At 41.1% G+C, this 119,662-nt stretch overlaps 8 protein-coding genes, 1 long non-coding RNA gene and 1 pseudogene across 12 annotated transcripts; 5 read left to right on the top strand and 5 right to left on the bottom strand.

Moving 5' to 3' along the window:
* Positions 1-1,811: 1,811 nt before the first annotated feature.
* LOC116614213 (uncharacterized protein K02A2.6-like) lies at positions 1,812-2,813 on the bottom strand. Its single transcript, XM_032374968.2, has one exon. The coding sequence runs from the start codon at positions 2,811-2,813 to the stop codon at positions 1,812-1,814; it is 1,002 nt and encodes a 333-aa protein (XP_032230859.1).
* Positions 2,814-16,542: 13,729 nt separating this feature from the next.
* On the bottom strand, positions 16,543-22,242 carry LOC116614190. Of its 2 annotated transcripts, XM_048725690.1 has the most exons (7): positions 21,816-22,242; positions 20,927-21,039; positions 19,620-19,691; positions 19,458-19,541; positions 19,192-19,292; positions 18,655-18,770; positions 16,543-18,067 (listed from the first exon to the last, which is right to left on the bottom strand). In XM_048725690.1, the coding sequence occupies exons 2-7, from the start codon at positions 21,030-21,032 to the stop codon at positions 17,950-17,952; spliced, it is 597 nt and encodes a 198-aa protein (XP_048581647.1). In that variant the 5' UTR covers positions 21,033-21,039; positions 21,816-22,242; the 3' UTR covers positions 16,543-17,949. The 2 variants fall into 2 exon arrangements, with proteins under 2 accessions (XP_048581647.1, XP_048581648.1); XM_048725691.1 differs by lacking the exons at positions 19,458-19,541; positions 21,816-22,242 and having other exon boundaries at positions 20,927-21,356.
* Positions 22,243-22,361: 119 nt separating this feature from the next.
* LOC5506549 lies at positions 22,362-28,763 on the top strand. The gene is made up of 8 exons (XM_048725689.1): positions 22,362-22,505; positions 23,161-23,453; positions 23,767-24,018; positions 24,158-24,289; positions 24,914-25,042; positions 25,517-25,668; positions 26,864-27,187; positions 27,590-28,763. Exons 1-8 carry the CDS (start codon positions 22,483-22,485, stop codon positions 27,770-27,772), a joined length of 1,488 nt encoding a protein of 495 aa, XP_048581646.1. The 5' UTR covers positions 22,362-22,482; the 3' UTR covers positions 27,773-28,763.
* Positions 28,256-44,993, bottom strand: LOC5506556. The gene is made up of 12 exons (XM_032374928.2): positions 44,799-44,993; positions 44,126-44,520; positions 42,178-42,380; positions 40,733-41,228; positions 40,180-40,656; positions 39,879-40,072; positions 37,692-37,989; positions 37,127-37,278; positions 36,743-36,879; positions 36,040-36,143; positions 31,545-33,816; positions 28,256-31,033 (listed from the first exon to the last, which is right to left on the bottom strand). Exons 1-12 carry the CDS (start codon positions 44,821-44,823, stop codon positions 29,391-29,393), a joined length of 6,396 nt encoding a protein of 2,131 aa, XP_032230819.2. The 5' UTR covers positions 44,824-44,993; the 3' UTR covers positions 28,256-29,390.
* Positions 44,994-56,213: 11,220 nt separating this feature from the next.
* LOC5506548 lies at positions 56,214-77,063 on the top strand. 3 transcript variants are annotated; one of them, XM_032374964.2, is made up of 12 exons: positions 56,214-56,345; positions 64,206-64,534; positions 65,336-66,001; positions 66,369-67,512; positions 68,077-68,250; positions 70,949-71,094; positions 71,446-71,587; positions 73,248-73,579; positions 74,347-74,469; positions 74,839-75,010; positions 75,209-75,780; positions 76,592-77,063. In XM_032374964.2, the coding sequence occupies exons 2-12, from the start codon at positions 64,322-64,324 to the stop codon at positions 76,619-76,621; spliced, it is 3,714 nt and encodes a 1,237-aa protein (XP_032230855.2). In that variant the 5' UTR covers positions 56,214-56,345; positions 64,206-64,321; the 3' UTR covers positions 76,622-77,063. The 3 variants fall into 3 exon arrangements, with proteins under 3 accessions (XP_032230855.2, XP_032230854.2, XP_001627260.3); XM_032374963.2 differs by lacking the exon at positions 56,214-56,345 and adding an exon at positions 61,740-62,100; XM_001627210.3 differs by lacking the exons at positions 56,214-56,345; positions 65,336-66,001 and adding an exon at positions 61,743-62,100.
* LOC116614207 (DNA-directed RNA polymerase subunit beta'') lies at positions 75,803-79,816 on the bottom strand. Its single transcript, XM_032374965.2, has 2 exons — positions 79,612-79,816; positions 75,803-76,540 (listed from the first exon to the last, which is right to left on the bottom strand). The coding sequence occupies exon 2, from the start codon at positions 76,251-76,253 to the stop codon at positions 75,819-75,821; it is 435 nt and encodes a 144-aa protein (XP_032230856.1). The 5' UTR covers positions 76,254-76,540; positions 79,612-79,816; the 3' UTR covers positions 75,803-75,818.
* Positions 79,817-83,687: 3,871 nt separating this feature from the next.
* LOC116606191 lies at positions 83,688-87,535 on the bottom strand (annotated as a pseudogene).
* Positions 87,536-89,781: 2,246 nt separating this feature from the next.
* On the top strand, positions 89,782-91,993 carry LOC125561383. Its single transcript, XM_048725688.1, has 2 exons — positions 89,782-90,319; positions 90,945-91,993. The coding sequence occupies exons 1-2, from the start codon at positions 90,032-90,034 to the stop codon at positions 91,194-91,196; spliced, it is 540 nt and encodes a 179-aa protein (XP_048581645.1). The 5' UTR covers positions 89,782-90,031; the 3' UTR covers positions 91,197-91,993.
* A 773-nt stretch (positions 91,994-92,766) lies between these two features.
* On the top strand, positions 92,767-94,680 carry LOC116614210. Its single transcript, XR_004294419.2, has 5 exons — positions 92,767-93,292; positions 93,380-93,500; positions 94,073-94,186; positions 94,254-94,314; positions 94,432-94,680. It is a non-coding gene; the product is annotated as an uncharacterized LOC116614210 (long non-coding RNA).
* Positions 94,681-115,516: 20,836 nt separating this feature from the next.
* Positions 115,517-117,121, top strand: LOC125561131. Its single transcript, XM_048724477.1, has 3 exons — positions 115,517-115,850; positions 116,162-116,295; positions 116,879-117,121. Exons 1-3 carry the CDS (start codon positions 115,569-115,571, stop codon positions 117,000-117,002), a joined length of 540 nt encoding a protein of 179 aa, XP_048580434.1. The 5' UTR covers positions 115,517-115,568; the 3' UTR covers positions 117,003-117,121.
* The last annotated feature ends 2,541 nt before the right edge of the window (positions 117,122-119,662 follow it).

Genomic DNA, 119,662 nt, shown 5'->3' with positions numbered 1-119,662 from the left:
AAAACATTTATAATCTGACTAATTTCCACAACTATTGAAAAAAAATAAACACATGAGATGAAAGATGCAGACAATAACAACAATACATATTAGCAATAGGGGTTGAATTTTGTTTTGTTTTTATCCTCGGTAAGGAAAATTTCTGTTGTATGTTGAAAAAGTTGGTGTATCTTCTAAGGATATGTATCTTCTTAGTACTAAAAGCACATGATATAAGTCAAGAACGGTCTTCTTACCAGTATATGACAAATGCAACACGATATTGGTTAGCCTTTATGAAATATTTCAACAGAATCAAAAATAAAGAATGTCAAAACAAAAGGTGTTATGCTCAAATAATCTAATAACAAAGTTAAGTACTGGCATTCTCAAAGCAAACAAAAAAAAAAAACAAAAAAAAGCCCAATAACTGTCATATCCTCAATAGACAATACAAATCGTCGTCTGAAACTCACCTTGCATAGTTTTTGTCGCTTTCTTGTGGTTGTGTTCGCATTTTAATGTGAACTGTTACTTACTTAAATTTACTAGCTAAAACCAGACATATCCTTTCATAAATCTTGGCGTGAATGAATGTTAGTAGATCTCCTCTAGTTGACTTTATCCTTAAGTCACAAAATTTGAGGCAAAAAGAAATAATCAACACATAACAAGAACTTTTCCCTTGCTCCGTGCTTGTATTTAGCCGCCATTACGGGGCCGAGTGAGGCCTGGGAGTTGCGCGGCTGACTGACTGGCTGGCTGGCGAGTGACACCACAGGGTACCCGCGCAATGACCACAAAACCAAGTCGCATAGTTATACCACATTTCTATACCTATGGAGCTCCGCGCGCGGCCTACGGCCACGCTGGCTCCGCTAAAAAGGGAAGTAGCAAGCTGGATTTCAAGGTGCTACCACAGGTAGCCCAGGGAATGGTTTTGAAGCTTGTTCGTAGCTTGAAATCGGCTGTTCTTAAAGGTAAAACGAGTGGATTGAAGTAGCGTTTTTTTTGTGAAATATTGCCAAGCACTCAAATCCAGGGGCGTACGCTGCCTATAGGCCTGCAGTCACTGGACTGCAAAAAAATTTGGCGATCTTATTTACATAACAAGGGGAAAAATCAAATGTTTACTCATTCATTTTTATGTACGTAGTTTGTATATATGATGAGGATAAAAACTATAATTTTTTTAATCATGATAGTCTACAGATGATTTCCAAACATTGTTATGTCGTTCAGTGCCACTGTTATGGTATGCACCGTGCACGATGGAGGCCATCTTTATTACGCATAAATTATCATAACGCGGGAAACTATAACATACATTATGTGACATCCCCCTTTTGTATAGGGAAAGCATCGCAGACTATCTTAAGGATAGTGGAAAGGGTCGTCGACCGGCTCTCGTAGAATGCGTCTTGACGGGCGAATATTTAACGAAATATTGCGAATTAATACATCGTTTTAAAGCTGAATAAATGTAGAATACTACCATATATCTACATTTAGTGATTTGTTTATACGGTATGAAGCGCGCCCCGAAAACTGACAAAACAAGTGTGTTATGGTTCTGGTAACTCAACCTTTTAATAGAGCTTCTAGCTTTGTGTGTACCATTCAAGATGGCGGGTTCTAGCACATGTGTTTATACCACAGGGATACCATGACATCCCCCTTTTTCCTAAGTAAACTATTACAATCAATGTTCAGTGTCTCTAAACTGATAATGCTAATCAGGTATAGCAATGTCCAAAGTTAACAGTGTATCAAACAGTAGCAAGACAAAATAAGTGTTGTGAAATCATGCTTGCTTAAACATATCAAGTGTTCTACAAGCTCAGTCTGTCAGGCGGCTTGATGTTTCGAGCTGAGCGACGCAAAGGCTGGGGGCTTGCGATGATGGGAGGTTCTACTGTAGCCTTTCCTGCTGCGAGGCTCGGACCATCACTGGATGTTGACTGTGCTGTATCACCATCAACAGGAATATCTGGATGATCGGTAGGCTTCTCAGCAGGTACCGCTGATGGCCGTAGGTGTTTCCGATTCCGTGTGAACCTACTACCTGTTGACAACTCAACATTATAAGACTTGGGAGCTGACCTCTGACTGCGTACCGTGCCGGGTTCCCACTTCTTGTTGTGTGGGTTGAATACTGACACATTACTACCGGGTGGAAGTGGTGGAAGTTCCTTCGATGATCTGTCATAGTAGAGTTTCTGTAAGTCCTGTCTGGCTTGTAGCTTGGAGTTGGCATCATGGTCTACCTTTGAGTCCAGCCTAGCTGTTCTGGAAACTCCAGGTAGGTTAGACTGATAGACTCGGCCATTCAGGAGTTCTGCAGGTGAGGGCAGATTATGGTCGATCGGTGTGGTGCGGAGGCACAGCATGGCTAGGTGTGGATCAGAATTTGACTCCTTGCATTTCTGAAGCACATTCTTGACGGTTTGCACGTTCCTTTCGATGAAACCATTAGCGTGGGAGTGGTATGGACTTGTGGACGTGTGTTCAAATCCATATGTTTTGCTAAAGTCGCCAAATATTGATGAAGTGTACTGCGTGTCGTGTCCGGTGATCAGCTTCTCGGGGATTCCGTTCTCTTCAAAGATAGACTTCATGTGCTTGATGACGGTCTCAGACCTAACATCGTTTAGTTTGCGGACCAATGGGAACTTGCTGTAGTAATCTGCGACGAGCAAGTACCATGCGTTGTTCCAGAAGAACAAATCCGAGCCAAGGGTGTGCCACGGCTTGGACGGCACGTCGTGCGGTGTCAATGGCTCTTTGGTGTTCATCCTTGCATTTCTCTGACAAGGGGCGCAACTCTTCACCATGTCTTCGATGTCCGTGTTGATGTTTGTCCAGAAGACGGAGCCCTTTGCGCGTAGCTTGCATTTTTCAGAACCTTGGTGGGCGTAGTGGAGTTGCTTGAGGACGTCAGCCTGTAGGGTCTTTGGAATAATGATGCGGGTGCCCTTGAGGATCAGACCATCGGAGACTGTGATCTCTCGAGGCCATGCACAACGGCTAGCATTTCTCTCTCGATGTTTGAGTAGCGCTGTTCAGTCTCAGTCAAGAGCTTGCTCCGGTACTCCACTGGGCCTTTTTCCTGGAGAAGAGTAGCACCTAGGCCTCGAGAGGACGCGTCTACCTGTATGGTCACAGGCTTACGACCGTTGAGGGAGCCTGGGGAGGTGATGAGCTGCTTGATCTGTACAACTGCTGCCTGGTGCTCTGTGTGCCACTGGAAATCACTGCTGCTCTTGGTTAGATCCCAGAGCACTGCTGAAACACAGTAAAGGTTAGGAATGAAGCGACTGAGGAATTGCACCATTCCTAGGAAGGTCTGCAGATCTGTCAGGCTCGTAGAGGGGTCCATGTTGATGATGGCTTCAATCTTCTTTGGGTCGACTTTGAGGCCAGAGGAGCTGATGGCATGTCCGAAGAATGACAGCTCAGTGCAAGCGATTTTGCACTTGTCAGGGTTAAACCGTATACCACTTTCATGAGCACGCTGCATGACAGCCTTCAGATTACTGTCGTGCTCGGCACGAGTTTTGCCATAGATGATGATGTCGTCTGCGATTCCAGTCACGCCAGGGAGGTCGCCGAAGGTCTCGTCAACCTTGCGCTAAAAGACATCCTGAGCACAAATGAAACCAAATTGGAGTCGACAGAAACGGTATCTGCCATGTGGTGAGTTGAATGTGGTACACAGGGAGCTCTCAAGGTCAAGCTTAATGTTCCAATAACCACTACGAGCATCCACAATAGAGAAGTATTGCGCTCCATTAAGCTTAGACAGGACCTCGTCAATGGTAGGGGTGTGATGGTGGGGGCGCTTAATGGCCTTGTTTAAGTCCTTAGGATCTAAGCAGAGCCTAAGAGTTCCATTTGGTTTTGTGACGCAAACAAGAGAGTTCACCCATTCTGTTGGTTCAGTGACCTTGGCAATGATACCTTGTGCTTCAAGACTGTCGAGCTCTTTTTTCAGGGGTTGTTAAAGAGCTTCAGGGACCCTCCTCGGGGGGTGGACTACAGGTGGTACAGCAGGGTCTAGGGTAATGTGAAATTCCCCCTAAAAACATCCTATGCCCTTAAAACATTTGGCGTGCTCACTGAGAAGTGAAGACTTATCTGTTGAGTAATCCATAGATGCTGGAGCTGTTGCCGCTGAGGCTGGTTTAGCTGTAATGACATGGTTTAGAGTAACTAGCTTCATGTCACTGCATGTCGGTAGACCTAGTATGATAGGACCTTCTGTGTCAACGACATGAAAAGCACACTTGTTAGTAATGTCACCATGTGATAATGATAACAAACATGTTCCATACTGTTCTATTATGTGTCCACCAAAAGCTGTTATTTTGGTGTTTGATGGTTTCAAACCTTGGGGTCGACCGTCCTGGTCTCGGGGTGTGTGTGGGTGTAGCTGTGTGTATGAACCAATGGGGGGGATGTTTCCCTCAGCACCCGTGTTTATCTTGCATGGCAGTTGTTGCGTGACTTGACCAGAGTCAATTTGCAGATTCACTATGGCTTGGGTTTCGCCCTTAACAATACTATCAATTGCAATCGAGTTGTAATACAATTGGGATGCAGGGGGCTCTTGAGAACCACATTCATCAATGGTGTGAATTTTCTTGCTAAATTTCCCCTTGTTGGGTTTCCCCTTGTGTTGGACTTAAGATGGTTGGGGCTTGCTTTTAGATTTACATACTCTTTCCCAGTGGTGGAGCTTGTGACATGAATTACATTAACAATTGTAAGCTGGGCAAAGAGACTTTGCTGACATATCATGCTTAGTACCACAATTCAATTGATTGTACTTTTGGATATGCTGATCCAAAGATCAAAGCATCAATGATTTGTTCATCAGTGTTTGTGTATTTGCATTCTTTGACTAAAATTCTAACCTTTCTTAGGAATGAATCCACTGATTCCTCTTTTTGTTGCTTGAGTGCTCGTAGTTTGTATCTGGCTAAGCGAAAGTTGCTTTTCGGCGAGACGTACTCCTCGAATTTTCTCCAGTATGTGTCGAGCTTCTTGCTGTCGTCGGCAGAGGGAGCTCAAGTAGAGGATAACTCGATTCCTTCGTCTCCCGTCCAGATGAGAAGATAGCTAACGTTCTCCGGCTCTGATTTTTCCTTCAGTGGCCCGGAAAGGACAGCTCGCAAGTAGCTCTGAATTTCTTGAAGGTGTGGGAGGTCTGTGGAACTCCAATCCATGCGAGGACTCGGAAGACCAGCGAGTTCGGAGTTTAAAATACCGACCAGGTATTCCGGTGTGTTTCCGCTTGCTCTGCCTTAAATCCTGGCTTCTGACACCATGTTATGGTTCTGGTAACTCAACCTTTTAATAGAGCTTCTAGCTTTGTGTGTACCATTCAAGATGGCGGGTTCTAGCACATGTGTTTATGCTAATTAATGGGTACCACAGGGATACCATGACATACCCTAACCCCAATACTTAAGCTAATGCTAGCCCCAATAACATTACCCTAACCCCAATACTTAAGCTAATGCTATCCCCAATACTCCAGGGGGTTCTTCCCACGTCAAACTAATAGGGATACTCGCTACTGTCATATAATGTGTGTTATTCATGTTAACAATCCTAAACAAAAGGCACAAAATCATAATTCAATAAATAGGCCGTGTTAAAAGTGTTAGTATAAATTTTGTTTCCAGTAATTGGGAAAACTGTGGATAACAAAATTGGCGAATTCCATTCTTTTCTTTTTACCCTGCTGACAGATGCTTTCTCGTTTTACCATGCAAATAGAAACATAAAAATACAGTTTTGGTTACTTGCGTTTGTGCCTAGGAAAATCTCAAATACAGTATGAACAGTACAATTACAAACAAACAAGTGGGAAACCCAGTGATGCGATTCGTCAAGTGCTTGAACAAAGAGAAAGAAAAGCTCTACTAGCAGTTTACTTGTTTTGTATGCAAACTAACAACTTGAATTGAATTGAACTATAGAAGTGGATTGACGTCTCTGACAAATGTAATGCATTCTAACATGCGCATGCTCAACCCACAAGACTTTACTGACAAATCAACCTATATAACCTGTAGATTTATTACACGGCAATGCTAGGAAATGGCTGTAGTGGTCACAGGTCAATAACACATCATTTTTAAGACTGGAAGTTTACAGATGATCCAAAGTTTGCACTTTTGCGAAAGTGCAGGAAGACCACAACAGTTTAGAGATAACCGATCCAACCCATGGAATTATCCAGTAACACAGAATGACCTCCAATATTCGTAAATGCTGTGCAAGCATAATATACATAAATATGATTGATATGGCAATGTTTTTAAAAAAAATATAAAAGCTGCCGGGTAACTATTATTCGTTTACTCTGAACATACTTATTGTACGATAAATTTAACACATTGACCCCTCAACCGGCCTGTACCGGCTTTGGGAAGTACCCACAACCCAAAAAAAATCATAAATGCAAAATAAACACAACAAATTGAAGATACTCAGGCATCAGTCTAAGAAGATATGCATACAACCAGGGTGAAAGCAACTACTCTTTAGCCAAATAAAAGCTCAGGTTCTTTGACAAATTTCAAATCGAAGTCTTTTTCACCCCGAAGCCAAACAAACCAATTCCAGGTCATACAGGCCCAGAATAGCAGTGTAAAAAATTTTGGAATCAATTTGGTTTCAGAAGAGACAGCATTTAGGAGAGCTGTGGTGATTCATTGGAAAATTATTTTCTTATCCAGGCTAAGCCAAACAAGAAAAAAATCACCATGAATCCACTTTGCAAATATCCATAAGCACAGCACTCAATTATGGCCCAATAGGATGGGGCTAGGAATAGGACTTAAGGATGTCCTAGGACACTCTCCCGAAATGCTCATAGCTGTATTTTTGATGAAAAATACAAGCAACCATCAACTTGTGCTTGCATCAGCACAGCGACGAGGGATTAAAAGTGGGGACCGCAAAGCACTGTTGCAAAGCTAGAATACCGCTGACTAGGTGCAGCGGTGTCTGTCTTTGACGGGCTGTATGAAACTCAGAATAGGGGGGGAGGTTTCTGTTTTCAGTCTGTCTTTTGCTCAAAAATAGCCAGGAGTCGATGAGTTAAGTTACTTACTTATTGCTTTTTTACAGGGTAAATTAATAGTTGTCCAAAATTACATTACTAACGAAGTGTAGACTACATCAATTGATATTATCAATAGGCAGTATAACAGAAAGACAGTAATTTTTGTAAGAACTCTCCTCACTAGGAAATGTTGTCAAGCTCATTAATAGCAACATAGTCAAAGATGGACGACAAAAGAAAACTTCTGTCTTTCGATTTGGCTGTTTCCGCGCTAAGATTTCGATAATTGTTTTTTAACCACTTAACATCTAAGCGATTTTTAAAAAGAAAGGTTTTATGCCAATTCCTCCCAGGTCAAACTGTGTGTAAATAATTATATACTAGAAGTTCTCTTCTGCATTTCTTTCTCGACTTGGGTGCTCACAACCCTATATGCGTGTGGTTTGTTTTGCACTTCCGCAGCGTGAACCCCCTACTTGCATTCTTACCTTCGCCTCTCATACAGCTGGAATGCCCGGTCCGCGTCATCCTCCCCGGTAACCAGATCATTTACATAGAACCCCTTTATCATCTTATACACAAACCCCGGGTCCTCTTTTACATACCTCGAAATGTGGTGCCTCAATATTGCGTTCAACAGAAAAGGAAGACGCGTTGAGAACGAAGACGACTGCACAAAACCGATACACAACAACAATTGGATCTTCCTGGCCAAAATTCTCCACCCACAAAATTCTAAGGCAGTCCCTATCTTCCTTATCGACCTCAATGTTAAGAAATGCCTTTGCTATGTCTCCAACAAACGCTAGTCATTAAGTGCGATACCCTTCTTACTCTCTCTTGCCGACGCGTCGTACACGATACGGACCTTTGTCGTCTCACTTTGTTTCGTTACCACCTCCCTGTGTGAAAAGAAATGATTGACCCCTTCTAGCTCTAGATTCGCCACCTCTATAATACCTTTCTGTAGCTGTTCTTTAATAATCCGATCATACTCTGCTAACACCTCTGGCTGCCGGTTGAGCCTCCTTAACAGACCTCTCAAGCGTGCTACGCTATTAGCATGGTTGCTAGGCAACGGTTCATGGCCCTGTTTCCATGGTTGCCGTACTGAATACTTCTAACCATTGAAACTAAGGCTATCTGTGAATGCCTCATGCACCTCGTCTTTATCTGCAATGACTAACGCATCTAACTCCCACAGCTTACGCACATTTTCCTCCAAACTGTCACATTTCGCATTCTAAGAGATGAAATTAACTTGTGCTGACTAACACCCAACCACCCCCTCGCTTTTCAGGGGCCCGGATAAAACCCATCCCAGGGAGGGCTCTACCGCTACTGGCTCATTTGCCTCACCCCTTATGGTACCCCCCGCTTGGAAACGCCACAGGAAATCTGACCCGACAAGAACCTCTACATGTAACTGTTGCGCTCCCCTTTCTACATCCGAAAACCAAAGACCCTTTAGATGATTGTAGCTACGCTTGACTACCTCGATATGCACGTTGGGTATGGATGATATCTCCGGAACCACAAAGGCTTCTACACGCTTGCCCTCACCTCCCCCCAGGGGCATTATCTCTATAGTTACTACATCCCTCAGCCCACTCTGTGGTGGGCCTTCCCCAAAAATGTTAATGGTTATCCATTCCTTGCGCGCCACCGGAAGCCTTAGTGCCTCCACTACAGATTTCTTGACAAAAGACCTGTGGCTCCCAGAGTCGAAAAGAACCCTTACTTAAGGGTCGATCCCTTGGCACAATAAAAAATAGGGTATCGGTTCTTCACATTTGGCTCTAGGCTATCAGCGTACTTTCGGCGGCCATGTTAACGCACAAAAGAAAGTCACGTGACTGAATACAAGCAATTACATTCGAAAGACTTGTGCCCCTTAGACAAACAAACATAGCCACTGACCACTGTTCCTGTGAGTTGCACCCTGGCCTCTCTTGTGCGCTCGCCGCCAGCATTTCTCCAAGATTCCAGTCCATATACTGCTCATCTCTCTTGTCATCGTCAGCTAAACCGGAGTTGGAAGTTTATCCAGTACGGCCGGCACAATAATGCTAGCGTAGCTCTCCTCGCTCCCTCCCAGCGCTTCGAGACTCCGATAATGAGACTCTGCGGCGTCGTAAAGCTCTCTTAGCCCGGACGTGTTCTTCCGATAGTACACTGGTCTCAAGCTCAATAAATCTTGAACGTGTGCTCTCTGTATCACGCTTTTCTTTACAAATTACCTCCTCAGGAGATCGACGAAGACCTCGTAAATCGCCGAGGTTAGCGAGAACCCCGCAATAGAAGCGCTAGCCTGTCCCTCCAGTAGACCCTTCAGATATGCAAATTTATCAACACTCGCAATTCCTTTATTCTCGTGAATAGCGCTCTCGAAACTATCCCAGAAACTCGGCACTCTTGAACATTCCCGCTAAACCTTTTCACTTCCAGTCGCGGGAGTGTTGGTTTAATCGTAGTGGTCGCATGCTGGCCCTGAGACACACTTTCATGCGGCGACGGGACGGCATTAGCGACTAGGTTGTGTTTGTCGACCCGCTCGTCGATCGATTCCAGGGTGATATTTATCTCTTCTTGAATCCCTCCAGATTCTGTTATCTCTTCCTCCAGGGCTTCTTGTGGAGTGTTCTAGTCCTCACACAAGAGGCTGAATATCTTGCTGTCCAATTCCTTGAGAACTTGTGTCTTGTCTACTGGTGTTCTCTTGCTAGCCTTTATCTGCCTCAAAAGTGCCACATCTTCCTCAGGGGAACGCCCCCATCTCTCCTCGTCCTCGAGTGTCGCTTTTACGGCTCCCAGTACTGTCCTAACGTAGCCCCGATGCCCTCCTCGAATCTTACTCTGCTTTGGAAGATCTTCCATCGCTGTTTACTATTTTACTATGGCCTTAGCCCCAATGATTCCGGCCCAAGCATTTTTTCACACAACACAATCCAACGCTACCTAACACTCTAAACTCGAATGCTTCTTTCTTCACCAGTCACAATCTTCGTTTCAACATTCCAGATTTCTCTCGATTCCTCGCTACTCAGATCCGGCTCGAATTGACCACTATATATGCTAATCTCATCAAATAACACAGGGATCTACTGAATGCTTATTATCTACCCATCATTTTAGGAATTTGGTTGGTTGTCTTCCCTTAATAAAGTTATTTCGCTGAGTTTCATTTATAAACAAAGCCTTACAGTACAACCGTCAGGCAATGGGATTTGAGCTGTTTGAATACCTTTCGCTTTGCGAGGGGCTAGTTTGATTATCCGCTTCTTTTTCATCAAATGACAAACTTCGGAAGCCATGATAAGCAAACCCTGTAAAACATCGGATCATTAGTCGTCATACTTACCAAATAATTATTTGATTTCAACTTTATCGTAAAGACAGACGTGTACAGACAGACAACGTCCAAATCGAAGCTGGAAAGGCAACGCATGTAGACTACTAATTGCGCATCGGGGGAGGTGAAAGGAGATTTCGTTTCCAAGATGGCGGCGGCTTGTTCCACAGGAAACCCAAATCGACACGATGACCGAAATTAGTATCGCTGCGCTCGCTCGAGAAATAACAAATATTTTAAGAAAGAAGAGCGTCTCCTTATTTCCACCCTCTGCCTAATTACGCAACTCATTTCACCAGTGTCTACGAAATTGTGTATTTGGTGCTTAAAAAACAAATACCACTCAATACTTTAGCTCCAACCAGACAACAAGTAGTTGATACCGACTTTGACTTTAAGAAGTCGACGTTTTCTCTCTTTCTCTATATTTATCCGCCATCTTGATCTTGAAATTGGCACCACAGGGAACCCATGTAGGCAAGTGAGGGGTTTTTAGCCTTGATAACCAACCACTAAACAAATTGGTACGCATTTCTAGGCCTGCACTTACCCCATGGACCCGTAAGGAGGTTAACCGTGGTTATTCGAGTTTTCGAGTTCACCAACAAAACTAAGCCTACGCCTAGAAAAGCAAGACTTCTATCAGCAAAAATCGGAACACAGGCGGACCATGATTAGAATCAGTTCCACGTGATTCTTCAGGAAAATAAAATATAATTTGAAGTTGTGTCTTGACTTGTTCTTAATAAAGCTAGTTACATTACTATACAACACACGAGGCTAATATTATAGTAAGCAACTAGCTTTATTGAGAAAACAGTCAAGACACAACTTCAAATTATATTTTATTTTCCTGAAGGATCACGAGGGACTGATTCTAATCCTGGTCCGCCTGTGATCGGAATACAAAAAAGGAAACAACAACATCAGTAGGGCTTTGCATGAAAAGATTGGTTTGGGGAGTTTATCCCCAAAGCTACTGCCTAGCCCAAGGGATGAGGGACTTGATGTTAGATTCCGATTGGCTTATTATTTGCTTTCAAAGTACTTCGATAACTTGGATGTGGATGACATAATGTGGATGACATTAATCAACAAACGGGGAAGAGTAGAATTACGCTAACCTCTTAGTAAATTGAATTAGCGTACCCACCAGCAACCTATAAAAATATTTCTTCTCTTCCGCTGCCCATATATGGGCAGTAGGAATCCTACCAATTCTTACCGCAGCGACGTCATATTCCTACCAAATTACAAGGCTCGGTCACATATTATAACGTGACCGCTTAGCAAGGATCACTTGGATTCTGTAACTCGTTGAGAACAGAAGTTCTCTATACTATCTAGCCTCTTTCAAAGCTTACCCCTCTGGTGTATGAAACTCCAGTTTGGTTACACTGTGTGCTAAGTTCAACCCCCTGTGCGCACGTACTCCACAAGCTAAATGGCTACACAACGAATCTGCCCCGAGTTAAGGGGACTTGGGATTTCAGCGCAAAACCATTAATTTTTATCCAAATTGACTTATCGTTCAGAAGCATAAAATACTGGACACGTTTATTGCCAAAGGATGACCAGGCTCTTTTGAAAACAGTAATTTATATGGAATGTGTGAAGTATAACAAACATTTAAAAATTAGCTCAGCTTACTCGGCTCTTATGACAACAGGAAATATACTAACGAACGCAATAAACTGAAAATTGTTTAAGAATAATAAGCAGAAGCCTATTAGTTAGCCTACCTGTTAGCTAACCCTGCTATAAAGCAAAGAATTGCTCTAACTCTACTAACAATAAGTAACCACATAATTATACAAAGGCTGAAGAAAGAATTAAATTAATTAAATTTCGTAGTCAAATGCAAAGGATTTAACAGGGTAAAACTGTGATCATAAATCCTACAGCTAATATAGAGGGGATAAATGCAAAACTGACATACGACTGTTTCCTATTAATGGCAAATATTAAAAAAATAGGCTGTTTCTATAACAAAACTAGTCTGCGTCTGTCTGTCTGTCTGTCTGTCTAAAGTGATCGCCTTATCAGGCTGGTGGATCATTATATCCTAATAACAACTCTAACTTAATTTTATTGTTGACTATTTTGTTGCTTTTTCAAAATGTGAGCTCGATGTTTAGACATGTACAATGAAGTCTAAAATGAACATAGCCATTGAAGATGATACGCGGAAGATGTTTTTTTTATTACTTTTGTGTCTTCCCTCGTCTAATCTATAACAATATATTACCTTTTAATGATTTCCAAGTCTTGTGCTCCGCTTGAACAGGTACTTTTCTGAGAAAGATCGCACTAGGTAGACCTCAAAACTTGCTGACATTTGTTACATTTGCTGACATTTGCTACGTACGCTGACATTTGTTACATATGCTGACATTCGCTACCTGATCATAACCTCGGCAAAGAGAATGAAACTCTACCTAATTACTTCTTCTTAGTGTCTACTTCTTTGTCATTTTGGAACTCTGTACCTAATTACTTATTCTTAATGCCTACTTCTTTGTCATTTTGGAACGAGTTCATCTTTCCTGGCAACTTATCATGTTGCGCTGCCAAAAGCCTTTACGCGCTTATAGTGGATGATGCTATTCTTTGGGGAAAAGGATCTAGAGACTACGCACTTTTTCTATAACTTAGGGGTCAAAACTTATGTTGGTCTCACCTATTTTTCTTTTCTCTGAACGAGCACAGCGGCTTATTTAGGTCCCCCAACGGCCTTAGTAAACTACGAGAACAGAGTTGTTCCAAAACTAAGGGGCGGGTTGTTGGTTTCAGGGGGTAGTGAAGGGGTGGGGTTGGGGTGAGATGAGTTTGAATTAGAGTAAATCCTAAAGATAAAACAAACATTGAAAATAAATGATATAGTGTCGTCTTTTATGAAGTATTTGACTTATCATTAAGTGAAACCACTTTAACACGGGTATCCCTATATTGACTATACGGGGACGTGGATAAAGTAGGGTAAAGTTTTTCCTTTTCTCTTCCTACATTTGTGTATACAGTTCCCACCGCTTTTCTGTCATGGACAGGGCTCCGATTATATCAGTTTGCTTTCACATTAATCTCAAAGAATTACAGACCTTTAGCGGCACCTCTTTTGGGCCAAATACCCACCTCACCTGGCAAAATGTATAATATTTTTAAATTTTGTTTTAAATTTTTATATAAGAGGGGTCTTTTACTTTTTAATTTCCGCTTAATATAGTAAAACTGTGATCATAAATCCTACAGCTAATATAGAGGGGACAAATGCAAAACTGACATACGACTGTTTCAAATGTCGCAAATATGACAAAAATAGGCTGTATCTATAACAAAACTAGTCTGTGTCTGTCTGTCTGTCTAAAGTGATCGCCTTATCATTTATGTATGAAATTATGCTAACTGCTATCCATTAGGAAGTCTCACGCTGGTGGGTCATTATATCCTAATAACAACTCTAACTTAATTTTATTGTTGACTATTTTGTTGCTTTTCCAAAATGTGAGCTCGATGTTTAGGCATGTACAATGAAGCCGAAAATGAACATGGCCATTAAAGATGATACGCGGAAGATGTTTTTTTTATTACTTTTGTGTCTTCCCTCGTCTAATCTATAACAATATATTACCTTTTAATGATTTCCAAGTCTTGTGCTCCGCTTGAACAGGTATTTTTCTGAGAAAGATCGCACTAAGTAGACCTCAAAACTTGCTGACATTTGTTACATTTGCTGACATTTGCTACGTACGCTGACATTTGTTACATATGCTGACATTCCCTACCTGATCATAACCTCGGCAAAGAGGATGAAACTCTACCTAATTACTTCTTCTTAGCGTCTACTTCTTAGTCATTTTGGAACTCTGTACCTAATTACTTATTCTTAATGCCTACTTCTTTGTCATTTTGGAACGAGTTCATCTTTCCTGGCAACTTATCATGTTGCGCTGCCAAAAGCCTTTACGCGCTTATAGTGGATGATGCTATTCTTTGAGGAAAAGGATCTAGAGACTACGCACTTTTTCTATAACTTAGGGGTCAAAACTTATGTTTGTCTCACCTATTTTTCTTCTCTCTGAACGAGCACACCGGCTTATTTAGTTCCCCCAACGGCCTTAGTAAACTACGAGAACAGAGTTGTTCCAAAACTAAGGGGCGGGTTGTTGGTTTCAGGGGGTAGTGAAGGGGTGGGGTGGGGGTGAGATGAGTTTGAATTAGAGTAAATCCTAAAGATAAAACAAACATTGAAAATAAATGATATAGTGTCGTCTTTTATGAAGTATTCGACTTATCATTAAGTGAAACCACTTTAACACGGGTATCCCTATATTGACTATACGGGGACGTGGATAAAGTAGGGTACAGTTTTTCCTTTTCTCTTTCCTACACTTCTGTATAAAGTTCCCACCGCTTCTCTTTCCTGGACAGGGCTCCACAAATTCAGCTAATGAAAAATGTCAGATCTAGATTGTTATGAGGGTTGTGATTGCAGAAATAGCAACAAGCAACAAGTAGGAGGACTTCTTTTTGACCATTGTACCTTTTGTTTTAACAACAAGTAGTCTAGGATTGATGAAGTGCGAGAGTAAATCGAAAGATTTACAGCGTAGTTGCATATCCGCCCACTGCTGAGAACTGGATTCCTTGGAGGGTTACAATAACAAGAAGAAGTCGAGAAGGAATGAACAGCTTCCCTGTTTCCCCACACGACAGAGGCGATAATTTTAACTGCTATCCCTTAAGGATAAATCATCTAAAACGGAGACCTTTTCCTGTCCCCTAAGGTCAAAACTCATTTTATTTTGCTATCCCTTAGAATTTGAAACTCATTTTCTCGAGGAGCATATGTTTTTTTTAGAGGTGTCCCACCCCTACCACCCTAACCCCTGTCGCTGCCCTGTTCACCCACCGTTAACCAGAATATCAAAGAACAATTTCATTCGTTAAATAAACATTGTTGTTTATCATGATTCTGGTCAATGGTGAGAAAGTAAGTCCGCTTCAAAACCCAACTATGCATCTGATGTTTGCAGAGTTTCTGTAAAGGTATACAAAACAAAAACCCAGTAACGGTACGAACAGTGCGAGCTCGATGCAAAAAAAAATCCTTTACATTTGTCATTCAACATGGAACATTTCCAGCCTCGAGTTAAACTCGGGATGAATTTGAGAAAGCGAGCATTTACTGTCATAGATCTGACGACAGCAAAATGACGCTTGGCTACTTTGCCATCGCCTGCACATCGCGTTACACTGAGAATCGCTGTTAGTAGAACTGAGACATTCTACTACAGTTGCAATATAGTCTGGATACACTGTCTGAAAACGAGCCAATAACAAACCGTCACCCGTCACCGTCATTGGTCACATCATGTCAAATCCCAAAGAAACCAATCAAAACCGCGGGTTTGATGTTGCTCTCCTGTCACATTTTCGAGTTTTGAGTTGCAGTGTCGCGTGGTGAACGACAGTAAAATTGGCGGGGAAAACATGACAAGTATTCAGACCTTGATGACCGTGAAAACAACTAGTGAAAACTACTAAACAGCTAAGGAACACAAGGAAATCTTGTTAAGAGGTTTAATACTTGGAAACAATGTTAATGGTGACTACAGACTAGAAAGAGAAAACGGAGTAAGCTTACACTTACGGCAGCTGTTCAAAAGGGATGAGGTTCAGAAGAAGGAGTTTGTCAAAATTGCAGGTATGTGTATTGTTATAATGCATGTCCAAATCTTACTTTAAAGGTTTCCTTGGAGAGTGAGAAGTTATGTACCTATTTCAGCCTATAGAAAAAACATAAAATGTTCTTTGCGCGCCTTATTAGCTTTAGGAAAACTGGGTAAATTTGGTTTGGAAGAGTTCAGGAGCCGATATCTCTTAGGGTATAAAATTCGACTGCTAACTGCTATTCCTAAGGGAGTAATTAACCTTTTTTTTAAAAAATTCTGTTATCTCTTAGGGAATAAAATTCGACCAATTGCTATTCGAAGGGGGTGTTTTGGCCTTTAAAATTTCCTTGAACCACACCCAATTTGTTATCGGAGTCCCCCTCGCACATCTTCACGACTCCTCCCTGATGCCGGAGGAGTGGTGGAGATATGCTAAAAATAACTCAATTCTCAGACACAAATTAAAAAGATCCTGGATCAAATTTATTTCAACAAGACAGCACAGCAGAATAAGAAAATATATCTGTAAAGGGATGTCCAATATTCTACTCCATATTTGACAACCAACTGCCACAAGCATAAAGCATTGGAAAAGGATGTGCTGAGTACAAGCACCTGCATAAAATGCAGTGAAAATTTAAACAATCTCCAGGTGCATTTTCCCATCAGTATTGTTCACCTTTACTTTGGATTCACTGAAAAGAATGAAAAGAATTAATTGGATTCAATGAAAAGAATAATCATGGGGTTTTTGGTAATGGTGCAAATAGAACGAGTTGTGTGAAATTGGTAAGAAACCTAGAAAAGCTAACCAAACAAGGGATATTCAAAATGCAAAATACATATCAATTTCAGTTCTTAGGCTATAGGCATGAGAAATGGCCGACTTTGGAGTCAGATAAGAACGAGGCAACAACATTAAAGTACCTCTATTTACCTGTGGGGCAACCCAGAAATGCCAAGGGTGGTATTGGCAGTAAGGGTTTTTGTTCTTAGAAAAGAGAAAAGGGAGGCTAGTGGTGTCTTATCACTTGCCCAAGGCAAACACTGCAATGGTTTTCCTTTGATGGTTTGAATGACTGTCTTTTTGTTTGAATGGTTTCAATTCCATGGTTTTACTTCCATGCATGGTTTTGTTGTCCATTTTTTTGATTAAGGATGGTTTGTAAGGTTTTCCTTCCATTCTTGAAGGTAGCCAGTTAGGGAAGTTAAGACTGTTACAGAATGGAAGCTGATGAGTGTAAATTAACGAGGAATGGGTAAGTCACTGAAGTACAGGCTAGCCAGTTGGAGGCAGGTAAAGTGGTGAAAGGCAGGTTAAGTCGATAAGGGTATGTGAGATGATGGAGGTTGGAATACCTAATCAATATAGATATGTTCAAATGAAAGTATTGTTCTTTTATTTTTTACTTGCTCTTGTATAGATAAGGGCTTCTTGGTCCCCCGCATAATTCAATGCGGTATTAACGATCAATAGATCGGGGTATCACCCTTGCCAAGGGCTCATTGTCGCCAAGTTTTTATCTGACGCTATCTTGTAACCTAGGGCAATGGGAGGCTAGAGGTGGGATATCACTTGCCCAAGGTGAACACCTAGGGTAGTGGAGGGAGGAAATGCCTGACATCTCCATTCTACACCCCATGGATGTGTAGCCACTGCCCCTCAGGGGTTTACATGGTTTTCCTTCCATGCATGGTCCCATCGATCATGACTTTGATGGAGGGTGGTTTGTATGGTTTTCCTTCCATGGTTTGAATGGTTGTCCTTCCATGTAGGATAGCATTTGATGATGGCTATGATTTGACAGTAGGCTGCCAAGGCGCAAGGGCAGAAATAATTGTCTGGATGGCATGTAGCGGGAGGTGCTTCATCTGAGGGGCTTGAACATCCACAGCAGATGGTCCTGGCTTGGATTGTCGTCATGAAGTTCAGTAATCATTTCTGCTCTTGCGTCTTGGGTGTAAAGTTCAAAGCTGCTCGACTTCCTAAAAGAAAAGATGAAAATTTACATGTTATGTATGACGACTTAGAATTCGTCAGGAAATCATGATAAGCAAAACATTCTGGGGTGTGCAAAAGTCCTGAGACTAGCAATTAAGAACACATCACTCACTAACTAATAATATGATAATATGGCAATGACAGCTTGCATGCTTGCATTTTTTTACCAGGGCAAGCATAACCCAAAAAAACTGAAGACAAAAGCTTTTCGACTTTTGGTAAAGAAGCGATGAATACCAACAAAGAAAGCGAAAGTGAATTCTACTACCCCCGAGGCAAAATTTGCAAGCAAAAGTCAAAACAACAAGAACAACAACAAAAGTGACCTTTCAAGACTATAAAGAGAAGATGCCTAACAACCAGTAGGAACTGAAAATATCAATACAAGGGCAGAAGAGCAGGAAGGACAATTGGAAAGACATCAAGTGATTTTAATGTTTTTTGTTACTGCTGTAAGGTATATTTCAATGAACCAACACCAATAAAAACATTATTTGATTATTATATTCATACAAAAGTTCATATCACATCACAAAATTAATGTCATTCTGCTTTTGGCAAGTGTTCTTACCAGCGACCAGTCCTTTTGATTGTGCTATCATCAGCACCACATCTGGCTGCCCAGCGTGCTGCTGACCTTCTAATGCTATGTGTGGTGTATGGCTTCTCAAATAGGGCCTTGGTCATCTACAAGCAAGAGGGAAATAATTAATAAATGCTTGTATAAAATATTAGAGGGAGCACAATTTTGTCTGCATATATACCTGTAACAAGCATGCAGTGCCACATGCTTGAGAATCCAGCATACTTTGCAGGCACTGACAAAGGCCACTACGGGCAGTGCGAGTGTGATACAAAATTAAGAAAAGTGCATGGCATGGTCATATTATTACACCATTTGTAAGAATCTCTAAATTAGTTTTAAAATTCCTGCGACTTTTCTCCTCATTTTGTATTTGTTTTTGAAAGGAAACCACAAGAATGAGAGAAAAACAGTATTTTATGATTGTAAGCCAGCCGGAAAAACAAGTGATGTTATATAATTTACTGTTCCTTATGACAAGAAATTAGAGATTTGATTAAGATATTGGTGTACTGATGTATTTACCTTGGAAAAAATAGTACGATATGAGGCCACACTTCGCTTTGATGGAAGGGCACGTCGGTTGTCCTTGGAAATGCGAGGGAAGATGTAACCCTTCGTGATTCCTAATAATATATCACTAGATTAAATTGCTAGGTTTCTATTGTGAGTAATGGTGGAGGTAAATTAAAGGTAAGGTTTTCCTAAAAATGAAAAAAAGTAAAAGAAATAAAGAAATAGGATGTGTAGGGGCAACCCAGAAATGTGACATTGTGCCTCCAATAACTTACCAGAAAACAGCAGCCACGAAATGAGTGCCATAACAGGGCACAACTTAGGGTTTAGGGGATTGGCCCATAGCGACAGATTAACTCTTGCAATATGTAAATTATAACAATATTATATACCTCAAAAGAAAAATAACTATTCACAAGAAAAGGTTAAGTACGCACCTTTGGCATGCTTGTCAGCCTTTGACCATGGCAGCTTTATCTGAATGCGGGAGGGAATTTGGCCAGAGTTGACTAAAACAAAAAGAGGAAGCTGATTAAAAAAATTATAGATGGAATGAGCTAAATCTAAGGATTGAAAATAATGTGACATTTGATAATTTACCATGACTTTAGATTTTATTGCTGATTTACAGTGATAGTAATAGTAGTATTACATGTGTTCAGTCAACTCTACACCTCACTCAATTTTCAAAAGGATGTAGGGATCCTTTTGAATGAACAGACATATAGGTAGTGCCACGCTATGAATAGGAGCTTTCAAATTCTAATGAAGTTGTTCCACGTAGGCAGTGTAATTTTTGACTACTTTTAGATGAAATTTGCAATGAATTGCCATAATGCCATTACAATGGCATTATTATGATATAATGAATAAGTTTCAAATCTCAGATTCTGCATTTATTTGATTGAATAACAGTGCCAGACAGAAGTATAACTGCTGAAATACCACTAAGCCAAAAAATTAGGCAGAATAATTATAGGAAAGCAATTGAATAAAATGAACCAAAGTAGTCCAAGGCAAAAGAGTATAATAAAAAGAGCAAAATATTTTCCAAATTTGTAATGTTGTAATGTTTCATAAAAGCTGCCTTTCCAGTAGGCAACTATTAAAGAATTTTATAATTACAATATTCTAACTTCAATTTCAACCATGGGATTGACGTTTCTTTGTCTCCAGAAAATGTATAAATACAAGGAATCTCTAGTCCATTTCCAGCTCCACGATTTATCCTTCATCCAGTTACAATAGCCATCCACTTGTTTGTTGCATGCTTTAGAAATCGGTTAACAAAAGGCCCATGCGATATTCTCATGACGAAAAGCTTAAGTCGTTGATATAAACGAGCATAATGAGCAACTTTGTGTAGAATTAATTGCTATTAAGTAAAACAACTCACTCTCATGATAAGTAAAATACCTAGTTTGAAAATCAAGCAATAAACCAAAATATTACAGCGTTGTTGTTATCACGATAACTTTTAGATTCCACTACGTGAGCCGTAGTTTGTATGAAATAGTTAAAGCAAAAAAAAAAAAACTGTAATCACCCGACCTGCATTTTGTACCCAACCTGCAGCCGACCTGCAACCTGCATCTTGTACCCTCCGTGATAGAAATAAATCTTGAGACTCCCACCTAATGCGGGAGAGTTGACAGCTATGCTACAAGTACAAGCCAGTTTCTTGTACTGGTATAATGATAAGGCTGACAGGAATACTGACATAATCATCATAACAGACACTTACCAGCATCCTCCATAGGGTTCCCTTTTGGGATGATGTCTACAATTTTCCCATCATGATCCCTTTTTACTTGCTCACTGTATGGGCCAACATGCCCAAACTTCGGCATCCAGAATCTGTATGACAGAGTCATTAACCAATTATATTATTGCAAAGTGTCTTAATCAAAATACCAAATCAAGTGTAGTTAATCAATATGGATGTCACTAAACCATCAAACTAGACTTAAATATCTCACATTAAAAATCACTGTACCATCAAACTAGACTAAAATATGTCATTAAAATATATCATCATTAATCTCAAAATTATTAGCTACTAGATATGATACTATATGCAATATTATGTTTAGAGAAAAAGTGAAGACATCTATAATTTATCTAATATGTGATAATTCAATTAAGCAAGTAAATAGGAAAAATATAGTCTATTTTGTTTTCGAATAAGCATTGGATATAAACGAGAATCACAGTATCAGAAAATATCACAAAACAGTATCAGAAAATATCACAATATCAAGAGGTACAGCAAGGGAGAGTTAGATATCTACTTTATGCACACAAAATAGAAAAGAGTAGTGAGTGTTTTGCAATCTTTGAATTGTGTAAAGCATTATAAACATGTTGTACGAGTTTATATAAAATATAATCAGGGCTTAAAATTTAAAAAAACAACTGAGACAAAATCATCTCCTGCTTGAAGCAACTGTGACATAATTATCTCCTGCTTAAAATGTGCGTTTTTGGCCTTGCGAGGCAGTAAGCAGAGTGAATGCGTGAAATTTTCCTCAACATGTGCGCCGGTCTTGAGGCTTTACGTACGTAAGTTATTAGATCGTCCTTTTTTAGTCTCATTTACAGTATTTAGATAGAGCATCATACTTTACACTTACCGAGAAAGGTCTTGATAGTAGCCGCCCTAAATGGACGGCTATTTTCACCAAAAAGAATAGCCGTGTCCTTCTCTCGTATGGCGAATTTCTCCATCTGAATAAGACGGAGTTCATATAGACGAGCTGTGCTCTCTACATGAACTGCCGTCTCATTCTTGGTGGCCAAGCGAGACCCTGCCGATACGTTCTCACTCTCAAACTCGCTGAGATCCTCAGAGAGTCCCGCACTCTCAATATAACGCAGAACATTACTGCTTCTCATTTTGGGAGCCATGTTAAAGCTTAGATAAGAGCAGGGAAGTGGTGTTAGAGAATGAATGAGGAATTTTCAACGGCGTGATGTAATGACGTAATGCGAGCTGGCTCTCCTATTGGCTGAAAATGGTATGAATTCCGTATGAATCGTACGAACCAGAAACCTTCAAATAATCGTTCATTACTTCTACGAAGACAGATCGTTTTTCAGTGGCGTTGCTAAGGTTACGGTAGCTTTATATTATTTAGTAGGTAAAGTCTTACCCTTGGGTTGCGGTATCTAAGCGACCAGGGTTTTTTTTTTAATTAAAACACCACAAGCGCAAGGTAAGACAGCTTCCCCTGTCTTACTAAACCAACCTATTATTCCTCCGACAAGTGAACATTGGTAGTTTTAAAACAAACAGCCTCAATGCTGGTTGAATCCAAAAGAAGGTGGGTTATACTCTTGGCTATTCGTAATATAAGTCTTCGTGAAGATCGTCAACACGCGGAATCTTTGTAATGCGTGAAATCAACTTAAGCCATTAACTCGGTGATATCCCACTGGCCTGTCTAAACCAACGCGATTTTTGCAGAGATTTTGTTGCAGCCTAAAACGTGCTCCTAAATAAACCGCGAAGTCTCCGCAACGGGACGCTTGTCTTATAGAATGAGGTCAGAGCAGTGGCAAAATGCTTCAATATCAAAACTAGAAATTACCACAAAGAAAAGTCGAGAATTAAATGCACGTTCTTAACCTGCTCGCAAGGCACTTGAACGATATTTTTTTTATCTCTGGATAGAGGTTAGAGAGGTAATAGTGACATCGAAAAATACACTTGGGAGGTATGAAATACAGTTATGTGACAGGCCGTTCGATAGAGGTACACATTAAGTGAATGATACATTTGGGACGAGAAAATGGTGGTCGCGGAAGGTGATATAAGGTACATGAGTGACAAATAAATCGAGACATTGTTTATTAGTGGCCGCTGTTTGTTTTCGATGCTGGCTGGTGCATACAGCTAACATTTTGTATCACTAAGACCTTACAAGTTTCAGCTCGGATATCAGCTTAGCTCTTATCTGTTTTATCTGTCATTTGCAGGTGTCCAGGTCATCTCGGTAGAGTTAGCGCGGTACTGGTACTTATCGTGATACTTCACGTCTTCGCTTCTTACTGGGTATGTCCATCTGCACTCAGGCCCAGGCCCAGCCGAGATAACATCCGGGACTTCAGAATGCAATGGTGCCGCTTGCAGCGATGGCGAGTGGACTGGGAAGCAATTCTAAGTCCTTGTGCAGGGAGCATGCGCTGGGACATGCGAGCCGCGGTGCGATCGCAGGCACGGACTAACGCTCATAAAAGCTTTGTCAGCAAATGGGAACTTCAGCCGGCAGGTCAGCAGGTCGTGCGTTCTGTTAAGGTCAATTTACCTAGGTCTTGTGTTCTGTTTAGGTCGCTTTAGCCAGTTACTGCGTTCTGTTTAGGTCGCTTTAGCCAGGTCTTGTGTTCTGTTTAGACCGTTTAGCCAGTTCTCTTATTCTGTTCAGGTCTCTTGAGCCAGGCCTTGTGTTCTGTTTAGGTCGTTTTAGACAGGTCTCGTGTTCTGCTTAGTTCACTTAGGCCAGGTCTAGTGTTTTGTTTACTTGACTTTAACCAGGTCTTGTGTTCTGTTTAGTTCACTTTAACCAGGTCTCATGCTCTGTTCAGGTCACTTTAGTCGGTTCTGGATCCAGTCAGTAGACATGAACGGGCGGCGAAAATCATCCGGGGGAGACACGTGGCGAGTATACATCAGACAAGGACCGGCATCCCTTGCGCCCGTGGTATTCGACCATGACAATGGACTGTACGAGGTACTTGTACTCGTCCTGGAGCCTGGAACCTACACCACCGGGATCACGCTTGATTACACGTTATGCAACGGGCTGCGTGACCCGCCTGATAAGTTCTTCATCAACGGTAAGTCCCATATATTTTTAGGGCAAGACCCCCATGCGAATGAGTTATGGAGCCAATTCGTAACACATCGATGCGTTTATTTGAAGGCGAATTTTATTCCATTTTCCTAGACTGAGAAATTTTCCTATTCCTATCACAGGAACCAACCAAGGGCTGTATGTGGATTACGATAACCATATTTTGGGAGATAATTTCGACGATTTTATCAATGAGCCGCTTGGGCGCAAAACCGCCTATAAGTTTACCATCCCACCACAATCAGGCCAAGGAGGTAAGGCCGATTCATAAGTCGCACTTCTGCCGTGCCGAATCTAATTGTCTATCGAAACAAATACATTGTGTTCAACGTTGATTCAGGCGTCGCACTAAAGGTCGTGCTTAATGGGTTGCGATCAATCTACTTACAGGTTATCAATCTACCTACAGGCCATTTATCTACTTACAGGCCATGAATCTACTTACATGTTATTAATCTACTAACAGGTTACTAATCTACTAACAGGTTATTAATCTACTTACTGGTTATTAATCTACTAACAGGTTATCAATCTACTTACTGGTTATTAATCTACTTACAGGTTATTAATCTAACAATTAATTAATCTACTTACAGGTTATTGATCTACTTAAAAACTATTAATCTACTTACAGGCCATTAATCTAACAATTAATTAATCTACTTACAGGTTATTGATCTACTTAAAAACTATTAATCTAATTACAGGCCATTAATCTACTAACAATTAATTAATCTACTTACAGGTTAGTAATCTACTTACAGGTTATTAGACTACTTACAGGTTATTAATCTACTTACAGGTTATTAATCTACTTACAAACTATTAATGTACTTACAGGTTATAAATGTACTTACATGTTATAAATCTACTTGCAGGTTATTCTGCGCATTGTCAAGATAAGGAATCCTGCCGTCGTTTAACGGATACGTGTGGGCTGTCATGCCGACTACTGTGGGACGGGCACGGTCGGTGGGTTAATAATACGTGGAGGCCGTACTCAACAGGTAAGGACCGTATTAAGTAGACTACCCATAATACCTTACTCTGGTGGGTTAATGATACGTGGATGCCGTATTTGACAGGTAGGGACCGTATTAGGTAGACTATACATAATAGCTTACTCTGGTGGGTTAATGATACGTAGAGGCCGTATTTGACAGGTAGGGACCGTATTAGGTATACTATACATAATACCTTACTCTTTGTGTTTGTATGTTCCTAACGTGTAATGAAAGATATCCCTCCTTTGAAGGGTGTTTCGTTTCCGAATATAATATATATTATATAAATGTAAAGAATGAATTGCGAAATAAATCTGTGTTGTATTGGATAATAGGTAGGGAAATAAACATCTAATCAGAGAAACAAACAAGTCCAGTGTCAAAGTTTCGAATTATATTAACGTAAACAAATTCACACATATTAAAATGTCCTCTTCTCGGGTATAAATGTGAACATTCTGATTTCCGTAATGACAGCAATGCTACCAAAGCCAAGTTCACGACACAACGGGTATCTGCTGAACATCGGAGATTCAAACGGCAGAAGATTCTCGAAATTGGCCTCTACAAGCAAGTTGTGCACGGAAGTATTCCGCCGCTGTGATCGGGTCGTTAACTGGGTATACGAGGTCAGTGACGGAAGCGGGCATTCTCATTTTAAGACCATGAGATTGGCCACTTGAAAAGATATCAAAGCTATCCTCCTCCTCCTCCTCCTCCTCCTCCTCCTCCTCCTCCTCCTTCTCCTCTTCCTCTTCCTCCTCCTCCTCCTTCTCCTCTTCCTCCTCCTCCTCCTCCTCCTCTTCCTCCTCCTCCTCCTCCTCTCCTCCTCCTCCTCCTCCTCTCCTCTCTCCTCCTCCTCCTCCTCCTCTCCTCCTCCTCCTCTCTCTTCTCCTCCTCCTCCTCTTCCTCCTCCTCCTCTCTCCTCTTCCTCCTCCTCCTCCTCCTCTCCTCCTCCTCCTCTTCTCCTCCTCTCCTCCTCCTTCCTCCTTCTCCTCTTCCTCCTCCTCCTCCTCCTCCTCCTCCTCCTCCTCCTCCTCTCCTCCTCTCCTCCTTCTCCTCTTCCTCCTCCTCCTCCTTCCTCTCCTCCTCTCTCCTCTTCCTCCTCCTCCTCCTCTTCCTCCTCCTCCTCCTCTTCCTCCTCCTCCTCCTCCTCCTCCTCCTCTTCCTCCTCCTCCTCCTCCTCTTCCTCCTCCTCCTCTCCTCCTCCTCCTCCTCTTCCTCCTCCTCCATTTCCTTCTCCTCCTCCTCCTCCTCCTCCTCCTCTTCCTCCTCCTCTTCCTCCTCCTCCATTTCCTCTCCTCCTCCTCCCTCCTCCTCCTCTTCCTCCTCTCCTCCTCCTCCTCCTCCTCCTCCTCCTTCTCCTCTTCCTCCTCCTCCTCCTCCTCCTCCTCTTCCTCCTCCTCCTCCTCTTCCTCCTCCTCCTCCTCCTCCTCTTCCTCCTCCTCCTTCTCCTCTTCCTCCTCCTCCTCCTCCTCCTCCTCTTCCTCCTCCTCCATTTCCTTCTCCTCCTCCTCCTCCTCCTCCTCTTCCTCCTCCTCCTCCTCCATTTCCTTCTCCTCCTCCTCCTCCTCTTCCTCCTCCTCTTCCTCCTCCTCCATTTCCTTCTCCTCCTCCTCCTCCTCCTCCTCTTCCTCCTCCTCTTCCTCCTCCTCCATTTCCTTCTCCTTCTCCTCCTCCTCCATTTCCTTCTCCTCCTCCTCCTCCTCCTCCTCTTCCTCCTCCTCCTCATCCTCGTCATCACAACTCCAAATCAAACATCCCCACACCACCCTATTACCAAATAATAGCAAGTAATGTTAGTTGTTTTATTTTCGTCTTTAGCATGAAGACAACAGGCCAAAAATACCAAAGAACCAAGACTTCCGTCAAGAAGTGCTACTAGATCAATTCAGCCAACTAATGAGTCGAAAGGAGTTTGACGAGCCGAGTGTTTTTCTCTTCAATTTGGGAACTCATTATGCCTTGGCGGTGAGCTTTGGCCAATTCCAGCAGCTGTTAACTCGGATTGTAGACCTAGTAAAAGCAAGTTCAAAGCCTCAAATGGACATAGTGTGGAGAGGAACCACAATGCTAGAAAGAGAGAAACTTCGATTCTTGAGTAAAAAGCGATTTAACACCACTTTGTTCAGGTTTCACAATAATCAGGTAATCTTTAATAGCATTATTTTAATAATGATTAATTTCAGTTATCAGTTTTCAGGAGCGGATCCAGGAGCTCCAAAAAGGGGAGGGGCCAAAGCAAGGTTTTCAAGAAAGGGGGGGGCGGAATCAATGTTTTTCCGTGTATTTCCTTGTATTACTTAATATGTTAAAGCCAAATATCTAAAGATAGGGTGAGGGGGGGGGGGCGCCTCTGGTTTTAATAATCCTTTCGTATCAAGTGAAAAGATGCAACTCTTAAAACCCTGAGCCCGCATAGCGCGTGGCCTTGTATTCTAGATTTAATATTGGTCTCAATATTGGTACGGCACAGGTACGAGTGCCCCCCCCCCCCTATGTACAGCGACTCGTCTGCTGAGACATCACTAATATTGATGTTTCTCATAGAGAATACAGCTGTATCACACGTACTCCATGGACACAATGTGCAAGGCGGGCATCAAAGTGCTAGACATGTATCCGCTATCTTCCTCTTACCCACGGGGGACGACGGACAATGTTCATTACGACCTGGAGGCATTCTCTCCTGCCGTGCAAGCCCTAGAGATATATTACCAGCATGCAAGATAACACCATCACTACCAGCAAGCCAGATAACACCATCACTACCAGCAAGCCAGATAACACCATTACTACCAGCATGCCAGATAACACCATCACTACCAGATAACACCATTACTACCAGCATGCCAGATAACACCATCCCTACCAGATAACACCATTACTACCAGCATGCCAGATAACACCATTACTACCAGATAACACCATTACTACCAGCATGCCAGATAACACCATTACTACCAGCATGCCAGACAACTTCCAGCATGCCAGATAACACCATCACTACCACGATGCCAGATAACACCATCACTACCACGATGCCAGATAACACCATCACTACCACGATGCCAGATAACACCAACACTACCAGCATACCAGATAACACCACCACTACCAACAAACATCACTTGCTAGTGTAACAAAGGGAAAGGATTTTGAGAAGACAGAAAAAACACTTTCAAGGCGGAAAAATAGATCACTGTATGTCATCCATCACCTTATGAGACGTTTATTTGCATATATTACTTTAAAATCATTTATCTCTTTATAATCATGATATCACATAGTGGAAAGGCGAGTTGATAAACCTACGGTATATTTACGCAGGTGAAAATTTCACGTTACAAATAATCAAATACCACACGAGGAGAAATGCTAACCAAAGTACAACTAGGTAAGTCAGTGGTGGATCTAGGAGGAGGGGTGGTGGGGTTTGCAACTCGCCCATTGAGGAAAAAAACATGCTATAAAAATTCACCTCGATTTTTCCTACTCCCCCCCCCCCCCCCCCCTGGAACATTCTGCAGCACCCACCATGCTATCAATCCGTACTTAGCACGCTTAGCTAACGTCATGTATAAAATTCGAAGCTAATGTAAAAATTATCTATCCCCTGCGATTTAATTGGGTTGTTTTTAATGAAAAAGCCCCGAATATATAATAGCTTTTAAAATTAAGATTTCCTCCATTTTCTGGAAAGCAGATAAATAAGATTCGCCGATAACATCTCCCTATTGTTAAACTCTTCCTATATTGTTGCCGGCCTCGGGCCATTATATTTACACGAAGATTAAAACACTATGACTAACTGAGACATACCAGGCTCTAACTCACACTGTACCAGAACAGATAGACGTTCTTAAATAAGCTTTTAGAGTTTTTTTGTGGAAACCATATCGGTTTTGCATACTTTTGGTAAAACCCTCTTTGGAACTACACTCATATTTCATTTTTTTTATATTGAGTTTGGTAGGTACTTATAAAAACAATTTCACCATTTACGGCTACGTTCAACCGTCATATTATAATGCAAATGCATGCAAAAGACCAAGTAGACTTTATATTCATTTGCATGCATTTGCACTGAATACGGCTCTTAGATAATCCGCCGTTTGAACTTAGTCCTATATAACAAATGGACGTCTGGGTGTGCGCCTGTAGATGCATCAATGAGCTGAGCCACATTAGGCCTACCCTGGTGTTTTTGCGAAAGGAAATGACCCCATTGTGTTCTTTTTCCTTTTGTCCAAGGTAAACTGAGTCAAATACACTAGGCAACAGTCATCACAGGGGACCGTTCCTGATTCATGCTCCCTTTATCATCTGCCTTGTTACGATTTCTCTACGCTCAAAGCTTCGTGTTTTCGTGGGTGCCCTCCCACACGCCGTGGAAGGCTTCTGTGACTGCACGTAACATGTCCACTTGACTTGAAGTCAACTCTTTGTTATGCATGTCAGCGCTCGTCTCCGCGGTCCCTTCTTCTTCTAGTGGGGCAGGAAAAGGCAGAGTCTCCGTGGAAACGCGATTCTCTTCTTGCCGGTTCCCACTACACACCACTCTTCCCACTTGTACGATGGAGGCGTCATCTGATCGAAGATCTTTCGGAGTGGACTCGGTTTCCGATGATTTTTCGAGCTCTGATTCGCTGGACCGTCCAAAATAAGTGTCGCACTGTTGCTCGTCAGGCGTAGAATCTTTTGGATGGCAAGAAGGCGAAGGACAGGGCATGTACTCTTTACATTCTTTGAAAGAGTCGCAAGACTTGCCAGGGGAGACATCACGCAAGTCTTGAGCGCAGTCTACAAATTCCTCACTCTCGTCTGATATGGACTCCACCCCGAAATAAGTATCATGCACACTGCTAGTGCTGGATTCCGCCAGAGATCTGCGAGGTGTTGACTCCGCGGTACGATCAAGGCTGCCATTGAGGTCACCTGTAGACAAAGAGCCAGGTTCACCGAGTGTTGATGTGAAATCAGGGTCTACACTACTGATAAAATTCGACTCAGACATTTCGAACTGTTCTTCCTCGTCGCATCGCGTGCAGAATTCAGAGATCTCCTCGGCTTCTTCTTGAGTGATCGGGAATCCAAGGATGTCATCTAAGAGTTCCTTGTCGAATGCCGGGTTGCCTGAGCGCATAGAATCACTGCCGCTCCCGCGACTTGAGCTCGTGTTGCTTCGACTGCGATCGCTACTGACACTGCCGACCTCGTCAAGCAGGTTCTCGCCCACAATCCCTGAGTAATCACTGGCGAAGCTGAACCGGTCCCGCAAGGAGCACTTCTCTAGGGACTTCGCGACTTCACTAGAGGGACTCGTATTATTAGGGGTAGGTACCTCGGAGGTCTTCCACCTGAAAACATTGTCTGTACTCTCACCCTCTCCTAGCACCGATTTGAGCTGCACGTTCTCGTATAGCGGTACAAGATCGTGTTTAGTTCTCTGTTTTGGTACGATATCGACGAACATAGAATCATCGTGCGAGTGGGTCGGGCTTGGCAGGGGCAGCTCGCTAGGCCTGATGACCAAACCCGAGAGGGTGTTGCTCTTCATGGAAACATTCTCATAGATGGGTTCGCTAGGCATACTTCCCCTGTCGACATTAGCATAATATGGCTCAGTTGCTATCACACGAGGCGTGTCTGAGGTGACCGTCACTTCATCCCACAGGACACTCGTCACACACAAGCCATCCACGCCGCCGTCTTCCTCCTCGGACTCGTTATGGAGGCTTATCCTCTTTATGTCTTCCACGATATCCAGGGGCTGTTGTGATGACGACATGGAGACGTCGTTAAGACTGTCAGAAGTACCGCCCTCTTCTGGTGGGATGGGGTCTTTGTGTGTCGTTATATATGTGGTTGGATCGGATGCGGCTCTTTCAGGCTTAATAGAGCTTCCAGGTATGTCTGAATCGACTGTTGGAGGGCTTGCTTCTGCGCTACCTTTTTCCAGTGGTTGTTTGTCGATAGTATCTCTTGCGGAAGCTGTCAGAAGAGAAACGCATAAGCATAAACACTTGAACGATTGATCTAGAAAAACATCTGAACAACATCGAAGTCAAAGTTGGTTCTAAAATATTAACCGTAAAGGGTATCGTAAAGGGTATATAGGAGAATGTTTCCCTTGTGCGGCCATACAACTATTTCAAATAAGGTTGCATTCGGAGAAATTGTGTATTGTAACCAGCAGTGCTTCATGGGTAAAATGTAAATAAGCAAATAAGCCTAAATAAAATACAGGTACAGGTTTCTAGAGCTGTAGAATTCTTGTTCATGTTCTTATGAACATTCAAATGGCTTTCAGATACAAGAATTCAACTGTTTATACGGTACCAATTAACCACCGCGGGTTCCACATGGATTCTCGAATGCAACATTATTTGAAATAGGTGTATAACACTCCCGCGAATTATTCAAACAAGATCTTTTTCTCGGGCATGATTATGATAACTATAAAAAAGTTGTTAGGGTTAAAAGTTGTTGAAATGCCCATTACCTGTAGCTATCTCTGCCTCCTCGTCTATGACCCCACTCCTCCGCGCCCGTCTCTGCACACGGGCCTTCAGCACCTCGATCTTGACGCTAATCGCCGTGATCCACTTCTCCAAGTCCGAGCGGGAGGCCGCCCGGAGTTCCACGCACTTGTCTCCCTCGTACTCCAGCATGAAGACGAACACGCCCTCTTCCAAGCGGCTCTGGTTGACAAGCTTGGCAGAGATGATGGGAATGACTTTTCTGGGTGTCTCGGAGCGTGGCTGATCGAATAAGTACATCTGCTCGTCATGCACCACACACCAACGGCGCACTTGACTGCGACACAGCGCTGTGCTGGTCTGCTCCACAAGGTAACCGGAGTATTTCCCTTCGCTATCGAATAAACTACCGCAAGAAAATCTACGCTCGATGTCTCGCGCGGCGCTAGTAAGCTGAGACTTGTCTCGCAATTTCACGTTAAACTTCTCTAAGCTACCCTTACACGAGCCTGACCGGAACAGCTCCGAACGACTGTATTTACGAAGGATATTATCCTCGGAGATCTTACGTAGGAGTCGGCGTCCACTCGCGCGCCCTTCGCTAAGAGTTCGCTTTATTTTGCTCTCCTCCATTGCAGTTCTTTTAAGATTGCTATCGCTATTGGATTTCTTACATTCCAGTTTCACCCTCTGAGTCAGTGGCGACATACTTTGCCCAAGCGGAGCACAATAACGAAGCATTACACTAAGCCAGTGCTCGATCACTTCCCTGCTCTCATTCCCAAGAACCACCTCGTCATCCTTGTGCCTCAATCTAAACCCAAACCTTCTACCCGGCACTTCAATGCATGCCGAAACACTGACATCTGCCAGCCTCCAGTCGCAACGAGCATAAGCGGAATCCTCAGAATCGTACATAAATATCCTCTCACTAGTCACGACACACCATCTACTCGTACCGTGCTCATCGACTTTTTCCCCTGAGCTCCCCTTCTCGGCTTGTAATACTTCGTGGAGATGCCCGTTCATTAGAATATCCGTAAAACTCTCCGAGTCGGTGGATGCTGAAGTACTGATAAACGACTTGCGCTTCTCAGGTGCCGACGTCGACGTGAAAGACGTGGCAGAACTGAGACTAACAGTCTGCGAGAGGGTCTCGCTCTGAGAGCGCCGGTGGGCGAATACATTCTTCGGCGAAGGGATCCTACACTTGGCCTCGGGTTCGGTGACCTCTCTCCCATACATCTCTGTCGCAGATCGCAACATCTTTAGCCATTTGTCTAGACTTGTCTCATCGTGAGCTAAAAACATCGCTACCTCGTTACCACGCTGTACCTTAAATTGGAAGATCCCCGCCTCGGGCTCGCTGAGGTCTTCGACATTCACGTTGTATAGGACCATCCGTTTGACGGGATCCCCGCTGGAGCTATCAGCGAAAACCAACAGTTCCGAGTCTTTAATGGCGCACCAGCGCGATCGCTTGCACGAGTAATTTTCCTCGTCGCCTATGCATATCTCTGTCAGTTGACCGCCCGAGTAATTGATGCAGACAAGCTCGTTCGCAGGGATAATATCCTCCGTGTTTGGGTTCTCGAAATTATAAGAATTATTACCCTTTTTGAACATGTCGATGACGTTCATGCGTGGAGGGAATTTCATGCGAATGGATGATCGTTTGGCGAAGGTATTCACAGAAGCTGGATCGTCTTTCGAATGATTACTTTTTGGTCGAGTCATAACGTTTGGATGAGAAAGTGATTCATCGACTGATGTGTCAATCGGCCGTTCGACTCTGATCTCTGTAAACACCTTAAGCACACTCATCCACTTGTCGAAATCCTCTTTGCTGGGCACTTGGAACTTAGCGACTTTATCATTGATCGTATGCAGGGAAAAGCTATACTTGTGCTTGGCATCGTCGCTCTCATCCGTTAACCACATTTCCACGAGATTGAACATCGTCACTGGAGTCTCATCACCTTCTTTATTATAGAGCCGAAGCACCCCATTTCTTACCACTCCCCACCGCCGTAGCTGAGTAACGCTATATTTGGACGCTTTAACTTCCGTAAGAAAGCCACTGAATCGTCCTTCCTTGTCGAACAGAGGCAGAAGATGCGAATAGGAAGGTATGCTCCGCTTACTCTGCGGACCGGCTTTGCTCTTGGCAGACTCGTGGCCTGGGGTTCCTAGGACCATGCCGGCAAGGGTGTGAGCGCGTGTTAGTTTCGACTGCTTCAGTTTCAAGGCATCCGACCACGTCTTCTTCTCCTTTTGGTTTTTCGGGTATGAATCCTGGGGAAAAATAATTGAAGGGCTTTTTAAGCTTCCTATAAAACAAAATATCCCAAATAGCATCCACATAAGGCGAGGATTTTTTCATCTGTCCACACTCTATGAATAAGTCAGGTCAAAATACTGTCCACACTCTATGGGTAAGTCGAATCAATATACTGTCCACACTCTATGGGTAAGGCGGATCAAAATACTTTCCACACTCTATGGGTGAGTCGGATCAAAATACTGTCCACACTATGGGTAAGTCAGGTCAAAATACTGTATAGTATTCAAAACTATGCACAAAGGAAATATAAATTATGTTCTTGCTGTTGCTATTCTTTCTACTGACGCTGGTGCTGATGTAGCTGTTCTTGTAGCTGTTGACGTTGTAGGTGTTGTTGTAGGTGTTGATGTTGTAAGTGTTGTTGTTGTTGTTGTAGCTGTTGAGGTTGTATCTGTTGTTGTAGCTGCTGTAGGTGCTGTTGTTGTAGCGGAGCCAGCGCGGCCGTAGGGGGCGCGCGGAGCTCCATAGGTATAGAAATATGGTATAACTATGCGACTTGGTTTTGTGGTCATTGCGCGGGTACCCTGTGGTGTCACTCGCCAGCCAGTCAGTCAGCAAAGGTGATATTTTAGGAAAGTACTGAATATAATTATCACATTATTGTTATTATATTTTCTTTTCTAAAATTTAAGAAGAGTCATATTTCTTCCTTTTCCTTCTCCCTGTTGACTATTTTTATGCAATTGATACTCTTTGTTATTTCCCCTCTACACCAAAAATAAATTAATGAACAGATTTGATTTTTAAATTAGAAATTTTCATTTAGTATTTTCACTTATATCTTCTTTTTAGGATTTCCTTTCCAAGTCTCTTTTCCATTACATTTATTTTAAAGGTTTAGATTTATTTCATTGGAATGGTTGGATCCAGGGTTTCTAAAAACACAAAAATATAATGCATTACTTGTTGTATATTTGTAGATATTAATTCCCATGGGGATGGAAAATCACCACTTAAAATGTAACATTAAAACTTCAGTACTGCATCTTATCTAAAATTGTGTCTGATACTATATTCTTTCTTTGAAATCCTGTTTCATCCATTACTTGTTCTTCGCAAGGACAAAGCTTGTCAGAATGTAGCTTTACAAATGCACATTAATGGAACTTTTATTAAGGGCAGGGTTTTTTAGGGCAAGATACTTGAACTTTATATCACTAGCAATAACCTTGTTCTTTTACAATAATAGAATTCTGTTCACATAGCTTGGATAGCATAGACATGGCCTCTTTAGAGGCCTGTGGTGGTGAAAGGGTTAAGATTATGGGAAAGGGGAAATTTCAAGAAATGCTCAATCAAATTATTTTCTTTACTGTTATATTTTTTCCACCAAACCTATCAAGTTGAGTCAATTTCCTTTAAATCTCCTCTCCCGTAGACTATTTTTTAGTCAATTGATATTCTTGCTTCCTCTCTACCCCAAACATAGATCAATGAAAGGGTTTAGAAGTTGGCATTTTAGCACTGTCAGTGATGCATAGATGTTTTTTTTTAGGATTTGCTTCCTAAATCAATCTGTTTTTTCTCCATTGCATTCATTTTGGAGTAGGCCACCACCAACAAGGCCTCTATATGGTAAAGGGTGGGTGCAACAATATGTAATGCATGAAAGGAAATATATTTTTGGATTTTAATTTCCAGACATTTTTCTGAATGTTCGGTCCAATGAAGGAGAGAATCGCCACTAAATCAATACATAAAAATTACAGTATGGCATCTTAACAGTCTAAATATATTATTTCGAATCTTTGGAATGCTGTTACATCTATGACATATTCTGCACAAGGGCACAGCTTGTCGGAAAATATTTATAATGGAACTTCTATGATGGGACATTATAATTTATCATTAGACTCTTGACAACTTTGACAACCATATTCGCACCAGAAATTGTGTTTGTTAACTTTGATGTACTACATAATTTAAATTATTGAATAAGGCCTGGATCCATTTGGTTGGTACAATAAATAAATCTCAGTAAAGAGCAGGATGCTAGATCCCCCCAAAATACCTCGATCAGTCAACACAAAAGGTGTTCAATGCTGGCTCCGCTTTTAGGCAGTGCCTAAATCTATATATTAGCTGTTGCTGTTGTAGGTGTTGTTGTAGCTATTGATTTGGTAGCTGCTGTAGGTGTTGGTGTTGTTTTTGTTGTTGTAGCTGTTGTTGTTTACCTTGGTGTCAATGGGAGTGGCCGTACTCTCAGCTGTAGACTTATTCTCTGATGCAGGGTCGCTAACGAACACACTGTGCGGAGGACTCATGGTAGATGGTGATTCTAAAGCAATAACAACGTTTTCAGTGATGGATTAGAACAAAAAGGAAAGCTGTGTTCTAGAAAAATCTCTACAAATCAATCCCTCTTGATTTCATGCCATGCCAATGTATAGACCTGGACCAGATCCTATTATGGGGTTACCATGCCAATGTATAGACCTGGACCAGATCCTATTATGGGGGTACCATGGCCATACATAGACCTGGACCAGATCCTATTATGGGGTTACCACGTGTGTGTACAGACCTTGGCCAGAAGTCATTTTTGGGTTTACCATATGCATGTATAGATCTGGGCCGGATCCTATTATGGGGTTACCATGCCAATGTATAGACCTGCACCAGATCCTATTATGGGGGTACCATGGCCATGCATAGACCTGCACCAGATCCTATTATGGGGTTACCATGCCAATGTATAGACCTGGGCCGGATCCTATTATGGGGTTACCATGCCAATGTATAGACCTGGGCCAGATCCTATTATGGGGTTACCCTGCCAATGTATAGACCTGGGCCGGATCCTATTATGAGGTTACCATGCCCGAGTATAGACCTGGGCCAGATTCCATTATGTGGTTACCATGTGCATGTACAGACCTGGGCCGGATCCTCCAGATGACTTCTTCTTATCTTTTCGCCTTTTCAGTTTTCTGTCTCGTTCACGTTGCTGTCGCATCCTAGGTGAGCGTGCCCGCAGTTCCCTTTTCTTCCTCTCGCCCTCGTAATCAAGTTCTCTGTATATCAGACAGGAGGAGGGAGAGTGAGATAAAAAATATGCGTTCGACCTTGCAAGTTATCTGTACATAAGTGAGATGGTGAGTTTATATATTTTTTTGCTTGGACATCATCCAAACACAGTCCATTTTATCTCAGGTGCAGCAGTACCCAGCCATTAGTGGATTATTGAGTAGGGCATTAAATCTTGGCAAAATAAGGGCATTACTCCAATGGCAAACTTTTAACCTTGCTTGGCAAATTTACCGTGCATCACTTTCCTCTTGCTCATCCGCAGCAAAGCCGCTCAAGTAGTCATCGTCCATCTTGTGTGCAGACATGTGGCTAGAGCTGGTAGAGCAGGTGAGCGATGTGTTGAGCTCATCTGCAACCTCACCACTATCAGCAGACTGATAGCTCTGAAAAGGCATAATATAATATGGTTAAACTTGCACACTTATCAGCAGACTGATAGCTCTGAAAAGGCATAATATAATATGGTTAAACTTGCACAACACTATCAGCAGACAGATAGCTCTGAAAAGGCATAATATAATATGGTTAAACTAATACACTACTCACTGCCAGCTGTCTTTAATAAAACTAACATCTCATCACCAGTTTTGAATTTGTTTACTACTTAATTGAGCAGCGGCCATTTAATAAACTACACTTGTCATTTTTTTTTTCAATTTCGCACAATTACAATTTAATAAAGAAATGTAGTTTCCACCCATTCACAGTACTCCATACAGCTTGGAGTATGTCCAAAAAGGAAGCATTTTTTTAACTGCCAGCTAGTTACAATATAGTAAAACAAAATTGATATTACCTCACTGAGGCTAAGGGACTCAGAAGACTTGACAGACTTGCTCTCATCCCCTGATGCCCCAGATCTGAAGTATGGCGGGTAGGGAGCTATGATATCCTGTCTTCCTGTCGCTGCTAGGGACAGCAACTCGATCCAACGCTCCACTGAAACCCGAGAGTCAGTGGAAAAGAAGTAAGACTCGCTATTTGGTTTACTGATTTTAAAACCATACGCTCGCTTGGATTCTTTGCTATCAATCAGTGTGACATCATGGCCAAGGAGGCTGAGGGATAAACTGGCCTTCTCGTCCTCTGGATGCCTGTGGAATAGTTACACACATAAAATCTATTATAAACATGGTGGCCCTATATTACCCCTCAAACAAACACCAAACACCCTTCTCCCCCCTAGTTTACCCCAAGTTACCCTAATCCCTCTGGCATCACGACAAATCACCCTACTCCCCCTAGTTTAACCCTAAGTTACCTTCTGGCATCAAGACAAATCACCATGCTACCCTAGTTTAACACTAACTCACCCTTACTCCCCCCTAGTATAACCCTAAATTACCCTACCCCCCTTTCCCTTTGTATCACCCTACTCCCCCTAGTTTAACCCTAAGTTACCCTCTGGCATCAAGACAAATCACCATGCTACCCTAGTATAACACTAACTCACCCTTACTCCCCCCTAGTATAACCCTAAACTACCCTAACCCCCTTCCCTTTGTATCACCCTACTCCCCCTAGTTTAACCCTAAGTTACCCTAGTCCACCTGGCATCACGACAAATCACCACACTCCCCTTAGTATAACACAAAATCACCCTACCCCCTTACCTTGGTATCACCTTACTCCCCTCTAGTATAACACTAAAACACCCTTATCTCCCTCTAGAATAATATCAAATCACCCTACCACTCCTTCCCTTTGTAGCATCTTACTCCTCCTAGTTTAACACTAAATCACCCTATCACCCTATTCCCCCTAGTATAACACTAAATCACCCTATTCCCCCCTAGAATAACACTAAACCACCCTTCAACCCCTTCCCTTGTTATCCCCTACTCCCCCTAGAATAACACTAAATCACCGTTCACCCCCTTCCCTTGGTATCCCCTTTTCCCCCTAGAATAACACTAAATCACCCTTCACCCCTTCCCTTGGTATCCGCTACTCCCCCTAGAATAACACTAAATCACCCTTCAACCCCTTCCCTTGGTATCCCCTACTCCCCCCTAGAATAACACTAAACCACCTATCAAACCCTTCCTTTGGTATCCCCTACTCCCCCTAGAATAACACTAAATCTCCCTTCGCCCCTTCCCTTGGTATCCCCCTACTCCCCCCTAGAATAACACTAAATCACCCTTCACCCCTTCCCTTGGTATCCCCTACTCCCCCTAGAATAACACTAAACCACCCTTCACCCCTTCCCTTGGTATCCCCTACTCCCCCTAGTATAACACTAAATCACCCTTCACCCCTTCCCTTGGTATCCCCCTACTCCCCCTAGAATAAAACTAAACCACCCTTCACGCCTTCCCTTGGTATCCGCTACTCCCACTAGAATAACACTAAATCACCCTTCAACCCCTTCCCTTGGTATCCCCTACTCCCCCCTAGAATAACACTAAACCACCTATCAAACCCTTCCTTTGGTATCCCCTACTCCCCCTAGAATAACACTTAATCACCCTTCGCCCCTTCCCTTGGTATCCCCCTACTCCCCCCTAGAATAACACTAAATCATCCTTCACCCCTTCCCTTGGTATCCCCTACTCCCCCTAGAATAACACTAAACCACCCTTCACCCCTTCCCTTGGTATCCCCCTACCCCCCCTAGAATAAAACTAAATCACCCTTCACCCCTTCCCTTGGTATCCCCCTACTCCCCCTAGAATAACACTAAATCACCCTTCACCCCTTCCCTTGGTATCCCCTACTCCCCCTAGAATAACACTAAACCACCCTTCACCCCTTCCCTTGGTATCCCCCTACCCCCCCTAGAATAAAACTAAATCACCCTTCACCCCTTCCCTTGGTATCCCCCTACTCCCCCTAGAATAAAACTAAATCACCCTACCCCCTTCTCTTGGTAGCACCCTACTCCCCCTAATATCACATAACAACTGGGTGTCTAAGCACAAATGCTGAGGTGCAGGGTAATCTTGGTACAACACCATCTCCTGGTGGAGTATGCACTGACCTGTAACAAATGAGATGGTTGCCAATCAGTTTGCAGTAGCGCTTGGAGGTCACACCCAGAGGCCGCTTTTGAAAAAGTATCCCACTGTGCGTTGCATCAGGATCTTGTAGAAAGCGTACCTCACTCTCTGCAGATGCTTGCTTTCTCCTGCGTTTCATGCGTGGTCCAGAAAGCAGGCTTGTCTTCCTTGGCGGCTAAAATGTTAAAGGTATTGGAAAATGTATAATTCAGACAGAGTGTATATAATGAAGAATATGATTTCCAGCATTTCTGGGATAGAATGTATGTAAGCCTGTTTTACCTGTATTGGTTTAGGCATCATATCCACATCAGACCCTACTGAGTCCTGGCTGACCGTGCTGAGGACTGTGGAGCTCCTCTTTCTTGACATGCTGCCCGACCGGTCCTCCCTCATCCCGCCACTCCCACCATCGTCACTTGTGTAGCTAAGCTGGGTGCCACTCTGATCGCTGTCAAGCCTGAGAGATCTTCTTTCATCATCACCATGATATGGATAAAGAATCTTATCACCGTCAGGTCTGATGATGAAGCTTTGTGTGCCCTCTACTGCATTGGAGTCAGTGGTATCCATATCTCTCCTTGATGCATGCTGCTCACTCGCATCATCCTCATCTGAACTGCTTTCTGATGATGATGAGTCATTGTGGCTTGAGAGCTCTGTAGGGAGGGGTGGGAGGGGAGCATCGTAGCCATCATCACTGGGGCTTCGCATGGGTGTGCTTTGTTTGGGGAGATAACCAGAAGAACTCAGCATCTCCTGCAAAATAAGGACATTTACTTTTATATTGCTCACAAGTGGGATAGACAAACATTAAAAATCTTTGAGGACTCACAGGTAGCAGTTCAATTGGTACTTCATAGGTATTGCTGATCGTGTCACCATCCTTCTCTGACTTTATGTCGAAAGACATGAAACCCAGCGATGAGGAGCTGTGAGCATTCATTGAAGCAGACATATTCCACAAAGGGCTGAGGGGCCTGTAACTGCTACTGCGCCGCACAGCTGCCGCCATGACTGCACTCATCCAGGGTGATAGGTCATGTCCTTGTTCTATGGCTAAGTGAACCAGTGGGTTACCAGTGCTTTGCTGGCTCAACCGAAACGAATAACTGATCTTCTTTTTATCATCCACACCGATGTTGCATTGAGGTAGATCAATGATATGCATAGCAGGGTCATCACGAGTCTTAAAGATGTACAGCTTGTCATCTTTGATCACACACCACCGCCTCTTGTTCACCTTGACGTCCTTCAGGTATCCCTGAATGACATTATTCTCCAAGTCTTGAACATACACCTCCTCTTGAACCTTGATCTCTTTCTTGAACCTACAAAAAAAATAATAAAAAATAATTTAATAATCATATTTTGAAAACAACATAATAAAAAATCATATAAAAAATAATATAATAAAAACAGCTATAATAAAATATCATAATAAAAATTGTGGAAACAGAGGGGATCGAACCCTGGACCCTGGATGAAAACGTTTTACCTGCAAACAAAGAACCTGCTTAAAGTCACAGTTTTGGTTACTCATGTTTTCAGCACAAATTCAAACAAACAACAGGAAAGCCTCGAGACCAGCAAGTGCTAAAATTTACAGATGATAGATCTGACCATCCAACAATTGAAAGACAAATAAGTCCCCACAATAGCTTGTAAATGCTTTCACAAGTAAAAAATGACAACGGCTGTAAAAGAATGTTTGTTCATGTATATTAAAAAATTCATAAACACCTACAGCACCTACATGATAGACAGATCTTTTAAAACTATCTAAACAACTGCCAAAAGTGGAAGCACAAGTGGCCTAGGGTGTTAGCGCCTTTGGCCCTCACCCCTGTGGCCCAGCTTCAAATCCTTGGTCTGACTGGGGATTTTTCCGAGTTCATGCCTTTATTTGAATTTGTGTTACAAGTGAGTTGAAGTTATTCTCCTGTCTTCTTAGATAAGGACACTAAACCGGAGGTCCTGTCTTTTCAAGCTGCCCTACAACAACTTGAACCACGATGTAAAAGAACCGCTTGGGATGCTATCAGCCCTCTGGTAGTGACAACCCCCAGTGCTTTATTAACAAAACACACAAGGAGGCACCTGACGTGGAGCCTAGCTATGTTTCCCAACAATCTCAGTGTCTGAATCTTCACATCTGAATCATCAGAAGACACTCAACAACATATTTTAAGTGTTTTTATTGTTTGTGCTGTAAAGGGGTCCTATCTACTTCTTCCTATATTATTTTATTTGTCCCAGAAAAGTCCCATCTTTGCTTACCATGGAGCGGCAAGCTTGCCTCTGCTCACAGAGCTTCGATTGCCAGTCCCTCTGGGCCCAATAGGAGTATTTGTGCTGTTGTCCTGGGAGGTTCTTATCTCAGGGCTGAATGACGTATCATCAGCATTAAATTTATCACTGCTTATACTAAGACGCTCGTAGATCGTCTCATCACTCCCACTGCTGCGGGCAGAACCTTTTGGCTGAAAAAAACAAAATATTATGGTCATTTCTAGTTTACACCTATTTCAAATAATGCCCAGAGCCCACAGCACTTCATGGGTAACATATAATTGACGGAATCCTGGTATACCTGGTACTGTATATACAAATATCATATCTACAATAGATTCCCAAATACCTGGATGGCCGAAACTAGCTCTGCTTCCCTTTGGGATAATTCTTCCTATGGGAAACTCTAACTCCCTGAAAACTATAGTTAAACCTTGCTCTAAGAACACTCACTTTATAAGGGCACCTTGTTATTAAGGACAATCACTTCATAAGGGCACCTTTTTATTAAGGACTTAAAAAGGACAATTAGTGATGGTGATGACATTTGCTGCAACCTTCTTCCGAAAGGGTTCCGTTGTAGAGAAATTCATAAGAAAAGCATACTAGGGAAAATAATCATTTGGCAAAGATCTGATGTTATATAGGCAGAACATTAAATTATCTTTAAAAAAAAAACAAGAAACCTATTACTAAATTCTAAAACATCACTCATCCATAATATTCTAATCATATAACCCTGAAGTGACAGCATAAAAAATTACTAAAAAACAATAGAAAAAGAATGTATTTATAACACTTTGGACAATAACGCAATCAAGTCCATTCTAATAAACCAGCTATGTGTACTAAATAAATAGAAGATGTTAAATGCTTTGTTTCTTGTGCTGAACAATAACAATAAAGAGGGAAATGTCAATAGTGTGTATACATATTAATACAATAAATCTAACTAGTTTATACTTTATAAACACAATTCTTCTTAGCCTAGTAAACAGAACCCTGGAAATACTATTCAGGAAAGAACAATTTGGATCGGCGATAACAAGGTTATCGTAATATCGTAAGATAGCATCACTTCGGAAATTATAATTGTAAATGAACACAAGTGTAAAGCGATAACCATTGGACCTAATTCAGACATGCGTGTCTTCTAGCCGTCAATAACTAACTTATTCTACCAGAAGGTGGTGGCTTCAAGGAAATACTTAAAATTTTGAAGTAAAGAAGTCAAGGATCGTCCGTTGTAGTAATTACTTATCAGCACATTTGTATGGCGAAAGATTAACCCTTGTAAACCACGCTCTAGTCATGAAAACGTGGAAATATTGTTTCAAGGTTATCAAATGCGTGCTCGCCAAGAAATCCGGGTATTTTGGGATACGCATTCATTGTACGTCCCCCGGTAAATACACGGTAAATATAGATTACCCCAGCTAGAGGTGACTTTTTGATGAAGCAACACAGTTTTAGGTTGAGTATTCTTTGATAATTTTGAAGGGAGTTGAACTCATCTGCGCTCAATTCGCGTATTTTTTATTTATTTTGACATTGGGTTAGAAAGTGGGACGATTATCACGCAAAGTTCAATAAACCGTCTGTTGTCGATAAAACACCACGAAAATACAGCGTGAAACCTAAACTAGCCCGAGAAAGATTCACAAAACCAGCGAATATTTACCAACACAAAGCCGTTAGTAAGCCTTTGCTCAAAAGAGATCACCAAAAGAGATTTAAACAAAACAAAGTCAAAGAGATCAAAGTTGCAACAACCAACGAAGTCTGGCCTGCGGGACAAGAGGTCTTATAAGTTATTTTATGCAATACGGCGTACTCGTGCTGAACTTCGACTAGCTAATCTATAGGGTCAAAGAACAGAATATCAACTATGTGGCATTTTGTAAACATTTGCAGCGATCGCTGACTAAACACAAACCTTCTTTACGGAAGCCCCAGCTATCGGCGGTAAGTCAAAAACCTCTCTTCTCCCTGCGTATCCTCCGGAATAAAACGTGAAATTCCTCGATAATTCCCTTTGCTGTTGAGCAAATGCTACTGGATCTTCGATATTGTCGTTTCTGTAGTGAGAATACACTGATGTTTGGCTTTCGTCGCCGCTTCCGATAGCTTCCTTGCTTGACACGTTCCCAAAGGGAGATCTCTTTTCCACTGCTAACTTGGCTGGTCTTGGCGGAAGAGTTGGCGGTGAAGAGACGACTTCTAGCTTCTTCAGAAACTCTCTTCGTTGCTCATCAGCCTCTTTGCTTAATCCTTCATTGGCTAAGACATCTCGAAGAAAATTCTCAAGCCCTGAGAGCGTTTGGCTTATGGCTGTCGATTGTATTTAGAAAGGAAACAACACGTAAATTTATTTACTAAAAAGTAAAAAGGGTACTAAATGGCTTTCTGCTTAAAGTAAACATCAAAGGACGCTAAAATCTTTTCAGGAATAATAGAACAATATGTAGCTGTCTCCCTGGCTGATTTTGATGGAGTATGGACGGTTTAGAAAGAAAATAATAATAACTTAATAAACCGATCGGCACGGTGAACTGGTGAAGTGTGCGATGCTCTCAGCTGGGCACGCTACAAAAACAAAAATAACTCACCCAAAAACTTTTCACTCCTTTCCATTGGCGGTTGCACCTCTACCGAGGCATTTCGGTATCCTGTTTATCCCATCTTTCCCGTAATTCAACCTATATTGAAGCCAAATTCACCGCGGATTTCACCAGCGTAGCCATACTTTTCGTATAACGAGCTTCGAGGTAATGTTTGATCTGCTGATCACATGGTCTCAGTTTACCGATCTGATTGGCTCACGCAGTTCTGGTCACGTTTTCAATCAAGCAAAAAAATGTTATTCCTCGCAAAAAATAATAAGACAGCAACAACAAAATTTCCACATTCCATCCGGACTTTGTTTTCATCGGAAAACTTAGTAAAACTGAAACTGGTTTGAGTTCTGCGTGGTTATCTACCGGTGATAGGAATTTTTCTTTTCTGTTGCGTGCTTTTTCGAGATGCGAAAATTAGACAATGGTGAATGAAATAAAGAATCGGTATTATAAATTTCGCATATCTGGAGTAAACTTGTTATCACCTTGATTGTGAAAACTGATGAAAAAATACTTAAGATTTATCCGTGAATATATTAGGAAATTAATTTTTTTGGCTTAAAAAGAAGTACCAACAATCATATAAAGACAAGAGGAATAAAAGTGACTTTACATTGAACTTACTATACGAAGGAGGGGTCCGGGCCATTTTATTAAAGAAGAAAAGAAAATCGATAAAATTGTGAAAAACAAAGTTAATAATTCTCTCTATTATATGCACAAGATAACCACATCGGGACAAAACTTGTAAAAGCTATACTTGAAATAACAGTTTTGGGAGAAAGACATTCTTAAAGAAAACTGATAAATACAAAAAGCCTTAATAGCCGTGTTCGTGAACCAGAAGAATAAATACAATACACCAAAAAATTGGTATCCGACTCTGCTAAATTTTCGTCTTTAGTTAGACTGCCCTGAAGAATTCTTATTTAGTCCGGCGGATATGTGTTTGAATTGCGCACTTTTTGCTAAAGCTACCAATTTTAGCATAGTGATAGTTTTTAATACCCTTTACAAGATAGGCTATAGAGCCAACCTCAGAACGGCTTTATTTTGTGATTAATAATGAATATTGATTTGGCCGCCATTTTGAACCGGAAGTAACAACAAACAAAACAACAAACATCTTTTATTTGCACACAAAATTAAGTGTTACATAGGGTTTTTGTTTTTCATTAGAGATATAATATTACACTTCTTTTTCTTTTTTTCTTTTTATATTCATATATTTATTGAGAGGGAGAGGAGAAAAACAACCCTAGAGTGCATACCAAGGGGGGACAATGCTTCGGTGCGGGCACCCTAGAATAGCTTGAGAGCTAAACGGGCTAGGGTGCACTTAAATGTTAGGGAAAAATCCTAATTTGGAGATCTGGAGGCTGTGTGCATAAGCAAGAATGTACGAGAAAAAAACAAATATAGAGACACGACAAGGATACAACAAGGATACGACAAGAATACAAGCTGGTACAAGCAGAGCGGAAACAAAGACAAAAGGAAGGAAGGAATATATGGCCAAGAATTAGGTGATAGTATGGGTTACAGGTGAAGACGAGTGGGTTAATAGGTGGCGACCATGTCGTCTGATAATTTTTTTTTTTTTTGAAGGATTTCATATTTAGGTCTTTGTCATTTTTGGTGAGTTCGTTCCAAATTTGTACACCTCTAAATCGGATGTTGAATTTCCCGTAGTTGGTTCGTGCTTTAGGTAGGATGTAACTAGATTTGGCAGAAAGTCGGGTGTTGTATTTGTGGGAAATTATATGAAAGAAAGAGTCAAAAGTTGTGGGGAGAGTTCCAGAGTGGTATTGGTACATAAATAGCGCTGTGTGGAAGTAAACTATATATTTAACCTTGAGAAGTCCTAGTTGTTTGAAGATGGGGGAAAAGATGGGGCATCGAATTTAGAAAAAGTCATTATTCGTATCGCACGTTTTCAGGTTTTTGCATTATAAAGAGAGGTTTTAGTGTTGTACTATAGGTGTTGCCCCATACTAAAATTCCGTAAGTTATATGGGGAAAAACAAGTGAATAATATAGTTGTTTCAAAATGTTAATGTTGACAAAGTAACGTATCTTTGAGAGTGCTCCTAGATTACGTTTAAGTTTTTTGCAAAGCTCCGTTATGTGGCATTTCCAGTTAAGATGTGAGTCAATCATTATTCCTAAGTATTTTATGAATTTTTCTGATTTGATTGGTTTATTGTTTATCTTTAGTTTTATAGGATTAGTTACTTTTTCCTGAGGAGGATGGAATAATACAAAGTTAGTTTTATCTATATTTAGAGAGAGTTTATTGGTACAGAGCCACGTATGTATGTTTTAGTTCGTACTTCACGGTAGATTCTAAATTGGTTAGGTTTTTGTTTAAATAGAACAAATTGGAATCATCTGCAAATATGTTAAAGTCTAGGGTTTGGGAGGAGTTGTTAAAGTCGTTAATGTATAGTAGAAAAAGAACCGGACCAAGATCAGACACTTGGGGAACTCCGTAGGAGATGGAGATGGAGATGGGATCATCTTAGCGATCTTGAACTTGTCTGGGACTATGCCTGGCTCGATTGAAAAATTTTACAGCATTGCCAAGGGCTTAGATAAAATGGAGCTTGCAGATTTTAGAACTCGCGTGGGAATACTGAAGGGCCCCGTTGACTTGTTTGAGTTGAGTTGGGTAGAATCGGGAAAAGGCAAAAACTATTTGGCTGCCGTTTTTTCAAATAGTAAGAGAAGGATTTCGCAGTGTCTGGAATATCATTTGCTAGATTTTTTCCAATGTTTGTGAAGTAGTTGTTAAAGGCATTAGAAATGGCTGTTGGGTCCGTAAGCACCGAGTCACTAGTTATAATTTTATTCGGAATGGAAACCGGAGATGCTTTAAGAGTGATTATTTGTTTTATACTTTCCATATTTCTTTAACGTTCTTAAGATGTGCTGAAAAATAGTCTTCATAATATTTTTCCTTGCTGGCCATTAATAGACGTTTAAGTTTATTTCTGTATAGTTTAAACTTATTATGTATAAAGGAATTCTGAGTATTGAGAAACTGTTTATAGAGTTTATTTTTAATAACAATTGAGTGTTTGATTCCTGTTGTGATCCATGGTTTGGAAAGGAATTTGATTTCCTTTCTAGAAAGTTTTTTCAGGGGGGCGTGTTTGTCAATAATCCTTTCTACTGAAGCGTAGAAAGAGTCAAAGTAGTCGTTTACGTCTTTACAGTGCGAAAAACAATGCTCCCAGTTTATGGCCTGCATATCATGCACTACCGCGGACTCGTCATAATGAGAGTTATCTCGGCGGTATAATTTGAATCTACGAGGGAGTTCAGTAAATTTGTTAATTATCAAAAAATTCGGTAGCTGATCCGTCAAATCATAATCAACATTCCCGCTAATGGTGTGATGTTGAAAAGAGTTAAAGAAAATGTGATCAATAAGCGTTGCAGAGTGATTAGTGATGCGGGTAGGTTGGAGAATGTGTTGTTGGAATGAGTAGGATGCCATTGTATTTATAAATCATCCGTGGCCTTATCTGAGCTACAATTCAATGCGTTAATATTCATGTCCCCCATTAGTATGCAAAACTTATTTTCCTTTATTTATCTTATCGATGGTTTCGTTAAGCGTGTTTGTAAAGTTATCTATTTCTGAATTGGGGTGTCGGTAAGCAACACCACATAAAGTGTTTTGATTTTTTTTGTTTTCGATTTCTATCCAAATTATCTCATGGAAATTGCTCGAGGAAGAAAGGTCTGCGCGAATGTTGTAGGAGATGTTATTTTGTATATAGAAACCTGCTCCGCCTGCTTCCGTATTACTTGGTTCAAAAATAAAATCATAGCCTTCTAGCTCCGTATTTAATGTACTGTAAACACGGTCCTTATTATACTTGATTTCGGAGAGCCCAATGACATTAAACGGGTGCTTCAGCTCGGCTAACAATGAGTGAAAGCTATCAAAACCTGATGTTACAATGCATAACCGAAAATGTATTGTGGCAAATTGATTGACTAATTTCGGTACTACTATGAAAATCATGGGCTGAATAGTATTTAAAGTTTACTCCACAGGGTAAACTGTCTGAGCAGTCTTCGTTGGAAGGAGTAGGGAAATTATTAGTTTTGTTGCCTAATTTTGACAAGATCTCAAATCTCCGTAGTTCTTTTAAATAGTCAATTGATAAGCTCTTAGAGCAGAGACAGCTAGAATTCGAATTTTATGATAAATCAAGAAGTTCAGGCTTAATTAAGCTATTGAATGGAAAAGATTCTGAGCGGCACGATTCACATAACCAAGATTCATTTGTTTTTTTTATTTATATCTAAATTCTTTGACCGGTAAGCATGTGCATTTTAGGTGAAACCAACATATGCGCTGGTCACATTCAATAGCTCTATCGTCCTTCTTGAGTGACTGTCGACAGGTTCGACAGGAATCTTCATTTAAATTAGACATCAATAGGTACTTGACTTACGTGTCTGTTAAATTTGCTGACTCTACCTCTTGTGAATCTTGGTCTTCTCGTTGCTTGAGGTGGAGTAAATCCTGTGATTTACTGATCAGCACAGCTTGGCTATCGTTATTTTTCCTCAGGAACACTTTTCCATTCTGCGTCCAAATGTACTTGAACTTCAGATCATGCCTGGCGCTTAACGCCGCCTTGAACAGCTCCCTGTTGCCTGGACTCAAACTTTCCGAAATGTAGATCTTGTTCGGACCGTGTGAGACCAATGTCCCGTACGGATTTATCTCGGAGATGTTTCCGACCGGCATAAAATCGGTCTCGAACATCTCTGCGTGCAAATTTGACAATAATTGATGCAGTCGGCGTGTTAACATGTACTACTGGCTTAGCTGGGCGCTGGTTGGGATTCGGTCTCGGAGCCTGTAGCCTGTGGCTTGTGCTTATGTCTTCTTCTAAGATTTCGACTTCCATAAGGTCTCCTACATTTTTTAGTACGTCGTTCGTGTTCTCCGTAGGTGTTACCGGAACGCCTTTAATCTCGAAACAATCCCTCCTCGAGCACTGTTCTATGTCGACAAGGGACTTCTTCGTAGTATTCAAATCTCCCGCCATTTTGTTGAGTTCCACTTTAATTAGCTTGTTCTCCGTTTCGAGACTTGTGTTCCTTGACTCAAGAAATTTCACTTTTCGGTTAACATATCACATTGGTCGTGCAGAAAAGCAAGCGAGTTCACAGCCTCCGCCAGTTGTGAGGATAGATCTTTGAGGCTTGATTTCATGGGCCGTAGCTTCTCGTCCAACTTTCTAGCGAGGAGGTCCTCGATCGCCATGAAGTCGCTAGCCATACTAACAGTGCCAAAGCACTTTTATAAATTGAATATTCACTTCCTTCAATGAACACACTATTATAGATAATACATATACGACATTGAAGAGCAAATAGACGAGCAGGAAGGGAAGAAAGCTTGACGGCTTAACAAATTTTCCCTCCAGAGCTCCAAGGACAACCGACCATGACGGCGGTCATGTGTGCTCGCAAAAGTAAACTACCTTTTTCAAAAAAGTAAATAAACTTGCAAAGTTTGATAATGTTTTGCCACTAGACGACTAAAATGAAAGTCACAAAATGTATTAAAACCCAAGATTGCTAAAAATAACCGCATATTTTTCATTCTTAGAACTTTCAAGGAGATAGTCACCTTTAACCGGAAGTAGTCGATGGTAAAACCTCGGACGTTTATTTCACCCCGCACTCTCTAGCAAAAGACACCGATTTTATTGCAGTTGTAGTTTTTAATAACCTTTATAAGATAAGCTATGGAGCCAAGATAAAATCGGCTTTTATCACCGACCAATATGGTTGATTAAAGTTGCCGCCATTTTGCACCGGAGATTAAATTTGTCATTTTTGAAAGCACAGAGATGCACATCTTGTTTAAAAGTCTACGACTAAAATATTCATGAAATTCATTTGATAAAGTTGTAGAAAAGGCAAACCTGATTAGGTTTCTGCTAGCTTCATTTAATACAGTTCAGATATCTTACAGCTTTATCGTTACACAGCTGCAAAGGGCTGAACATTTCATGCTGGCTTGGGTGCAAGTGCAGCGTGCTGGGCAGCCTATCTTGCATCTAATAGCTCTTTGTTCCTCATCTAATAGTTCTTTGGCTTCTTGGCACGCCTTGGAAAGCCTTAGTAGCGTTTGTCCAAAGCGGCTGGCAACTGATGTCCATTCTGCTAAAAAGACGGAAGTACTGAGGCAGGAAGGAGTGCTTTGCCCCCAACAATGCTCTGCTTGAATGGCAGCTTTTGTGGTGTGTTGTATGATAGCTGCCTTCGTCAGTGAATGACATCAAATGCTGTTCCTTTCTTCACGAAGAGCTGCATTCTTGCCTTGTCTACTTCCAACTCTCTGTACTTGTTCGGTCATATAGTAGCAGGGGAAATCGCTCAAGTGTTGTTCAAACATTCTGTCTTTTATCTCAACTGACCTGAAGGCTAACTGTCGAAAAGCATCTGTGGCTTCGGGGAATACAGCAAGTACTGTCTTTTCCCCCTATCCGCACAACAGGATACAGTATCACGCCAGTAAATGCGTGAAATTCTACCAGTATTTATTTGGCGAGATACTCCTTTCACTTTTCTGTAGAATAAGGAAGAAAGGCAAGGAGAGTGATGGAGTGATGGTGATCCGAGGCCACCAGTTAAACGGTTTCTACAGTTAGAAACGGTTCATCTTGTAGCACTTGCACATATTCATGTATGCGGTCGTTACAGATGTCAATAGGTGGAGCGGCCCGCTCCCGTGGTTCTTGGTATCCCCATCAGGCTTGTCACATAAGCAGTTTCTTTTGTCTTCTTTCTTTTCTCTTGATCCAGCTATTGAGTGCGTATATTTGGTATACTTGTGCTGGCTACATGTGGCTTTTCATCATCATTTGACGACTTTTGGTGAGTATCGACGCGTGATTTTTACTTCCCGAAAATTATCGGCCATTTTAATAGCTCAAGATAATCCGTGATTTAATCAGATCCATATCCTATCTTGTAAAGATTTCCCGAAACTGCTCCTGAAATAAGTTTTTTTTATTTTTGATAAAAGGCGCAAAGTGAAACAAGCGTGCCGTTATTTATTCTTGACTACTTCCGGTTCAAAATCCCTTTCACCTTTGGTTAATATGCATTCTTTGATGTATATTTTATTCGTGTATGAGTAAACTTTCTCAAAATGTTCTAGTTTATTTATTTTTTGGAAAAAATTAGTTTACTTCCGGTTCAAAATGGCGGCCAAATCAATATTCATTATTAATAAGAAATTAAAGCAGAACTGAGCTTGGCTCTATAGCCTTTCTTGTAAGGTGTATTAAAAACTATCACTATGCTAAAATTGGTAACTTTAGCAAAAAGTGCGCAATTCAAGGTAAAATTTGCACATATCCGCCGTAACACATTGACCCCTCAACCGGCCTGTACCGGCTTTGAGAAGTACCCACAACCCCAAAACTTCATAAATGCAAAATGAACACAACAAGAGAAAGATACTCAGGCATCTGTCTAAGGGATAAATGGTCTTGAAGATATGCATCCAACCAAGGTGTTGGCAACTACTTTTAAGCCAAATAATAGCACAGGTTCTTTGACAAATTTCAAATCGAACAAGGAAAGAAAAGCAGAATCACCCCTTTCAATAAAACGCTCAAAATACCACACAAGGAAGAAAGATCAGCAAACACAGCTCAAGACACAAATAGATACCTTTATTCTGATCCTCCAGGTTCATTTCCATGACCTCAAAACACATGTCCACTCCTTGAAGGCTTGTAAAACCACTTGGATGCCTTTACGGATTGCAAAGCATTCTGGGAGGTCCAGGGAAAAATTCACGAGGGGATGGCCAGTCAACAACCCTCTCCCCAAAGTCAGATGGTTTTTTATAAGTCTTTTCACCCCAAAGCCAAACAAATCAATTCCAGGTCATACAGACCCAGAATAGCAGTGTAAACAATTTTGGAATCAATTTGGTTTCAGAAAAGACAGCATTTAGGGGAGCTGTGGTGTTTCATTAAAAAATTATTTTTTCATCCAGGCAAAGCCAAACAAGAAAAAATCATCATGAATCCACCTTTGCTTTCAAATATCCATAAGCAAAGCACTCAATTATGCCCCAATAGACTTCATGATGTCCTGAGACACTCTCCTAATATGCTCATAGCTGTATTTTTAATGAAAAATACAAGCAACCATCAACTTGTGCTCGCTTCAGCACAACGACGAGGGATTAAAAGTGGGACCGCAAAACACTGTTGGAAAGCTTGGATACCGCTGACTAGGTACAGCTGTGTTTGACTTTGACGGGCTGTATAAAACTCAGAATAGGGGGGAGGTATCTGTTTTCAGTCTGTTTTTTGTAAATTCAGCTCAAAAATAGCCAGGAGTCAATGGGTTAAAGACGAAAATTTGGCAGTAGTTGAAAGCCTGTTTTTGGTGTATTTAAACTGAGATACCTTACATATGCCCGTTTTCTCTGTATTGAGCTGACATTAGAATCTATTGGTCTTTATATTTAGCGGTACCAAACCAAGGTTCGCCCTCCCCCTTCGAAACCCAAACCCCTCCAGCCCCCCTCCCCCTCCCCAACACTTCGGCTCACTTGACGACTGTGCGCTGAGCTTATGGACATGAGCGCGTACGTGAATTTTGCGCTGCACGCTCATCAAAGATTTGCGATTTTCTCGGTGTTTTCCAGGGTGGTTTTTAGCGGAGCGGAGCCCCATACCTGAGAAAAAACGGGTCGTGAAAGAAACATTGTATAACCAAACTTGGTAGGTGTCATGTATGTGTCAAGGGCGGTGCCAAGATATGGTCACGTGATGCATGACGTAATCGATGACGTCACATTAACTATCCCGATGTCATATCAACATTCATATCTCCTAAACGAAACATCATATGACAACCAAACTTGGTATGTGTCATGCAAGGGGTGTACAACAATACGGTCGTTTGATTTTTGACGTCATCATTGACGTCACAAAAATATGCTGACGTCAACAAAATAAAAAATATATACTCAATGAAAGAAGGTATGACAACTAAACTTGGTAGGTGTCATGGGGGTGCAATGATAATATTTAATGTTTCTTAGCTAAAATGAGCAAAGATTTCGTCGTCTGGAGCTCCGTTTTTAGGCAATGCCTAAATATATATACACCTATTTCAAAAAACGTTGTCAGTGCAAATGGCAAATGGCCATTGACAAATGGCAGTTCTTAAGACCGAAAGGGCCCATGGATCCCAAAATATTTGTTCCAAATTCAGAAATTATATAAATAAAACATACGGCCATCTTTAGTATGGTTCTGACATCGCTTGAGTTTATTTATCACCTTTATTTTTACAAATAATTGCTACCCATAAACACCTTTCGTTCGTAGAACTGCCATTTTGCAATTGTCATTCGCTGTTCTCATTGACAACATTTATTGAAATAGGTGTATGTTCAATTATAATATGGAGAGTGCAGTTGACGGTTCCTAAGCCCAGAAGAAAATTATTTGAAGCCATTTGATATATGTATGCAGTAACGATTATCAAAATTCGAAAGGACGTTAAATTTTCAATAGATCCGTGATCCGGTACGATTTAAGAATCCGACAGTCCGTTCTATCTTTTCTTTAAATTCATAATCCGCGTGCAATTTTAAGGGCCTTTTACGGCGGGTCCGCCGATCCGAAAACCATACACTTGCCCCTACCCTCTCGTTTGCGCCGCCAAATAAAACTAGCAAACAAACTATACGGACCATAAAAATGTTTTAAAGAATATAACCTGTCTTCACTTGTTATGTTTTGTTTAAATTGTAAGGTTGTGTTAGCTTACATTTTGCCTAGAGGTTCCTTTCATAAAATAAAACAAAATCAGCTTTAGTATTTTTGGGTAGATGATCGGTTCTTGAGATATGATTGAGCAAAGTTGCCATAGATCCTGAAAAAAGTAGCAAATTTCGCCAAATTGGGTAATTTCAGACAAAACAAGAGTCTTAATTTTGCGATATCTAAAGAACGGATTATCTACCAAAAAATACTAAAGCTTGCTCTGTTTTATATTACACAAGGAACATCTATGCAAAAAATCAAGCGAATATAAGCTAACACAACCTTACAATTTGAACTTTGCCGTTTTTTGCTCCTGTCATATTTTATAGGTTTCACATGAATCAGAATTTTGACAATAAAAATGCGATCGGCATTTGAGTGCGATTTAGAACTATTTTCCCCGCCATACATGAAATAATCAGTCTGCCATTGTTTAATGTCCAGGCTCTTGCAATAAAAACCAGCTTAAGAACCTTGGCGGTTCTGGCTGATTCTTTCTGCAAAATCAGCCTGTACGTTTTCTTAGAAAAAGTGAAAAAGAAAGAATAAGCTTTTTCCGGAAATATGTGATCTGAAGTGTGTTTTTAGCAAAAAAAACTTGATTGAAAAACAGTATCTTGTTTAATATTTTGTTACATATGATTAAGTGGAAGTATTATGTTTGCAATGAAAAGTGGTGATCTCTGATATTCTCTCATATAAAGCATCCTCGGGCACCCAGGGCGTCGCGGAGATCGGGCACACAGGAAGCGGCACAAGAAACATGTTCTTTCTCGCGTTCCCCTGTGTGCCCGATCTCCGCGACGCCCAGAGTCCCCGAGAATGCAAATAAAGAACAACCTTCATTTTTCGGGCTGACTGTGTTCATATATGAGTGGTACTTTATTTCCTAAAATCAGGCCTGGGTGTTCTTAATCCATCACTCGTTCTTATACGCGGGTTTTTTTCTGTAGTTTCTAAGTTCGAGCAACGCGCATGCGCGAGAATTGCCTCGTCTATAGCGCAACACAAGAGGAGTTTGGACTTTTGGACCTGGCTTGTTCAGCGTGTATGTGGTTTCACAGAGCTTGCGTGTTAGGGCCTGGGCTTAGCGTGTATGTGGTCTCACGGTGCTTGCGTGTTAGGGCCTGGGGCCTAGCGTGTATGTGTTTTCACGGTGCTTGCGTGTTAGGGCCTGGGCCTAGCGATTGTGGTTTCACAGAACTTGCGTGTTAGGGCCTAGGCAGGCCTAGCGTGTATGTGGTCTCACGGTGCTTGCGTGTTAGGCCTGGACCTAGCGTGTATGTGGTCTCACGGTGCTTGCGTGTTAGGCCTGGACCTAGCGTGTCTGTGGTCTCACGGTGCTTGCGTGTTAGGCCTGGACCTAGCGTGTCTGTGGTCTCACGGTGCTTGCGTGTTAGGCCTGGACCTAGCGTGTCTGTGGTCTCGCGGTGCTTGCGTGTTAGGCCTGGACCTAGCGTGTCTGTGGTCTCACGGTGCTTGCGTGTTAGGCCTGGACCTAGCGTATCTGTGGTCTCACGGTGCTTGCGTGTTAGGGCCTGGACCTAGCGTGTCTGTGGTCTCACGGTGCTTGCGTGTTAATATTTAACAGACCGCATTAGCACCTAGCGCGCGTCTACAGCGATCATACGCACAACGAAATACACGGGAAGACGACGGCCAGACGAACATAATTACTAGGGCTTTTGGCGAACGCAAGGTAAGTACAGGGAAACATTTGTAATACCTGTTTAGCTTGGTACAAGGAGACGCTATGGTGCTGAATTCAAACCATAATATGCTGGCGAGTTCCGGAAAGTTACCAGCTGCGAGCGGTCGATAATTTTAGCTCAAACGTATCAAAAGATTTAAAGCGAGAAATATCGTCAGGACAATCAAAGTTCTTCGGGTTTGGTACATATCTCATTAGTGTAATGCGATCCCTACACAACTCAAAGGGGATTTCTCGAGTTTTTCGCGGAACATGGACGCATGTTTTCTCGTGTTATTTTTCAAAACAAGGAGGAATAAAAAAATATCTAAATACTAATAATGACGAATTTAAGTGACATTAGATTTTTTATTTATTGTGCTTAAAGGATTTTGGGGGTAAATTGAATAAGAGGTTTGAAGTCGCGCGTTTTGTACTGAATCGTAAGCCCCCTGTCAAAATGACAGGTGTCAAGAATTTGCCTACAACACTACAATGGCTTCTTGGTTTTGATCGTAAGATCGGTAATAATAATATCACAACTTGTTGCATCTTCTTAAGTAACCATTCTAGGTATGAGCTTGATATAAAACGGTGTATAACGTGTCTTACAATAGAATGGATAGCATTTGGACTCGAAATCTATTGAATGTAAAAAAAAATGTAATTGAAATTCATATGCAAATTTGAAACTGTCTGATAAGATAAAGCGGGTTAGCTTTAGTTTCGGTAAAATATTTAGATGTTTTTTTTTGGCTAACATCAGTTCCAATAAAATTCTAAAGTTTTTCGTCAAACAGCAACCTAAATAGCAAAAACGTGTCTGTTTGAGAGCTCATTGAAAAGTTTTTTTTTATCTAAAAGGGAGTTCTCTTGGTATCTACGATTTTAGCATCGGTAGAGAAGTATGTGTCGAGAAACTCGACTTTTACCTAGGCAACTGGCAATTGTTATGACTGGATATCAAAGCTTCCCCTGTGCTGGCTCAACCTGTCACGCAATCTGCATGTGATGCCCGTCACGCAATACGGTTTACGTGTGAGACCCGTGATTGTTATGACTGAATAGATATCTTAGCCGCCACTGTACCGGTTCCACCTGTTGTCTTTTATCCCAATACATATCAGCCCAAGTCTTACGCCAGTACAAGTAATCCGTCTGGGTAAATCACAAGCCTAGCTAAAAAAAAAAACTCAAAAGAATATCGCGATATTTTAGAATTTGCTCACCTTCGAACGGATCCCTTCGCTCTTTCTGGTTTTAATTAGTAGTTTAGTAAACTGATTCTCCACACTTAATTGGGTTATTAAGGACACTATTAAGGACACTGATTTGGGTTCCGGGCGCTACATTCTTTTGGGAACTAATATGATTCTTGACACTAACGTGGGTTCTTAGAGCATTTTATTGGATTCTCTTTAGGCATACTTTTTAAACGTGGAAATATTGGCACTGATTCATTTAAGATTATATGGAAACTCGCCCTGCGATCGTGTACGACCGATTGTGATCATTTGGAAACCAGACTTAAGACTGCGTGTATGTATCCACCCTTTAGCCCTAGTTGACTTCCGCATGGCTTTTTACGCCGTATACTAGGGACGAGTCGATCCTGCTAGCATAATTCCTGGCATAATGGCTCAAAGCTAGAATAACTTCTAGTCTTTTCGCAAAAAAGCAATGCTCAGAATAATTTGCATTTTGCAGACCGAAATGTCAAAACCAACCTCATATATCCCTTAAATGTAAAAGTTATCTCGCTTTTGTATTTCATCCCTTTTTTGTTGTTATTATTCTTATAACAATAATTATTATTATCAATCATAATTATGATGATTAGCAAGATAATGTACTCTGATTACTTACAAGCAAGTGCGATGCTGAAGTCTCGAATTAAAACTTTTTCACTGGGTTGCTGTAATATCGCCTATATTAAGCCCATATTAAAGTTGAGGTTTAATAATCAACTTCTGTTTTTCCCATTTTTTGTCGAGCATAATGTTGGAAAAGTGAGCATAATTTTTAAAAGCGGGCATAATTTGAGCATAGTTTTGATTAAAAGCGAGCAATACTACAAGCATATATGCCAGTTTCAGTAGCATAATCGACATCAGTATCTAAAATGAGTATGGAGAACATTGTTAATGGATTAATCTCAATTAAATTATACAAAAATACATGCCTAAGGGTTAAACGCCGTACTTTTCACGAGCGGTATTCAATGCAAATTTTAAAACAATCATGCTCTTATCGCTTACAAGATGTCTTACAATTTCTAGGTGCTATTGCAAAACAGTTACTAGGTTTCTTGCAGGCTAATGAGATTTTTATCACCATCAGGATATGTGCTCTTCTCTCGTGGATGATACACACCATTCAACTCACAACACTGCCGCCAAAATGATAAGACATCATATTTGATTCGGGGGCTTTGTGGTCACAGAAAGACCGAGAATCGTTAGGAGAGTTTAGAAAACTTAAGATCTTTCTAGTATTCTTGACCCTTAGTAAGTTCCTTGAAGGCGATAAAGCAGTATGATATTGCAGAGAAGCATGCCCTACCACTCGGCCCCGGAATTGTTTAAGAAGGTGATGAAGCACAAGGTTACGCGATTCTGACACCGACTCTTCTCAGAGATAGTGCGTACAAACTAGACACTAGGGGGACCTTATCAGTAATAGTGCGTACACACTAGACACTAAGGGGACCTTATCAGTAATAGTGCGTACACACTAGGGGGACCTTATCAGTAATAGTGCGTACACACTAGACACTAGGGGGACCCCCTCAGTAATAGTGCGTACACACTAGACACTAGGGGTCCCCTTCAGTAATAGTGCGTACACACTAGGGGGACCTTATCAGTTATAGTGCGTACACACTAGACACTAGGGGGACCTCCTCAATAATTGAGCGTACACACTAGGGGGACCTCATCAGTTATAGTGCGTACGCACTAGACACTAGGGGGACCTTATCAGTAATAGTGCGTACACAATAGACACTAGGGGGACCTTATCAGTAATAGTGCGTACACACTAGACACTAGGGGGACCTTATCAGTGATAGTGCGTACACACTAGACACTAGGGGGACCTTATCAGTTATAGTGCGTACACACTAGACACTAGGGGGACCTTATCAGTTATAGTGCGTACACACTAGACACTAGGGGGACCTCCTCAATAATTGAGCGTACACACTAGACACTAGGGGGACCTTATCAGTAATAGTGCGTACACACTAGACACTAGGGGTCCCCCTCAGTAATAGTGCGTACACACTAGGGGGACCTTATCAGTAATAGTGCGTACACACTAGACACTAGGGGTCCCCCTCAGTAATAGTGCGTACACACTAGACACTAGGGGGACCTTATCAGTAATAGTGCGTACACACTAGACACTAGGGGGACCTTATCAGTAATAGTGCGTACACACTAGACACTAGGGGGACCTTATCAGTAATAGTGCGTACACACTAGACACTAGGGGGACCTTATCAGTAATAGTGCGTACACACTAGACACTAGGGGGACCTTATCAGTAATAGTGCGTACACACTAGACACTAGGGGGACCTTATCAGTTATAGTGCGTACACACTAGACACTAGGGGGACCTTATCAGTAATAGTGCGTACACACTAGACACTAGGGGGACCTTATCAGTAATAGTGCGTACACACTAGACACTAGGGGGACCTTATCAGTTATAGTGCGTACACACTAGACACTAGGGGGACCTTATCAGTTATAGTGCGTACACACTAGACACTAGGGGGACCTTATCAGTTATAGTGGGTACACACTAGACACTAGGGGGACCTTATCAGTAATAGTGCGTACACACTAGACACTAGGGGGACCTTATCAGTAATAGTGCGTACACACTAGACACTAGGGGGACCTTATCAGTAATAGTGCGTACACACTAGACACTAGGGGGACCTTATCAGTAATAGTGCGTACACACTAGACACTAGGGGGACCTTATCAGTAATAGTGCGTACACACTAGACACTAGGGGGACCTTATCAGTAATAGTGCGTACACACTAGACACTAGGGGGACCTTATCAGTAATAGTGCGTACACACTAGACACTAGGGGGACCTTATCAGTAATAGTGCGTACACACTAGACACTAGGGGGACCTTATCAGTAATAGTGCGTACACACTAGACACTAGGGGGACCTTATCAGTTATAGTGCGTACACACTAGACACTAGGGGGACCTTATCAGTAATAGTGCGTACACACCAGGTGGACCTTATCAGTTATAGTGCGTACACACTAGACACTAGGGGGACCTTATCAGTAATAGTGCGTACACACTAGACACTAGGGGGACCTGGATCTGGAGTCATGTGCGCTCTGTTGTGCCTTTCACACCACTTGCCCGTTAATGTTGTAAGTCAAGAGGAATAAGTAGCACCCATAGAAAACACTCTATGTAGAGGAAGTTTGTAGCTGGTCATAATGTTGTCTCATGCGTCATTTGGGCGGGTTCTTTCTTAGAGTTGTCTCTAGCATTTGGGCGTGTCCTTCTTCAGGGGTTATACAAATGAGAGCCTTTTTTCTCTTTAAGGACGTCCCCAAAAGTAGAGGCATTTCTTATTTTGAATGCCATATTTATAATTATAATATTTTGCCTCAATTATTCCCGGACTTTCAGCACGATGCGATATAAATCCTTTGGTGGCATTTATCATAGCAAAACCAAGGGCTTTCTCTGTGCCCTGGTGTATACGCAAAATTATTACTCGGGAAGGCTTCACGCTAAAGTATCACCCGAAAAAGCTTCACGCATAAAAGTATCATGCTAGAGGTTTTCACGTAGACATGACGCGGTTCCTTTTGTTACCCACGAACAGACATGTCCTCTTCAGATTTCTGGTAAGAGAAGCCAGATCAGGCACTAGCAAATCTCAAATCTGATGGTGTAAGTTAATCTAGAAATGATAAGTTTAATTCACAGGAATCGACGGAAGTGTAACGTGCCTATGGGACGCTATCATTGGTTGACGAACGAGAAAGTCACTTCCATATCTGACTACTTTGTCAGTGATTATCGCCCTGGGCAAAGCCGCTATTTAAATACTCAAATCGCTCCTCAAATAAAACCCCATAGAAAACGTACCGCAAAACTAGTATTTCTCACACTGACCCATTGTTAAATCCCAGAATATGATTATGTCAATAGATTCTGGCCGCGTCAAAATATTTTTGTAGCAATGAAAAGGGTTTTGAGCCTTTAAAATAAACAATAAAAGGTTGATTTCAGATAAGTGGAAAAGAAATGTCATTCAAAATCCGTCAGTAGCATACGATATGCGAACTCGAAGCCTAAAACAGCTGTTCTGTAATTATTGACATCGCCTCCAATCAAAACGCGCGCAGAACAAAAGCCAGCCTCACATGAAATAGCCGCACTTCGCGCGACTCATTGGCCGCCGGTGCAAAACAGAGTCCACCCTTCAACTTAGCTTCCTCGTCGCAAAATGGTTTGGCTAGCATTGAGCGCAACGTGATTGTAAATAGCCGTGGTTTTCCTCTTAATGATAGGCTCAGCCATCTTGTCTTGTATGGTCGTGAGTGATAGCCTCTGGATTCCGTCGTTGTTTGGATTTCATATGACAAGCTCTAGTGCATCATAACACACTGTTCGGTTTGTTGAACTAAAGAAAGACTTTCAAACAAGCCTACAAGCGACCTTGAAGGCCGTACTCCTCCGAATGGCTTCCGATGGAGATATATTTTTCGGTGGGTGATGTTTTCTATCTAAGTTGTTAGAATGCTTTTAACATAAGTCAACGGTACTTGATCAGGTTGAATCATCGAGAGCATTTGCTCAATTCTAGCTACTGTATAATGAAGCTAAAATGATATTTTTCATCTCGTCTTTGGATCCGCAACAGAAAGGTAAACACGGCATACCAGTAGGTTTGAGTATAACAGCCTTTGTGTGCTCCAACCTACAGCTGAATGATGTTTGATGAATGCTGATTTATGCGACCTTTCTTTTGCGATAATTTGTGGAGATTCTAGCTCCCTTTTTAGAGATTCCATTAACTGTGATCGACTATTCTATGTCAAACCGCCCTGAGTATTCATATATCTCGAATGTTGGTTAAGTAAAATTGTTCTATCGAACGGACAATCTATTCGCCATCCCGTGGTGTTGTTTCACTAATAATTTACTCTTCATTCGTCTGACAGCGCTTCTCGCAGTTTTTATCATACGTTTATATTTATTCCAGTTTTTAATCGTTTTTTTAAATATTCAAATTAATCATGTCTTAGTGGCTCAAAACAGATTCATGATTTCTTTGAAGGTATTTTCATTGAACTAAAATAAATGATTATATAAAACAGACAAGAAAATAGATTGCGTTTTAACCTGGTTGACTGAGACGAATTCGATGAGAGATTTTTTGACAACTCGTGAAAATAGGTTTTTTCCCCGTTAGGGCGAGTCAGGTTACAATTTCCGAACCTTAATCCTACAGCATACAAACATCTTCACCCCCCAGCCTTTTATTAAAATACATCTATGAATAATAAATAAGCGTACGCACTCCACAACTTTTTCACGATACTTTTGTTCAAAGCCATGGCTACCTGATTTAGTAATTCTCTCATTTGAAAAAAAAAAGAAATATTTTCTAGTTTCTCTCAACCTTTTTTTTCTTTGTTTTGAATACTGGTTCCGGTCCCTTGTTGTGTTAGCTTTTAAAGCAACAAAAATTCGCTGTGAGTTTTACCAAACACGGAAAGAAATACTTCAGAATAACTATATAAAACAGCAAATAAATCAGAGCTTTAGTGTGTTCGTTAATTTGTTTATGGGTTGTTTCTTTACATAGTGGGAAAATATGAACTTTTTTTTTATTTTGGTTGTTAGACACTCATGGACTCTTAAGTACTTTGTTTCTATCCGCGAGAATGTTTGATGTGGCCGCAATTGAAAGATGCGTCCCTTAATGAGCTTTTTGATAAAATTACTCGTATTTGCATAAATTGATCAGGAAGTTTATTAGAAATTCAATTTTTACTTAACATGGTAATTAAGCTAATCCTTCATAATCCTGTAAAACTATTAAACAATGAAAAACATATTTTCATTAGAATGCGAGATGTATGAGATAAATTTACAAACATAAGATCAACTGATCGATAAATGTAATACTTTCATACGACATAAACTATTGGATTTGACGATAGTTTACGGGAGAAAGAAAATGTATCGTAAAATCAAGGCATCATTGCAAAGAGGCCCTCGATTTTACGATATAAAGGAAAATCCATTGAAAATATCGTTGTAGCATGGTCGGGTTAATTAACAACTTTAATAAATATAAAAATATTGTAACTGTACTCTGTGTAAGACTGTAATAAACAAGATCTGTCAAGTCATAAAATCGATTAACTGTACTGTACTTGTATGGTGTCTTGAATTTTCTTTTCTTTTTTGTTGATAGAAAGAATCGGTAATATCGTTGTATCGAGAACTCGCGTATGCTGCTGGCAGATTTTTTTTTTCAAATAATGTAATTACATATCGCGTAAATGAACGGATATCGTGCACTGTAGTGGGATATGACAAATGCTATAGAAAGCCCAGTTATGGAATCAATGATCTTCCTACTAAGATATCCGCGGAATTAAGACCTTATCTAGCATGCCGGCTACCACGAGTACTCTCCATTGCATTTTCTCTATTTCGCCCTTTACCTTTAAGCAGGGAAGTTTACACTTACACTTCCCTGCTTTAAGCAAACAGGAATTTGTAAGATATTTGAGGCAGCTCGAATGGTTGTCTTGATTGAAGGTTCGGATTACGAGCCTGATCCGTTTTTTCCCTTCAGATTTTGACAATGGCCTTCACAAGGTTGGATTCTTCCTCCAGGAGACCCTCCAGAAAGAGCAATTGAGCACCGTGGCCGAACTTCACCGGCAGGAATGCATCAGGTACCTAGAGGAGATGTCTAAAACCTTAGAACTCATTAAACAAAATGAGGAGCTCACTATCAAAGACGGCAAACTTATGAACCTGGGCCTGTCTCAATCAAGTCAAACACTGAATGAGACAACTGAAGACTTCGTAGTGACGGACATACCCCGAAGCGGTTCCCTTCCTAACATCCCAAGCACTGGGGAAGGCGATGCCGACACGTGGGGTAGCGGGAAGGCAAAGGTATGTGCACGTGACATTACATGTGTGAGTTGCCACGTGAGAAGTGACGCCACATGTGTGAGTTGCCACTTGACGTCACGTGTGAGCTGCCATGCATCTAAGCTTACATAAAGAAATCAAGAGACCAAATAACTCTAAATCAAATAAACTTTAAACGTTAATGGTTGTATGCTTCTATTAGAGCGGAGCCGTGATGCGTGCATCGGATGTGATTATCCGGTGCGTGTAACGGATCTGATTATCGGTTGCGTGTATCGGGTGCTTGTATCGGTTGCGTCGTGTATCGGTTGCGTGTATCGGGTGCGTCGTGTATCGGGTGTGTCGTGTATCGGGTGTGTCGTGTATCGGGTGCGTCGTGTATCGGGTGCGTCGTGTATCGGTTGCGTGTATCGGGTGCGTCGTGTATCGGGTGCGTCGTGTATCGGGTGCGTCGTGTATCGGTTGCGTGTATCGGGTGCGTCGTGTATCGGTTGCGTGTATCGGCTGCGGGTATCGGGTCTGATTATCGGGTGCGTGTATGGGGTGCGTGTGTCGGCTGCGGGTATCGGGTGTGATTATAGGTTGCTTGTATCGGGTGCGTGTATCGGGTGACTTAGGATTTCGTGATTGTTTCTGACACCCATGCTTGTTGTGTGCTTATTCCAACCTTCACATTGTTCAGTTAAAAGTAAATTCTTAATTCTAAACACACTTAAAAGATATAAAAACAAATCCCCTCAACCCTACGATTACAACCTGATTTTTTTCTGATCTATAACCTGAGTTAATCGTGCATATTCCATTTAAACCTGAAACTATCAGACTCTAAAGGACTTTGAGCCCGACATAAACCTAAGTGCGATGCGCGAGATCGTCATCTATGATCCAATCGAAGAGGAGGAAGAAGAGGAAGACACTGGGGACGAGGAGGGGATGGAGAATGACTTCCTCAACGTGTCCAGCAGCTCGCGCGTGTCACTCAAGCGTAGCCGGAAGCGTGACAGCGCCGTCCTGTTCGACATCTCGCTGGGGGACCTAGAAGGAGCATCTGACATGTCCGGATACCTGACCGAGAAGCACAGCGGCAAGCAATGGTGGTGCGTGCTCATGGACCAGCATTTGTGCCTCTTCCCCAACAGGGACCCGGATGAGCTCGCGTACGATGTCGTCATCATGCCGTGTTGTCAGATCTCTTTGGACGATCGACTCATGCGCACTCCCGTCTTCAGGCTCTCGCAACCGGGCATGGTACCATGGGTAATGGTTGCCAAGGACAACCAGGAGCTTAAAGACTGGGTGAAGGCGTTGACGGTGGCAGCGTCAGGAGGAAAATACACCATGACTCATGAGAGTGCCCCCCTTACTCCTGAAGGCTGGCGCACTGGAACCGGGGGGTGCAGCATGCTTGCAATAAGCGAAGAAGAAGGGACTGAGGAGGCTCACAAGGAAGACGCTACTAATTTGACTTTTGCACCTGTCTTGGAGGAGGTAACTAAACCATAATGTGTTCTTTTTAACTTGAACTAAACCGATCAATGTCACTTGGGTATGAAATACATAATGTAATCTCAATCATGACGTAAATTATACTTAAAAGCCAGAAAAAGTTGTCTTCCATCAATCCTAAATCACACGTATATTATTGGAAATTAAACGTTGCATAGTTAATCGCATAATGTGGTTTTAAACTTTCCTGAGGCCTTGGGATTCTTAGACACTTTGAACTCATATTAGCAGCTGAAGGTGTAACTTGAACTTAAAACTGAATAAATCTGAATTAATATAAGCTTAAACTGTTAAAAAGTAGCAATATATAATCGATTTTGAGATAAAAAACTGTTATGTTTTGAAACAGGACGAAGAGAAGGATGAAGGAGAGCTAGACAACAAATATGGTGATGAGAAAATCAAAGAAACAGAGGAACAGGATAACAAAGGAGTTGACAAACCACCACCAACTCTAAACCTTACGACATCCTCAGAAAGTCATGAGAAATTCGGAGAGGATATGTACGAAGCAATCGAGAGCGAGGAACTTGAAGATGATGGGTTTGCCACGGACGAGTTCGAGAGCGAATCTTCGGACAACGACAGCCAGACGTCTAGTTCCAAGACTTCGCTGAGGACGCAACGCAAGACGAAAAAGAAGTCCCATCTATTGAAGTGGTTAAAGAAGAAGACGAAGGCCAAGAATCAGTTGTTCTCGAGTCCACAGGATGGAGTAGCGCTAGCAGGGTATGTACATCAACTTGATGGGAATGCTCTCAGCAAGCGGTGGTGTGTGATACGTGAAGGGAAGTTGTACTGCTATAAGAACATTAAGGACGAGGCCACCGAGCTCACTCTGGAGCTGGACGGTGCAGACATACGCGCGAGGGAGGAGGACAAGAATAAGTTTATCATTCGAGTGATCAAAGACAACGAGCGCTTGATAGCCCTCGCCGCAAAGAACACTCGTGACATGGAGAAGTGGAGAACAGCGCTACGTATCGAGTCTGGGTTTATCAAGTTGACAATGCCTGGAGATACCAGTTCGGGAATTTACGACGACGATGACGCGGATTACGTGACACCCTTGGCGCCTGTGGGACTTCAGAGAGTTAGCAACGGTCACGCAAGGACTATCACAGGGACAGAGGAAGTAGAAACCGTTGGCGACAAGGAGGACCTTTATGAGGAGGCATCTTACTTAGAAATCATTTACACGAAGAAAGAAACAACAGAACAATCTATTGATGATCAAGGAAGTTTTGGCCAACTTCCGAGTATTCCCTCAGACCCCATCTCTCCAGAGATGGAATCGTTAGGACCTCTCCCAGATATACCTCAAGAGCATTTGCATTCCCGAAGGTCGCCGATTCCACCGCAGGTTGATGTTAACGAGAACGAGAGCGACAGCGAAGAGTTCGAAGAAATTTATGAAGAGGTGCCAGAACAACTACATAGTACGGTGTCACCGGAGAAATCCAAGATGGAAGATGTTGAGAGCCAGGAGAAAGGTAAATATTATAATATCTTACGGTAGTAAAAACGTTCTGCTCCAACCGGAACCGCAAAAATTTGATAGGTTTTGAAGCGATAAATATTTCAAATTCGTTGTTTGCACGCGCGCACTATAATAACCCCATTTCTTCAAAAGAGCGCGCGCGCTGTTTTTGAATTTTATTTTTCAATTCAAACGAGCGCGCGCTGTGTTTGATTTCTCAAGTACAATTTTTGCTTGTTTTTGTAGAGAATGGACTCCAAACACTTTCCAGTATATTCCTTATAGCTCTTTAACACTCTTTTGTACTTTAAAGTTGTCGTAGTTTGTCGTACGTACGGCTTTACTTTTAGCATGTTATCTTCCGGCGATTTACAGACGTCCGCACTCAATGAGGTCTAGTTGTGAATGACGACGACTTGCGCGAGAGCTTGCGAAAAGGAGGGCGGAGCTATCTCTTTTATAGCGCGCGTTCGAGTTTTAACAATACCCAGAAAAAATAAAGTTATTTTTATTATTAGGCCCTTTTCCGTAGCCTTCACGAGGTCTGCTGTTTTTAATTATAAGTGTACTGCCTTAGTCTCAGGTCACGTGCCCTCTGGAATTGAGAGCGGAGCTATACAGGACGAAGCGTTCACCGCGACGTCATGCAAAGACAAAAATAGCCTGCCTCATTTGGCCCGGCTCAACAATCGGGATGGTGCGTGGTGCGCGCTTGAGTGTGACCGGAACCAATACCTCCAGGTAGACCTAGGTGAGTATGGCACTTGCTAGCCCAAACCTCATAACAAGGGAGGGGAAGTTTGGCGCTAGCTAGCCCAAGCCTAATAACAAGGGGGAGAATGGCACTAGCTAGCCCAAGCCTCATAACAAGGGGGGGGAGAGAATGGAAGTAGCTAGCCTAAGCCTCGTAACAAGGGGGAGAATGGCGCTAGCTAGCCCAAGCCTCATATCAAGGGGGGGAGTATGGCGCTAGTTAGCCCAAGCCTCATAACAAGGGGGGGGGGGGGGAGAGAATGGAACTAGCTAGCCCAAGCCTCATAACAAGGGAGCGGGGGAGAATGGCACTAGCTAGCCCAAGCCTCATAACAAGGGGGGGAGAATGGCACTAGCTAGCCCAAGCCTGATAACAAGGGGGGAGAATGGCACTAGCTAGCCCAAGCCTCATAACAAGGGGGGGGGGGGGAGAGAATGGAAGTAGCTAGCCCAAGCCTCGTAACAAGGGGGGGAGTATGGCGCTAGCTAGCCCAAGCCTGATAACAAGGGGGGAGAATGGCACTAGCTAGCCCAAGCCTCATAACAAGGGGGAGAGAATGGAAGTAGCTAGCCCAAGCCTGATAACAAGGGGGGGAGAATGGAACTAGCTAGCCCAAGCCTCATAACAAGGGGGGGGCGGGAGAATGGAACTAGCTAGCCCAAGCCTCATAACAAGGGGGGAGTATGGCACTAGCTAGCCCAAGCCTCATAACAAGAGGGGAGTATGGCGCTAGCTAGCCCAAGCCTGATAACAAAGGGGGGGGGGGGAGAATGGCGCTAGCTTGCCCAAGCCTCATAACAAGGGGGGAGTATGGCACTAGCTAGCCCAAGCCTCATAACAATTGGGGGAGAATGGCGCTAGCTTGCCCAAGCCTCATAACAAGGGGGGGAGGGAGTATGGCGCTAGCTTGCCCAAGCCTGATAACAAGGAGGGGGGGGGGGGGAGAATGGGACTAGCTAGCCCAAGACTCATAACAATAGGGGGGGGAGTGGGAGAGGTAGGTCAATGGGTCACAGCACAAAAAGCCACTATTTACGCTAAATCTATAGCTTACGTAAAGGTAAATTATCGGCTATTTATGCTACGTCTAGAGGTTACGTAAATATTTACTCTACCCCTCAAGGTTACGTAAAGGTATATTAACCCATTGACTCCTGGCTATTTTTGAGCTGAATTTACAAAAAAACAGACTGAAAACAGATACCTCCCCCCCTATTCTCAGTTGTATACAGCTCGTCAAAGTCAAACACAGCTGCACCTAGTCAGCGGTATCCAAGGTTTCCAACAGTGCTTTGCGGTCCCCACTTTTAATCCCTCGTCGTTGGGCTGAAGCGAGCACAAATTGATGGTACACAAAATACAGCTATGAGCATATTAGGAGAGTGTCTCAGGACATCATGAAGTCTATTGGGGCATAATTGAGTGCTTTGCTTATGGACATTTGCAAGCAAAGGTGGATTCATGATTTTTTCTTGTTTGGCTTTGACTGGATGAGAAAATAATTTTCTAATGAATCACCACAGCTCTCCTACATGATGTCTTTTCTGAAACCAAATTGATTCCAAAATTGTTTACACTGCTATTCTGGGTCTGTATGACCTGGAATTGATCCTGTTTAGCTTCGGGGTGAAAAGACTTATAAAAAACCATCTGACTTTGGGGAGAGGGTTGTTGACTGGCCATCCCCTCGTGAATTTTTCCCTGGATCTCCCAGAATGCTTTGCAATCCATAAAGGCATCTTCGTGGTTTTACAAGCCTTCATGGGGTGGACATTGTGTTTCGAGGCCATGGAAATGAACCTGGATGATCAGAATAAAGGTATCTATTTGTGTCTTGAGCTGTGTTTGCTGATCTCTCTTCCTTGTGTGTTATTTTGAGCGTTTTATTGAGAGGGGTGATTCTGCTTTTCTTTCCTTGTTCGATTTGAAATTTGTCAAAGAACCTGTGCTATTATTTGGCTTGAGAGTAGTTGCCAACACCTTGGTTGGATGCATATCTTCAAGACCATTTATCCCTTAGACTGATGCCTGAGTATCTTCATCTTGTTGTGTTTATTTTGCATTTATGAATTTTTTGGGTTGTGGGTACTTCTCAAAGCCTGTACAGGCCGGTTGAGGGGTCAATGTGTTAAGGACTATTTACGCTACGTCTATAGCTTACGTAAATGTATATTATCGTCCATTTATGCTACGTCTAGAGGTCACGTAAATATTTACGCTACCCTTTAAGGTTACGTTAAGGTATATTAAGGACTATTTACGCTACGTCTAAAGCTTAGGTAAAGGTTTATTAATGACTATTTACGCTACGTCTATAGCTTACGTAAAGGTATATTAACGACTAGTTACGCTACGTCTAAATGTTACTTTGGAAGCCATTTAAGTAAAGGCCAATGAAAGAACAGTTCAAGGCTCTCTTGCATCATTGATATAGCGCTCTTCCTCATAAAACATCACGTCCTTTAAATGACTTCACTTATTGATCACATACCGATATGCTGATGTAGTGCTCGCCCTAACAGCCCACGCTCCCTCGCAACACGAAAGCATCTCACAAATTCTTCGCAACATTAAAGTCATGTTATGATTTACACGCCATGTTATGATTGGCAGGCCATGTCATAATTGACAGGACATTTTATTGATTGACAGCATTTAGATAAAACCCATCAAACTATGTCCTTTTTTAATACAGGCGAGGTTACCAAAGTATGTGGCGTGGCTACTCAGGGTAGGCCATCGTTCAGGGAGGAAGGAGGCTGGTTCGTGAAAACGTTCACACTCTCATACAGTAAGGATAAAGAGACTTGGAAGAGTTATAAAGAGTACGGTATAGCAAAGGTACGATCCTAATTTATTCATGCCATGAATGTGTCCTTCTTTTATGTAACTAACCAATCCTCAGTAGGCTAGTTTGTGGCACTTGATACCTACGGCCAATACGTTTTCTCGATCTATCTTCCCGTCTGCCCGCCCCTCTGTGTGTCCCCCTGTGTGTTCTTTCTGTCTGTCTGCATGTCCGCCAGACTGTCTGTCCGCCCCTTAATGTACCGTACATTACGATGATTGTAACCACCATCAATGATGTTGATACTTGGGGGCTTAGTGTAGTTGTCGATGACGATATGATGTTCAATGATGTTGATACTTGGGGGGCCGAGTTCAGGTAGATGACGATATGATGTATTGCAGGCATTCCAGGGTAACACCGATCCTGAGGGTGTAGTGAAAAATATGTTTAAAGTTGCTGTCAATGCGCGATATATCCGCATTCGACCACAAACCTGGCACAACCATATCGCCCTGAGAATGGAGATCTACAAAGGAGAGACAGGTATGTATGACAGTATGGCTAGCCACTATCCACAACCGGCCCTCACAACACTACCCTATCACTACCCTATTAACACTACGCCTATCTCCTTCAACTCAAAAGAGGCCCGCCTTGCGAGTGGAGATCAACAAGGGAGAGACGGGTACTGTGTGTATGTTTAATAATGAATTCAACTACTGTATTTCCCCAAGCAGTGCTCTAGAATAAAGAAACATATAACAAAGAAATTGTCCTCTTTACATCTATATCCAGGCCTCTTTTTGTTTAAAACCCTAATAATTGCTTTGTCATACAATGTGGAAATTCAGCTCCGTTTTCCAAAAGTCTGGTCGCATGAAAACATCGCTTTATAGTATTGCCTCCAGTCAACTTGGAGCATTCCCATCACTCTTTGGACGGAGGGTTTATCGTTGCTACCGTGGCCACTAAGTTAGAGCGATTCTCAATACATCGCGGCACTTTGTCTTGACATTCTAACGGTGAATGTTATAGCGATTCTCAATACATTGCGACCCTTTGTCTTGACATTCTAACGGTGAATGTTATAGCGATTCTCAATACATCGCGACCCTTTGTCTTGACATTCTAACGGTGAATGTTATAGCGATTCTCAATACATCGCGGCCCTTTGTCTTGACATTCTAACGGTGAATGTTATAGCGATTCTCAATACATCGCGACCCTTTATCTTGACATTCTAACGGTGAATTTGGTTAGTTCGTGGACGTCAATCATCCGCGTTTCCATAACGATCAAGGCAGACTTCATTTGTTTCGTGTATCGAAATTTGTAGCCGACTTTACTCGGGGCCCGAGAGCCACAACACGCTTCGATTCTCAATCTCATAAACAAATAAAGTCGACTGCGAAACTACGATCGTTATGGAAACGCGGATGATGACGTCCACGAACTAACCAAAAGCACTGTTAGAATGTCAAGGAGAATCACTATAACGTTGATAAAAGTGGCCTCAGCACGCGAGATCTACTGTTTTGTTGAGCAGGAACTCCATAACTAGAATGATTCTGCCGTGTTCTGATGTACACTGGGGTTTATTCCACGCTGGTTGGTTGATGACGTTGATGTCAATCATATAGCACGTTTCTCACATCCTCATTGGCCTACTTCACAAAACTGTCGAAGAGGCCACGGTAGCCCCCGTCATATCAGATAGCACGTTTCTCATATCCTCATTGGCCTACTTCACAAAACTGTCGAAATGGCCACGCTAGCCCGCGGCGTACTGTAAATGTTCATTTTAAACCAATCAAGCAAAGGATTCTTGCCAACTCCAAACTCATGAAGTCAGGACGCGTTTCACGTCGTCTTATTAAGGTTCTTGATTGTAATCCCAGGGTTGTATGTCGTAGTCGTCGTCGGCCGTTTAGCTTCCCTGATAGCTCGTTTTTGGTTTTTTGGGTTGGCTTGGAGCTCGCAATAGCGAGTGTTCGTAACAATGCAGGGCGCCAGCAAAGCGAGAGAGTTGAAGAAATTGCTTTATAAACCCCTTATCTTAGCGACATTTGTCTTTGTGGTATAACCGCATTGGTAACGTCCCAATATGCGTCGATTTCATTATCGCCAGCTGTGACCTCGGCCTGGGATACTAATGATTTGATTAACTGTAGTCTGCCGGCTTAACCTCCAATCCATTTCTCAGGTTCTAAATTGACCGCTGGGATCCACAGAATTGCCGACTCCATCACTAAAGCAGGCAAAAATATGATGCGTCCCTCCTCACCGAACTCCCAAGCCCCGACCACTACATCTCCTACTTCTCCAACGCCTCTCTTGCCGCCTTCTGCTCCGCCAATTCAACCAGTGGCGTGTCCAACGTCTCCAACGATTGCTTCGCCTACTAAGCTAAAGAGGGAGCTTCCACATCCACCCGCGTCCCCGCGCAAGGGCAGAGCCGTGAGTTTCGACGAGTCCAAATCTGCCATCCAGAAACCACCACTCGCGAGAAAAGTATCGTTTGACGAGAAAGTCAAGGTAAGTGTCCCCATAACCAAAGTCATGTATTTTGGACACTTTGATAATACTATCTAGGATTAATTGATATTATGTACAAGCGTTTCAGTATATGTTTATTTTATAGAGTCTAATGTATCTTATCGATTTTAAGCATAGTAAGCAAAGCATACTATGATAGTAAGATAGTAAGCAAAGCAGATGTGAACGGTAACTCATAAAATTTATTGTCCTTTGACATTTCTCATTGATCATTTGATAAAGAATAAAATAAAAAATAGAATTAATGTTCAAAGGGTACTATTTCCGTACTAGCTATCTGTTATGTGCGTATTGAATTTCATTAAACAAGAGAATAACGTAATTTGGAAGGGCATATTTCAATGTTTGCACTAATGAGATGCGTGGCACATGGCGCCTGTCATTTATTATTTATAGGCGCAATGGTTTAGCTTAGTGATACTTTGTCAAGAGCCTCTTTCTTTCAAGAGCTTCTTCGTAAAACAATGCTTTTCTCATAATAGCATTTTAAAAGTTTACCTTTGGGTGGTTGGATGCAGCTGGTGGTGTACTGGGAATAGGAGTACCCATCTTTTGATGGGGGAGGGGTTGTATAGAGCATGTACTAGGAATAGGAGCAATCATCTATGAGGTCAGGGTCGTTGGAGGGAGGGAGGTTGGATGGAGAGTCCTGGGAATAGGAGTAATCTTGTAAGAAGATAAAATAGGTGGAATACTATGAGCTGCTGCAATTTATTTGATACTTGACTCAGTCATTTTGGTTTTAGGTAATCAACGAGCTTTTGCCTCCGTTATTAAAACCGGAAGTACTAGTCACGGAGACGGACGAAGGGCTGCCTCCCTCCCCGGACAAAGAGCACAAACCAGAAATGGCGAAACCGGAAAAGAAGGTAAACAAAACACCAAATGTAGCCTAGCAAATTACATGAATTTAGTGAAATACTCTCATTTTAGGCAATAACGAGTGTGTAAACAATAAAAATTACTCGAGATCTCAACTGTTTTTTCTATTGCGAACATTAATAGCGCTATGGTAAAGGTTGTTTAAATCATATTGAAAATAAGGGCTATAAATTCGTCAAAAAGCATTAAGATTACAACAACAAATACTGATCAAATAATTCATATTTAATTTTGTTGGTTTGTTCTATATGATATCATTTTTCATTTGTTTGCTCCTTTGCATGATATTTTTGTTTTTTTGCTCGATATGATATAATTGTTTGATTGTTTGCGTGATATAACAATTTGTTTGTTAGGCGAGTGAGGAAAGTGAGCCCGTCACGAATGGCGAAGTGGTCCATCAACCGACAAGTAAAGACGTGCGGAGTCTACCAACTCGCGCACTTAAGCAAACCTGGATCAAATCCAGCGACACATACTCCGAGAAACAACCGATCTTTGGCAACGTGATAGGAGATCCAGTAATAGGTACCACAAATTATGATGATGATAGTGGTGATGATGATAGTGATGATGAAAGTGGTGATGATGATGATGGTGATGATGATAGTGGTGATGATGATGATGATGATGATGACGATCCATGGCAATGAAATATATGTGATTGTCAACAAAGCGTCCTATGAGTATGATGATTTCGAACAATAAGTCGCTTGTATTTCACAGACCAAGATAAAGAGCGCGAGATGCTGCGAAAGAAAGAAGAGGAATTCCTCCAGATGGCGAAAGAGCTCAAGAAGGAAGGCTCAGCTGCAGTGAGGGGCAAGCGCGGCTCCATCGTAGCGAAAAATAGGATCACTTTCGAGAACAGGAACGATGGAAACCAGAACAGGTTTCTGGCAAAAAGCCAGGAGCTTCTAAAAGAGAAAAATGATCTTGTTAAAGCCATGGAATATCAAAAACGCCGCGTTAACGTCGCCAAAGACCGCAAGATCTTCTTTAGTCTGACCACGAACTGTAACACTGCCGCCGCTGACGCCGAGACGGAGTTCCACGAGTCTCAATTGGAACTTGCGCGCGCTAAAAAGCGGATAGCAGAGATCGACGAGGAACTCAAGACTATAAAGCTTCTCGACCTGAAAAACCAGACCGTTGTTTTGCCAATGCAGTACAGTCCCAGGACGACAAGAAAGGCCGCGGTACAAGCCGACGGCGAGGAGCATGGAGCAAGTAATACTTCGGAGTCGAGAGTAATGAGCCCGCGACTCCAAAAGGGGAGTGTGCTGTCGCAGATAAAGGTATTTTTGATTTATCATTTTGTTATCATGTTACCACGTTACCAACATTGGTGCAAACGCAGTTTCCTTGCCATGTACTCGGGTTTTCTTGCCTTGTACTCGGGTTTTCTTGCCATATACTCGGGTTTTCTTGCCTTGTACTCGGGTTTTCTTGCCTTGTACAAGGGTTTTCTTGCCATATACTCGGGTTTTCTTGCCTTGTACTCGGGTTTTCTTGCCTTGTACTCGGGTTTTCTTGCCATATACTCGGGTTTTCTTGCCTTGTACTCGGGTTTTCTTGCCATATACTCGGGTTTTCTTGCCTTGTACTCGGGTTTTCTTGCCATATACTCGGGTTTTCTTGCCTTGTACTCGGGTTTTCTTGCCATATACTCGGGTTTTCTTGCCATATACTCGGGTTTTCTTGCCATATACTCGGGTTTTCTTGCCTTGTACTCGGGTTTTCTTGCCATATACTCGGGTTTTCTTGCCATATACTCGGGTTTTCTTGCCTTGTACTCGGGTTTCCTTGCCTCGTACTCGGGTTTCCTTGCCTTGTACAAGTGTTTCCTTGCCTTGTATTCGAGGATATTGGTAGAATTGTATAATATTTAAAGGCCCCTCTTGTTGTTAAAAAGAGTGATTTCTTTATTTTGCCTGTTTGAGGTAAGGCTTCGTGATTTAGTTGTAGGGGCATACAGGATGGATTTAAAAGCCATATTGAGCTGTGTTTCAAGGTTACATGCTTGCGGATTGATTAGTTCTTGTCGATTCAAGTAATCTGCAAAGATAAAGTAACAGTGACGTGTCAATAATACATTCTGTTTCACAGGCATTTGAACAGCTCGGCGGGAAAAAGTAATTGAAGTGAAGCGGTGTCTGGTTATAACAATGTTCCAGGCAACCAAGCAAGGGGCAGCATGCAGCGACAGTCGACCTGTAGTCGGCCGGTACTCAGAGACCGAGAAAAGGCAGCTTTTATAGAAAGAAAGTTCGGCCGGTACTTGGATACCCGAGAAAATGCCGCGTTTATAGCGGGAGTCGAAGGGTACACGGATACCCGAAAATAATTTGATTCTGTAGTTTGAGAATACAAACAAGGGGAAACAGGATAAAGTCAGGCATACATCTAGTACTAATAATAAAACTACAACAACAATAAAATAGTCTTTGTGTAAATAACAGCGAATTTGATTTTCGCACGAACTCATTAGCTATCAAATGTCATTCCCCAAATAATTCCAAATCTGACATATGCAGTGTAAACGTCGCCAAGAGAAATAATAAAAACAACAACAAGTTTACAGTTTCGTTGGTTAATATTTGGTGTCAGTGGTTTACTGCTTACTTAGCATGCGTGGGAGTTATCATAGCATGCGTGGGAGTCGTCATACCATGCGTGAGAGTCACCATAGCATGCGTGAGATTCGTCAAAGCATGCGTGGGAGTTATCATAACATGCGTAAGAGTCATCATAGCATGCGTGGGAGGCGTCATAGCATGCGTGGGAATCACCATAGCATGCGTGGGAGTCGTCGAAGCATGCGTGGTAGTCGTCAAAGCATGCGTGTGAGTCACCATAGCATGCGTGGGAGTCGTCAAAGCATGCGTGGGAGTCGTCAAAGCCTGCGTGGGAGTCGTCAAAGCATGCGTGGGAGTCGTCATAGCATGCGTTGGAGTCGTCAAAGCATGCGTGGGAGTCATCAAAGCGTGCGTGGGAGTCATCATAGAATGCGTGGGAGTCATCATAGCATGCGTGGGAGTCACCAAAGCATGCGTGGGAGTCGTCAAAGCATGCGTGGGAGTCGTCAAAGCATGCGTGGGAGTCGTCAAAGCATGCGTGGGAGTCGTCAAAGCATGCGTGGGAGTCGTCAAAGCATGCGTGGGAGTCGTCAAAGCATGCGTGGGAGTCGTCATAGCATGCGTGGGAGTCGTCATAGCATGCGTGGGAGTCGTCATAGCATGCGTGGGAGTCGTCATAGCATGCGTGGGAGTCGTCAAAGCATGCGTGGGACTCATCATAACATGCGTGGGAGTCATCATAGCATGCGTGTGAGTCACCATAGCATGCGTGGGAGTCATCATAGCATGCGTGTGAGTCATCATAGCATTCGTGGGAGTCACAATAGCATGCGTGGGAGTCATCATAGCTCCATTTCACCTCTTCCTTTCAAGAAAGGTAATAACCGGTAAACACGGTAACCGATCCGATTTGTTTGCGTTGATACTATAAATTCGTGGAAGTAGAAAAGCCAACACTATTGCCCATCTATATTTGGATTGGGAGGGTGAAAAGTATGGGGATGGATATTGATGTGTCCGTCTACGCCTACATGCATGAAGGGAGAAGGGAACAGTGGTAGTAGAGAGGGGTCATTATAGGGAGAGGAGGGTCTTGGGGGAAGTCTGTGCCTACAAACAGGCAAACCCTACCAATGGACACACCAAACCAATGGACACACCCAACCAACGGAAACACGCAACCAATGGACACACCCTACCAATGGACACACCCAACCTACAGGCACACCCTACCAATGGATACACCCTACATGAAAACACCAAACCAATGAACACACCAAACCAATGGAAACACCAAACCAATGGACACACCCTACCAATGGATACATTCTTCAAGTGGACACACCTTACCCTACACAAATGGATACACCCTACCAACAGGCACACCCTACCAATGGACACACCATACCAATGGACACGCCCTAACAATGAACACACCCTACAAACAGGCACACCCTGTCAATAAACACATCCTACCAATGGACACACCCTAGCAATGGACGAGGAGGAAGAAGAAAAAGAGGAAGAAGAAGAAGAGGCAGAGGAAGAGGAAGAGGGAAAGGGGACAAGGAAGAGGAGGAGGAAGAGGAGGAAGGGGAGGAGGGGGAGGAGGAAGGGGAGGAAGAGGAGGAGGAGGATTAGGAGGAAGAGGAATCACCAACACTCTTATGGCTAGTAAACAATCTGTCGCTTTTCCGGTTTCCGCAGCGGATGGGACTGATGTTAGCGCGAATGTTTTAGAAACGCGGATAATATTAAAAAAATAGAATTTTTTCTTCAATTTGTTGTTCTCGTGTAAAAAAATTAAAAAAATTTCTTGAGTTAACTCTGCCTTGCATGTGACAGTACTTATTGTGATTTCATAATAGGTATCCGCTTACATGTCATATAACCTTGATGCAGCGTGTCCAACACTGTAGGCAGATACAACTAGACGCTATACTGTAAACATCAACCACATCAAGATATTCTCCTTCGATAATAAATCTTAAAAGTATTTTATTTTTTTCCTGAATTGTTCAAGTATGTCTTTTCAGGACGCACTAGAATCTACGAGGGCGTCCGTAGATAGGATGAACCGTGCCGCGAACAGCGTCATTTGGAACTTAGAGCCGCTGTTCACCTTCTTTATATACAAAAAAAATAAATCACAGTTGGATGTTTTTTATGACTCCATATCGCTGATGGTCTTTAGACCTTTAGGACTAAAAGCTGTTCTACCCTATGTCATCAAATTTGGGGGACGTCAAAATTTCACGAAGTTGTCGGTATATCGTGACTATTTCCGCTATAAGACCAGGTCACATTATTTTCGCGATTTTACAGTTTTGGAACAATTAAATCAGGCAAAACACGCTTTAATCATCAAAACTGTAACAAAAACATGCGTGGCCTAAGTATAGTTCCACAAAAATCTATTAATACAGTTCACAATTGTCCAACTCAACCGCGGTAAATAAATAAACCGCGGTGAATAAATAGACATGGTGCTTCCATAAACCTTGTTTGTAAACGGTTAATATTTCACCTAAAGGCTTTTTGTGTACTCACCCACGTTCTGCTTCTTATTCTAGCGTTATTCATCCAGCCTGGTAAGTGTATGTTTAATATGAAATGCTTTTTTTTCCAAGGCAGAGTATTTGACTATGAAAAAGTTTAAGTTAGTTGGTAGCTCTCGTCAGCTCGCGTGAAAGACAGTGAAATTTGTCATTCGAACTGTCTCCAACGGTCATCTCCTCGAGCAAGTGTTTAAATCAGTCGTTTGTTTGCGCGTGCACAGTGAAATTCGTCATTCGAACTGTCTCCAACGGTAATCTCCTCGCGCAAGTGTTTAAATCAGTCGTTTGTTTGCGCGTGCAATTCTCTAGTGCACTTTTTTACATATATCATGGCATCTGGCAAGATCTTCTCAATACTGTTCTTGGGATTAGTACTAGATTTGCACCCACCTGTCTTCTATGCTACAATGGATTTATTACAACGCCCAACATACTTGATTAGGCCTACTCGCAGGCCTACTCAACGTCCTGAAATTGTAACCTCCACTACCATCGCTCGTGCTTGATTAACTGTATTCCAGCATACCTCCGTGGCTCTCATGTTAGTACTTCTCGCTAATGATGTGCTAATGATGTTCTTCGGAAGCCAGCATGTCACCCTCTAAGGGATTCCGCTTTGCGTGTGTTGATGCGAGGTCTGCCAAGAACAAGACATCTATAATAGTCGATCATGTTATTGAGAGGAATTATGACTTGTGTGCTGTGACAGAAACGTGGATCAAGGACTTGGACACTGTTAGCATCGCGTCTCTCAGCCCCACGGGCTATACATTTAAAACAAGAAGACCTACGGATAGATCAGGTGGTGGTTCTGATATCATTCACAGAGACCCGGTCCAGGTCAATTTTCTGGGTGGGAGAGAGCTTACTTCGTTTGAATACTCTGAATGGAGTGTGAACGTTCATAAGAAATCTATTCGAATTGTGGTTATTTATATCGTCCTCCCTATTCGGAAGGTCACCCGGTCACTCCCAGTGTTTTCTATGACGAATTTCCCAACTATTTAGAGAATATTGTGATGTGTCAAGAGATTTTGTTAATAACTGGGGATTTCAAATTCCACCTGGACTGTCCATCGGACAACGATACACGAAGATTTTCTGAACTCCTTGACACTTTTGGTCTCAACCAGCATGTAAACTTTCTAACTCATTTATCCGGGCACACACTAGACCCTGTTATCACCAGATCGACTAAAGACATCAAGATTCAAAACTTGAAACCTCCCCTGCTACTGTCCGATCATCTATTCATTGAATGTGCTTTGGATATTCTGCGTCCGGAACTAACCAAGAAGACAATCCAGTTCCGCAAACTTAACTTAATTTTCTAAAGCCCCTCTAGTGACTGCTCCTTCCGCTGACATTGATGATTTAGCAGCTTGCTACGATAACTCACTTACTAAGATACTGGATGCACACGCATCTCTGAGGGAAAAGACCAGCATCGTGAGACCTACTGTTTCGTTGTTTGATGAATCGCTTAAAGCACTTACATCTAAAAAAAGAAAACTCGAAAGAGCAATGCGGAAGTCGGGACTTGATTCAGGCAGAAAAGAGTATCGTCGTGTATGCAACAAGTACTGTACTCGTCTCTTTGAGGCAAGATCTTCATATAATTATGATATGTCATCTAATTAAGGAGTGTGCTGGTGATTCTAAGAAACTGTTTGCGGTTGTGTCTTCATTGGTCAAGGAAAAACAGACCAACCCATTACCACCTCATGAGGATTCCTCGCGTCTGGCAAACGACTTTGGTGAGTTCTTTTACAAGAAGATCCAGGCAATCAAAGAAGGAATTGACTACATTGCTGCAACTGTAGTAAAGCCCCTCGTACCTACATTCTCTCCTGCGTCAAACCTAGAGAATTTCACTCCTCTTTCTGAAGAAGATGTGTACAAGATTATTTCGTCTTCCTCCAACGCTACATGCATGCTGGACCCAATACCAACGAAGATTTTGAAGCAGTGTACTGATGTCCTGGTCCCAATTATAACTAATCTAATTAATTCATCGTTACGGGAAGGGCGCGTCCCACTTCGCTGGAAGATTGCGTTAGTCTTTCCTCTACTTAAGAAACTTGATTCAGACAGAAAAGAGTATCGTCGTGTATGCAACAAGTACTGTGCTCGTCTCTTTGAGGCGAGATCTTCATATAATTATTATATGTCATCTAATTAAGGAGTGTGCTGGTGATTTTAAGAAACTGTTTGCGGTTGTGTCTTCATTGGTCAAGGAAAAACAGACCAACCCATTACCACCTCATGAGGATTCCTCGCGTCTGGCAAACGACTTTGGTGAGTTCTTTTCCACTTCGCTGGAAGATTGCTTTAGTCTTTCCTCTATTTAAAAAACTTGGCTTGTAATTGATGTTTAAGAACTTCAGGCCCGTCAGTAACCTCCCATTCGTTGCTAAGGCTGCTGAGAAAGCGGCAATTGCTCAGTTACTAACACATTGCTCATCGAACGCTCTTCCTGAGAACCAGTCATCCTGCAGACAAGATCACTCGACTGAGACTGCATTATTGAAAGTTCAGAATGACATCCTGATGAGCATGGATAGGCAGGAAATCACACTTCTAGTCTTGTTAGATCTTAGTGCTGCCTTTGATACCATTGAACATGACATCCTTCTTGACTTCCTTAAAAGCAACATCTCACTAATGCCTACGGCTATGCAGGTAACACACCGCTCTGCCTTTCCTATAAACCATCTAATGCCTGTGCACAACGCTATAAAAGCGATGGAAACGCTTCATTTCGGATGTTCGGGCATCGATAATCAGCCATCGTCTCAAGATTAATGATGCAAAGACTGAGTTCCTTTTGATCGGCTCCCGGCAGCAACTGGACAAAGTCAACATCAACTCCATTTCTGTGGGTGCCTCAGATATCAAGCACCTATCAAATGAAAGGAACTTAGGCGCATATTTTGACAAGAACATGTCTATGAGCGTGCATGGAGCAAGGTTTGCAGCAAGGCATTCCGGGGTCTGTACTTCATCCGGCAGATTAGGAAATACCTCACTGAAGATGCTTGTAAAGTTCTGATACATTCTTTTGTGACGTCGCATTTGGATTACTGCAACTCGCTACTCTACCAGATTTCCACTTATCAAGTTAACCGTCTGCAACGAATACTAAATGCTGCTGCACGCGTTGTGTGTTAAGTGCCCAAATTCTAGCACAGTACTCCTGTCCTTGTTAATCTACATTGGCTCCCTGTTGTCTTCAGAATCCGTTTAAAGATCCTTCTACTTGTTCATCGCTGTCTCCACGGTTATGCTCCGGCCTAGCTAAAATCCCTTTTAGAGCCTGGCCGATCTGAGGCGTACAATCTAAGGTCACACTGAAAAAAGTGATCACTCAATTTTAGTAATATCCCTATTTCGCCCACTAATATTGAGTGAAATTCACTAAGATCCATGGTACCTTTACTCATATTTAGGATGTATGACCTCATATCTAGGACTTTGTCTATTTTATAGGAAAACCACACTAAAGATAAGTACATTTGAAAATAACCCTATATTTTAGTTGACTATATTTATAATAACTAAATTTAAGTAACATGACAAGACATAAACACTTGTATTTAGTATTGGAACTTAAATTTAGCAAAGTATTTCTAAACTTTTAGAGTGCAATATTTTTTATCCTACTTTTAAGTGATTAGACTCTTTTTTTAAGAATACTTAGGTACATCCTTATCTAGTACATCCTTATGAGAGCTAGTGCTTTATGATTTTTATTGAGAGCGGAGACTTTCCAACTAAGAATTTTCCTTGGGAAAATGAAAACTTATGTACATTGACTGTTAATGGTATTAAAGCAACTTGCGAAGCAAACTGAGCGTGTCGATTGGACATCATTGTTTATTCACTTGCCCTTTATCTTCATCAAATTAATGATGGTGTCATGGCAGCTATAACCATAACCCCTTACATTTGAGTACTGCAATAAATTCAGATGACACTGTTTCATTTCAATTACGACATCCACCATAATCATCATTGTTTTTCAAAATATAGAGGAAAGATAAATAAGGCAACACACAAGCACACTCACTGTCTGAAGAATATTTAATTTTATTCAAACCCAATTAAAATAACCCAAATAATATGGCACAATTATGTTAGACCAATGCGAAACATTAGTTTACTTCATATTTTGTCTTGTGTAGGCAATATTTTAATGCAACATAACCTGTATTCTGCGCTTATGCAGTTGAGCTAGCGAATATAGTTTTGTCAATGTGTTAAAACAGCAAGTTTAGGCATTAAAACAATGCACTTGGCGTTGATATATGTCTCTTCTCAAGGCAAAGTTGATACATGGTTATGAAAAACATGCACTATTTTCAGGATGGTACTTGCCTATAACACCTACCATGTGAAATCTTAAAACCTAACAACAGAACTTTAAATGACAAAACCTTGCACTTCAAGCTTAACTGCACAGCACAGTATGCTTCCCATGCTACAGCAAAGGAGCCTTGGTAGAGTGATTTTATTTAACAGATCAAACAATTATGGTAGAATGTAATTAAACTGTAATTAAAATTACTTTGCTCTTGAAGCAAATGAAAAATATGTTTAAATAAAAAATACTGTTACCATCAAATAGACAAAACGAAAACAATAGAGTTGAGGAGTAATAGTCTGAATTAATCTCTGCTTCACTGGTTGAATAAAATCACTCTACAAGTACTCACTTTAAGTTCTAGATTCCATCTACTAGCACATAAGTACCCCTTTGTGGTTAACAAGCTGTAGGGGCTGATGAATTTTCAGTTGGTTTTAAGTATACATTTCTAACCCTGATGCCATTTTTGGCACCTGTAATTTATATGCACCCATTTCATCATCAAAGCCAACCGTATCCATAGGCTGACACTGGAAAAATATGTGGTCAGGATCATTTACAACTACTATACTGTCTAGTTTGCTAAATACTGGGTTTCCATTGTCATCAGATCCTGTAAAAAGAACACATTCTTTTGAAACATACTTAATATTATCAACCTCTGCCCAAGAGCGACTGTAAATAGTTGTAATTAGCTGTATATCTATGTTAAAAAAAGTTTTGTAATCGGTCAGTAGCTCTATTTTGTTCTTGTTGAGTTAGACGCTTAGATTTACCAACCTGATTTTGAGATTGTTTCAAGTCCAATGCAGAGAGACATGATAGCTTTTGTTGTCGTTTGGCCAAGGAGAATGGAACATTCTTATAGCCGACAACACTACGCATTGATTTAAAATAGGAATGTTTTGATTCCATTCTCATACACCAAAAATTGATGAGGGGCCCAAGAAAAGTAATAACCTTGGAAAGTGGAATAAGTAATGCATTTTCGGAATTATATTACATTCAGGAAAAAGTGTCTTAAACAAAGTAAGAAAATAATTAATCAGTAGTTTTATCTGGAAACCGTTTTTCAAGCTTAATACTGCTGAAAGTGATATTCTAGTTATGTCCATTAACAACAAATATAAATGCCAATGTTCACCCTGAAGGTCAATAAAGTCGTCAACAAGAAAAAGCAGGATTGTAGACAGCATCCACATTTGATCTGCATCTTGACTAAACTTACAGTCGCCATCAATATAAAAATCCTGTTGGCTAAATGGATTTGGTTGGTACTTTTTGTTAAAATAAGCATAGTTAAACCCAATTAGTTTTCTATTTAGCTGCTGGATAGTTAGCTGCTTTTCAATTCTAATGAAATGATGTAAGACTAATTTAACTGTATAAGGGATAACACCCTCAAATAGAACATGCATAACATCCTGAGGCATCTGTTCACAAACATCAAAATAGGGAAAATCTAAAAGTATGCTTGCTCTGTTAACCCCATAAACCATGCTAAGATGTTGCAATAAGGAATCTTCACATTCTTTTATGGAGTCTAGGTAATGCAGGTGTTCTTGGAGGCTGCGTGCATGAAAGTTTTCCTCAAGAAAGTTTGATTGCACTTCCTCGAAAGTTGCATGGCAGTGCCTACACTTTTTAAATGATAAGCCAACCCCTTCTTTGAATCCTGCAGCTTCGTGGCTGGCTGGTGTATCAGCAATGTATGCAGCCAGTGCCCCTTGCAGATTTATGTACGTTTCTTCACTTAGCGTAAATTGGTAACCATCAGGAGTTGCCAGCTGCTCCAACTCCAAAAGAAGAGGTTCAAAGATGACATCAAATCCATTTTCCTTTCCTTAATGGCAACTAAATGGATATCCTGTAGTTTTGTTCTGTATTGAAGTGGTAGATTTAAGCTGATAAAATAAAACATATACAGCTTATGTGTTCTTACTCGGTTGCCAACAGCATTGCAGAGTTGTATTTCATCATGATAGAGTACAATCTGCAGGAACATCTTAATTTGTTGTCCATGCTGTAGCCATTATTGGTAAGAAGTAATTGCAGAATGTCTGTTTCAGACAACAGTTTTTGAAAGGCTTTCAGGAATGGTACATAGTAAAATGTTCTTCTAACTTCTACTATTCGCCGTTTGTTACCAGTTCCTTTGTAGACCATTTTCTTCCCAAACTCCTTTGGCACTGGTTCCTGCAAAGGTAAAACAAGTATAATTTTAATCCTTATCTGTTGAGTCATGCCCAACTTAATTATTGTGCTTTTGGAATTGGCTCCCCTTTACCCTGAATCTGACACTAGATATTGGTTTTGTGTAAACCAGCGCCTGGAGAAGTATAAATAAGTATAATTTCTGAAACCTCAGAGTTGCTGGCAAAAAGCCTTGACTTTATTCGTAAGACAAACTTGTGGTTGGGCTGCAAATGTTGTTCCATACAGGGAAACATAACTGATTCTATTATTGAAACAATAGTCTGAGCTATGAGCTGGATAATTGCTAGCTGTGATATAATACCAGTATTCAATGGTTATAATAATATTATTTACCACAAAATGTTCCAAAATGTTCCTTGATACATGCATCCTGCAGCCATTCAGTCTCAAGGCCATCAAAGGGGTTAGACATATCATCACAGATGTCATCAATTGCATCACAGAGGTGACTACTGGCTCCTGCTTCATGCAACTACCAGCATGCAGTGTGTGCTTTATTATAAAGCACCGAAGGAAACGTGTGCAGCATGCTGTTAGCATGTGGTAACATGAGCGTGCATTTCATTATAGCTGGAATCCCCCATTCCAGGACCTCCAGATTTTAAAAGTGTCTAGGGGGCAAGGCCCCAACCTCTGTGTTCATACCTCAGGTGCTCCCGAAATGTTCACCTTCAATGGACCTTCCTGGATAGTATCCACAATCATTTGTAATATGCATGCACCAAGCAATTTTACCCTGACCTCATGTTCATGTACCCTGACCTCGTTTTCATTACTGACAAATTTGACAGTGTGCAAGTGGATCGCAAAGATTTGTGGAAGGTCCATTCGGATTCGAATTTGGGAAGGTCCACTGTGCAATAATTAATGTCAAGAGACATTATTTTGGCATTGTATAGTGGCATTCTGTGATTCCAGAAAATATGCATAACCCCCGCTTGAGATGTGACCCTTCCCCCACCCATCCCTCTGAAATTCCCATAGTAAATTTCCAGATAATCAATATATGAGATAGGGCTTAAAAAGTACAACCCAGCGCCCCCCCCCCCCCTTCCCGGTTGGGTGTAACTATCAACTTTAGAGTTATAAAATGGCATAGAACCTACCTCAGGCAGTAAACTGCTGCATTTCGCTTCAAATCGATTTGATGCGCATGTGCATCAAATCCCAATCACGAACGATGTCGGCGTGATATGTGTCTATGTAAGCTGTTGTACTTGCTATATTTGGTCGTACATCCTTCGATACCACATATCACAGAGAAATTAGGATTGTTACTATGGACAATATTAATGTTGCTCAATAAGTCAGAGAAATGGAGGGCTGCGAATACGCAAAGCGGCCACAAATACCGAAATCTCGCCATTTTGTTTTAGCAGGGCGAAGAGCGATCAAAAACGTGTTTGTACTCACCCACGTGTTTAATTTCAACCAATCAACACGTCTCAAATACTGAACTATCCAATCAGCATGGTTCATTACAGTCACATGATAATGTGACAAAACAAGCAAGCAACTAAAATTCACGCCCTTTTTCGCTCGGACTTCAATGGCTCGAGTTAGAGTTAAGTTCGGTGCGAAATGGCGGGCCTAGATCGTGCTGATCTTCTAGGACTCACGTATCTCGAATTATACGCGAAGTTAGAAGAAGCTGGACTTCCAAATGAAGCAAACGATGCATTGAAAAGTAAGTTACAGCAACTCATACTTTTGGATCGAAGTCGCACTTGCTTCGCTTCTTTGATCGTCTTTAAATTTGCATGTATTGATGAGTATCCCTTTTTTTATATTTAAAATAGCTTTGACCTCGATATTTCAGTCAATATATCTCGTGTTAATGTTTAATTTCAGTTGATTTAGATGTTTTTGTGGGCACACAAGTCACGTGACCAGGTTTTCCCGCTCAAACTAGGATGTTTTTCGCGTTAAATTTCTCGCGAAGGCTTTATGTTTTTACTCTTTAAAACATTAGAAAGCTAAACAAATCCATTGGTGTTACTTGCTACGATAATTAGAATGACAAATAACTGGTTTAAAGATTTTTGATTTCACTAGGTCACGTGACCAGTTTTCCCGCCAAAACCGACATGTTTTTTTTTCACGCAAATGCATGCTTTATTTCTAATGAAATTTTGTGAACAACAAATTTATTCTTTCTCAAAATCACTTTCCAACAAAATTGCTGGTTTCTTAAAAATATTACATTTTGAGACAATGGAAATAACTGGGGAGGGGGGGAGTGGAAGAGGGCATAAAAAATACAGTAAATTTTGAGAAAATATGCAAATTGGTGGACATTCCTAGGAGAGGGGGTCAAAAATAATTTGTCACCCATGGGGAATATTAAATGGAAACACACTTTGTGACTGATGCAGGTCAATTCCCACACAAAGCTGATTCTCCAAATGGCCTGTAATATAAGAAACAGTGCAAGTCCAACATTCCATAAGTCACACCTTTTGTGAATTAATGTTTTTAGATACTATTTTTAAGAACTGGTGATATAGTTTTTTTCTTTAAAGCCCTTGCAAAATGCAAGTTGCGCGCAATTGCGATTTGTTTGGCTTCATACTTTTTTAACCTGATATTTTTGGCTTTTTTTAAAGCCAAAAAAAAATATATTCTGTAATTAGCTTATTATTATATTAAATTGGATGGATGCCAGTATCTTAGATCCACTTGTAATGGTTATAATATGAATTTTCATTATAGAGAGGAAGATTGATGGGGATACATTCTCGATATTCGAGAGAGAAGATGTGGAAGAAGAATTTAAGAATGAGGTTATAACTGTTAGAGTTCATCTCCGGGCTTTATTTCGGAAGCTTGTAAGTAGATCCATTAAACACTAAGTCAGCGGAAAGCCCTGCACCCCTACAAGAAAGCAGGTAGATTTAAGAATTGTGCATGAAAGACAGGGTCTTTGCACTTTTTTACAAAAATGTGGGAAGCGCTGAAATACATAGTGGGGGATTATAAATGCTTTAAAGATCCCTTGGCAGTGGGGGGGGGGGGGGGGGGTGGGGGGGCTTTCCAATAACATAAGTGCATTATGAAAGAGTATGCTACAGTTTTGTACTAAACATGCTTGGTTCATACAAACATAGATTTTATTTTCTCACGCTACCCACTGCAACTACTAACTTAACAAAAGTTTAGCAGCTGCTTTCCAAGTGGGGCATGATAAATTGTAACTGTATATAAAATAGGATAAAAATATAAAATTCATAAATTACTGGTCAATATTCAGCATAACCACTTTTTCTACCACTTTTTTGCATATTACATTATTGCCTCTATGTTTCTTAAGATTGAGCTTCAAGGATTCTGCCACACTGATAATCATTATCCATTGTAGTCTGTACAACATTTTCTGATTGGTCAATAGCCTACAGATGATTTTAGATGCCTTATAATTCCCAGTTAATAGCACAAAAAATCTTGTCCAACAATTGCTTAGTATTAGAACAAGTTAAATAATTTCAATTCTATCAAAATTAAAATGATCTATGCTCTACTTTGTATAGATTAACACGTGTTGTGTTAAATTTGTCTACAGGACAGTGCAGATGTAGCGGCAGCCACAAGACCCACATCTCAAATTAACACCAGCTCCATATCAGGACAAACAAGCAAAACATCTTCTGTGTCTTCAAGAACCTTCACAACTGTTTCACTCTCATCTAATCAAGATGGTGAGAATAACAGCCGTTTAGTTTCATCAGAAGCTGATGATGACATTGATGCTTCACACATCGATGCTTCACCACGACCACCTCCACTCAAGAGATCCAATGCATTTAGAGGCAGCTTGCCTACCACTTGAGAAATGCCCAAGGATTTGCCATCAACCTTTAGATTGCCAAATAAATTTGGCCCGGCAATTGACAAAAAATTAAAGAGCCAACATCCTGGAAGTATGCCAAGTGAGCTTGTGCGAAGGATCATTCGTCAGGTCGAAGTTCATGTCAGTGCCTTTAATCCCAAGCCGTCACCTAGTATTATTGAGTGGATCGCCAAAGAGCTTTGTACAAAATACAAATGCTTGAACCAGATCGATCCACGCTCTGTCATGCCTGGTTATGATGAAGATGCATCTTCAGACTTCAAGGGCTGGGTACGTATTATATAGTCGTTTAGTAGAAACCAACTAGCATACATCAGGAATCCTGCAATCTGGCTGAAACCTGGCTAGCATTCACTATCCAGGTTCATTAAAAAAACAACTAGCATACTATCACGAATTCTGCAATCTGATTGGCTGAGGTATTCACTATCTATCAGGTGATAGATAGTGAGTAGCAAAAAGTCGGCGTTTTCTTCCATGAAAAGCAATACATACAGTATTAGTATAAATTCATGTTGCATTCTACTAAAACAATTACACAATTTGTTCTCATTTTCTATGAGTCAAATAGTCAATTTGGCGCTATGTGCCTCATTGACTATTGACTCATATAAAACTCGAACTCATTCTCTAATTGTTTAATAGTGAGTACAAAAACAATGTGAAATTCTGCTATACAAAGAAAAACAAATTTTGTGACTAAGGTACTTTTTTGCTGTTGGTTTAATGTTCTTTTTTTTTCTTTGAGTTAAAATACTCAACTGGCACTCTTCCTCGTTGACTATGATTGTTGTGCCTGAACTACGTATGTTCAGCATGTACTAACTACTGTTTCAAACACTGAATTGAATGCAAGCAAAAGATAGCTGATCATGTTTTTTCACTTTTTTTACAGTATCTTCTAAAGAAGCAATTGTTGAAAAAGTTTGAGAACAGTAGGATGGCTACCAAAAAGCTTGTGAGTGATGATGATGGGACCCCTTACAGAAAGAAGATGAAACTATCTTTAAAAGTCAACAAAGGTAAGAACACATGCAATCACTTGCATGTTATAGTTCAGGATCGACATGGTTACAAAATGACAAATCTAATATTATCTTCAAGTGCCACAACACAGCAAAATGTTAATTTGCGTCCAATTTATTAGTTGCTTTTTGCCCACACAAATAATTTTACATTTATTGCCATATATTCCATCAGAGCAACAAAATACAATGGAGGGCCAGAAAGCTGGGTTGAATACTCAAACAGAGTCGAATTGCTATCTATCAACCACAGAACGTTATGACATACGGGGGGCGTATGGGGACAGCACGCAACAAAGCAGCACCGATATTTGGTTTGTTTGTTTGGTGCGCAAAGCCATCACAATTTTTTGGCAAATTAGATTGTGAATAATCGCTCTTGCGATTTTTTTTTTCAATGAAATTACAGGGTTCGCACAAACCTTGAAAAGTCCTTGAAAATGCAGTTAGTCCTTGAAAACTCCTTGAATTTGAACATTTTGAATTTAGTCCTTGAAAAGTCCTGGAATTTTTTTAAGATTGCCTTGAAAATTTGTCAAAGTCCTTGATTTTTCATTTTGTGTCATCGTTTATCCATATTTTAAGCTAGAAAATATTATTAAAAGAATAATTTCAAGAAAGTCTCCGGGTGAGGTCCATCTTGGTGAAGAATGATCAATGAATGAGACAATAATGGCTATACAGGATGAAATCAGAAAGGAAACATGGTACCGTTAGGTCTTACCTTGGATGTCTATCAAGATTTTTCCGATTTCTTAAGGTCGAAAAGCCAGACGGCCTTCAGTTCACTGATCAAAGTGTTGATATGAGCCAGGTTCAAAAGTAGATAAACGCCTTCAAAGTTCCTCTGGCAGAAAGGAGATGGGAAAAAAAGAATGGAAGACTTCGAGAGGCTAATAAAGCCCGAAGACATCCAAAAGTTCGAAAACCCATGCTCGCTCGGCAGTTACCATCCTAGGAAAACACATGGTGAAAAGTAGCTCTGCGACCCAGACAGATTACGTACACGTAAGGGACTACCTGGAGACGAAAATATGCATAGAAAACGCATGCCCAGCAGGCCCGATATGCGGAATGACTCTAGGAGAACTCAAGAAGGCTACTAAAGAAGGCGACAACCTTGTTGTTATGGTAAAGGGAAACAAGAACTTTTCCGTACTTTTGTGAACTATTGTTTGGTATAACCGGAAGTCATTTGAACCCCTAATAGAGGGGGGTATGATGTATTGAGTGATCGCGAGAGAAAGCGAGTTTGGATGCTCTGAGAATCACTTGTAATAATCGACAACGAGAGTTAAATACAATATAGTAAAACGCCAACGTGAGGTGAGTAGTGTGTCGTGGAAACAGTTACGATATAGTGGCACCCCTGGTGGGACGAGAATGGCTAAAACAACAGAAGCATCGATAGAGAACATGGAACAAACCCTGGAAGGAAAACTCAAAAGCTTACGCTTCATCGGGACACAATCGAAAAAAATACTGGAACAACAGAACCTGGGAAGCATCTCACGTCAGATAAGTACCCTTGAAACAAAGGTTAGTGAAGCAAATTCAGTCAAACTAGAAATCCAGGAGATGAAATTTACGAAGAATGTGTCTGACGAAGAAATTGAAGCGTGGTGGAATGATTTTGATTAACAAATAGCCTCAATCGAAAACCAAATTGGCCAAGTTACCAAAACTTGAAATATACAAGTTCACTGGATCTATTCTCGATTTTAATCGATTCTATGGGATGTTTGAGGCACAGGTTGATAAGTCCAACACGGCAACAGTTACTAAGTTCGCATACTTAAAAGAGCTTCTGGATCCTAAAGTGAAATCATTGATAGATGGGTTGCCTTTTAACAATGAGGGCTATGCTAAAATCACACAAAAAACTGCTTACTTTGAGCGCTTCGGTCCATCTTTAGGTGTGAAAAATCCGCGAGGAGGCGCGTGTTACTGTTGCGACAGAGTGAGAATCGGGGGTCTGGGATCTAGTCAAATATAGCAACAGACCCAGTCCTAACGCGGATTTTGTTGTTTTTCCCGCGAATATAGCACAGATTTTGATGTCTTTCTCAGAAAAAAAACTTATAAAAGTCGACTTACATGCTGTGTGATTTATTTTTGTAGGCTCAGACAGTGACTGCTGTTGCTGGCGATGTAGAGAATCAAGGAGTTGTTTCCACGAAGTTATGCGCGAATTCGAAGCCTCCATAAAAGACGAAACGTGAGTATCCTCGTGGCGGGATATTCTGTTGTTACAACCTCTTGTTATCCCACTTGATAAGTTCAACTTCTTGTGCCATATTTTCAGTGGAGAAGAAAGGACGCCCGAACGTTTGCGCCTCTTTTTACTAGAGCAAAGCTAGGATGTTGATTTTACTGATGTAAACGCGAGGCGGTATATTTACAGGACACTGTTCCAGTTTCTGGCGGTTAGTTTCATCATTATTGGTTTGGTTCAATTCCGATTACTGGTCTTAGTTTTTTGAAAAAGAATTTCTTTATCGCACTTCACAACAGAAGTTACCATTGTTTGCCGGACTGCGCTGAAGCCTACTTATTGGTGTTTGTTTCTTAGCCTCTCGAATGTTTGTAAAAATGCCACCGTTAGAGACATTTTTAGTATCATTTCTTTAGTATCAAATCGTCTTATGCTCTCGCTAATCTCATAAACTTGCAGTGGCTTACTTTCCTACAAAAAAACCCTAGGTGATAGCTCTTTAGAACAGATTTGTTTGTCATGCCGTTGTTCCTTCCGGTTGGTTTTGCGCGCTGAAGTCGTGATTGATTGAATTATTGTCAATCTCAGATGGTTTGTGAAATGAGGTTTATTTTCTGGAAAACTTCTTTGCGATTGAAATAAGCTTTGTTTTCTTTTATATATACGATTTATTTGTTTTTATTCAACTAATCATGTTTTAGTGCGCGCGCCGTCGAATATTCCGCGCTGTGTTTATACCTGGACAATGATGTTTTTATTCGAATTAATTTTTGTTTGTTTCAGAGAGAGCGTAGAATTGGGAATGGGAGGTCCCTTGTGTACCCTCAGCTATTGTTAGATGTTATCCGCGAACTGTATCCGGAAGGGTTGAAAAACCATCCTCCGAGATCTAACAAGGTATGTTATGATCTTTGCTTGATGTTGACATATCCAACTATTGATAACACTTTGGTTTGGCTTGCAGGGAAACCAATTTTATGCAATATCATTAGAAGAGATCGTTGAGGAATATAATAACTGAAGAGGTAAGCCCCCTTGTTTATAGAAAAAAAAAACCTCTAGAGCTGGACAACCTGGGAGGGAGAAGTTATACAAAAAAAATAGTTGTGTTATATTGATTGCCAGGTTTCTTTTCTTTTCAGATGGACAATATACCAGCCACCACAAAGTTCTGTTAGAAAAGGCCCTTTACTTTAGGGTCTGTTGCAAGATTTTAGCTAACAAAAATAAGTACTCAATGACACTGTATCTCATAGAATCAGCATGTTTTCTTCGATTATTCTTCAATACATTTCTATAACAAACTTTATGTATAAGCTGTTTGACTAAAAAAGCATGAACAGTAACATTGATGATAAGAAATAAATAAATAGTTATTTCATTTTCTGTTAGTGAGCTAGAAAAATCCATTGTGTATATAGGCTGACACAAAACCCCTGTTATTCTAAGAGCAATTTGCTGCTTCTGCAAAACACATATTTTTTGGTCAGCATAAAAAAAACACAAATCCGTTTCTGGTTAGGAGAACAAAAGTATGCTATCACTTGTTTAGATGATACTGAATGAAATTGAGGGAAGCTTTATCTGATACTGATAAAATGAAAGTTTGCCTTGAATATTCTGCTTATGGGTATAACCCATCTAGTACTAGTTAGGTTATCTTAGTCATTTTGTTAGTTTAGACACAATATATCCATTTCTTTTAGTACATTATTTAGCCTCTACTACAGTAGTACAAATAACCAGTTGCTCGGATTTATGCTAATTCGATTTAAGATTCTAGAGGCGTACCATAATATTACTACACTTAGTTTAATGGTGCTATTTGTGCGTTTTCAATGTGTGTATTGTTTACATACTGGTGTGCCTTTCTATGGCTGGAAATTATCTGAGGCCATCAACCACTTCAAGCTTCTTATCCTCGGGGGCCCAGGGCGTACTGAGAGTAAACAAGGGGAACGCCAGACGAGCGCCGCGGGGGGAGAAAGAAGAGAAGGGGAAAAGACGCCCTGGGTAGCTGCTCTGTAAAAACTGGTATTAAAACTGTTCTCTAATCCGTTTCCCTACTGGCCTCATTTTTATTTAATTAAAATGAGGCCAATAGGAAGCTGTCATCCATTTCTTGATTATCGGGCAGACACGACGACCTAACGCGTTGTAACACATTCTTAACACCCAGGTAACAATAGCTGGCTGCGCGGCTGTCACGAGTGTCATTGACACAGAGCACATGCACAGTTGTGTTGTTGTGTAACAGACTAACTGGCGCGGTTCCTCAGAGACAAAATGGCCGCCGAATTAAAGGAGGCCGTCTCTGAAGCGCTTCAAGCTTCCCTAGCGTCAAAAATATCAAAAATATCATTTCACCAGCACTTTTTGAAATGAGCCTGGACAAAGTTAAAATTTTCATGAACAATATTCATCCCAATCGTAGAAAACTGATCGCTCCAAGGAGTAACCCAAGCTCACTCGCCTTTCGCCTACTCATTCTTAGTGGGGACATCCCTCTCAATCCCGGTCCCACCTACCGGTATCCCTGTGGAGCATGCTCAAAACCAGTTAAAGGCAACCAGAAGGGTATTCAGTGCGACTACTGCGATGCATGGTATCACACAAAATGCTGCTCAATAAGCAATGAAAGTTACAATACACTTGCTAACAGTTCTTGTTCTTGGATCTGCTGTGCCTGTGATGTGGCCAATTTCTCAAAGTCATCAAGTGGTCCTGACATTCCTGATGACAATTATTATTTATCTTTATCAACATCAGTACAATCATCCGGCTCAGAATCGCCCCAGCCACTAACCAAGCCCCCAAGCAAAGATCTCCTGCATCAAATAAAATGAAAGACCCCCACAAATTGAGAGTGTTAACACTGAATGCTTGTAGCTTAAAGGGTAAAGATAAACGCCTTGAATTTCAAAGCCTGATTGACAACTACAAACCTGATATTGTTAATGTAAATGAGACCCACATTAATGATACTGTCTTTTCGGCTGAAATTCTGGAGAAAGGTTACACCATTTTTCGTAAGGATAGAAACGAATTTGGTGGAGGGGTGTTGTCTGCTTTCTCCAACCATCTTGTGGTGACTCACGAGGAGCAAATGGATGGTAATTATGAAGGCATCTGGTCAAAGATAAATATTGCAGGAAGCAAATCACTTTTTGTTGGCTCAGTCTATAGGACCCCAGACTCAAATGTTGACCCCCTTGTAGCTCTCGATGGTGCATTATGCAAGCTGGTTAAAAATCCAATTCCAAACATGCTCATTACCGGTGACCTGAACCTGCCTAGTATATCATGGGAAGATGATAACTACGCTGTAAGACCTAATCCTACTTATGGGCTTGAAGTAAACCACAAGTTTTTGGACATTGTGAACGACCACTCACTGACTCAACATGTTATGGAGCCAACTAGAGGGGAGAACACCCTCGATCTTGTTCTTACCACTTGCCCAGAGATGGTATTAGACCTAGTGGTTGAGCCCAGAATGAGTGATCATGATCTGGTGTTATTTGATCTCGTAAAGTCTTTGTATTTAAGAAAGGTAACATGGGTGCAGTGAAAACTGACCTTAAAAAACATCTTGATAATTACTTCAACAATGAGGCCTATCATAAATTGATCAATGAAAACTATGATTTCTTTAAAACCACAATCACTGAGATCATGAAAAAACATATCCCACAAAAAAACATCAGTGGTAGATGGAACTTGCCATGGATCACTAGTTCCATTAAAGGTTAATCCGAAAAAAGCAACGTCTATATAACCATGCCAAACACTGTAACAACCATGCTGCCTGGAAAAAATTTAAAGACTTGCGTAAACTCGTAAAGAAAAATCTCGCTAAGGCACACAGCGAGTATGTGTCCCAGCTCTTAACAGTCCCAAAGGGTACTGAAACAGCGAACCATACCATAACCAAACGGTTCTGGACGTACATCAAGTCCAAAAAGACCCATGATGTTGGTGTTGCTCCCCTACGCGATGATAAGGGTGAATTAGTCAGTGACAATCTTGGTAAGGCACGTGCTCTGAGTTCACAGTTCCAGTCCGTTTTTACTCATGAAAATAATAGTTCTATACCTACACTTGGACCAAGTCCTTATCCGACTATACCGTCTACTTTAATATCTATAGACGGTGTTATCAAACTACTTCAAAATGTTAACCCGAAGAAAGCTAATGGCCCTGATTTAATCCCCTGTAAAATTTTACAGGAAGCTGCCCATGAAATCGCCCCAGGTCTGACGTTCTTGTTCACACAATCTTTAGAGACGGTACTCTCCCGAATGACTGGCTCACTGCAAATGTGACCCCAGTGTTCAAAAAGGGAAATAAGAATATCCCTTCCAACTACCGTCCTATTTCACTGACTGCTGTACCTTGTAAAATACTTGAGCACATTATTTTCCATGACATAATGAATCATCTTGATACCCATAATATCCTCGTCAAGTTCCAACATGGTTTTCGCAGGTTCTTTTCCTGTGAAACGCAATTAATAACCACCCTAGAGGATGTGGGGAAAGCTCTAGATCTCGGCAGACAAACTGATCTGATCATCATGGATTTTAGTAAAGCCTTTGATATTGTTCTCCACCAGCGGCTTATTTCCAAGCTGGATTTTTATGGAATTCGGGGTCTCCTAAAGACCTGGCTTACAACCTGGTTAACACATAGGGAACAATCCGTTCTTGTTGATGGAGTCTCATCTGCCCCTATAAGGGTGTCATCTGGTGTGCCCCAGAGGACCGTTCTCGGCCCACTGATGTTTTTACTCTACATAAATGACATCGGCAATGATTGTAAATCTTCTACCATAAGATTGTTTGCTGATGATACTCTTTTATACAGTGTCATCGAGGCAACTTCTGATGCACATCAGCTCCAGTCTGATCTTACCTCCATCGTGAAATGGGCAGAGAAATGGCTCATGTCCTTTAACCCAAAAAAATGTTTTGTCATGAGAGTCACGAGAAATAGGGAACCTATAGTATTTAACTACACATTGATGAACCACATCCTTAAACCAGTTGAACACCATCCATACCTAGGCGTCGAGCTCTCGAACCCACTTGACTGGAGCTGGCATATAAACAACAAAGTGTCCAAAGCCAACCAGACCTTAGGTTTTCTTAGGCGCAACCTAAGCAATTGCCCAGAGAACATTAAGGAAGCTGCTTATAAATCGCTCGTTCTTCCACACTTAGAGTATGCCAGCTCTGCATGGGATCCATGGCTAAAGAAACACGTCAAACAGATTGAGAAGGTTCAAAGGAGGGCGGGTCGTTTTGTTAAAAATTGCTGGGATAGGACTCCTGGCACAGTCACAAACATCCTAAACGATTTGGAGTGGCCCCCTCTCTCTAAAAGGCGCCAGGATGCCAGGCTTACATTATTTTACAAGGCTGTTAACAAAAAATCAGCACTTGAGATACCAGACAATATTGATAGACGCACCCGCCAATTACGCAGCTCTCATCCAGATAAATTTATCGAGTTATGTCCAAGAACAGAAGCTTATAAGAACTCGTTTTTCTGTAGGACAATAAAAGAATGGAACAAGCTGCCCCGCCTTACCCTGGATTCCACTAGTGCATATATTTTTAGAGAACGAATAAAATTAAATTAAATTAATAAAGTTATATTAATACCAATAATGCTGTTTAAACGATTTTTTATCTTTTTACTTTATTTAATCTTTTTTTTATTCTGCCTTATTATTATTTTTATTCTGCCTTATTATTATTTGTATTGTTATTTATTTTTATTATTATTATTATTATTTCTATTATTTTTTTATTTTATGTTTTTTATTTTTTAATTTTTTTTATTTATTTATTGTTTTTATTTTTTTTTTTTTAATTAATGTATTTATTTATGTATTTATACAATTAATTTATATCCACAGTGATGGTAACCCCTCTGTGGATTAACAATGTAGATGTAGATAGATGTAGATGCAATCTGAAACGTTCATTTGACCAATGTTTCTCGATACGACTGCCGGGCCTGGCAATTTAAGCTACCTCAGTACCTCTCAGACGACGACTTTAAAAACACTTAAAGTGGATCACTAAAGATCGCCCTTCCAGGCTTGGCATACAATGATGCCCTTCTTCTGACAAGTCTATCCACCCTCAAGCAGTGAAGACTAACTCAATGTAAGAAGCTATTCAAACGTTTTTCTGCAAGAATCCAACAAACTTAGAAATTTGAGATGATGGACAGGAAAAAAGGCTCGCACCAGCTTGTGAGACAATGCCCCATAGGACCTGATCTGTGTCATTATTATTAGACTCTTTCAGGGTTGTTGTACGTGAGCAATATTTTATATGACCTGATTCCTTTTTTTTTTTTCAGAATATTCTAGATTTTGTTTGTAAATATCATATTAAAACATTTCTATTTTTCAAACTTATTTAGTTGGCATTTGATATGAATAAACATCATTATTCATCCATTCAGTTGTCAACAAAACTGACATATGTACTTCATATTAAGTTTGTTTGACATTGTAGTTGGTCACTTAAGCATGTGGTGTCTCACTGCCTGTTCTCGCTGTGTGCGATTATGATTACACATTGATTTCGCATTTACATATATTTATCCCCTACTTTACATACACACAATCTATAAATGGCCCAGAAGAAGATTAAGGGGAAAATTGGTCACCCCAGCACATGGCACCATTGGAAGCCCATGCATACTACCTTGTTAACAAGTGTGTATGTAGACTGTAGGTATACCTAAATGTATGTGTACCTGTTAGTATAGTATACATGTATTTGTATATATGTGTAAGTATGTACACATATTAGTATGGTATACTTTCATGTACATATGTGAAGTACGTCACAGTTTTAAACACCAGACATTTACAGCTTGTCCACCCAGGTATAGCTTTGTACAGTTGTTTTCTTTTGTTCTTCTTTTAAGTAAGGACAGTTTTATAGTATTGTAAGTAGGAAGAACAAAGAGGTTACACCATAGTGTATTATTCTAATGTAATCTGAGGCTACTGAGTCATCATCCCTAGAACAGTGTTCATGTCACGTTCATGTCACGCCATGACACCCTGTGGTCCCCAATATGGTCTTAAAACAAGTCTGTGCCTTCATTAAGTAATGGCGTTGCTTGTCACACCAAAGATGCTACGCAAATGCAGCAGAGACTATTGTCTGTTAACTTTAATTGCAAAATAAAAGGGCGTGAAATAGATCCGAAAAAGAATAGAAGGAGCATGTTGGTTTCAAGAGGCAATTGAAAGTTGGTTATCTAATACCACCATTTGTACTTGTAAACTAACAGAAGAGTACCATCAGTACAACAGCATGAGCAACAATGTATTGAGTACTGCAAATCATAATAATCACGTGTAAAGCTTGCCCTTCGCACTAGCGCAGTATGCATGTAATTTGTTACCATCGTCATTTGCAGCATTGTAAACATTACGGCAAACATGTCAGTCCAAGGTTAGCTTTGAGGCAACATCCACTGGATAAACCATTATCTTAACATATCTGAAAGCCTTTTTAGATGTCAAGTGCCTAGCTACCAAAGGACTTTCTGTTAGCTTGCATAATAAGGAGCGACTGTGTCAAGCTCCGTGTTCCATTTTCCTCTTTGAACACTCCTTGTGAAAACCAGTAAACGCCAACATAGTTGTTTGAGTAGGTTGAACCCAGTTTCAGGTCGTCCACCATCGTCAATCCACCTGTCATTCCGTGCACCATCTTCAACCCGCCTGCTCCTGTCAAACCCACGTCGGTTTCGCCGTGCCCCAGGAGACGGAGCCAGAGCTTTATAATCTTGATATACCTGACCTACCAGAACTACCAGAGCTACAAAGTGAGACCGAAAGCCTGAAGGAGCTGAAGGATAATCAGTAAAAAATACTAGCTAACCAAGAACTTCTCATAGCTTAAAATAGAGAGATTATTTCGTTTTTCTAGAAGAAGTCTTCAGCCTAGCACATCCTACAACACCTTCACTACCTGCAACACCATATTCTCCTACAACACTTTTTCCAATTGCCAGGGATCCAGGGTAGTTTACGGGAGTTCCGGAACACACAAAGTTTTTCAGACCAAGTTATTTTGAATTAAATTGTTGTTTTTTTAAATACTCCGATCTCCGATCTCTCCTAATCTCCTGGTTTGACTGCGGAAATCATTCATTCTCCTGTATTTTTGCATTTTATTAAATTAAACACGTAAAAAGATGCCTTATCGTCGTTATTATTCTTATGCGACTTCACGGAGCGCCCTGGATCACGAGCTTTGGATTTGAACTTCGATCACTTTTCGGGAACCTTCAAAAATCCGTCGCATAAGATAGGAAAATATTGTGTCACCAATTTGCAAGCAAGGGGGTTGGGTGAGGTGTTATTATAGTTAGCACTGGAACACACTCAAAACCTCACGCGATTGGCTGGAAATTTCTTCACTGTGTTTGGACTCACTCAAAACCATTTTTGATTTGCTAACTCACTTGGAAACCACCGCGGAAACTATTGACAAAAGTATAAAAAGGTCTGTACCTCCCCTAACGGTCTCCTTTCGTTTGCTCTCACTAGAGTCTCCGTACTTGCATCAGAGTTTACGAAGGAATTAGTTAACAAATTGCACTAGTTTTTACTCTTTATGGCTCGTGCTCTGTCTGTCGGAAGGAGGATTGTTCTTCCTACGACATTGGCTTAGTCTTCAACAAGATCGCCAGCTATTCGCCTCAGGACAAGTTGAAATTCATCGAAAATGTATGGAAACCAGGTGAGCTTTTCGATTTTCCAGTGTCAATAGAGAATGGAAAATATCGCAAGTTTGTTTTAAACTGGCTTAAGAAATATCCATGGCTAGCCTACTCTAAATATTACAATGGAGTTTTTTGCTTAGCTTGTATATGTTTCGGAGTTCAGTGTGGGCGAAACGTTATTGAGTTAGACAAATTATTGAAGTTTCCTCTTACAAATTGGCCTTCGGCCGCTTCGCGCTTTACATAACACGCGCAAGGAAATTGTGAAATTCACAAATTTTATATTGTGACTGGGTGGTATTTTGGGTTATTTTAGATTTTGCAAAGATTTTAAGTAAGCGATTTTTGGATTGCGATTGTAATTTACGTATTTTACGGATTGTTTCTCAAACGTGATTCTAATTCGATCCGTACACGTTTAGGAATTTACTTTTAACATGCTTCAAACTCCTTTAGATTAGTACCAATAGCTCGATAGTGATAATTGACTTAAGTTTAGCGTCCTTTTACCATTTCCCAGGAAGATTAATTTCTAAATTTGACAGGACAATGGACGCTGAGCAATTTGAACGGTAGTAAATGTTAGCGTCCCTCGAAAAATGCGCGTCCCCAAGCAAGTTTAAAAGCGGCTGTTTTTACAGTATCTGTTAGTTTTTAGTTTAGTACCGTTGAGCAAAGAAGACGCATTGCTTGCGCGGCTTGATGCGGGAGCGAGGAATGCAGTTGCTCAGGGAAGACAGCAGAGATAAGCTACAAGCTTAGAGCGCTATCCGTACGGGCCTGTCATGCCAGTTGTGTTCAGTTTGATTTACCGGTTGTAAGTACTTTGTTTTTAAAACTAGCCTTTCGTTTAGGTTACCTTTTCTCGTGATTTGACTATGTCTGTTTTCATCTAAAAGTTATTATTTATTTTTTTAATAAATCCTTATAAGTCCATGCCTTGCATCATGTATTCGTTCTCACGTTGCCTTTCGCCCGATCGTTTTCGTTTCATTCCATTTATTTTTGACTACTTTTTGGCTGGTGTCAGAACCTGATAGTTTTGCTTTCAGTATTGCATTTGTTTCTACATTTTTCGTAACCGCACGGTAAATGTCAAGTTCCGACGGTTACAATATGATTGTGCTATAGAAGAATTTAAGAAAATGATGCGAACAGAAGTTGTCCCGATACATCTGCAGTTAAATAACATTTTTGTAAGGAGGGAACAACAGAAGAGGCCATCAAAGACCTTATAACTGCAGCTGTAGTAGACTTAGGATTGATGATGGAAGACTGTCATGGCCAATGTTATGATGGCGCTGGTAATATGGCTGGACGACTTAATGGAGCCTCCTCGTTAATCAGAGCAGAACATGAGAAGGCAATTTTTGTCCATTGCATGAATCACCAGCTGAATTTGTGTATTGCCAATACCTGCCAAATACCAAATGTCAGAAACATGATGGATGTTGTGCGAAAGCTTTTTGAATTTTTTGACAACTCTCCCAAGCGACAAGAACATTTAGAATCCAAGATCATAAAACTTTTGCATAAAAAAACACACTGCTTTAATTAATGTATGCCGCACACGATGGATCGAAAGGATAGATGTTATAGACCGAATAGTTCAGTCCATCCAGTCACATACACTAGAAGATATCTCAATGAACAGACACAAGCGTGAAAATACCAACCGGAATCCTACCAGCAGACAAGATGCCCAATCATTACTTAATGCTATCAACTTTATTGTTCCTTTATTGTTGCTATTGTTATTGTCAGACATATTTTGGCACTAACTAAGCCACTCACAGTGAAGCTGCAAAGTAAAGCTATGGATATCCTGAAAGCAAAAGAAGAACTTGCTCTTCTGATATCATAAAAGAGCAATGACATTGATGCCACACACCATGAACTGTACCAGGATGCAGTGACTATCGCAAGACAAGTAGATGTACAACCAGATATGCCAAGGGTAGCTCAGAGACAGACATAGACAGACCCAATGCTCCTGCTGCAAATCCTGAAGACTATTACAAGATAAATCTGACCAGAGTTTTCCTAGACCATGTACTCGAGCAGCTCGATTCTAGATTCAAGGATGATGTATTTATCTGCTACAAAGGTATTTCGATCATACCCTCTGTTTTGATTGCTACTGACGGTTGGGAGCCTAATGTTTTAGAATTTTTTAATTATTACAGACAGGACATGCCAAATTATATAGGTTTACAGGCAGAGCTTTTATTATGGGAGAGATTATGGAAGGGGAGGGATAACAGAGGAGAAGTGATTCCAGACACTCTTAAGGCTACACTGGAGGATATTGACAAAGATGCATATGTCAATATTTATTTCATGTTAAAAATCCTGATCACACTTCCAATTTCATCTGCTTCTTGTGAGAGATCCATTTCATCCCTTCGAAATCTTAAAACCTATTTGAGAAGCACAATGACTGAGGACAGATTGAATGGGCTGGCACTAATGTATACCCACAAAGACATGGATTTAGACCTGGACAGAATAATAGATTCATTTGCTCAATTGCACCCTAGGAGAATGAGAATGGCAAACATATTAACTTAACTTTTTGCACAAGCTGTTTCTAGAGGGCTTGTGAGTTATGTTCCATCTGGGTCTCACCCTTAAACTGATGGAGAACAGCTACAGAAACTCAAACTGGTGCCTGTATAACTTTCTTAAAAAGTCATTTCTAGATGTTTTTTATTTAGTGATGATTTCAATTTTTCTATTGACACTGGGATTTCATGTTAAGCTCAAATGGTTTACAAACATTTCCCTGGGCTCCAGTGGCTGCAGTTCCCAAGGATAAAAAGGTGGAGTTTTTTTTTTCAAATTATATTCTTTTTTAATCACTCAAAACTTCTCTCTTTTAAACTATGATAACCAATGTTGGATTTTTCTACAGAGCTCCAGTTACTGCAGTCCCAAAGAATGAAAAAGGGGAGTTTTTATTCAAATCGTATTTTCTATAATTTTTAATATTAATGTTGGATTTTTTTTTTTGCTTATTATCTAGAAAACTCCTGGACCAAGGACCAACCACAGGCTTGCCATCTATAAGTACCATTTTTCTTTCTCCTGCTCAAAGACAGTTAGTAGGCAGCCATATTAACATAGACCAGTGGCACCGGTTTGGATACCAGATATTTTTTTGTAGAGCAAAGTGTTCCATGTACCACCTTCAACAAAATAAAACTTTTTTTGCCTTTATGATAGCATGTTCGTTCTTTTTGGGGTAATTAACGTTTCTGAAAATGCAGGAAATGGCATTTATAGAGCTTGAAATTTCAAATTTTCGTGGGGGGGCAATCAACCCCCCTAGTGTTGGGGTTTCAGTGGAAAATACTCACTCAAAAACCTGGATCCACCTATGCTTGCAACACCCTTATCACCTATACTTGCATCAGCACCTTTATCACCGACAACACTAGAAGAATCGCAAACTCAACAAGCAGACAATATACCTACAGGCCCACTGACGCCGAAAAGCTTTAGATTAGGTCATGCTCAAGAAACAATTTTGCTGTTAAATTATTAAGGGAATTGTTTACTGAAGACGAACTTAAGGGGAGGAACATTTCAGGGATTAAGGGGAAGGATGTTTCCAACTGCACCAGCAGAAATCGATAAGACATGGACTGAATGTCGTAAGGACTTGGATGAATACTTGAGGCGGCCAGTAAAAAGATCGTTGAGAATGGACTGAAGAGTAGGACTGGGATCCAACTAATAAGTGTAGTAAATACGAATGTGCTTTAGTCTCTAGTTTGTAAAATTTATTGGATAAGCTAATTGTATAGTGTATTTCTATAAATTAAACACAATTTTAAAGCTCATCGTGCTGGTTATTTTATTAATACCAAGACATCAATTTTTCGTAATTATTTACATTTTCTTGTTTACATTAAAAAAGAGAACCGACCCCTGTCAAAGCTTAAAACAGAATGTAGTGCCAGACTAGCCGGCGAGACTTTCTATACAGTGACAAGACGTGTCACTTGGCACGTTTGTTTGTTATCGTTAAACTTGCACACACAAAAATTCGCACATCTCGAAAATTAGACGAAGATACTTTGTTTGACTCAGATACTTTGTTTGACTCAAGCAATCTTTTTGTAGACGTAAACATGCAAGGGATTTCAGAGGGCGATTCAGTAGGGCGCCAACGATAGTCCGACACGGGATTCGGAACTATTTCGTTGTTTGACAACAATTAACAGTAAGAGTTTTTTTCGCATAATCTAAACGTTGAGGCATAACAATCAGGTGTAGCTCCTAATATTCTCAAGGGATTTGGTAGAAGTTAATGAGGCAAACAGGTGCGTGTAGTCCACACAAGGTGCGTGGAGTTTGAGTGTATGTATCTTATTATACTCAAACTACACGCAAAACACGCGCAAAAAACACGCACAAAATGTTAGGTTTCCTCCAGGATGTACTGTAGACAAGCTCATCGCTCGTCTAGAAAATCTATTCGTTGGTTTGAACCTTAATGATAACAGGAAAAAAGCATTGCTCCTTCATTACGCTGGGGAAACGGTCTACACCATATATGAAGCAGAAAAGGGCGAAAGCAAAAACACATACTTGGCAACAAAAGAAATCTTCTCTCATTACTTCACGCCCAACATCCAGATGGAAATCTTTAATTTCAGAAGCTACAAGCAAAAGGCCAGCCAATCACTCAACGAATACATCACAGAATTAAGGGGGCTCTCAAAACGCTGTGAATTTACGGACACTGACAATGAGTTACTTTCTCAAGTTATTCAACATTGCCGCTCTTCAAGACTGCAAAAGAGAGCACTGCGTGAACCGGACAAAACTCTGAAAGACATTATCGAAATCGGAGGGTCACTAGAGTTATCTGATCAGCATGCTGCAGCCATCGAAGATGAATCAGTCAACGCCATGAAAGAATCTATAAACGTTCATAGAAAGAAAGTCAACTTACAAGCCAAGAAACGAAAAGTCAACGCTGCGCAAACAACAACCCGTCAAACCAGCACGATTTAACAACACATCAAACAAACCCAATACATGTCACAACTGGGGCGGATCAGTCCTCATACGACAGAATATCCAGCTAAAGAAAAGATTGAAATTAATGTATAGGAAGCCCAACCACTTCAAGTCTGCCGAAAACTTCGCCGAAGGAAGTAAAGAGAGCTTGAAAACGACAGCACAAGGATCGACACAGATCAAGGAAACGCACAAGAACAGTGAAAGCCCAAATCTACGAAAACACAAACGCGCAAACAATCACAACCTTCAGTCCATACATCGGACTATTTCAATACAAACGATTGGACTTATCTTCTGCGTCAGAAATATTTCAAGGAACAATTCGCAACGTCATTCATGACATTCCAAAATCTATAAATATTAGCGATGATATTATCATCTATGGAAAAACACAAGCTGAACACGATCAAGCTTTAGACAAGGTATTTGAACGCTTACACACGAAAAGAAATGTTTACTCAACCAGTCACAGATTGATTTCTTTGGTTTAGCCAACACTATATCTTATTTTGTGGGTATCGATACACTTACTTACAATGTCCCACAAACGTTTGAAGCCCTTGGCCATCCAACAAATCACTTTCACTTTAGTCATGGTTCAACCATGTGCTCCAGTACGCTTGCAGAAGTTTCAATCTTTTCATAATATCCATAAAGTTGAGGCAGTAACAATAGAGACAGTAGCAATAGAAAGAGTCCACAAAATAAAAAGAACTGGCCTTATCATCCAATATCTTTTCGAGAAACCTTTAACAGATCGTGTTGACATGAAAAAGCCTGATGAAGTGAGGAAGTTGTTTTGCCTTTCTTTAATAATACTTTTTTGTTTGGTTTGGTTTTTGTTTATCGATGGCTTTATCCTACTTGTGGCCTTAAGCCATGTCGAGTCTAGCTGTAGCAAGAAATCATGCATTTGGGTTGGCACTTTGGGCTCGTTTGCTTGGACCTTTGCCTTTCATTGGTGAGATGCAAGGGGTTATACCTTTCTTTCAAAGGGCACAATACTGCGTGTCCAAGCACATCTCTTCTAAGAAAGTGAGAAAAAGATTAAGAGTTTAAGAGAAGAAAAGCACCCATACATGACGACATACATGGTTAGGCAACAAAACTTAATCCAATGTTTTGCATCATATGCCACATTTGATTGCTTCCAAGAGTTTTTTCATATAGAGACCATTTTTCGCTCATAAAAAAGGCGATTGTTAAATCAATGATATCATTAATATCATTTACTATTGATAATGGAGTATTTAAAAGTTCATTGTTATGCTTGTGTTATGGAAGGAGTTCACTTCATTAAATCAATATATTACAGTACATTACAAACCCCAATAAGATATCATGACAATGCAAAACTTTTAGAAGCCAAAACAATTATATAAAACACAATCAAATTGGCTTGCCCCAAATAAACTTCACTTGCAACACGTGCTACATAGGTATATAATTGAGATGTTAAAAAAATCAGATGCCTCAGATAGAGACAGGGAGACAATGTCAAACAGTGTGTCAAAAGATAGAAAAAGACAAGACGCAGGCAGAGGAGATGATAAACACTTTGGAAAATCTGGGGAAGAGGAAAAAATAGAAAAAAAATAGAGGATTAGTGAGTGTCACCACACCCAGAAAAAAATGAGCCAGAGTGATCTTCGCAAATTGGAAAACACAGGCCAAAGAATGAACTCTCTCTCGTTTTGCACCGTTTCCTAGTTCAGGAAACGAGACAATCTCCAGTTACTGTTGGTTACCATATTGCACTACTACTATATTTCGTGGGCACTTAATTTCGCAAAAAAAAGCATCAGCATATTTCGTGAGATTTTTGCGATTTGGGTGCAGAATCATTTTCAATTTCACAAAAATGTCAAAAACGCATCTCTCCGAGAATTTGATTAAATATTACAACAAAACAAAACTGTAGAAATCATATTGTGCTTGATGCTATTTTCATTCACATTTACTTTCATCGAAGCTGTAAGACAAAAGTTAAGAATCGTAACTTCTCGTCTTTGTCTTGGTTGTCATTAAAGGGAGTGAGACAAGGGAAACAAAATGGTAAGGGTATTGAGTTTTGCGATATTAAGTTCTAAGGAATTTGATTTCGCAGGGCTTAAATGTCGCGAAATTGAAGAGACCAATAAGGAATTTTGATTAAATTGTTCGCTATAGCTTCTTGATTGAGGCTTATTTTCCATCAGTGTGGTTCATCAGTGTTCCTTCGCCTTTGCCACAGTGGCTTGTGCCCTCAAGATCCTAGGGCACATGGTGACACTGGAGCTTACTTAGCTGAATTTGAAAGAAACCCCAAGAAGGAGTTCTCTTCAGCACAAGATGAGGAGTTGAAAAAAAAGCAGAGAGAACGTCTGGTTGAGCTTATTAATTAACCATCTTGCAATTTCAAAACCATTTTGAGATTTCAAGAATCTAAAAGGGTTTTAATAAGATAACATAAAAAAACTGATGAAAAGTTAGCAGTAATTCGGCAGTTATGCGTCACAGCAAGGGATGATAAACAAGCCGAGTAGATTCTCTGTCATCTTGAGACAAAAAAGACTGCCCATTAACACCACACATTCCCCAATTCCCCCTTGATCTAGTGAAATCGGTCAAAGAGATTGTCATAGCAAAAAGAGATACAAAAGGCTATGAAACTGCCCACATTATGTATATCATCTACACATGTTTTTTCTTTATCGTAATATTCTTTATATCATATAGTATTTATTGTTTTTATATTGCTTATTTATTAGTTGATGTGATATCTTACAAGATTTTATCAACTCAAGAAATGTAAATGTAGATCTGCTTGAAGCTGGAGCCAGCCGCATAATTGCATTTTAAATATTTATCATGGAAATGCAGTTTATGATTATAATAATAATTATAATAGTTTTCAAAAAGATAATAAACACTATCAAAATCATGATAAGAGAAAGATAATTCCAATATTTAATAAAAATCCTCTGTTAGCAAAACTAAATTACAGGGTTTAAGTGAGATCATCATTTTTTATCTATTTCTATGTTATTAGTTATTTCTATTTTATTTCTATTATTTCTATAATTTCTATTAGTTATTTCTATTCCTATGTTATTAGTTATTTCTATTTTATATTTCCAACACTTATAAAGAAAAACAGTGAAGATGAAATTGCAAACATGATTACAAGAGAATCATTTCAAATGACAATTGCGTAATTTTGACACAAAAGCAAAATATGCAGTAATGAAATTGCAAAAAAAATGGCCTTTCCACTGCACAAATAACATGAATCTGAGAGGTGGAATCACAAAATCCAAGACTGTATCCATGACACAGTTGTCTTTGAGATAACATACAGAAGCATGGCAAGCTTGATACTTCATGTAAGAAAAAGGCCCGTGTAAGACCGCAGTGAGTTCCCTTAAAAAAAAAAAACAGTTCCTTCTTAGCAAAAAAAGCTTCTTAGCAATGCTGAGCAATGTTTGAGGATTGATAATTACGTTATTTATTATACTATTATTAGATATTTTTAATATATTATAAACAAAATAAAATACACCAAAAACTGGCATTCGTCTTTAATAAGACTTCTTTAGGGCAGACTGAAGAAGGTAAAGGTGGCTTATTTACATCAGAATAGTACGGTGGCCCATAAGGGACATGCTGCAAACAGAAAGAGTTGCAGCAAATAGAAAAAATTGCAGCAAATTAAAATCGAATTGCTGCAATAGCAAGCGAATTGCTGCAATTAAAAAACGAATTGCTGCATAGAGAAAGAGTTGTAACAAATAAAAACCGAGTTCCATTGCTGTAAATAGAAAAAGTCGCAGTAATTTTTTTTAATGTTATTAAAATAACCCGCAAATAAAAGTAATTGCTATCAATATAAAGCAGTCACAGGGAAACAATAAGTAGCTGCAAATCTAAGAACTGCTGCAAATAACACAAGCTGCTGCAAATAACACAAGCTGCTGCAAATATAAATAACGAGTTGCTGCTGCAAATAAAACGCTGGATTATGCGCAAGCATTAGGCCGAGGTAGCCTGGCACCCTGGTAACTTTGTAGCCTGGCACATGTGTTGTCATTCTGCCGCAACTACATCGGTAGCAATGTTTTGCCATTGTTGTGGAACGAAAATAAGCGAGGAAAATACCAAATTTTGCTTCGCTTGCGGGGAAAAGCTCCCTGAAGATGGACAAGAAAAGGCTTCTGATGTCTCCTCCAAAAAACTGACTTTCGCCGATTTTCGTAAGAAAAAAGAACAAGAACGTTCGAGCAAGTTCCCTGTCGCGAAGTCGAAGAAGGCAAAACTTGGAAACGATCCTAAACAACTACAAGATGTTACCGTTCAAATCGGGTTGATGACGTCCATAGATGGGGATTTAACGATTAAGAGAGGGTCAAAATTACCGTTAAAGGTTTCTCCTTTAATAAAACAAGATAAGGTGAAGACAAAGGCCGTGGAAAAACAAAGTGTTTTCAACAGTACCCTCTACAACCGTCCAACGATGTACTATCTTTTATATCCAGATAAGAGACCTGTTGAAAAAGGCGTATAAGGAAGCACTTGGTAAACCTTACAGTCGGATCATCTTTTACCTCACCACACAGATGGATTACTTTGACTTCGTCAGCTCTGGATTGTTTACAGACGAGTATGGAAGCACTTCCTCCGACGATAAAAACACCAGCACTGAAAAGGACGCCGTATCGCCAAAAATAACAAGTTCTAAAACTTCAAACAGCAGAACTACCCCCTCTGAGAGTCCTGACCACATCACTGTCACCTGAAGGGACTACCTCTGACCGATCCGATGGCTCAAGAAGACCGCTGACAGGTCTCCCCGGTCGGCCATCTTGGATCACGGTTATTCGCTATGCTCCGAGATACAGAGACACTCTGACTCTTATTCGTAAGTTTGTTACCTTAGATGATTAGCCAATTGTTTGTATTAGGTATTCATACGTTTGTATATCGATTTGTATTGTAGAATCGTATCATCGTTTGTAATTAAAGACCATAAACAATCTACAATCGAGGAGTTTTCTTCATGATACGATTGATTCGCCGCAATGGTTGTCATCGAATGCACTGTACCCGACTGTGAGTTCAAGACCACCGACGCGTCCGAGGCTGTGGCAATTGCCCTATTGGCCAACCACAACCTGGTCCACAGAAATGAAGCTCAACCCGGGCGCCTACCAGCCAACACAGCTCCCAAAGGGCCAAAACTAGACCGGCCGAAGATTGACGTCGGCGTAACAATGGAAGAGTGGAACATCTTTACACGAAGATGGGAAGTGTTCCGAGCAGGCTCTGGGATTGACGAAAAATCAGCCCCATCACAGCTTTTCCAGTGCGCTGGCACTGAGCTGGGAGACAGCATCCTCAAGGCTAACCCCAATGCTGCAAACGAGTCACTAACCCAACTGATGGAAGCCATGCGATCCCTCGCCATTATCCCCATTGCTACCTGCGTGCTCCGCACTGAACTCCTCCAGATGCGACAAGAGCGAGACGAGTCATTCAGGTCCTTCACGGCTAAAGTAAGAGGCAAAGCTGAAACCTGCGCCTACAACGCGAAGTGCTCATGTAGTCGTCCCGTCGACTACACAGACCACGTAATCCGTGACGTCATCATTAACGGACTATACGATAACGAGATTCGGAGGGAAGTCCTGGGCATTGACGGTATCCTGGAGAAGCCGATAAATCAAGTCATCACTGTAGTAGAGAGTAAGGAAATGGCACGCAACGCCCTGCCCCCTTCCCCCTCATTATCCGCCGTCTCATCCTTCGAGAGACAGAAAACAAACCCACCGCACACTGCCCCAAGCCCCCCTCAAGCGGATCCGGCGAAAGAAGCAACATGCCCCAGATTTCAAAAGACATTCAAGCTGTTTACCGAAGGAGCTCGCGGATGGAACAAAAAACAGCACCAGCTGTGCATCGACTGTCATAGGATGAACCGGCGATCAAGACGCCCACAGCGACAGCCTCAACAACGCTCGCCCCAGGCCCCGACGGTCCATGCCACCCAAGCAGAGCCGATTGCTCAGATATCATCCCTCCACGGTGAGACGAAACAAGATACCCGCCCCACCACACACGCCACCACGGCCAAGCGGCCCGTACGTCTAGACCACCACATCTTCTCCAAGGGAGAATGGAAGCGAGCCCGCTTCAGGGATCACCCCAGGGTACCAATCACAATCTCGATCGCACGAAAGGGCAGACATCGGAAGGAAACCGCCGACACCACCCCCTACATACACGCCGCCGTGTCTGCCATAGCACACACCGGAGCACAATCCAACCTATGGTCCCTGGCGGACTTCTTAGCATGTGGCTTCTCGAGAGAAGAGCTCCAACCCATCAGACCTAGCCTAACGGCGGCTAATAACTCGCCCATATCCATAGAAGGGGCGTTCTTCGCCAAACTTAGCGCAACATCCTACAGTGGACAATCCACGACGTCATTCTCTATGGTGTACGTGAGCAGCTCGGTACGAGATATGTACCTTTCTTATGACTCGCTTCTGAACCTAGACCTCCTGCCGCACTGTTTCCCACGCCCACGTCACAGAGGCCTCTAACGAGCGACGACCCGCCTCACAAAATAAAACCTGCCCCAACTACACCTCGCCAACCACACCCGACCCGGACTGCAGTTTATCACCGGCCCAGATCATTTTTGGGCGCCCCCTGAGGGACACACTCGCATTTGTCAACCGCCTGGAGAAGTTCTCCAACCCCCACATACGACCCCTCTGGCGTCAGGCATGGGCGGCGAAGGAGGACGCACTCCGAACGCGGATCTCCCACACAACAGAGTCCCTCAGAGAGCACGCGCGACCCCTCCGCCCCCTCGCCATCGGCACAAGAGTCTTCCTGCAGAACCAGCAGGGCCCTAACCCGAACAAGTGGGACAGATCAGGGGTAGTCGTCGAAGCAGCAGGACACGATCAATACCGTGTGAAGGTAGATGGCTCCGGACGCGTAACACTACGAAACCGCCGCTTCCTACGTGCGTACACACCAGCCTTACCAACCATACCACAGGCGCCGTCAGGGGCCCCAGCAAAGACGCCATCAATGGCTCCAGCCGCCCCATCCCCGCCCTCTCAAACATGTCACCATACTAATAGGACGGCGACACCAGCCACCACACCAGGTGTTCCCACCCCTGACCTCGCCACAGCCGCCCTAGCACTACAAGTATCGCCTGAAGAACCTGATGCTGCTGAAGAGAAGCAAGGACCCTCAACACCTGAAGCGATGACTCTGCCATCCCCACCCAACGCAGCAGCACGCCCCCGTCGCACCATACGATGACCCAAACAGTTTGAACCTGAGACAGGGACATGGACCAAATAAGTCCTCACCCCTATGCCCCACCATCATTGTGACATTGGTCCTCGGACTGAGGGGATGAAGGGACTACCTCTGACCGATCCGATGGCTCAAGAAGACCGCTGACAGGTCTCCCCGGTCGGCCATCTTGGATCACGGTCATTCGTTATGCTCTGAGATACAGAGACACTCTGACTCTTATTCGTAAGTTTGTTACCTTAGATGATTAGCTAATTGTTTGTATTAGGTATTCATACGTTTGTATATCGATTTGTATTGTAGAATCGTATCATCGTTTGTAATTAAAGACCATAAACAATCTACAATCGAGGAGTTTTCTTCATCACCCATGTGAACCCTGGTGACCAAAGCACTACCACTTGTACTAGAACTAGCACTGAGAAGGAACAACCATCAACCTCTGGGACTGTTCAGTGTCCAATATGCCTTCAGTTATTTTGTTATTCTGATATAGAAGAACATGCTGCTGGGTGTTCCTCCTGGCTTGTTGATAGTGACGAGCCCCAGGACTTACAAGATGATGAATGTGTGGAGGTCCCAAATCAAAACCAGTATGATTCTCTAGGACTGAAACAAGTTCTGAAAGAAGAAATTGCCAGAATAAGAGCTTCAGGTCTCGGGACAGATGTTGTAAGGCTGACAGTACGAAGAAGACTTTAAAAAGGCAAGGCAAAACAAGATCAGGCCATCTTCAAATTTGAAAGTTGTATTTGCTGGGGAACCATGTGTTGACGACGGTGGACCCAAAAGAGAGTTGTTTGCAGGTACAGGTAGAAAATACTGGGAGGGGGTGGGGGTAATTTCCACCCCAAAAATACCTGGTGAGAAACCCACCCCATAGGGAATACCACTTCTGTTTCATAATACACTAATTCGTTATGAACTAAAAAAAATCATCAAAACTACATAAGACCGACCATTTCAACTTTGTGTTAATTTATATTCTTGTAGTTTATCATTATATTGCTAGGTGTGAAAAACTGCACTGAATTATTCTTAAATCAAAAGCAAAGATTAATCTTCCAACTTTTTTCTCATCAGCTTCATTTGTAATCCATTATAATGAAGCTGTTATTCTTTTAGAAAAAGGGACTATTTTTGTCCACATGTTTCATAAGTGATGTTAAATATAAGTGATTTATTATTTACTGGATGGGTATGCTGTATTCATTTCAGAATTGCTAACAATCATGCAGATGAAGTTAGACATGGCTACCCCATGTCATCGCCAGTGGCACTTAATAATGATTTTAAGTTGTGTGGAGAGATAATGGCAATGTCCATATTACAGGGTGGACCAGTTCCAAATATCTTAATGCCAGCAGTTGCAAATTATCTTCTTGGCAAGCCACTTTCTACAAATGATGTCAAGGATAAAAGTTTAAAAACAGTAGTTGACAGGGTAAGTTCTTTTTGTTTTATTTTATTTTTTTTCAAATGCATCTACAAACAAGTTTCACTTTAATTGAAGGCGAGTTTGGACAATGTCAAAGGGGGTTGCTGTACTGTAGTTTTATCTGATCATACACACTGAACCACATTCTATGGAAAACCATTAGAAATAAAGCTTTAACCAATTTATACAGACACCATGGTAGTACATACACTTTTTTCTGTCACTGTATAAAGAAAGGTATTCTCTATTACAAGGATGTAGTATGCTTTCAGAAGACTTGAACATACAAATAAATAATATTTTCTTGAAATTTATAGTTATCAAGTGCTGCAACTGATGATGAAGTAAAAGAAGTCACAACCAGTGATGCTGTATTAGATGTTTTGGACAGCATTGGTTACATGAGTATCCCACAAAAGGAAACAGTTGCATCTGTGAAGTCCATCATACAGTAAGTTTCATTTTATCATGTTTTAGAGTCTCAAAAGAAAATCCACTCTAATTACTTATATGTTTAAAGGAATGCAGTCTGTACCTCAGACTTTTTGTACCTCAGTCAATACAAAAGGCCCAAAAAGTCATGTTTGTAAACCAGAATAAATACAATAGACCAAAACTGGTATTCGACTCTGCCAAATTTCCGTCTTTAATAAGACTTCTTCAGGGCAGACTTATGCAGAGACAAATTCCAGTTTTTGGTTTATTGTACCTCAATGATCAATTTACATGTAAAAGACATGATTCCCATTATGCACTGCTTAGGTACCATTTTCTGTTGGTAAAAGAAATGACAACTAAATGTAAAAGTCAATCAGATTGTATAGATAATGCAGATTAATTAAATCAGGCTGTTTCTCAGGTTGATAATATTGTAAACTAGTACAATGCAGTGAATTATGAAAAGAGTGAGTTTGGCCCATTATGCCACTTTCATTAAGTCCTTTTTAGAATTTGTGAGGTGGATGTATATGTGTGTCATAAGTCTCTTGGTTATCTTATATGAAGTTGATTTTTCTTATGTTTTTGCTTTATAGATGGATATGTCTTAAAGATCAGCTAAGTCCATGTTTGCCTTCACTTCTTCAACTTCAATGTGGGTTGGATACCTGTAGCTTGCTTAAAGCAATCAAGGAAAATCCAGATGTATGTGAACTCTAGAAAATCTCAGCAGAGGTACTTATAATTATGATTCAATTCGCTTTTTATTTGCAGCAATTCTTTCTATTTGCTGCAACTCTTTCTATTTGCTGCAATTATTTCTATTTGCAGCATGTCCCTTATGGGCCACTGTAGAATAGTGGCACGAGACACAAAAACATTACAAATAACAAAAACGTGCATGTTCTAAAATAGCATGCGCTATGATGGATAAAAAAATCTCTACGTGTGTTCCTACTATGAAAAAAGTTGTTTTGAATCTGTAGAACCAATAATAGATATCAATCTATTCCAATCAAAGAAAATTAACTAATTTTACAGACAATCTGTAAAAATCAATAGCAAATTCTTTTAATGTATGTACTGTAAGGCTGTAACCAACAAGTGTCAAATAAGTGAGGCACTTACCTCAGTAAAAATGTTGAAACTTCACGTATTTCATTGCATAAAACCAAGCAGGAATTATAAAAAGAACAAAAACGCATATATACAATTTATATCGTGTATCATGCAAAATAGTATCCCACAAGATACTAATGAACACGCCAGGTTTAAGTCAGATTTTTCATGGTTCTAGCTCTTTACAAATAGCTCTAGATTAAAATTGCATCATGAATGCAAATCGCTTCCACCGAGCTCTTAATAGTCTTAGCTGATTCGAGATGATGTTGTTCACAGGACGATTTTGTTTCACAAAATTATAAAACTCACTGGTCTAAAGTTTGGGTATAAAACGCTCCCGGCTGACGCGTATCTAGACAATTCCTGTTCCCAAACCGTCTAATACGGGTTAAATCTGATTTACCTGAGCAATCTGTAACGGGTCTGAGCTTTGCATACAGTAGACTTTCAAAGCTGGGTCGTCTGAACGCGTTCTAGTGTGGCCTTGGATGTGCTTGAATTTGAATACTGCGAAGAAGGAAATTATTTCATCAAATAAAACTTCAATCAATATAATATATCACTAGCTGAACTATAAGTTAAGTTAGTTGAAACAAAAACTTATGCATTAAAATGAAGGTGGAATGAAGTTCGAAGAATGAATGAAGTTCATGATAGGATGACCTCAGCAAATCGAAGACGATACCTTTACGAGTCTCAGCCTCTTCTTGGTATGTCTTCAGAACAATTCACCTTCCTCTACACCAGTTAGAAGGTTCAATTAATTCTGAACATCCATCTTTCGTGCTCTTGCTTAAAAAAAAGCTGGGAAATTTCATATTTCAACGCTGATGCAGACACGAATAAGCATTTTTCATTTTTCAAAATGGCGCCAACGTGTTTTAGCAATCGCAAGGCCTTATGGGTGGGTAACCCAGGCTATCTGGGGCACAGGTAACCCGTGGGAAGGGACATCGAGTCCGTTTGCTTCATCACGTTACTTGCTTCTTTTTCTGATTTTGTAGCGTGATGAAAGCGACTAAATAAGATAAATAAATATTCCTCTTTAAACAAATTTCTAAGTCTAATCTAACGAATAAATTTAACCTTTTAATCTCACGGTATTTGTCCCTTTGTCTTTGAACTCCAAAGACTTATCATTGAAACATACCCTAATACGGGAGATATGTTCTCTTACATTGTGGTCTCTTGGCTAAGCTGAAATATAGCTCATAATTAAAATCAACAAACCAAGCATTTCTCGAGAGAGCGATGTTGCATTTTTTGTAACGATTATCAAAATCGGAAGAACGTTTTTGCCTTAAGGCTGTTAGGGGTTTTCTCGCACTTATAAATGTTTTCCAAATCCCGGAAAGAAGTTCTTGTCTTCGTGGAGCCGATTTTTTCTTCGGATAAACGATCTTGAAAATCGGAAAAACGCTCTCGCCTTCGAGTGTTAACCTCGGTGATGGACGATTTTAAAAACAGGAAGATCGATCTTGTCTTCGGAAGAACGATATTGCCTTAGAACAAACGACTTGACTTCAGAGAAACGATCTTGAAAATGGGAGATCTTTTCTCGTAGAAACCTGATATCGTTCTGAATATCGTAAAAGCGTCTGCATAATCCTTCGAACGATATTTTTTCGTTCATATGCCGAACGCTTTTTCTCTAGTGTACGTTTTCCCACATTTACACAAAAAGTTCTTATCCTATTGCAGTGAATTCCCTAAATGTTTTACTCAAGTGTTTTACATACTTTATAGTTTTTAAATGACTGTACTCAGAGTGGAAAGTAAAAACCCTTCATATTATTTATCATTGATGTTCCATGGATTTAATTGGGGAATCTCACAACACTGATGTTCTCAGCGTTTTACGGTCAACTTACCACCACACACCTCACCGCAACTTACGGCGGTGGCGAGTTAAAAATAAGGTTAGCGAGTTACCAAATAGTGTCGGCGAGTTACCCAATAATGTTGGCGAGTTACCCAATAGTACTGGCAAGTTACCCAATGGTGATGGCGAGTTTGTGTTGGTGGCGAGTTGACGCGCACTCAGTGCCATTCTAATGAAATGTAGTACATATAGCGATAAATCTCGTTTCAGGAAATCTTGCTAAAAGTTCGAAATTACTTTGTGAACTTTGAGTTGCTTCGGTGCCAAACACACTATTTAACTTCATCAAGTTGGCAGCTGAATAAGTTAGATAAAGTTTTCCCTACTTCTTTCGATTACCCTGTATAAAAGCATATAACAAAAGCACCTGAAGGTC

This window comes from Nematostella vectensis, chromosome 3 (assembly GCF_932526225.1).
Source record: "Nematostella vectensis chromosome 3, jaNemVect1.1, whole genome shotgun sequence".
Classification (NCBI taxonomy): domain Eukaryota; kingdom Metazoa; phylum Cnidaria; class Anthozoa; order Actiniaria; family Edwardsiidae; genus Nematostella; species Nematostella vectensis.
Note: the sequence above shows the minus strand (reverse complement) of the source record. Positions and strands in the feature narration are given on the sequence as shown.

What these genes read in the sequence shown, in the direction of transcription:
- LOC116614213 (XM_032374968.2), bottom strand. Translation starts at nt 2,813, where the DNA reads ATGGTGAAGAGTTGCGCCCCTTGTCAGAGAAATGCAAGGATGAACACC.
- LOC5506556 (XM_032374928.2), bottom strand. Translation starts at nt 44,823, where the DNA reads ATGGAAAGGAGTGAAAAGTTTTTGG. An exon ending in AAGGAGTGAAAAGTTTTTGG is followed by an intron (nt 44,521 to 44,798) that starts GTGAGTTATTTT and finishes TACAATCGACAG; the next exon opens with CCATAAGCCAAACGCTCTCA. An exon ending in AACCATCTCATTTGTTACAG is followed by an intron (nt 37,990 to 39,878) that starts GTCAGTGCATAC and finishes ACTATTCCACAG; the next exon opens with GCATCCAGAGGACGAGAAGG.
- LOC116614190 (XM_048725690.1), bottom strand. Translation starts at nt 21,032, where the DNA reads ATGCCGAAGTTTGGGCATGTTGGCCCATACAGTGAGCAAGTAAAAAGG. An exon ending in GGCTGACAAGCATGCCAAAG is followed by an intron (nt 19,542 to 19,619) that starts GTGCGTACTTAA and finishes TACATATTGCAA; the next exon opens with GAGTTAATCTGTCGCTATGG. An exon ending in TTCGTGGCTGCTGTTTTCTG is followed by an intron (nt 19,293 to 19,457) that starts GTAAGTTATTGG and finishes ATATATTATTAG; the next exon opens with GAATCACGAAGGGTTACATC.
- LOC116614207 (XM_032374965.2), bottom strand. Translation starts at nt 76,253, where the DNA reads ATGGCAAGAAAACCCGAGTATATGGCAAGAAAACCCGAGTACAAGGCA.
- LOC125561131 (XM_048724477.1), top strand. Translation starts at nt 115,569, where the DNA reads ATGTTAAATATAAGTGATTTATTATTTACTGGATGGGTATGCTGTATT. An exon ending in TAAAAACAGTAGTTGACAGG is followed by an intron (nt 115,851 to 116,161) that starts GTAAGTTCTTTT and finishes TGAAATTTATAG; the next exon opens with TTATCAAGTGCTGCAACTGA. An exon ending in TCTGTGAAGTCCATCATACA is followed by an intron (nt 116,296 to 116,878) that starts GTAAGTTTCATT and finishes TTTGCTTTATAG; the next exon opens with ATGGATATGTCTTAAAGATC.
- LOC125561383 (XM_048725688.1), top strand. Translation starts at nt 90,032, where the DNA reads ATGCCCAAGGATTTGCCATCAACCTTTAGATTGCCAAATAAATTTGGC. An exon ending in CTTCAGACTTCAAGGGCTGG is followed by an intron (nt 90,320 to 90,944) that starts GTACGTATTATA and finishes CTTTTTTTACAG; the next exon opens with TATCTTCTAAAGAAGCAATT.
- LOC5506549 (XM_048725689.1), top strand. Translation starts at nt 22,483, where the DNA reads ATGCTGGTTGAATCCAAAAGAAG. An exon ending in TGATAAGTTCTTCATCAACG is followed by an intron (nt 24,019 to 24,157) that starts GTAAGTCCCATA and finishes TTCCTATCACAG; the next exon opens with GAACCAACCAAGGGCTGTAT. An exon ending in TCGTTAACTGGGTATACGAG is followed by an intron (nt 25,669 to 26,863) that starts GTCAGTGACGGA and finishes TTTCGTCTTTAG; the next exon opens with CATGAAGACAACAGGCCAAA.
- LOC5506548 (XM_032374963.2), top strand. Translation starts at nt 62,073, where the DNA reads ATGGCTTCCGATGGAGATATATTTTTCG. An exon ending in CGATGGAGATATATTTTTCG is followed by an intron (nt 62,101 to 64,205) that starts GTGGGTGATGTT and finishes TTTTCCCTTCAG; the next exon opens with ATTTTGACAATGGCCTTCAC. An exon ending in TGTTGAGAGCCAGGAGAAAG is followed by an intron (nt 67,513 to 68,076) that starts GTAAATATTATA and finishes GTACTGCCTTAG; the next exon opens with TCTCAGGTCACGTGCCCTCT.